Source organism: Colletes gigas, unplaced genomic scaffold, assembly GCF_013123115.1.
Source record: "Colletes gigas isolate AHSC1104 unplaced genomic scaffold, ASM1312311v1 Colletes_gigas_Sc00001, whole genome shotgun sequence".
Lineage (NCBI taxonomy): Eukaryota > Metazoa > Arthropoda > Insecta > Hymenoptera > Colletidae > Colletes > Colletes gigas.
In genome coordinates this window covers 2,165,840-2,310,018 of record NW_025106630.1, presented here as the reverse complement: position 1 = coordinate 2,310,018, position 144,179 = coordinate 2,165,840, and the positions used below count along the sequence as shown (strand labels likewise).

Below are 144,179 nucleotides of genomic sequence, written 5' to 3'. Positions count from 1 at the left end.
GTGTCGATTTTTATCGATAGGTGAGGTAGGTTCGCGTCGATGTCTCGTATTAGTTGTAAATCATTTTTTTTTTTTTTAATTTTTTAATTTGCTCTATAGAACCTTGAGAATCTTGATATTTTGTTAATGATAATTTCAAGAAAGTCAAATATTTTAGACCTGACTATACGTAATAATTTTGAAACCAGTATTTTTCTGACGTGTCATATATAATCATCTACAGTGTGCCAAGAGTACAAATATAGGTACTTATGAAACTCGTCGATGGAAAAGATCGTTGTAGTCATGGTGCTTGAGAACAATGCAATTTAGGTTAATTAATAGCTTGGTTCACGGTAATGATTCTTCGTTAAAAACGTTTATCGTGATGTGACGTGCCAGCAGCTGGGGTTGTTAGAGGCTAGACAAATATTTTAACATACCTTCTATGCATCGTTAGGAACGTTCACATTTCCACAAAATTTAATTATACGTTTTTAATATGTTGTCGATGATAATTTTAAAAGAATCAGATTCTTAGAAATGTTTTTAAGAATGCAGCGTAGGTTTCAAAAATTTCAGAGTAATTAGTACACAATTGTTAACGTTAATGGAACAAGCTCGTTTTCACAATTTTTCATTATTTTGCCACGAAAGGAATAGAATGCCAGTTTTCCACAAAAATGTTTTAAAACGCGTATCTATGCACGTACAAAACCATCGTTAAAAGTATACAGTAACGTAAGTGTAAGTGTTTCAAAAGCAGGAAGCGTTTTTTCCATCCATAAAAACTCTGCAGTCCTGCTTGTGAAACTTTTATGTATTACGAGTTCAAACAATTAGTGACTACCGCGGTACTAAAAATGGTAGTTCTAGTAATAATATTAAAATTTACAACGTTTACTTTAGTCTAAGGCTACGTTTTATCTTCCAGACAGTTCATTAGAAGCGTGTCGTTAAAAGTGCATGGCAATTGTATAGAAGTTTTGTTATGCTGTGTTATGGAAAATTATTGGCAGTATTTCATAACCGTGAAATGAAATAGAGAGATTTCACATTAAACGAATGATTGGAAACTCTGAAGAGTTATAGGTTCACATTATTTAGTATTATGAATACTAATAAATCATTTTAGCTGTACATTGTATAACACGTATCCCAGTTATATTTATTTAATAATACTGTCCATTTCGCTAGAAACTCGATGTCTGGAATTTTTTAATCATTTCCTCTAGGAAGAATCAGAAATTATTTAATATACAATAGAACTACAAAAACAATCTAGTGAATGGGACAAAGTATTTTCAATTTTAGACAAAAGAACCATCCAATGGAGTTAATATCATTATTACCAATCTAGCCAGGTATGAAACTATAATTTAATAGAAGCAGACCGAAAGAATGTATGAAATATTCATATCGAATTGCCGCGGCGTGCCTGTTTCGATTGCGTACATCCACTATTATTTATGATTGACCAGTCAGAGAAAAATGAAAGTGAAAAGCGTATCGATCGATACTCGCTATAGAAATCGATCCATAAACCTAATGATGCAATGCATTTTGACAAAATAGATAGAAAGTATAAAAAGCTTATGCACAAACAGGTTACGTTTGAAGAAGTTAAGCCAGCATCTTATAAATAATATTGCAGGACAAAAATTTTGATGCGAATAAAATTGTACGTTTCAATAATCTAATTATAGTTGGCATAAATCAAAAGAACTGCTGCCATTAATTGTAATTTTTTGAGTCTATTTTACTCGAACATTGATTTATATGTTTCATGACTAGGTAACGTTTGACGAAACTGACGAAGTTCACGACACTGAAATTAAACACTAGTTTATCGCAGTAAAATGAATATATAAAGTAACAGGTCTCGGACTAAATTGGTGAAAGCTATAATAAAACATGCTAGTCTACCAGATTGCAGATCTTTCATCACTTGGTCCCGTATTTTCTTCGACGACGTTTCTAACAACTTTGAATAAATTTGAAATGTACAATAAAGATCGAGTCGCAGAAAAAATTACAATACCGTCAGTGGTAGATTACTAGGATATTAAAATATTTGCAATGCAGTAGTTAGATATGGACAGGAATCATCGTTTGTCAAATATTCAGAACAAAATAGAGAAACTTTTACGGTTATGCTACAACCGTTTTACGCAATGAAGAATCGTTAAACTGGTTTATAACTGTTGTTCAAACAACTAGAGAAAAAATCCAGAAAAAGAGACAAAAACAGAAGAATTGAACTTGAGTGGTTACTATTCCATCTCGAACGAACAATCGTCGCACAGGAAAAACGGTGAAATTAAAGTTTTACTTGCGGTTTCTATACGCGTTTTCGCACAATTAATTTTTCGATCTCACGCGAGAAGTTCATAAGTGAAACCCAGAGCGGATGAAAGTTCCCACAGGAATTAAGGAGGAGAGAATGCTTCTTTGAACGTGTAAAGAAAATGCTTTCGTTAATTATGATTAATTTTCTATGAATGGCGACGCGTCGGCACCGAAGGCGACACAAAATTGCATCACTTTCGTTGCTCCATATACATACTTGTTAATCCATAACGAACCGCAGTCGCATCAGAGAATACATAAATAGAACGGAAATTGACCAATCTCTATCTTTTCGCTAATAAATAATTGAAGTCGTTCGTGAATCACCGTTTCTGCACGAATAGAAATTAACGGGAACTTATGATATTATAATAAATATCACGTTCGGGCGCTTTTGATACATAGTATATTTTATTACAAGAAACATCGCTTTCTAATTTCCAAAATTTAATGAATTCGTTTTATGATTTACAAAATAATTGTGCAGATAGATACAGTTAGACGATTGTGTAATTCATCTTACGTTTCACTTTTTCTTCAGGTATGTTAAATCGAAGTGGGTGTATAATGTAAGTCTCCGACCGAGGAAAATAGTTTTCTGTTTTACGAGTGGTTTCAGAGTCGCGTGTACATGGGGGTTATAATGGATTATTGTTTCAAGAATATACGTGGTAACAGAAATTATTCACTGCTACATGGGTGTCTGCCGCGACTGTGGGAAGCATAGATTTTTCCATTCAATAAAAGTTCTGCACAACTGATTTATTGTGGGAATTCAGAAAGTGTATAGCAGTTATGCGTGAAGCGAATTTATAATTCACAATTATTGAAATATTTAAAAATATATTATTTATATAATTAGCGGTATTCAGAATAAAGGGAATTATAAAATGAATGGTTAATTCTTCCCGTATTAGTATGGTTGATAGTTGAATACAGATTTTTAAATACTGAACCAGCTACAAATACCATAAGATACGTATCGCGAAATGAAAGTTTCGTATCGGTGGTAATTAATCTTTTTCCTATTAGCAGACATCGTGTTTAATACGAGCAACGAGGAATTTAACTATAATCTGTAAACGTCACGTAACGTTATTTGTAAACACACTCACGAAAGTCTATCGAATGTATTCCGATCACACTCCATTGCATAATTTTCGACAGAAGTTGACGCTACGAAACCAGCGCGCTATCACTGACCCGGCATTGAAGTCTCCGGACGTGTCAACACCTCGAACGTGATATTTCAAAATTGAATACAAAACGGAACCCTTTTTTCTCCGCCATTGTCTATAAAACTGTAATTCCTGTTCCAAATTTTTTTATGATAACTTCTTACAATTCTATTTAGTTTATTAATTTAGTCGAATAGTCGATTCGTACAAAGTTTCCTAAATTCGAACGAGTTACATAACAAATTGGAGTAAAATATTTGCTGCAAACTTAGTGTTCGTTATATTGAGTTGAATACTTTTTTATAGTCAATATAAACGTTACTAATGCCGTATTCATTGCATTTGAACTATTTCTATTTAATTTTATTAAACAAAAAATGACAGACAAATATTTCGCGCCCTATCGTGTCCTTTTAGTTGACTATAAGTGAACAAAGTCTGTGCTTTCATTGACTTCCAGCACGAAGTTCTAATTCAATAATAAATTTTAGCAAAAATCCTATCCCGGTTAGTATCTCAAGTTAGCGAAGAAAATTATAACTATATTCTCTATTAGGTGTCAAATGTTACAATTTTAAATTTTGCACAAAAATATTCGTACAAAAAGCAACCTAAAATCACTGTCAGGGGCTGCGTCGAATACACCTCAACGTAATTTTCACCTATCAGACATATTACGCCGAATACTTGGTCCCACCTATTATACAAATTAAGCACTCGACAACAATAATACTGTATCAACTTCACAGTACGTCTTTCACGCGCGTTTCAATCGTTCTCGAAACGCGTACGGAAACTCGACACCCCGATTGTCTCGAGTACAAAGTGTCTAAAGAGTAGACGACCGGATGTTCACGGCGTTAAGGATCCTGTCAATGGGAACACCAGGGGAAGGGGGGGGGGCAGTTATTCGTCGAAACAATGCACGATGGTTGGACCCACCCGCGCGAAAGTCCGCGTGAAAAGAGATACGTAGAGGAAAATTAGAAAAGTCTGCGTACGTACCAAAGATATAATCCTCATGGTGCACACGTTGCGGGCGAGGAGATTACAAGTAGCCGGGGATCGATCCTCCGTGAGTTTCACTGAGAGAGTGCAGTCGTATAGTACGGAGCTCGGTCCTTTATAACCTATACGAACGGTTTTACTTATAGTGGGGGCCCACGCGGATAGTAACTCCGTCCTCTTCGACGGCGTGTAACACCCGCAAATTAGACTCCCGGAGGTCGTGCGTCGACATGGCCATTGCCAAACCAGAACGTCGCGGGCCTGACATTGCCAAATTGTATCGGAGTGCGTGAACGTAACCTGTATTATGCGAACGCGCGCCTACAGGCGTGAAACACGTCCGGCCGGCTGGATATAGGTCGACCTCGCACGGAGATCGACAGATTTACAATCGCGATCCGATAATCATCTGGTGATCTTGACTGACAGAATAGTGCAAACCCAGCCACGATTTCGCGAACGTGATTCGGGAGTGTCCCATTTTTCCCCAAGACGTAGAATTTATTGTAACTTTTGCCGTGGAACTTCGATTATCTGCACTGTCTCAGAGACGAATGTTCGGAATGATCAAACAATTGAATTTTGAATTTTAGAGGATAGTTAAATGCTTATAAATCAAAGTATCGTCAGACTTTTTTGAAGACCCAATGTTTGGAATAATCAAACATTTTAATTTTTAATTTGGAGAATATTTTTTTGAAGATCCAATGTTCGGGATAATCAAACAATTGAATTCTAAATTTTGGAGAATGTGACAGTAAATTCTGTCAAAGTATAAATTTTTACAACCCCATTGATTAATAGCGTGCAATTTTACTACTTACAATGTAATTATATGAATGATTAGAGAACCTCGCGAATGTATAATTTATTACATACTTAGAACCGATATTATCGCGTGTATTTATCATTTTAGTAAGATAGACGATAATAAAAGAAAGTAATTGTGCCACGTTTGCTTTTAATGTCAAGTATGAATACTTAACTTGATAATACAATAATTACTGTTGGGAAGCGTTCAAGTTATTATGATAGCTGAATTAATTTCTTAGAAGGAGGAAGTTTAACACCGCAGTTTGACATTCTGGAAGTATGATTTAATTACGTGTTAAATGCGATGAATGGTCTCGACGCGAATCCCCACGGTGCATCTGTTGGAAGAAAGTAGCGTTGATATCGCGTGGCGCGATCGTCGATGATATCTGTAACGCCTTGAAAATGTTGCATTTTAATTTGGGAGAGTCGTTGTAACTGATCCTCCTACTTCACACGCCGTGTATGGAACATTCGTGGCCTTTGAACCGCTAGAAGGCCAGTTTCACTAACTTCTAGTAACGCATTAAATATATAAAACATAATTATTTAACGATGGTTTGTTCGAAATGCAATTTTTATTTCTGATTCTTTGACAGTGAGAAAAAATTGAAACTAGGCAATTTCGATACTATCGAGGTCAATTTGACGTTATTATATTTCAAATTATAAAATTAATTTTACTTTTATCAACACATACGGGACATGTGACTCGAGCAGTTAAGAATATCGAAAGCTAAAATGTTCTTTCAGATTAAATTGACCGGAACAATATACAAAGATTTAATTTGCATTCTTGAATTTAAGTGTGATGAAATATGATACTTTTAGTGTCTCAAAGTGAAAATATAAAGACGTAAACTTTCTCCTTCAAAGATACGTATTCAAAATATACTGAACTTCAACGACATTAATAAAAATGATTTAGTTATCGTACCATCTGCAGTAATAATAAAACTTCCTACTTAACACTTCCACAGTCTAATTAAATGTAAACATTTTAAATAATGAATAATATAAAAAGTAAAAGTAAAAGCTTTAAAATTCATGCGAAAAAGACGTACAGGATACTGCATATTCATCGGACTAATTAGTCAAAAATAATTCTGGAATTTAGTATAGGCTCAATTTTTTTGGGTTATTATTAAGAACGTTCGAGTTATCGGATCGTCGTTAATAATACCGTTCTTTTATATTTATAAATCAATTCTGTAATCTGATTAAAATTAAAAGTGCTTATTACCGAAAAGCGTAAACGGTAAGAGTAAAAGTGAAGTCATCTACGCGAGATAATGCTTGAAAATTCGCGCACAGGATACTATAGATTCATCGGACTAATTGGCGGAAAAATTCACACGAAGCTTCCCAAGGTCTGAAAAGAAACCAACGCAACCGTTGCAAATTTTCCTGTGATATAGAAAGTGAATTGCATTAAACGACCATTAATTTTTATCCGTGGCTGATTTTAACGCGACATAAAACACTGGCAGATGGAATGGAATCAGTAACACGGACAACCTGCTTTATCGGTCATGATTTATGCTTGATCTCGCAGCCGGTTTCTCTGAAGAAAATGCACTTACCTACTTTCATTGCCGTCAGAAGGAGGCGACGATCGAGTTCGCTTTCGGCGCCACCAATGGAAAAACGAAGCGAAGTTCGTTTACACTGGCCGTAGCAATCGGAAAGAAAACAGTAGTAATACGTTCGAATGTTTATGCAAAACTAGGGTTTCGTAAAAAACGGGTAAAGTAATAGGATCTGGATAGAAATACATTTTGTAATTATAGTGTTCTAAAAATACATTTTTTATTTTACACCTTTTGCATAATGCATAGCTTTGCATATTTATGTTTAAAAAACGTATGCAAGAATATTTTGCATATATAGTCTCGTTAAATTAGTTTAGTATCTCAGTAGCCAATGCTTATTATAGACCACATCGAGTCACGTTTATACAATCTTGAGTTAATATTTAAAGTAAGAAATGAAAAAGTAAATAAAAAATACAGAATTAAATTTTTCCCTAGAATGTTTCGTTTTCGAATTAATTAAACTTGAAAATAAATCGGATACGAGTGAGATTGAATACGATTTGGTTGGCGCGTCTGTCCATTACTCACTGTTTCTACTTACGTCGATGTCCAGATCGTACTCCACTGCACGCGTATTCGATGAATTTTCAAGTCTATTTTCTCGAAAACGAAGTATTATACGAACAAGTTCTACGCTAGATTTGTCCATTATTTTATAAAAAAATTAACGATAAATAATATTAAGCATTGATTTTGTTAAGGCATTTTTGTGTATCCCTTTGTGAAGTTTATTTAGTATTTGAAACACTTCTACGTTACCCAGCTGATCATCTTAGGAACTTTCGACGGCGAAAGTTCTTTCCGCGTGCTTGTTTTCGCGTTCGCAGCTGTAACGATTGATTTGTAATTTCATTAGATGTCTTTGTTCCCTTATCTGAAATCGCGTTGCCGCACTTCGTACAGGCGTCTTCTAAAAAATCCTGACGATGCTATTGATGTCTGTGAATAACGATAGAAAATGTAGGAACGATAAAACCTTGCTTGTACCTTATGAAGTTGTTAACTTTATCAACAGGAAGTATCTCCTTTCTAAGAAAACTTCACGCGTACTCGTCAAATCCTCAATACATAATCTATTAATGTCCATTTGCATTGGAGAATGCTAATTCTTATGAGAAACTCTTCTCACATTGAAGATTGTATCTAGAACAAGAATCAGTAAGCAATTGATAAAGTAACCCACAAACCCCATTTTAAATAAATAATTTATAAAATGAGGCTCGTGAACACATTTTCTATAATTTATGCAAACTGAACTCGACAGTAGATTACGAAAACTTGCATCAATCGATCGACGATTTCAACAATGACGATAAACTCTAGTAAAGTAGGCAGGTTCTGTAACTATGGCTTGCAATGTTGAAATCTGTAGACACATTTTGCGTGACTCGCTTAGACGATAACAAACATCGTCCAAACTATTTCTCACATTATAATATTGGTAAAGGAATTGCGTCGTTGATATTCAAAATAAGAAATAAAAACATAGAGTCATTTTATTTTGTTGTTTTTTATACGTAAAATAAATAGGAGTAAAGGTTTTTGAAATTTCTATTCTAGATGCTTTGCTACAATTTGCAAATATCAACGCCTTCATGTAACTTCCGGAAATACCCGTTGATGGTAGTTGATCGTTCATAAAATTACCAGCACGATGACGTGGAAAAAAAAATGTTACAATTGAACGGAACGCGGAAGAAAAATCAAAATACTTTTGACGAGTGCAGCTTTCTAGAGCCTCGAGGTCACTGACTCCATGCACGCCTGGATATTATTATACGCGATTATGCAAGCTGCGCTTCTTCATATAACGTTACACCTGCGCAGCGAACGTGATGGCGGCAGCCTTGCGTTGCACCGAAGAAGGTCAATGCGCATGGAGTAATGCTCACCTCGAACAGAGGTGCATTATGATGCGATCATTTGGTACGGTGCCAAGAAATTTATCGTGATTTCTACAGTAATCCTTAACACCGTCATCATACTAATCTCAGACTGCTTGCCACCCTCGACGTGCGATGAAATCTCTATATACTGAAACGTTTGGAAATTTGATGGTTGATCATTAATATTGCTATTTATCTAACTCAAAAATTATAGCTTTAGACGTCATTTTAAGAAACAGAGAGACATTGAACATTTTTAAAACAACGTTGTACGAAAACGATGGCGAAAAAATTGCTTGATTAAAATCTTGCTCCTTAATTTCTAAAACGAAATGGGTTTGCATCACAGATCCGAATGGTGCGTAACATCGAGGTGAATTAATGAAAGAAAACTAAAGACAATGGGTATATTTAGTACATGACTTGCTTCTAGGTCTATGACACGCTGTCTGAGACAACATAGTCCTGAATACGCAACTTGTCAAGAACATAGAGGATACGTGACAAAACTCACGCGACAGTGTTCTTACACTTTCTCTGTACAGGGCGTTTCTAAACTGTTTGACTAATCTCACCCAGCCTAATCTACTAGTAATATTTACGAAGAAATGTCTATTAGTATATAATATTTATACAATTTGTTAAAGGAATATTAACAGTGATTTTATTATGAAACAAAACAGTAATAATTAACAGTTATCTACTGAACTATACAAGTTACTACGTTACAATCATCGCATATAAATTAGTAGATTTGCTTGTTGTAATTTGAAATAATGTTCATAATTTCAACAGACAATACGTAACATGTTAGACACACCTTACTATCATGCTGAATAAAACAAACATGAATATTCATATTCTGTGAAAACACAATAGCGTGACATTAATCTTGGGGATCCTCTGAATAGAGCATTAATTCGTTGGATGAAGGGTACCTTAATTACGGTGTCCAGAGAATAGTCTCTGTGACGACATGAAAGGAAATATTGTTGTATCACAAAAGATTGTTAAGTTGCAACAAAAGAACGCGCGTGAGAACAGTACGAATTTCGGGGGCAAAGATCTAACAGATAAAATGGAATTTCGCGTCGGTTTTAAGCTTGTTCGTCACGTGAAGAGTGGTTGGAAATTTTATAACCTAAACAATGCTGTATTTCTTATTCTCCAATGAAACTGAATACAAGTGTTCTTTACTAATAAGATGTCGAATATAAAAAAGTGTATCTAGTATTCGACGATGCTTCAAAATTCAGGTAACAGGACTATGTAATACTTGACAGCATGATTGAATACAAAGTACAGGAGAATTTCGATATTTGGTGACCACAGAATACGAATTGTTACTAACTTGTATTCACTTGTGTTAACATGTATTCTACTATAAATTCGTATAATCGACATTTAATTGTATTTGTGAAATACCTAGAATACTTGATTCTATTTCAAAATTTAAATGAAATATCTGCACGTAAAAGAAACACAGTTTGTTTAATCAGAGAATTCAAGCTACGTGATTCTGCATATTTCTTGTCGTGAAAGTCTTTAATTGCTGGAAATTATGTAACTAAATATTCGTTGCTTTATGCAAATACCACGATACGAAAGAACGCGATATTTCCACAAAGTTATTCATAAATGGTTAATAGTACACGATTAGAGTTCGATTGCATTTCGAAATACAGGTTTGATTACTACAAGTACTTACAGAGGATTTAAACCTGGTTTGTCCAGATTCAAGTATGTTGTAAATTACTATGAACGATCAAAAACTTTGTGTTGATCTTACTTGCGAAGCGTTCGATTCCAACTCTACACACGAGCCGCGCTAGTGGGAAACTCTCTTTGCACGCATGCAACTCTGGTTGCAGCCCTTGCAGGGTGAATACAGAATATAAATTGCATTTATGAAAAAAACTTTATCGTAATTGAAAGTTTATTTGAACCTATTTATAATATATCTCAAGAAGTTGTCAGTTTAAGTCGTGTCAATTTTTCATGTCTACGAATCTCCTAAAAAATTAGTTCAAATTATAATGTGAAACATACAAATATTTAATAGTTAAAGGGTGCATTTTTTATTCTATAAGAATATAATCGGTAAAAAACAACTTTAATTTAATAAACAACTTATTAGGACTCCATAGAAGTGGGACTAAGGCGTATATGTAGAATATATTATCTCGAACTTGTTAGGAAATTAGTTCGCCGTAGAAAGTAATTATTTGAATGGTTCTATCTTACAGAGTTTATATAAGTAGAAGCAAAATTCACGCGAAAGTCTTGACAAGAGCTCATAAATCTACTTACCACGATCTTGTAAACCTAAAATAGCAATTTCAAATAGTGTATCTCAACAATAAGTGACAAGATTAAAGGACCTACAGGACGTTCTAATATGATGCATAGTTAAACAGTTTGCAATCTTAAGAAATCTGTGATACTCAGCAATTTTGTAGCAAATATATACTGTTATTAAAAAAAAATGTAATAGTAATTGTAGAAGTGGGCTCGCTGGGTCATTTCTAATCTTTAAATCTATCGTAATCACACGGCACCATTGTAATATTTGCGTCAGTCAAAGTACCCTTTCCGTTGCAGAACCGCGAAGGTCGGCGTTGAAATTTCGTAACTAAAATTCCAACGGACACGGTTCCGGAACAGCTAGATACAATTAAATCCTGTTCGTTACCTTCTGCTATTTTTATCATAGAAGGAATAATTCGAAAGGTCGTTCGTCGAGTGGTATTACGTAAGCCGAACCAGTTGAAAAACAGGCACTCTTAGAAAGTCGCAGAAGCTGCTCCAATTTCACCTCTGACGGGGATATTTATTAACGTTTATTTCACTTTTATTAACAAAACTAATAAGAAACAGTTACCCGCGGTCTGAAGGGCAGTAATGAGAATCCGGGATGAAAATACTTTTAATTCTCGTTAGATACAGACACGTCGACGTTACGATTACAGTGAATGTGTGTTGTGTTGGCCTTAGTTTATTCCAATCTAATTACCTTACAATAATCTAATTACAATAGTAAGCGTGCTGAATTTATTATGCAGTCCCGCGAGACATGAACTCGAAGACGCAGCTTGACAAAACGAGGTTCTCCTTGAAATGATATCGTAACGGTGTCTTTGCAACTAAGCGTGCAAACTGCGTTACCTAGGATTAAAACCAGCACGGACGCCTACCGTGGATCGTGGAATTTTATTTACAATATTTTTACAAACCTTCCTCGCCACGGTACAAACGATTTTTACACAACGTGTATTTTTCACAGCGGCGGAGCGTAAATGCGAAAACTTGTTATAGAAAAAATAATTTTATCGAATATCTCTTTGCAAACTAAACAAATCTAACGTGAGAAGTACGTCTGAAATTTCGTAAAAATTCCAAGCCTTTCTATCACTAATAGTACCGAATCATTCGACCGTTCTGCGCATTTCCACTTCGCGAGTGTTAATGATCAGAGCAACCTTTTGTCAAATATTCCCTTAACATTTGGTTCCAATGGCAAGAATACACTCGTGCTCTCATCGGAAGTAGCAAAAGCACGACTCGGTAGGCAAACATGACAGTGACTCGCTCGAATTACCGAAACAAAGATCAGGGACCGTCGATCGAAGGAACAAGAAACAATATTTATAAATATACGCTGACCGTCGGCGTGTCTCGTAACAGCCCGTCCAATTTCTCTTCGCGTGCACGGTCCTTGACATTTTCTCTCGGTAATAATCGACGGCGCGTCGCGCGGATCACGGCGCCGTCCATCGCGAACGATGGGCCGCACCGCGATCGCGACGAAGCTGTACGCCGTCGATGCATCGCGTCTTCAGACAATACGAAAATACCAAAACGAACATTTCGGCCACCCTGGCGGACACGGGAGGGACTAGAAGACTTAGTAATAGCCGAAGCTGATGTCGTGTAACGGCGGTGCGACGCCCTGGGGCAGAGCATAGTCTCTAGCCAGCTGATCGAGGATGCCTCCGCTCTGGCTGCGGGGCTGGGGCTGGGAACGATGTTCCTGGACGGGCGCTGGACCGAACTGGGCCGGGCCCTGATTGTACAGCTGGGAAGGGGGCGACGGGTCGTCGCTCTGAAGGATCGGACTCTGTCTGGGGAAACCGGGTTGGGGGCCAGCGGGCGTGAAAATGGGAGGCTTGGACAAAGCCTGTTGTTGTCTGGGCGCCGATTGCGGAGCGTAGACAGCCTGGGTGTGGGATTGGGGCTGTTGGTAGGCTGGCTGATCGTACTGAACCTGCTGAAGAGGTGGTGGGCGAGCAACAGGGGCGACTCTTTGCGGAGCTGGCCTGGCTACCTGTTGTTGGTAGGCGTCCTGGTAGTTCAGAGCTTCCAGAGCTTCCTTGCTGGTAGTCTCGTCTTCTAGCGTCGGTGGTGCTACCGTGATACCCTCTCCAGCCGGCTGGAAACCGTACTGGTTCGCTCCGTACTCCACCACGCGGACCTTGCCAGTGTCGTCCACGAATCCGTATTTACCCTTCACGTCGCCCGTGGGCAGTTTCGTCTCGATTTTGAACGAGCCGTCCGCGCCCTCGAAGCCGTACGTGTACGAACCGTCCTCGTTGTGACGGTTTATCTGCTTCAGAATGGCCACCGGGGTCGGTTTAGGGGTCGTGGGGGCGGCCGATTGCCGCGATGATGCCGAATCCGACGCGTAACTTCGGGGCGTCGGGTGAGCTGGTCTAGGAGACTCGTATCCCGAGTACTCGTCGACGTAGTTGCCACCTGGTTGCTGGTATTGCTGCGCCGATACTGCGAGTATGGCGGCTACCACTAATAATACCTGCAGCAGAGGAAAGTGCAGTGTTAATTATACGAAGAATAGACCAGGGATATACTATGTGCGAAGAATTATTAAGAATATTTGACATTAATCAGTAGGAAACATGGTTGATGGATAGTTTTCTAATCGAGCTGTAATAGAGAATGGGTTGAAACGTTTGAATATGTTCCAAAGTGTCGATCGCTGAGACGAAAATTGCCAGCGTCGTCGTTTCCGATCGTTTCTGCTGAATAATTTTGAACCGTTTGCTCGTAAAGCTGGCCGGTCGCAAATAGTAGGGTTCCTTCCACTTCCGTAGTTTCTTTCTTAGGAAAGTAGATGACTTTTCGCGGAAAAGTCGCGATGTACAATTAAATTCGCGCTTCAAAGAATCTTGTCAAAGTAATATATTATTAATAATCGAGGAATAATTTGAATACGTCGTATCAACAGGAAACAAATTTATATCAGTCTTTAACCTCTAACGATCCAGAAGTATTTCGAGTTTACTTAGAACAAAAACAAATTTATAATAATAACCATACGACCTAAGTTAAGTTAATTTCTTATTGGCCTATAACTAGTAATTCTTTCGTCGGTTGCGCAACGCTGTAGCTGAAAGTTTTATCAAAATTCTTTGTACGATGCTTGGATCTCGTGATTTATGGCCGTTCGCGGCACGCAGACCGCCGCTAAAAACGTTAGACGGTTAATCGTCGTGCGGTCAGCGTCGTGTAAAGTGTTAATCTCAGACTTCATAAAACGTAATTGCTCGCAGAAAGGTCCGAGAGCAGTGATGCATGACCCTCCGCGTTACCAGAGCCTTAACCGCCAGACGTGACTTTATTACATCGCGTCGAGGCAGATAACCGCACTCGAAGGATACCGGATTCTTGATCGTGACTCGCAGTACGCGGTAAAAGTCTCGACGCCACGGGGATATGTCACGCGAACGAGTATTATAAGGAGAAAGATCAGTTCTAGAAGAAACAGCCAGTATCAGGCTAGACAATTTAGTCAGCCTTCGTTAAATCTGCAACTAACAGACTCCCATTTTCTGTTGGAATTTAGAACACACGGAGCATTAAAGGACGTTACTCGCGTATTTTTTTATTGGCTAATATTCATGAAAAGTATTCTCAAAATTGTAGATGAAATACATACACAATTAATTATTTTACTAAATTTTATAAGCGATAATATTTTTTCTTGTATAATTTTTATTTATACATATTACTTCTTTTTGTATTAAAGGGGGTTTATCGTTTATAAATGAATAGTAACAGTAGTTAATTAAACACCTCGAAAGAAAGGGTTTGAATAAAAATTTCATTCGTAGGTGGCGCCACTGCAACCAATCGGGCATTTATAAGAGATCGACCCGCGCCATTTGTAATATGGTGAAGGTTTCGCTCGGACCTTGTCTTCTACATTTCCTTCAACCTCCATTACTTTCGATGCAAATATTTCATGCATTACTTTCAGGGTAATTTTCATTCCTTGAATATAAATTAAATAATTGTCGAATAAAATAAAAATGCATAATATTTTCCAATACTCTATCAATATAGTTTGTCCAGGACGTTCCTTACAAGCAAAAATTTCTCTGCAACGTCCACGTTCTACTTAGTCCGATCTTTCTTTCTCCTTACAAGCTGCTCGTTCGCGCGTTGACATACGTGTCCGTCTGAATCCGCCTGCGTAGATTACACGTGGTCAAAGACCGGACGAGTTATACCGGTTCGATCGGGCTTAGTTCCGGCCGAGTGGCCACCAGCGAGAAACGGTTTCTATCGCCACGCACGCTGACCGACATAATTCTCGAATATGTGTTCCTGTTTGTCGTAACTGATTATATAATTTCGTTTCTTCGAGCGAGCAGACGGCGGTGGAAAACGAGTCGTAACGCGCGCGTCGAGCGACTTTCATCGTTTTCGGGGCGGCGTTGGAAAGGCACGACGATCGCCGGGTTAAGTAACCAGGCCTTCGAGCACGCGACCAATAGTTGCACAACCGTAATCGTAATTCGTTTACGGCGTTTTCACGGGCAGATAACGATCTTTGTGGAAACCGCGAGGAACTCGATACACGGGGTCGCGTGCAGGATTTCTCCGCGTCGCGTCGAGACCGCAATCGCGTCGGTCAGGGTAACACGTTTAACCCGTAACTTCCAGAACGGAATCGCCGAAATTACTCTCGTGATAACCCGCGGCGGCCGTGTCGAGAGCCGCTGCGTTACGAGATCCAATCGCGATAGTACCAAAATGCACAAATCACAAGCACAACAGTCCCGTCACGACCAGAAACGATCACATCACACGCGAGACCACGTTTTCCAAACCGTGTACGATCGAATCCGTCGATGATCGACGACGACGGCGCTGGCGATTTAACGCGATCGCGGCAGAAGGATGATTTAAGATTTATCGAAGTCGATGAAAATTTTAGGATCGAGAATGAGAACGATGACGATGATGGCGCACTGAATACGTACCGTCGCGACGGTGTGCATTGTGTTCCAGGTGGTGGTTGTGTTAGTGTGTGTGAATGTAAGTAGGCAGCGAGGCTAGAGTACCAGCGGTTGCTCGAACTGAGGCCCTCATATACCTTACTGGGGTCCCCCGTTCCTACCCCCCTCTTGTCCTCTACGCTCCTGTTAGCTCTGGGGGACTTTCACTATCTATTCGACTCCTGTATATACGGCCGCCTTGTCTTGTTACAGCACCTTATATCCCCTAAATATTCCCCACCAGACTGCCCCGGTTTCTCGAGAATCTGGAAAACCGATTGCAGGCAGTTGGACCGACGAACGACTTTGACGCCGCGTTTAATCGGCCAAATGAGACTCGCATTCCTGCGTGTCTCGAGCACGGCTGGGACTATTAGAATAATTTAATATTACAGCATTTAATGATATGAATTTTTTTGGCGATACCACGTCGACCGTTTGCGGTTTCGAACAGTTTTGATCGAATATCATTAACACGTTGACTGCAAGACCAAAAATGTCATATTTTTTTTCCGAGAAATTTTGATTTTGGACAATTGCAAACTACGTAAATTGAATTTGTCTTAGTAATTATAATTCTGTTCAAATTTATTTTCTTTAACATTTCAGATTTTAGAATTAATTGTTTTAGTTCCAAAGTGAAAAGTCTTGTTACCTATGTATGGATCACGCGGCAGTCGAAGTGTTAATATTCGAGAATCTGTGTGTTATTATTTGAATATTCAAGTATTTGAATTAAATTAGTGATTTTAAAAAATTTGAAACAGGACGGTGAATTTAAATAACTTGATTTATAGGCCACATCACACTATGTCAACGTTTAGGAAAGTATGATAAGCTTAGAGAACTTGGTAGGGGAATGTACTATATTATTCGATCATACTAACAAGTGTAAATTGTAGAACTAATTCAACTCCTTATTTACGATTCTTTATATGTAACACGAATGCGACATATATACGTGTGATTTACATTATGGATGACTCTATGATCATCCTGAGCCTCAGGCTATTCATAAATCTTCGAGATAAAAAATGGACACCGTGTCTTATCCTTATAATTTAGAAGAGTGTGTTACAATTTAGAAGAATATTAGTTTATAATTTAGAATACGCATAATGTCCATTCCTTTAATTTCGACTTATATTTCATTATACGTCGTAAGTATTATTTTTGTATATTCGAGAAATATAATTGCAATTTTGGAGCAATAGTTTTGTAAAGTAATTATTTTTTTTTACAATGATTTTTGCATTACCATTCCATCTTTTCTTCATAAATCTTTTAAATCGATTCTATAGTGTTTGCTCGATATAACCAAATAATTTCCTTTTCCCCTATCAAATTTGTTCTTTATACTTGCATAAACAAAGGGTAGAATTTATCCAGATACTCGCCATTCAAAATTCTCGAATATATTAAATAGTTATCGAATAAAATTGTTTTGTACGGTACTCAAATCGTTAACTATTCGAATTATATTTACCATATATATTTGAGTCACAGAAAAGATTCTTCTGTTGGAACGGCGGGAGAAGACTCCGAAATTGCTACAGATTTTCGATCCCGGGTCTTGATAAGGAAAGCAAGCGTGCGAAGGCGGTGGATTTCATTGCGAAACGCGTTCGCAATACCTTTTTTCGAGCTCTTCTCGACGCAACGAAATCGCCGGGTTCGCGGTTATTACGTAAGCGATTATGGCGTTGAAACGTTTTGCGTCCGTCGACTGTTGTGGGTGGCAGGCGATGAAAAATGTTTCGGGCGTCCAGCGCGTTTTTGATCGAGAGAATGGATCAAATTTGTCTTCGTGTCCTCTTGTATTACCGTTACCGTAACTAATATATAGCACGCGTTGCCTGGCAGGTTGTTCCAGTTTCTCGTGACACTTGAAAATCATTCTTAAGTTCCCGATTGGACTAACGATCTAGCGCTGACAAATTTTTATTGTCTGCCTTAAACCTTTCACTGTATGCTCGATGCTTACATGTTCGGTCGCCATATCTGTCTCATTACTGCTTGCACGATTCTATCCGTTTTAAATCCTCTCTTTCGAGCGCGAGAGAGTTTAATATAATTGTTGATTTCAAAAATAGACACCAACTTACTATCACAATATGTAATTGCAATTTAATAGAGATTAACAAATACAAAAGTAAAGGGAAATTTCTTGGACATTTCGGGTTTTATTTAACTAATATTATTGTATTTCATACTAGTTATTTCATTTTTATTTTATAGTCTTGAAGGTTAGCAACTATGGTCGAAATTTGGCACGAGAAATAAAGATTTATCGACTGAATTTACACCGAAACATTAAGGAAGAATATAAATTATACCTCATCATTTATTTATAACAATATTAATTATGGAAGATGTATGATAGGAATGATTAATAACACGAGAACGTATGTAGCCGAAAAAACGTGCGAAACTGTTCTGCAAACGAGCTCAAAGGTGAAATTATTATGTAAAAGTAGCGATCCAGATAATGGGGTCACGCAAGAGAAATTATACATATAGACATTGAACGAAATAATTTAATGAATATACTCGCTTTTACCGCGTACGCTCGCGCCAAAATTTATTCTCGTTTTTACTATTTCCAGCTTGTCCAGTAGTCGGTGAAAAATATTCCACCGCAAGCCGTCTGAAATTTCCACTCAAGAATTTGTTTTAGGTGATGTAGGGTTAGTAACTTAACGAGTTTTGCAACTCCAGTTACACACACGCGCACATTCAAAGAATTAATCTGCATAAAGAAAAAGAAAGATAAGCGTCGAAGAATTGGACAAAAATACATTTTTAAAACAAGTGTAGAATTTCATTCAAATTGCATTTGTTTCATTTATTTCAATATTCTCAACCCTTTCAGACTTGACAGTAACATATATTTTCATGATATCCTTAATTTTATGATATATATTTCAGAAAATTGTTTGCATAAAAACGAAACGAAAAAAATTAAAATTTGTCCAGAACTGATTGAAAAATCAACTGGTGAAATTCAGTAGTAAATTGGTTCTAATTTCCAGGTGTGAAAGGGTTAAACACGAACGATTCAAAAGTTTAGTAGAGCAACGCGATATCTCCTCGGACTTAGCGTGTCAGAGACTTAGAACAAAAAGAACGAATACATACAAAGTTCCCGTTGCTTCGTATCAATATACGTGTTGCAGGTAATAATTATTTGTCCTTCAGCTTTGTGTCGGTGAAAAAGTTTCAAAGTTCAAATGTCAGACTTGAACTACCGTTACAAGCACTGTTGCATATGTTTAATCACCTTGCAGCTAACTCGTGGCTATCCTTTTCGTAGAGAAATTGTGCTCAAAGAATAATGACTCCCGTAAACATTAAACAACATTTTGAGTAAGTTGATCGATCAATCGAAAAGATTTCAATTTTACACTCAGAGTTACTATCTGCGAATGAATTTAATTAGATTCTCTAAACTGGTTATAGTGAGGGTTTATGCATTAAAGAGTTTATCTTGTAATCAATTAATAATTGACCAACGTATTCACAACTTTCTAATAACTATTGCTATACTTCCACACTGTTCTAACAGTGTTTTGTATACAACGCAATCTATTAGATGAATTTTCCTGTAAACGGACAGGTTACTTTGACGGTTCATTAGATACCAGTTATACATTTATGGAGTAGAATGAGACAGAACAAACCAGACAGCACGCGCCAAATCTCTAATTATACCACTGTCTGTGTCTTAAACAGATTTTACTTTCAATGATGTAAGTATAATCGTTCCAATTAAGTCACGTTTATATAATTAGTTCAATACTTGGAATTGTCACCAACTACGAAAACATATTTTCAGTTTCTCTAAAATTGAATATTTCCAGACAGACAATTTTCCAATTAGATCAGTAATTTATCTCGATTTGTTGTATCATTCATAACGAACAAATTATAATAAATTAAAATACACTCTGCATCTAGTTACAAATATTGATACTATCTGAGTGAATTTATTATACTCGCATAATGCAGGAATTGTAAAAATATTTCAATTAATAAAACTCAACAAAGTTCCACAGTTGAAACGTATAAAAAGTTATAAATATTATACAGAGTGTCCCGTTTTAATTTTCCAATGCTATATTAAATAAAATTTGTTCGAACTCCATAGAATTGTAACTCTTTCCCCCAGAAGTTCCACTTTGTGAAGTTACCGTTCTTCGTAACTCGTTTCCTTCGTTTTTCAAGCAAATCTTGTATGGCGATGTCGGATACGTCTGTAAAAATAGCGGGGCGTGGTCTCGAACGATCGACTTTTACGTTTGCTCGTGGAATTCGAGTGAAAATCTGCAGCGAGTACGCTGAGAAGGGATAAGGAGAGCATCGATTCCTTTGCTTGTCACCTTGAAACTGACCGAACGCAAGGCTGAACCGCGATTCGCTAAAACGGAGCCCGACCTTTGGAAACGCGCCGAGCATTCGACGTTTTCACTTGGCTTTTACGAAACGCGCAGCTGACTCCGCGTCTGCTGCGAAATTAGCGGGGGATCGAGGTTTTGTAACTTTCTATTGGCATATTATTTGTAGCTGGTCAAGAGTTTGTCTCTCGGGGTCTTGCTTCCGTAACTTTCTTCAAATACAGGGTGTCCCGTAGCATGTGGGGCCCACTTTAGAGAATGGATTCTACATAAGAAAACAATAACAAAAGTTCGTATAAACATGGATCCTATTTTACTTCATATTCAAGTTATTTCTTCTTGAACACATTGTACCTTCACAGTACGTGTTCAAAATGGCCTCCTTGTATCAATAATTTTTAAATTGTACGTTCGTTGCCTATACAGGATGCATACAGGGTGTCTCGTTTACCTTGAGAACTTTAATCCTCTGAGAAAGATCATTGTATAGTTCTACGTGACCAACTGTAATCGGATGTTACAGGTATCGAGTGCTTATAAGAAAGTTTAATTATTGTAGAAGTATGTGCTGTAGAAAAGAAAAAGTGGACACGGTACTTGTTTATGACCAGACTGGAAGAAACATGATTCTAACTTAAATGTCCCGTCATTCTCAAGGTTGTTACAAGGTAATGATTTCATTGGTCTTTGAAATGATTTTCACAGTGGTCTTTATTATTTTTTTTTTTCATTTTCACTCAGTTACTTGTAGTAATATTGTAGATGTTCCAGGACTCTTGTGATTTAATTTTTCAGAACTAAAATCAGTGTATTATCGATGAATTATCTTTGCACTAACAATATGAAAAATTACGTTGTTAGCAAAATTAATACTTCGCATAAATTAGTGATGGATGAAATATAATCTAATTACATTTACGACGATTACTTTTGTATGAAGTAATTGCACTGTAATTTCGCGATGATTATCGTGCAATTGTTGTGTAATCATATTCGTAAATCATTAGACCGCGTAATTACTCTGTAATTACAGAAAAAGGCGCACTGGAATCAATCATGTTAATGGAATAACATGTAAAAGTCGAACTTTTCATTAGTACCGATGCAATTACTGTCAAATTCGAGTCTTTAAATTATCAAAACCACTAATACTTTTAGGAGATTTTAATAGCCATAGTAAGCCATAGGATTATCGATTGCCAGAGATAGGATTGACAAAGAAGGAAATATTATATCAAAGATAACTCAATTTAACTACTTACGTTAATATCGTATCAGGAAAAAGTATATCTCAGTTTTTCGAAAGCATTGGAATGATTTACGATGATTGGAAAACTGTGTTAAATACTATAATTTACAGCGTGTAATATCTTTATATCATTTCTTACTGCGGTTTTACTGTATCATTAATGACTATGTCAACATAATTGACATTTAGCATCGTTAAAAAGGAAGGGTAGGCAGAATATTTGTCTATGGAAACTCTAACTCTTAAATCGTTAAGTTTAGGGCATAAGTACCTCAATACTTTTTTGTACTTTTTTACATAAAAATCTATAACATTACAGTTCTAAGAAGGAAAAATAAGAAGGCACAGTTCTAAGAAGGAAAAATAAGAAGACACAGTTCAAAGAAGGAAAAATAAGAAGAAGTTCGCAAAGGTAAATATGGCGGCTTTTGCCCTCTTAAAAGTCCGATGATCGCTGATTCTTGCAACAAAGATCGGCCTCCATTGTAATTCCCACGCGAATTTCATGCATGACCCACTTGAAACCATTCACGGCTCTCATATTAATTATAACAACGTACGATTCTATTACGTGGCTGGAACGGACGTAGAAATAATTGCTGGACTCTTAGAAATGACAATCTTTGCCTCCTCCTGATGTAACAGGATTGCGTCTTCAAGGTTCGCCGGATGATTCTATTCGATGCATTACTCCACGGGGCGTGTACCTCGCGATTAAGGGTCATAACAATTAGCCGCCAACGACCCACATTAGAGCTTCGCCCAACGCCGTTTCGTTGATGATCCGCTTTTATGGTGTGGTCTCAATGCCAATCGGTGAAAGGGATGTTGGACGGTTAATTTTGTGTGTCCATCAAGAAGCAATCGTGCCGCCATACCCTTCGACCTTCTTCGGAGAGTACAAATACGCAACCAGTTGCTTTCTCATTAACGTTCAATCATTTTTTTTACCGTTTGTGTGCGCAATCTACCAAACAATGATATTTAACGCTACCCACGAGCCTTTTTAATGACACGAGCGTGGGAATATCCAAGGGTGCAACACAATGTTACTAGTCGATCACGAAATCTCTACGGTAAATTTTTCGAAGCGAATAAATTATCACGTAATACCACACAGAAACGATCTCTCGGCTCTAGCTTTCTTAAAATCAATTTACAGAAATATAGTCATAGCCAATAAATACGAGTATTTCCGAGCATATGGTTTAAATCCTGTCGTCGTAAATAATATTATCTGTGCCAATATTAGAATAGATTCGTCGAAAATAGAATCGCGCGGGGGTATATCGAATCTTTTCGGTTTCTCAATAACCAGTTTCGAATGTGATTTGGAGCGGAAACATTACGAGTGATTCAGAGGCTTCCGGTAGAATCCGAGAGAAAGATCAGACTGTTCTAGAGAACCGTAGAACGATATGACTTGTTGGAAGGTATGCAAGGTCAGCCCGAACTGCAAACTCTTGCCTTTCACGTGTCACTGTCTTCGGAAATGCACACAGAGCCACGTCACGAGTTAACATTCAATTTGAGGCCTCTCGTGGAATTAAATCGAACGCGCGATACATTTTTCCCCCCGTCGCTATCGTTGGCAATTTCCATAATTAATTTAACTTTCAGAGACGTCGAAGACATTGGCAGTGACTCGATCGCATTGGAAACTGTCCAATCAGGAACTGTAGCTTGCAGAGCATCTACTTTGCATCCACGATAACGGGCGTCACTTGAATAATTAATGAAATCGGTGGCATGCTTCATTGGTTCGTAGTTCGTTCTGTAAATATTACCATCAGAAATTGAACGTCGAAAAATCGCATACAGTATTTCAGTTTGATTTATAAGCGAGCAAATTATTGCAACGGAGATAATTTTCGGGTGTATGTTTTTAGAAAAGATAATTTATCACGACAAAGAGAATTCTGGGAGTTCAAGGATGCGTGAAATCGAAGGAAAAAATTCGATCGCTGTTTCGCCACCGCATTGTGATTTTCGATAAACATTCAGACGTTTCGAACGCGTTCCTTGAAATATTGCCACCGATTTCACAACCCTCAGCTGTTTCTAATACGTTTCAGTGCCACGGTGGGAAAAAAGTTGTACCGCGCGAATATAAATGCATTATACTTTTTAATCGAGCCATGTAAAATCGAGTTTCCTTCTATGGAAGTCGGATCGGTATTATCTTGACATGTCAAAGGAATTCTGTAACAATTTTTTTTACCGTCCCCGCGTCGATCTTGTTTTCACTGGCATTCTTTTTAGCGGGCACAGCATTCTCTAATTGAACATACTCCACTTTCTAGTTCTATGTAACAATTCGAAACGTTGTTACATCTACGCGAGGCCAACAACGAGATCACGTTAGTTCGGCCCAAATTGGAAGCGTTATTGCTACAACGTGATTGAACTGTGTTGCACCCGGGATTGGGAAATACTTCTTTCTCTCCGTTAATTTTTTCTTCGCACGTCGCGATAGAAAGCATAACCGTTATATGCAACGAAACTTTATGAAAGCTCGTCCAAAAATTAAGCATACGCTTCAATGTCACCTTATAGATTAGTTTGAATGACGTTTGTTTTACATCTAAGAACAAGAAAAGAAAACGTTTCTATATCGTTTATCCACGACCTTTAGTTAAAATTAGCTCTTGAATTTCACCGATGTTACATTTACAAATAGAGACGTCTAAATATATTTTCTCGACTCTTTTTAAATATTAAAAGAAGGAAATAAGAAAACGTTGCGTGTCTTGGAGTAGCTAGCTAGGAAAACGCGAGAGGAAAGTGGTTATGAACGTCAAAACCTTTGTGCATTTATGAAACGAAAAGATGGTAGGACAGATTCTCGTGTGAATGGACGCACGAACCGGATAGATTATTTCTCCAACATGAGAAACGTCCATGAACGTACCGTCCTATCTTCGCGACCCAACAATTGCTGCCCATTATCTATGGAAGGCCACAGTATGCGAATTCTTAATCACGCGATTAATCCACCGGCGATACTCTTATGACAATACAGTCGCTGCACTTGTTTCCATTTTTTAGTCTCTCACGTCCCGAGTTTCACGGACATCTTGATGGAGGGTTGCTGTGTGAAAATATTTGCGTAATTAAACGAGAGAAACAGCGAACACGTGCGAAAATTTGATCCCTATCGGTGATTTTTAATGGATAAACTTATGATTTGATTAAATGTGAATATGAACTTTTAACGAGAAGACGTTCCCTTCCTTTTCGGGTAATGAGAAAGCGTAATTAAATTCGTTGCTACGTTAGTAAACATGTACAGTGCCGAGAGAGGGAAAACATCTTTTTTAATCATCGTTTTATTAATCAATAATAAACTACTAATAAATAGTTTCTCGTATCCCTTATACAATTTAAAAATTCACAGTTACATATATTTCCTATTAAATAATTTATTCTTCATCCGACAGCATAACTCAGGTCTCAATTTAATTTAAATCGTTTTAGTTTTTGCATCGTATAGAGCTCGGTATCAAACAACGCCGCGATATATTATGAATGATGTTTAATCAACGTTGAGATAAGCGTTTTAATGACACAGTGGTAATAAAAGATGAAAGTCTTGCGTGTGTATTACGCGAGTAAAGGAAAGCAAGTTCTCTATCGATATCTGGCTCGATAGACCGTCGTACCACGCCTTGCATCAGAATGTCACGAGAGTGAACGCGGAATCACGAAATTGCGTACGAGTATATCGATGAAACACGTATCGGCGTTTAGGAAATAAAACTAGCTTTCCGTCACAGTAGATAAACTATTTTTACTTTTCGCAGACTGGATTCGCGCATTTTCTTGCCGCAGTCCTTACTTCGACATCTACGATTCTTTTTCAACGCGAGACTTCTTATCACGTTACTGCATAACTTTCAGTTAGATAATGCATAGGAGCTAGTTTAATTTCTTTTGTTCTTCTTCAAGTTGCTACGTAACCACGAGCAAGTCAGTAAATAAACGTTACAACAGAGTTAAAGTTTAAATCCAGTATTTCTTAAACGTTCACCCAGTATATGCAAGTGTCCTATTTATATTGGATAACATTTTTATTTATTGAGTAATTATAGCTGATATTTAAACTGGCAAGTATTTGCCTTTCTTTTTTGTTTGAACTTTTACTTTTCATACAATTTGTTCTTAATTTCTACTTGATGTATATTTGGAATACTAATATTTACAATATACACGCGACAAAACTCTCGCGTAAAAGTAATTGTTCCGCTGGTTGAAGCTCCAAAATGAGGGAAAGGCTTCTTAAATATAATTATGAAACTTAATAACGCGCACTTTTAAAGCGTCGTTTTCTTTAACGACACCCAAATTCCATTCCTTATCGGACTACGCGACAAAGGTGACCGAAACTCCGTGCAAGAATCCGCGATAACGCAGCCAATTAAGAAACCGTTGCACGAGACAAGATCAACTCGCTTTCCTTTTCGAATTGCGCAACGCGTGCGTGCGAAAAAAAAGAATCGTATTATTCCAGAAAACCACCAGTCGCAAATTTAAATTTCTCGCCGGGGATTTCTGCAGACAGATACAAAGAGTGCCTCTTGACTGATATTTACGACCGTGAAATAAATACGTCTTTCCGCTCGTAAAATCCGTTCTCGCGATAGCAATACTATTAATTTGTTAGTTTATGCATTTGTACAGTGAAATAAAATTTTGGAAAAATTTTATTCACTAAATCTGAATTCCATCTGTGGGCATTCTCTTTGGTTCTCAAGTATGCACGCAATAAAAAATTATTTTAATGTGTGCAAGTCTTCGAGTTTTCGTAAAATAGAATTTTGCAGAACGGACCATGGACCAAAATATTTATTTAACACATTAACTGTGACGTTACTCACATAGGGGTGATTGGATGTTAAAGAAAATAATAAGTATAATATAAGTTTGATCTGGCAATCAACGTGTTAAATATACTAAAAGATACTTTTTGATAAAGATTTATCGAAATAATTTGATGCATTGAATATGGATCCCATTAAATATACGTAGGATGAAACTATTGACCGAATCGGTGTGAACGGGCTGCAACGAATTCTATTATAGTCAGACAGTTTCATTGTTCTTTAAAGCCACGATCGTAAGTGGTGTAGGTAGTTCAGCGATCTCGTGTCGTTCGGAACAATGTTCGACATCCACCGTCGGAGACAACACGGATAATATTTATTCCTCAAAGTTCACGTTGTAAAAAGGCTGCTCCACGCTGGGTATTCAAATTCGAGATAAAGAACAGAACGTCGACCGCGTCGTAAGTTCGGTAAAGGGCATCAGGATACGCTTCCAAGCGGGCCGATCGAGAAGTAGATCGGCTAGATCGAGAAGCCCGAAGCGAGGGCACGTATATTGTGAAAGGTGGGCATGGGCGGTGGTCCGTGGCAGTCTCCACGTATCAGGTATGCGTAACGTGCATGTCCGCGGACAGTTCAGGATCAGAATAAAAGGTTGGAGCAAGAAGGCAGCCAACGGTTCCTGTTATACCCACATACTGGCATCAGGAATAGTCTCGATCGTGCACGTTGACGCCAGTCACCGACCGGGATCGCATTTTCGCGAACAAAGGAAATCGACGAGTCTGAAGGTTGGGTTATCTGGGGAAGGCTGAGTGAGTTACGTGGAAGGTTGCATTACGTGGGCAAAGAAACAGACTTTTAACGATATCCTGGTTTGACGATCTACCGGCTCAAAGTTACTTGTTTTGACATTTTCTTTATAACGATTACACTTTTCACATTTTCGGTACGTCTTCTGAAATTTGTTTTGACTTTCGTTGAATGTGTAAATAATTTATTTTATAATGTGGTTTTAGGTAATCTTTTCATTTCGTTAGAATTTGCAGGTTGTAGAAAAATTATCGAACCTTGCGTGTTATGTTTGCTCAGTTATTGGATACCTCTACTTCTTTCATGCTTTACGTAGCTCTTGCTTGCCCGTAGGAACGTATGATACTCTATCGATGTTTCTTTGTGTTTTATTTGAAATATTTATTCTTTGAACACTATCTCCTATTACTTTTGCATACTGAATAATTAGAGAATGGCTGTATTTAAATAAATATATATGATTTCTTGAAAGAAAGTGCAGTTGCATGTTCTTGGCGCATGATTGCGCTTGCGAAGAGAACATTATGCAATTATGAATAACAGTTAAGATAATATTGGATTGTGCGACTAGAAAGACAAAGTATCTCCAAAGGTTGTTAAATGGGAACTGGAAATCTGACATGCTGTTTCCTGCTAGTCACGTAATCAAATATTATCTTAACCGTAATTCATTATTTCTATTTAAACATTCCATATTCTTCAACAAGTATTAATCACGTATATGGACTATCGATTAGTATCTTGCAAATGTTTCGTAATCTACGTATACAGGGTGATTATGGAAATTAGCACGAGCTGTAGCAGTTTTTTAAGCGATTATCCAAACAATCAATATAAAAACAATTTATATTTTGGATAAAATAGAATAGAACAGCCATTAAATACATTCGTTACTAATATTACATTAAAGAAAATAAGAAAAAATACACATGTTCGATAATTAAATGATTTTAATCGAACAAACTCGAGATCAAGCAACTATAAATATGTCCCTGTTTCGCGTATTTCGATAAATTCGAATGAAAACGTTCGAGCGGAAGTACCGCTTTCACATCGCTATGAAATATTACCGAAGTATGCACCATGCAGTGTGCGAGTCGACGTTTCCAGCTTAAGAAAATTTGCTCTTACTATGTCAGGCTATTTTTTAAACTACATGCTACGTGCAGTCGATATTAGAACGAATGGAGATTCGAATCTTTGGGAGAAACTTGAGAAGCGTCCGACGAGGAACGAGTGTAAGGAAAAGAAAGTTAAACTGCCATGAATTTCACGTTCAAACACTGTTCTTTAACAATTTCATAACTCTCGGAAAACGGCTGCTTGGGTTAACGTTGATTGCAGAGGTACGTTGAAATCTAATCGAATTAGACATCAAAATATTCGCGGTTGCAATTAACACAACTAGCAATTTTGCATTCCATCGCTTACGATCAACACACAGTAATGGTTCTTAAAATTAACCCCAGACGTGATTCGAAAGTTGAACAATCCAACCCCGAAGCAATGTTCATATTAAAAATCATTATTATATAAAGCGTTAATTTTGCAACTTTTTATTATGCATCGTCACTGGCAGTATTACAGTAGAGTGGATCGATACTTTATATCATTTTCGAGAATGTTCCTGGCAATGTTACGTAATAAAATTCGAGTTGAGAATTTTCTCCAAGTAAAAATTTCAAAGTCTAACTGGACTGGATACAAAGTTGCAGTGGACGGTGTCTGTACGAGTGAAAATACGATCAGTGAACTCCTTGCAGGAGTATAGTTGAAAATTGGCCTAATACCAAGAGAGTTTATCCTTCCAGATGCTCGCCAGCGCGCGAAAATAAAAGCTTGCCCAGGTACGCAGTAAGGAAGTTTCACCTACAGGTGCCCCAGATAATTACACAATGCGTCTGATGGTCGAAGACTATGGATGAAATTCCTGGGTGTGGCGACGCAGCCTTCCTTGCCAGTGTAAAAAAAATAAACTGCAACGGTGCAACGCAGTTGCATGCCTATCGGTGGCGTCCGAGGCATTCGTACGACCAGACAAGGTCGTCCATTTTGGAAATCGCGCTGTGACCGAGGCGAGGCTTGCTTTTCATTCCTTATCATGCATCGTTGTTACGAGTTTATAGCCAGGAGAGTCGAGAGTGAGATCTCTTGATAAGTTAATTTTGTACTGCTAGTTGAAAAACATAGGGCTGCATTCGTTGGTCAATAACAATTTCTTAGCTTTGTTATTATGTTAGAGAGTTCACCTTTTATTGCAAGAAATAATTTCGTATGTTTGTTAGGAAGTTCTTCGATAATTTCTTATCTTTGTTAGCAAGCGGGAAAGCTCATCGTTTATTTAATTAAACAACGTTTTGAAGTTAAAAAACGAGAAAGAATAACGCAAGAATCACGCATATTAATTACTAAACGGTGTTGTCGGAGCTACGTACTCCAATAAACAAAACAACTATCACCACACTCTTCCATAAATACTTTATTACGCGCTACATTAAATTACCACAAAAACAATGCAGATAGTACATAAAATTAGTGTTTCTACTATACTAACGCGTGTAACATTTGTAACAGCATCTCTTCTCGCCTACAAACATTCGTGGTGATCGTAAAAATTCTTCTACGAAATTCCAAGCCTATTATTACATTATCGAGTCACCGATTATTAATTTCCCTATTGGTCGCGCGCGTGTTTAGAAACGTTGATCGACGTAATGCGTTCGCAATTCCAGTTCATCCTTCGCGAAGAGAAATCGGAAAAATGGAATGGAAATATCTCGAAGTTCCTTATTACATATACAGAAATCTCGCAGACATAATTAGGATTCATAAGGTGGATCGCCTACGACGCCACGTTGAACCGATCGAGAACATGCATCGTTCGATAGATATCATCTGAAGGCCGCTCGAAAGCATTCCAACGTCGCGATTTTTTATCAACGAGTCAAGTTCACCTATGATCGCATTCGTAATTGCGCGCGACACGTTGATTAACATTAACGGGATTCCACTTTACGCGCGCATACCTCGCGAATTGTTCACCCCATTCGTCACGGGGCGACGCGGAAGAACGCAGTTTCCGTTCGACGTTCGTTTATCTCGGTGTCAGAAGTGGGCAGAATTGTATTCAAATAATAGACGAAGGATAAAAATTCTGTTATTCAAACGAACCTTTAATCGATTAACATGGAACGTAGTTTTATTTCATAATTCGAATTGTAACTTTCTTCGATAGAAATTATCTATGAATTCAATTTTAAATGTCATCTTTTCTTTATTCGAAATTTTTTATCTAGAATTTTGCCCATCTCTGATCGAAACTATGCTAATGGAGATTTGAACTCAAGATGCCATTACAATTCAGTGTGAATTATGATACATATTACAAATATATTGAATTTAAAATATTATTTACACATATGTTAGTTATTCGCTTTATGAAAAATTTCTGAAAAACTTTCGAATACATTTAATTAAAAACAGTTAAAATTAGGTCACGTTTCGACTTAGTTTCTTTGGATAAATTTTAGTAAATCGTGCTTTAATGAAGAACAGTTTTCATTGTAGGTTAAAATTCGATGTATATAAATGGGGTGGTTTCAAAATTTTAATCGTGGTACAAAACTCGAACTTTTAACGAGAAGTTTCTGTACATCTTGTATCAGAAAATAACACACGTAGAAATAATAGTCTGAGATAGTAAGGTTTGAGCGTTGATTCTAAGAAGTGCTAGAAGAAAATATGTAGCAAGAGTATAAATAAGTGATTTATAAGAGTATCAAGAGGTAGAAGAACTGGTAGAAGAATGAAAAAGAGGTAGAGTTTTATAGAGGAACTACTTATAAAGTTTAAATATGAAAGTCATGCATTAGAATGTCTCTATCTGTTTGTAATAATTATAAAATATCATGCTATAACTAAGTCTCGACAGAATAACTGGGTCCACGTTCTCCAACTCAGTTGAGATATGACGTTTTAATAATTGCAATTGGGACTTAAAGAACAAGAAGTCTTAGTTGGACACGAAAATTTCTCAGCAATGTGAGAGAACTTAATATCCTTTTTCTCTTCACAAAATGATGCATCGTGTGGCTTATTGTTGGTCTTTTGCAAAACAATTGTTTTCGGTCAAAATTTTACTTAAATGCTTCTTAAATAAGTCTCTTGAAAGCCAATTTAATACTTAACATTCTCAATCCTTTTATTCTTCTCAATATAAGTAAATTTATATCTAAAAATAGAAAACTATTCAATATTCAGATATTAATTTACTCATTTCCAGAAGAGGGCTTAACAAGCAAAGAGTAAATATTAATTTGGCTTGTAAAAGATCCTATAATACGTGATCGTGATATGGTTTCTAATAATCAATTTACAGACTACACGTTTACAACCAACAATATAGAAATAATTCGTCACAGAAGGCATTCGTAGACACACGAAATTCATAAAATAGCGTCTACCATGTTCGGAAAATTTTAGTTTTCAAACTCAATGCCCAGAAAGTTGTTCAGTCCTTCGAGTCTCAACGTTTCCAGTCTAGAAAGTCCCATAACGATTAAACGGAAGAAAATCTATAACATTTTAAACTCTATTCGATAGACTGGATGGAACCAAGTCAGGAAAACTGGCCCTAACAGACGCGTCTTGGTAATCGGCATAAATAACGCAATATTTACACGGAGCTGCGCGATCGAAGGATCCTTATCGCCTGTAATTAACCGTGTAAGAGGCTAACCCGGCATTGGGATCGACATTGGGCGCTGGTCGACCCTGAATTCCGCTTTGTACCGACGAGACGGGATACGAGGAGCGTTGTTGTTGGCCCTGATATTGTGGTTGATACTGAGATCCGTACTGCGGTCGATATTCTGGCTGATACTGCGGCTTCGGCTGCTGGTACTGCACTTGCGTGGGATACCTGAAAAGCCGAGAAACAGATGCTGCCAGTTAATACCACTGTTTTATTCCCGCGAGTCGAGGCAGGAGTAGCCGCGAGTTGAGCAAGTCACGTTCGGTGCACTTTCAAGTGAGATTCACTTGACATTTACGTGGTTCATTGTATATAGATGCGCGCACTTGATGTTGAGGAAGTCTATCCCTACCACCTTGCCCCCAGGGGGTTCGTGGAAATGACTATGGCGATTTCGAGATTCTACTCCAGCACAAAGAATACTGCTACGACTTCTCTGGGTGCTTAGAAAAAGGCGATCGTCGTAGAACGACTATATTTTAATAGAAAAGTTTCTATACCGAGCGTTTGAGAAATACAAGAATACTTAATGAGCTTAAGGATATACTAGCTACATACTAGAAGTAAAAAACGTCATATATCATATACTCTAAACACTAGTGATTAGTGACTGAAAGTTATTTATGTTTTCTGGTAATCTTGTGGTTGGGAGAAACCTATCCAGTAGGAGTACCTAATTGGATTTGTTATATTATTATTCAGAAAATCTTCATCGATAATTTTCCTTTATCGACGACGACTTCTAGTAGCTATCGTATCATGTTATTCATTAAAAAATTAGCGTTACATTACTTAAGGCAAGTGCAGTAATCGGAGTAATTAAATTGTCACTGACCTGGGTGGGTTGTAGATCGGTGCAGGAATTGGCCGCGGTGTATTCTGAACAGGGGGTTGACGAGGAAGCGGCTCGTAGCGTTCTCCGTTTGTGTACCGAGGATCGGTATAATAAATGGAAGGATCCTCTTTGTATTGGCCGTCGTCCACGGGTTCGTTCGGCTCACCGATGCTGTTGCCTCTCAGGGTTGGCGGGGGCACGTTTATTCCAGGACCAACTGGCTCGAAACCGCGTCTGGATGCTCCGTATTCGATCTCACGAACGCTTCCGGTATCGTCGACGAAACCGTATTTTCCATACACTTCGCCAGTCGGATACTTCGATTCGATCTTGTACGAACCGTCCGCTGCCTCGTAGCCGTAGCTGTAGCTTCCATCTCCATTATGCCTGACCAGAACACGAATAAGTTAGACTTTTGTTTGTTCAAATATAGAAGAAGCATTTTAATAGAGTTTCGATTATCCGATTGTAAAAAATTTCAAATCATTCTGAAAAAATTATTTTTGGTTGCGCGGGTCAATTACAATCATTATTGGTGAATAGACATACCCCCAAAATCCTAACCATTTTTTAGAAAAAAATTCGTGTACGTGGACAATTTGTTAATAAAATTAAAAAATTTCAAATCGTTTAAAAAAAATTATTTTTGGTTGCAGTGGTCAATTACAATCATTTTTAGGCAATAGACATACCCCCGAAATCCTACGCACTTCCGAGAAAAAAATTCTTTACCGAAAATACAATGTCTGACCATAAATGAAATTTCTTGCGTAATCCCCTGAAATTGTATGCGTATGTTTAAAAAGTCATAACTTCTGAACGGATTGGAGGATTTTAATGTTTCGAAATACAATCAACGCGTATTTTCGTACAGAATATTTAGAAATTAGACCATATTTAATGATTTTATATTTCCAATGAAATTATTAATTTTAAATTAAATTTCCAATGATGTTATTTGATCTCGTTTTCGAATGTCTGCCATTTTTGTGCTACGATAATTGAAAAGTCTGTTGCAATAAAATGGCGTTTCCAATTCCTAATAATTTGAGTAATTCGAATTAAGCATAATAATATTCAAATGATTTCAAGTTTGCATAGTATTCGGAATAGTTTGAGAAGAACGAATCTTTTATTATTGACAAACTAATTTTATTTCGTTATACGATGCACGTGTCGGTGATTTGGCTTGCATCTTACATCAGTCACGCGAAATTGTTTGCAGGGAAATTACACAAACTCGCGAAAGCAGACTAATGCAATGCAACGAGTCCCTATCTATTACAGAATCGAAGAAAAGTATAGATGTACCCTTGAAATTGCAGAGAAACGAATCTCCTTACGAAAGTATTCAGCGTAACGCCTACTTTAAATGTTATGTGCAGTTTTAGCAGTCGATCGTTGCCTAAGAATTTTTGCACAAATTACCGAGCACGGTGAGACTTTCCTGCGTGAAACAAATTTCCACTTCCCGTTTAAAAGATAACTGTGTTTAACGAATTTACTAACATTTGTCGACGTGGAAATTTATAATGTTGCATCGAGTTTGTACAATTTTGTTAGAATACTTTTATTAAGGATCCTTTAATAACAAACTCTTTGTTTCCCGTTTCAGTGAAAACAGAAAATGAAAATATTTATAGCTTTAATTCAAATTTGAATGGAGTATAAAAATAAAGCTCTTAATATTTTTTTCTTATATGATTCGTATTTTTTAAAAATTTGTCATTCGTAACATAGATATATTTGTATTTGCCATAAATGTTTCACGCATCGAAGGTTAAAACGAAATTAGGAAAGCGAATAATAATTGGAATTGGGCATGTTTGGATTGTGTTTAGTAACTTAAGAAAACGGTACTTACTTGTTTATTTGCTTCAAAATGGGCACCGGTGTGGGCACAGCGTATTGATTGTGCTGGGCGAGCGCAAGGCCAGCGCAAAACAAGAGAGACAACACCTGGTGACACGAGTTTGCATAAAATAGTTGGCACTCGAATCACTTTCCAATAACCTCGTGCGCATTGAAAAATAACTGAGCGCCGATATTGCGCGTTTGAAATTCATTTGCACGTGGGGTTACCTCCGGTTTTTACGGTAAAAGGAAATCGTGAACGCCGGATTGTTAAAAGCATTATTTCAACAGGAGAGGGTAAGACACTCTGTACCCGGATTCAGCAATTCTCCGCTTTTATATTGCAGCATATATGCATTTATATCAGAAGCATTCCTGAATATTGGAAAAGATTTACTAAATTGCCTTGAAATATAACATAGAATAATAAAATTGTTTGCTGCTGTAAGTAAATTACCTTGCTGATAAAAATCAGTAGATTTAATAGTCGAGACAAAGATTATGCCTTGGATTATAATTGCAATCATTTCGAAAACTGAAATTTCTATTTTTCTGGCGTAACTTGTTATGAAACTGGTTATTGCAAGTTTTCTGAAGTCAAGAATTATGAATTCATTCAAAATTAATCTTATAGTGTAGAAAATTCAAAATAGTTCATCATATTATCTGTAACTTTAAGATGTTTTCTTGTAATAATTTTTGGCGACTTCAACTGGCTGTTAATAATGCATATACAGAAATTCTAGAGGGTGCAGGGCAACATTCTATAGATTTAATAATACCCGGGTTAACTATCACCTTAGAATGATTAATATGATCAGATGCATAAAGATTAATAAAAGTTACTACAAAATATGGTATACAGAGCAACAGATATAAATGCCTCTATTCTTGTAGGTGCTTAATCAAATAAGTAAAAGTATATTTGAATGAAAAAGTATTACTTCTAAACGCGTTATATAGATTTCTATTTTTGTATATGTTTATATACAAACAGTTAAGATAAATTTGCATTAAACAAAATTACTGTGAAACACGTTATACAAGGAACTGACACTGGTCCCAATAGTCGAGGCAGTTGAAGCGGAAAAAGCAGTGGTCTAGGTCGTTAAGACAATCAGAGGGAAACGATCGAGTTATCGACGCAGTTAGAGAGGAAAACATTGGTTTAAATGCAAAAGTATTTAGGGAATCATTTCTTTCAACCATGAAAAATACATGTCACTTAAGCAATTTAATCTGGGTTACATTGAAATCGACTTTAACCGATTGTCACATAAGTATATATTTATATTTTGAGTTAAAGTTGTGGTGGAATATTCCAAATTATTATTTTTTAAACATATATAACACGACAACATTGTTCCAAAATTGATACACGTCATGAATCAATATTAATTTAAATTTCTGTTTACTAAATAGGATAAATTAATAGAAATGTGTTGTTGATGAAACTCATAGTTGAAATGTCACAGTCTGAAGTGACAGATAGATGTAATAACTAAATAACAAAACTGAGCACAAGAAACGCGACTGATCTTTACAATTAACCTCTACTATTTTAAAATTGTGATTAAATATTTCAAATTACAATATCATCACAAAATTGATGGATGACATGTATCGATGTCGGTTTGAATTTTTGTTTGTTAAGAAAAAAGAGTTCATCTCTGAAGTAATTCGCAAAGAATCGAATATACGAAGAAGCACTGTCGATGTCACATGCAAGTTAACGAAAATGTATTTCGGTGAGCACAATGTCGGTGAAACGGTACGGTTGAAATACAGGGTTGACGAAAAGCACTGTCGATGTCAATGTAACCGATCCGAGTCTCAGCAAAGGGGCACCGATGAGACACTAGCAACGAAAGAGGAAAAACGAGGAATACTCACGGGAAGACGCATGTCTCGTTGCTGATGAGGCAGACGCGATTGTATTATAGGATCGCGTTACACCGGCCGCGAGTCAACTTATATAGGTCCCCTTCGGGAGCGGCGGGGCCCGCCCATGGGCCCGACCACCGCCTCAACCTCGCCGCGATCTGAGCGCGCGAGTTCACCGCACCGAGTCGCGACTTTGAAAATGTCTAAAGTGCCAATTTTCATTCATCGTCGAGCGTGACGTGTCTCCGGTTTTCGATGCACCACCCGTTACGTAAACAAGTTAAATAGGAAAACCGCGACTCCACCGAAGCGTTGCACAGTGTGGGACTCACGTGTCGAAACATGGTCAAAATTCAAGCAATCGATTTGTCGTCGAGCTGTTTAATTTGAAATTTAGCTTGTACAAAATTTTCCTTGAAGATTTTTAAAATCTGAGAACAAAACCCAGCTATTAAAATCACCCTGTATATCTAGTCCTAGCAAAGACATTTTTAAATTTTACAAACGAAATATGAGTTAATTCAAACACTTGATCCACGGATTATTATGGTCAGTGCAAGCTGGGTATCGAAAGAGACGAAATGCAATCGGTTATTGATAGTCATTTATTTCAGGCAACCGCAACGCAATTGGGTATGAATGAAGACTCGGATATCTAATTTCATCTTGAGTCACAGTCAGCTTTATTTTACAAATTCCACAATTATACATTTTGGAAATCTTGTTTTCCTGTGCTTCGAGAATTATTTCTCTGACGATGATCACTCCAGAATATCGATATTTTCAAAATCGTGAAAACGTTCGTTTATGAACACTAGCTAAAACTTTGAGTAATACATTTATTATTATCTTGCATTCATCGAAATCCCTAAGTTAACGAAATAATCTTCTTATTTAATCTTCATTTAGCTATTCAATTTGCTTAAGAACGAATGTAACTAGTTTTGTATTTCTTCATTTCATTTTCTAATTGTTGATTACAATGACACAAAACAAGAATTTTAGGGTTGTTAGTAACTTTGATAGCAGTAAAATATGAATTTTTTCTAAAAGAAATTAATTTTTGCAAGAAGTAGGTTTAGTGTGTTCGTGTCAATTATGTAAGAAAGTTTGATCTATCTAATATAACAGATAGCAGAACTGAAATTAATATAAAGAATTAAGTTTCGTAGCTCGTGAGCACGCGTTAACGACTGCGGTTGCAGTCAAGGGAAAGCCCTTGGACCATTATATGCAGCCTTTATGTTTTCCAGAAACATGATTCTACAAGGTGATCTTCTACAGTGTAAATATGTGTTTGCAAGGACATAGTATATAATATTCAGTGTAAAGATGAGTTGTATCTTCGTTGTACATCGTCAGTTAAATTTACACGTATCTCCTTTGCCTTTTAGTTCACATATTACAAGTCACTTTGAATACGTAAATTTACATTTGGTGTAGCATTTCATTTCTAGAGAATTTCGTGATGTTTCTGTTGTACGGCGTTGAGTATGAAACAAACGAATGATAAACAGTGCATACAACATAATGGAGAATAATACAGATTTTAGAAAGTCGTAATAAGCATACGGTTTCTAATTCAAGAACCAAATCACAAGAAGTAGTCATCAGTTTACAGTTTATTGTTTCCACTACACTGGAATGTGTAAGGGTGTAGTGATATAATTCTATAAATCAGTCTTAACTTTTCTTAAGAACATTCTTGCTCATATAAGAGAACTTCTTGACATTTATCGTGATAGCATTAAGGGCATCATAAGGCTCAACGGAGTGAAATATACACTCCTTTGGCAATCTTGCAACCTAACCGCTCGATTCGTGAGAATCAATTTCTGTAGAAATAGCTTTCACGTTTAGAAGTATCTTTTTAAGCGGTTCTTTCGTGTTGTGCAATTTTCTTTTGGTTTTACCATTAGTGGATCGAGGAAATGATAACATAAAATCTCTATAACGCGTCAAAATACAATGGAAATAGTCTTTTGCTTTACAGTTATGTGTACATGCAATACTAATTACGAAATGTAAATTATTGCCAGTAGAAAATCGTCGACCGAACTCTTACTTTAAAACTAGGTCAATTTAATCATAAGTAAAATTTATTCAACATCGTCAGTGTCAGAAATTATTTTTTATTCTTCCTTCTCGATTTACTTTTTCACGTGAAATCATCCCTTGAATAAATTGAAAACATCTTATTATCAATATACATCATATCAGTAGATATTATTTACTTCTACTTTTGATATATTCAAATTTTTAAATTACAATTCATTCATATTTAATTCGTAATACTTCAAATTTTCGCCTAGAAGTCACACTATCTTCTCGAATTCCATTCCAAAAACAATACTTTTATTTTTAAATTTGTATGTATAACTCGCGCACATTCGATTCGCAATTTTGCAAATTTGCGTCTGGAGATCGAGCTATTTTCGTTGCCACGTGTTTTGTTCCAGGAATAAATGCATTCGGCGCGTCGCACGATTTACGATTTAAAATCGTCGAACGATTCGCGAGCGATCGTGATCGAAATGCATTTATCACGCGGAGATATCTGCGTGCAGTCGCAGTGAAAGTAAGAAAGGACAGTGCTCCGGAATTCGTATTCATGGAATGATAAACAAGGCGGCCGAAGAGAACGCGACGTTTTCGTTACAATCGGGTCGGAGCCACGACTAGAGTTCAATGCTCGTCCGTCGAAGGGACATTAGACTTGTTTCATTTGCGCAACGCCGTTACGTACGACATAATTCGATATTAATGCCGGCATTCGTGATAGTAAAACGGGGGCGTTCACTTTCGTTGTTTTCGCCGATAAACGTCGTTCGAGCGTGATTGCATTCTGTAACACCGACGTCGCTCAATCTTAGCTGAAACGACGTCAATATATCGTTTCCTTTTCCCGATGTCCTGTCGGTATCCGTTCGATAGCTGCAGGATATACTTAAAAAAAGCTAACACAAATTTTAAACATTTATGTATGGAGGGTATACGTTATTTAATTGACGCGATATAAAACATTATCGGGTTTAGAAATCTAATACATTAAAAAATTTAGTTTACACGCGATACATTTTTTTTAAATAATAAAATAACTACTAGAGCAGTTGATGGGTTTTTAGATATCATGAAAGAGAAAAAAAGAGTTTATTTTTACTATTTGTCTATTTAGTTTGTATTTAATGCTCTTAATACATATTTAAAACTTTTTATTGTGATGAGTATCATACATTTGCAGTAGATCATGAAAGGTGAAGTATATACAATCATAAAAGATTTGTTTGAAATTCTTCATTTATTTTCAACTTATGAGACTTAAACATATAGTGAAATAGAATTGGTATTTTTTTGTTATACTCTTCGTAGAGATGATAATGCATGTGTAGAAATGCCTGCAGAACCAGATCGGTCACTGTGAACGAAGTTCTTCGATACACCGTAAGGTAACGACACCTTTCTATAGTGAAATCGTGGGATCATGCTGCGCCTGACCACAGTTTACCCATTCTACTGCGCAGTGTAAATGAGAACGTGCACTGTTCGGTTGCAAATTTCAAGCATAATCTATCTTTAACGAGTCACAAATTAAAGTGACATCACTTTCGATAATACTTCTCTTTATAAAAAAATATAATTGTTTTTTGTGTTATTATAAAAGCTACACTTTTCAAGTTCACGAGAGTGGTATTTCAAAAATAAATAGAACTTTCGATAATTCAACAGTTTTCTTTTGTTATTAATACGAATGGACGAAATTTGTTTGTTGCTTTCACCAAGCATGTAATTTAAATAAAAATAAATCAATCGCTTCTTTCCCCCAAAAAATCTTGCTAACAACTCAAGATATTCAAAGAATAGTTTAGATTTTTCCATTTCTATAAACATGTTTTTATCGATAATTTGCGATATCAAGTAGTGTTACAAATCATGCATAACTTTTGGTGCATAATTTAAATCTTGTATTCCATTTAAATAAATTTACATTTTATTTTTGTCGAGATATAAAATATCACAATATCTTTACCAAATGATGCAATTACGGTGTAATATATAATTACTTTAGATAAGGAATCGCGTCAAACATAATCGAGTTACTGTCGTGCCCTTCTTGGTCCTCTTTATCTCAGGACGGTGATATATTACAAATTAGGAAAGGGGAAGATAAAAGATGGGACAAACGGAGCACGATAAGAGGTCGCGTTGCATATTCATGCAATTACTTTAATTGACTCGTCGTGGCCCTTTATCGAGCAGTGTTCGTACTGGAACGCAGTAGGTGCCGTGACTGTCGACGATCAAACCACTCATATCTTTCGTTAATTCACAAATCTCGATTAGCGGGGCATTCAGGGGCTCATCCGTGTGTTTCTCGCGCCGTCGGCGCGGCTGCACGGCTTCACGGATGATATACGAAATTGAAACGTCACATAAAACAGATTAAGGCGACGTATAATGAAAGGGCAATTATCGTTCCGGCGCGCATTTCGCCTATATTATCGTCGCGTATCCCGACGCGTATTTCATCCGTGGAACGCGACGCCGCCGCGGCCGTAACTGTCAATGGCGTCGTCGTACTAAAAAGTTAAGCGGTCGTGGTATGCGGTTAGGGGCACAATTTTCGGGCGTGGGTGGAGAGAAAAAGACCGGCTGCTCGAAATTTTTTACGGCCCCGATTCCTTCGATCGTTTCTTTCGTCGAGGGAAACCAGTCCGAAATACTTTAACTCGTAGGGCCTCGTGAAATACAACGTGCTAATAAACTATAAACATAAACTTTAGTGGCTAGTTTCGGAGATATTCGACCCTTTTAATTTGCATATCGGGCCTCGAGACTTCGAGAACGCCAAGTAGTAGAAAACGCTGGGCAAAACGTAGGGTGAAAAAGTTGGAAGCTGTTCGTTGACGTTGATTGTAGTTTGTGTAAACCGAAGAGTGCAACGTTGTTGTGAAACTTAAGAATTCTCAGTTATTCCTTCTTATTTATTAACCTCTTGCGTGATACAATATATTTCGGTTGTAATTAAATTCCCTGAATTGCTCCTAAAGGTGGTATCCAAAGACTTCAAGTATTTTGGCCAAAGTCGAACTCGTCTAGAGAAGTCATCCAAGACTCGTTATTTTCATTTGAGGGGTTGAAAACAAAAGCTTGACGACTTGATTTTATTCTAATACGATTCTTCCTTCTTCCGAGATCCCAATTTGAGAAGCACTGAACTATGCAATCGGCCCAATTGTACGATCTACGCGCGGTAAATCAACCTGTACTTCTCGTTGCACCATCGAGACGTCTGCATTCGCGGATTCACCGGTGTCACCGACATTGCTTGCGCCGGCGTAAATAACGAACCGCGTGAGTAATGAAAATACCTGGCCGGGTGCGCGTTATCTTCAAGACTCCGGAGCTACAATTATTTACTGTTAGCTCTCGAATCAAGGATGAGTCATGGCGTTCGAGCGGCCCGCAACCGGTTCAATTTCGCTCGAATTATTTTGTCCCGTATATCATAATCGAGAGCCAATTATTATACGCGCCAGTGTATTCAGATTGCAATCAAATTGCACCTGCAGTCGAATGCGCCCCGGGATCGAGACGTAAATAAACGCGGCTTTGTTGGGTCGATGACGCGTATAAATCGGCACGCGTAACGATCGAAACGCGTACGATACCACAATTAGCAGCTCTTCGGTAGCCGAGGAAGATGTCATTGTTGAGAATGACGCGTAAGAAAAAGTCGAAAGATTAAACGTTACTTGCAGTGCATATGAAAAGTCATCATCTTTATAGTGTATTTATTTCGGGTTGAAAAGGAATTTTAATATTACGGTGAGAAACGTTCTTTTATAAATTTATAACGGCGTACAGCAATCATTTATGCTTGTATTTTATTTTAATAAATATAGATAACGAACAAATAACGTTCTGTTCACGGTATAAACATCGTAAATGCTCGAATACTATGATCGCGGATGAAACTAATAGTATTGTATTGTCCTATAAAGTCTACGAAAATCGTCGAACGCACTCTGTTTTTTAAATATTAAATAAAAACTTTGCCAATCGTCCGATTACGCGGACAGCTATCCTATCGCGGTACACTCTGTACACGAAATGCCGCACTAAAGCGAAGTTTTACGAAGAAACGAGCGTCTTATCGGAGGCAATCTTCAGTTTCTACGCTATTTAGAGGCACGGAACGCAGAAACCGAACATAATAGCAAGTAATTTCGTCGTGTTTGGCTCCGAAGCGTGCACTTAAAATCCTAAAACGAGACTCTCGTTGCGTTCGCTGATCTAAACGCGAGGTCGCTTCAAATACAACGGCCGTATGGAAGTTTCTAAAAAGCCGGGGAGTCGCATATTTTCCCGCGGCGCTCGCGAGCAAATGGAAGTTCTGTGTGGCATCCAATTAAAACGTTTCTCATGGCTGGTAATAAGGCGCGCAATACCGCGCTCGAGCCGGCAATTTTCCATATCTGATTGTCTCTGTGCCGAACGAAACTAAATTGACAGGGATTTAGGGTACGTTAAAGCGTCCAGCTTACGATTATGGCAAGCAAACATCTTGAAATAGTCACAGCCAAGGTTAAAAGAATCGTAGCAAGACGTACACGGTAACTGATGTTTCGAAAACGGTGACTAAACGTTAATTTTATATTTCGATCTTGTTAAAAGATTATAGAGGGTTCGAGTATACTTGCAATATACTCGATCCCATATGTTAATTTAACATTGCCCTGATGCTGTACAAACACTTCGAGTAATGTAAAAGATAAGATCAACGACTCCCTGTTTTGAGTCTTACACGCGAAATTGAGAATTATGGCCGAAGTTGGTGTTTCTTTCGAAAAATGAGAGTCTCGACGTTCCCTTGTCAGCTTTATTCGGTAAAAAATCGCGTTCTACTCTACAGACACGATCCAACGAGCTAACCATTGAATCTGCTCGAACATCGAACGATACGCGATGCCAAACTTATGGCAGCGCACGCCATACAGTTTGCATAAGTTTGTCCGCGTTCAATCCCATAAAACTGTGTTTCGCAAACGCAGAGATCGTAACGTTGAACTTTAACATCTGCGTCGAACGACATATTAGGTCCTTGGACGATTTTGCGCACAATGTAAATGAAGGAATCGAGAAAGACCAGTTCGATCTGACGCTGAAACGTATGTATGTACATACATAGTGGCGGATTATGCGTTTCGTGGACCCCTGGCGTAAACAAAGCTTAGGATTCAGTCTTAACAATTAAAATTTAAGGGACTAAATAGACACTCGTTCGCAGAAGATAATTATTTCCACAATGTTTCTGTTTTATGGAGCATCAAATTTATCAATACTATTTTCTTAATCTGTTAGATAAAATTGCTATAAATATGCGACTCTATTCAAAGCTAGTTCTTAAAAGATGTGAATTTTAACATCATCCAATTTGTAAGCAACGAATACTATATTTTTATATTATTTGTTACTAGCGAAATAAAATTTTTCCTAGTGGCTCCGAGCGAGTAAAAATTTTGGAATAAAATAATTATTTCCTTTCGTTTGTTCGTGAGATGCTCAGCGTGTAAGGTTTGGGGGGCGAGCGCCATGACTGTTCGTTGCGATAATCCGCCACTGCACGCATCCATATGTATACGAAGTTGATTCAAACGGAGAAAAATTGGACATACCGAAAAAGCTAAGAGCTCGGGGATCGGCTACCGGTGATAGTTCAGGATGCAACGATTCACGTCCGCGTTGAACTTAAACTCAGCTGGCACCGCTGGTAATTGTGATCGTAATGTATGCTCCCGAGGAGCCTTCGAGCGACCCGGGCCTTTATCGAACCCACCGAACGCGGATAATACGCGTGTGTATATCAATTTCGCTGCGTTCCGGGAAGAAAAGACGAAAGGAGTAATAAGATCGCGAGATTGTTGAATACGATGCATTAAATATTCATTAAGCTGTCACGGAACCTTGGGAGAATTATTTATATCGAAAGTCTGTTTCCTTCGTTTATTCTTAATACTTGCTGCGTGTTATTATATAAAGTAAACTGTGCGAGTTCGAACCTACACACACACCATACGGGAAAACTTATTGTTTACTGAATTACTGAATTTAAGCTCGACTTACGTTTGAATAACCAACGTATACAGAATCTCCCGGCAATCGTAAAGTTAGAAAAGTGGTGATTCTATCGTGTAAAAATAAATCGAAAATGAATAAAATTTGGTTACATAAAGAATCAAATCGAAATTATTTAAAATATTTAACTTTGTATGCATGCGTCGTATGGGCCATCCGCATCTTTAAGACTGCAATGTATTATTTTTATTTAAGAATATTCCTTTTTTCGAATTACTGGATAAATTATCAGATTCGAATGAAAAATTGCTGACCTCACGTAACCTCCTAACATTTTTTTCGGTTATAATTATTAATGATTTTTCATATATCGAAGGACATCATATACTGTCTTTACGCTCTTAATTAAGATGGTATGTAGAGATAATGGTCCATATTACTTATGTAATTTTTAATTTCTTTAAGTTTTAGCTTATCAGATTTGTTAATCGGTTTTTGCATTTTAACTCTTGCATCGTCAAATATCACACGCCTAGTTTTTGCAATCGTACAATAATTCATAACTCCCACCCTATTTCGACATTGTATCGGTGGATGATGCGATGTGGTCAGAGTGGTTTTTAGAATTAGTCACATTTTTTAGCAAGAAACAGCGAATGAAATCGTCAGAGATAGCAGACTTCTTGTTACAAATTAATTTGACGGCCATCAGCACTTTCACCGTGATGCAAACGAAATGGAATGATTATGCGAATTTCCAAGGCCCTGATATTCAGGAAAACTGGCATTTGATGACTCAAAGAATGAGTTTACGTGTATCGTTTGGCTATAATGTACCTTCTTCTTAGTAGTGGATTCGTCATTGCGTATCACCTACTATCCCTCTAATTTGTTGCTCTGAGAGTTCCATGTAGGCGATAAAAATAATTGCTAGAATGTTTGTCTTATCACTTGCGATCAGACACATAGGGCAGAAATTCCAACAACTAGTTTTTACATCTACCTGGAATCTTCTACGATTTTATACAATATAATGATTTAGATTCCGGGGGATAACAAGTCTACGAAAAATTAGTCTACAAAACGTATACAATCTCTTGTGGACAAAAATGCAGTCGCATCGAACAGATATACCTGAATATAAGGGAAAAAGGACTACATAAGGAGACGTCAGGAAACGGACACTATGGTGGGCTTAATGGCGACAAGGGAACGAGTTGTCGGATAGGTTTGTCGACTATTTGTACATCTCAAACGTGAGCCGACCATGACTCGTGTCGCTGAATATTCATGAGCTCCACTGGCTTTTCGTAAACTCTTGGCTGAACTTTCTACGGGGTAATCATTGCGCCAGTCGCAATGAACGAATTTTCAGGCAAATTATTCTTTTAACAATATACGAAGTTTATTAGATTTCAAATTAGTTTACACGTATTTCATTTTTGACAAAGGAAGTATATTAAATCAGTTTGTACAAACATTTGACTTTACAAGTACCAAATATCATTTGCTACAATATTGTACAGAATATATTTGTACGTATATATGTATATTAAAAATCGAGATTGATTTAATTGTACGACTATCGTGCTTTTATTAAAACCATTATTTTATATTTATAGAACATTTAAAAAGAAAATGTTTGTGTACGATGAAATTTATTTGAACAGGGTACGATTTTTAGAAACGATAAATCTTAGAGAAAAAAATTATTTGTTAGTGGTTGAAGCAGGACGTTGAAAGAAATTTCAAAAACATGAAAATAGCTTTGAAAAAAAATTTTTAACGAACACGTTATTTTTTGTTGACTCGACAACAAGCTGCTCGAAGTATTTCGCTGGTCGGTTTAATAATTTTACGCGAAATCGCTTGCATCGCTTTAACTGAGCCGTCCTGTACGTCCACCTGACAAGGTAACAAGTTACACGGAGCAGACGTATGCTCGTGTCTCGCGTGAAAAATTGCCACTCCGTCGCTTTTTGTCCACGCATAATTGATCGTTAATGCAGGAATGCGTGTTGAACATCGGAAATGATGAATTTTATGAATATTCAAACATGTTTGCTCGATTTAAACAGCCCAGCGTTTCCGTTACCGTAAACGACCAATCTCTTTAGTATAAAATTGACAAGTTCATTTTTAGACGCATTCACCTTGAATCTTAAACTGGAAATTATTTCAAATCAGAGACACTTTCTTCGGGAAAAAATTGCTTTAAGAACGCATGTAACTTTATTAAATTGATTTAATTATTATCAAAGTACTATAATCTAGTCTAAATCTAATCTACTACTATAATATCAAAGTCTGATAATCGATTACAGTTTTGGTTCTTAAAAACAAAGTAAACAAGAAATATTTTTCTTCGTTGTTGGTATCTTGCTATATTGCACTTGTTATACTGTAGCCTAACGGTATGTCCTTCAGTACCACAAGATACATTAACGAACAGCATTCCATTATGCCGTACATGTCACATTTATCACAATATTCTTGTACTAGTATCGGATAAGATAACAACAGTTCTGATTTGAAAAATTCATTGAAACATTACATGGAAAAATATAAAGTCCACATCAAATCGCCCTAGAATCGCCGTACAAGGTACCATTTTGAATATTTAAATTAGAGTTGGGAATCTAATGACGTTAATCCCATGACACACACAATTCTTTTTCTTTAGTTTGTATTATTTTAAAAAATTCAAACTTTGCACTTATTTTGTTCATAACTAATTGAAAAATATCGTTAAAATCGTCGAGCATCAGATCTGATATTCTCCATGCGAGTGTTGTGACGCAGATCAACGCTCAATATTTCGAAGTTCGAAACGTTGTTGCTGCCAGTTTTTTTTTAGATTTCTGACCACCGCGTGCCCGGGTAGGAAAGTGGACCATGCTCGAGATCGTATTATGCAAATTGATGGTAGTAGTGTGGCACGACTTTGAAAAATCATCCTCGCGTCTGTACATCAGAAATTCGAGTCTGGTGGGGGTAGACAGCGGTCGCTGTCGTCGTGGTGTAAGCACCGGTTGACCTTGCGAAAAATGCAGATCTCAAAGTGCCTCTTCCCGGCCATAAAGGACGATTCGAATTATACGGGACGTCGGGGTCCGAAACTGGATCGTCGATTTCCCTTCTTGATTGTGTGCCGTCGGCCTGGCGGGAACAACGTGTTAATTTTCGTGCGACGCCTCCGGGACGGAAAAATGCGCGGAATTTTGTCACCGTGTTTACTCGATCATGCAACGCGTCCGAATACGCAACTTAGCGTCACAAAGTCGGGTCGGAAGAATGCGAGGAACGAAAATTTCGACGCGACAATGATGCGTTTTTCTATAACTTTTTTCGTCAACAATTGTCTGCAGATAATTTATGGGAAACAACTCTTAGATGGCGGGAATTGTTATAATCTTGAAGCACGTGCAAGGGAATGTTAATTTATTCTTAAAAGTTGGGGAAAATAAACAGAAATACACTATTTTTTGTTCGTATACTGTAAAGAATTTTGATGTACATATGTGTATTTGTAGATAGAGTACAATCATTGTCCATGAGAGACACAACATTGATCACTTTAGTACAGAAATATAATATAATTAGTTTAACATGATAAACATTTATTTCAATAATAGTGAGATACTCGTTAGATTAGTCAGCTCGATTAGTGCAATAATTAAGGTACTACTGTATCAGGGGCAACATCTCTGATTTACTCGTATCGACACCATATCGAGAAAATATAATTACATTTTTTAAAAGTATCAGAGTCTTTAATGACACGTACAAACTGTATCACTGTTTAATATTCTGAATTATATTTATATGTATAATAAAAAAACCTACATATTTCACGGGAGTAACTTGATTGAGAATATTACTGGGAATTGCTTTTTTCTGGGCGAGATAAAGGCGTAATCTGCGATAATCTGAAATTGCAGATTGACTGCACCGTTTTCATTGTCAGGTAACGGACGTTAACTTTGGTCGGGCTGTCGCATTTTGACGTTGATGGGGTTGAATTCAATTAACGTTTTTTCTTAACTATGGTTCCGATCAGCTAACCAATGGAATGAGGTCCTGTCAGTTTAACCCTTCAAGCTGCTATGATAAGTAAGTGCGTGTTCGTCAATCTTTGTGTGACCTTGCTAGCGTTATGACAAATACTGATTCGCCAGCTTTGATCTTTACCGTACGATATTAAAAATGTAACACGAATTTATGTGCTCTTTAAAATCATTGAAAATTCATATATAAGAGTAGTTAGATAGTTAAGAAATTTTTAGATCAAAACAATCGGTTCATGATTTAGTAATGCTAATAATTCTAGTGCAAAAAGGCTCATCATACTTCCTAGATGAAATAGTGCTTTATAAGAAAAGAAAGTCCCAACAAAGTCAAGCAATTTTCTCCCACATTGTTAAATTGCTCTCTTTAAAAGTCACTTAAAGTACAATATTTTGTCTCATTAATTCAAGGTAAAAAGAACAACACAATCAAATGACTTCAATGATGTCCTTCACAACTTAAGTACCGCTGTTGCAGGCTTGCCCATTATTAAGAAGTTTTATTACTCTCAGTAAAAAAATATTAAGGAGCCCATTATCATTCTTATCTGAAACGTCGTATTTCGACTAATATCTAGGATTTAATGTAATAAAATGAAACCTGGATATTTGAAATTTGGCATACACATATAATTATATTTACTTCTTTAAAAAATGCAGATTCTTCTTTTTTGTGATATGTTTCTAAAATGAGAGATATCGAAAAGAACATTGATTTCTTATCGACGAAACCACCGGCATTCCATGAACCAAACAATTTTGTTTTTGATGTTTCGAAATATGGAACTAATAAATCAATGTATCGGGGACATCATTATGCTCCCGGAATTCTTGACGAGAATTTCACAGACGTGGTCATGTTTCCAATATAAATGCTCTTATATACCATTAATCTCTCAATTTTTTATTTTTCATTTTAGTCGCAAATCACTTCTGGCGATGTATTATTAATGAACTATCAGCGATCCATATATTCTGAGTACATGGAAAAGGGGATAAATACATCATTTTCAAGTTTTGTTTCGATAGTTATTTGTAAATAATTGCTTTTAAAAAATTCACCTCTTCTCTTTCTTCACAGTATTAACGTAAATCATTTCATTTGTACATTCCGCGTATTTTTGCCGAACCTGTGCTTCAGTTTTTAGAAAAACAAACATTTTCTACTAATTTTGATTTTACGAATTTTCGGATTCGCGATTCCTCGCGAGTCCTAAACGATCTGTCGTCGAACGAAGGATCAATCTGTGAATATTCATGGTTGCTGATCGATGCCTGTCGACGATCAACGAACTGACGATCAGGCACACGCATAATTAATCGATCTGCCGGAATTCCGTGCGAGCTGCATTTATTAACCGTATCTGCGTGTCGACGTTTATCGATCGTACGCGGGAACATCGTGTCTCGTCGATCATGTTCATGCCGGGAGAGAAAGAGAGAGAGTGTATTGGGCATCTTCTGGCATCCTGCAGCCACGGACAAAACTTTCGAGGTTTCGTTTCTTGATTTAACTTCGCGAAGAAACCACTGCGCGCTGCAATAAGGTCGCGCAATTAATATTTCATTGTGTTTGATACGGTGTCAAATGTTGGTGAAGCGTGACGAATGCAAAGTAACTCTGAGATATTGTCATTGATTATAGTGGAAAGAGCTGCTTTAATTAACCTGTTACGCCGTTCCTCGCGCGTATCTTTCTTCAACGTTGCTTAACATCGAACTTCCTGATCGCTGAACGGAATATATTTTCGACAATTGTCAAAAATGTGATAAAGAATTTTGTGAGATTTTATTTTTGCATTTACCGATTAACCTGTCGTTTTCCTGTGTAATATTTAATAACATTGTAGCTTCCATCACCATTAAACACAAGAATTTTAAATAACTGATTTTCAGGGAGCAATACATATTCCTCGCGATTATGTTTCGCGGGAATATCGTCACTCTTATTATCGCGAAATTTCACGGAAATTTTAAACGACACGCGGAGTCGATGATTTTTCCAAAGCGGCCCGTGGATGACGTAGCATCACGAATAATTTATGGCCGTGGTGTAAATAATTGACGTCGATATAAATGATCCTGACAATTACGATAAAATCATAAATAAACCGCTCGAATGAAATACGTTTTTCGCCGGTCGGCCGACACGCGGCGTTTTTGGCAGATAATAAAACTTCCGATTCATTTAAATGTATCGAGTTATTTATTTAACGATCGTCGTCGTGTTATTTATGCAAAAAGGGCGCGCGAACTGTTTCACTGGGAACTGTAAACTCATGTTTCAAAATCACGTAAATCATTCGATGAAAACGGAAGGGTATCGAGGCGATTATTTTTGCGACCACAGACATTATTAATGAGACACGTCGGACATGATACGAGAATACCTGCTCTTACAGCTTAAAGTAGTTTTAAATGACGCAGTGATGTATCGCGTATGATGACATTTTTTAATGGAGAAATAAATTTCCGTGGATGAAGCACGGTAAATTATTTCAGTGTTCCAACTTTTCATATGGTCATATAATTGATGCCTTATTTATTGAGTGACACTAGAAATATATACTAATGCATATTATTGTTCAAGTTCTTATTAATTAGCGCTCAAGCAGTCTCCATCATTCGATATTTCGATACAATTACAAATTTTCTGTTTTCTAAATTGTGGAAGGTAAAAGCTTTCAGATCGTATCGTGTTTGACATACTATCAATTAAACACATTTAATATCTATGTTATACGCACGATAGTATTCCCTACTTGCTGCGCACATCTGACAAAATATCAAATTTCGTGGGCGGAATAATAATCCGGTCATATTTTACCCGAAAAGATGGCCATAATATGTATTCGCGAGCAGGGGTACACGCAGCGTGGTCGGTTTGTTTCGTTATAAATATCAGCATCCAATCTTAATGTCAATCTCTGGTTCGAGCATGCTACCGTCTTACGTGCGTCGCCGGACGAAAACAACGAAAACTGATCAGGGTCCAACCGGCAATCTTCCCCCGAGGCACCGCACTGTCGGCCGATTAATTATGCACAAGGCAGGCGTAGAAAAATAAAAGAGGTTTCGCTATTATCGAAATATGAGGTAGTCCTAAACCAGACCTTAATTAATTTTTCTTGCAAGAAAATCTGTCTTGAGGTCAAAGCACCACACGTTCAAGAAATAGTTATAATTCAACCAAACTTGAGTACGATAAAGACGAAAACATTCAATGATAACATAATAAAACTATTCATAAATATTTAAACAAAAATATTTCTTATTTCACTACAGGTTCGAAAGATAGTTACAATTCAACGGTACTATAATGAAACTTTTCATAAATATTCAATGGACGCGTGGTGAAAAAATTAAAAAAGAAATGAATCGTTTTAACACCGTTACTCATAAAACGCAACGGATTAGCATAGAAACATTATCAATTTTTTATATCAATTTGTATTTTTTGTCACGTTAACGCGCCGCACAGTGGTCGGAATTGAAGAATTCAGTGACATTTTGGTAAAAAATCAATTTTGTCATAACTCGGAAATGAAAAAATTATTAAAATATAATACAAATTTTAAGTTATATAAACACTTAAAGTTCGACATTCTAAAGGTAGCATTTCTCATTCGTAAAACTTTTTTCTTTCTTCGAGATGTCCTGAAGACCCCAATTGATATTTTGTTTCCGTGTTTTTTGTGTAATAAAGAACATTCTTTCAAGATGAGAAATCATACCTTCAATAAAGAAAATTTTCAAAATGTTTTACAATTGACAAGGTGTAACCTTCAAGTCCCACAGAGTTCCGCATTGGGACAAATTGAAATATTTTCTGTAGACTTTCCTCAACATAATTATGCAAAAATCATTTCGTTGAAACTCTGGAACGACGCGACATATTGTGGACGGTTTTTGAAAAAACTATTTAGATTATACACTCTCGAAATGTTTATACTATACTGCTGATAGGCCTTCGTTGACTAAGGCTTTGATCTTTTTACTGCAGTCAGTTGAAACAGAACCATTCGAGCTGCATCAGTGAAACATTCGGAGGAAAAAAAAAGTAATGAATCGTCGTCTTAACACCGTTACTCATAACACGCAACGGATTAGCATAGAAACATTATCTATTTTTTCTAAAATCAATTTGTATTTCTTGGCACGTTAACGCGCCGGGATGCTATTAGCACTTTAATTTTAACGCCCGGTCTCGACGACCGCCTCGTTCTTTTATGGGCGGCTTCTCACGGTAATTCGATGAAAAATTTCACGATACCTGCTTCCTCGTTTTCGTCCGTTCCGCCGATTAATTATGCGAATGCCTCGTCACTTGCAACAGCGAGGCGTTCGACTCTCTTAATGGATACAGACAACTCTCGTGGTCGACAAGGACTTCACGGAATCCGTTCGCCTATATGCGTCATAGCGTTTTATTTCATTGTGAGAGAGTACAATGGCGCTCGTGGCAGGACGCGTGCACTTGATCGCCGACCATCGTTGAGGCGCTAATTTGATACCGGAAATCGCGTCGAAAGTGTGGGAAGAGTCCGAATCGACGCTCGAAAAATTACGTTCTGCCTAGCAATCGATCAAATTGTAGTTTGAATTTAATTAAAAAATAAAAATCAAATCGATAGCTTCGTTAATTTTTAAAAAGACAACTCGTAACCTATTATTTGAACTCCCATAATTAATCTTACCAATTACTACAAAAATTTGGGAACACGAAAGATTTATTTCTGGGCACATAAATTTATTTACGTCATAGTAAAATTTTCTCCTCATTTCTTAATATAGGAATACGGTCAGATTTGAAATCAAGTACCTTCAAGAATGTAGACGTCATCAATTTTTTACGAATGTTACTATTTTAATTTCTGTTTCGCGCAAATTTGCGAAATTTATGTCATTAATCCCGAGGCAAGTAAAATTTATTAACGCTTGTTAATTATTGATTGCGTGAATCAGAATAGGATGTAATTATTGGTAGCAATTTAATCGAAAATCTCGAACGCACGAGCACTCAATTTGTTCTCATGATCCAAGATATATGTTGTATTTAGCTTTCACGTAACACAGAATTAGTCGTGATTGCAATAGTTATCAGCGGATATACCGATTTTATTGGCGTAGATTTTTACCAATTTTTTTCGTCCATGTCCTTGTGACGTCAAACTTCTGACGACCTGGAGCGGAATTTCTTACGTCACGCATTATAAGCCTAACGCAATCGCTGTAATCGTTTGACGATTTCTTAGGCTTCTGTTCGTCGTTAACCAATGGAAGAAATTAACCTCTGACTTTTTTAAAACCTCGAATTCGAACGAATTAACAGACTTTATGGTCTATGAATCACTAAAGTGGAGAAATCACCGGTGCAACAGTTGTATAAATTATCTCTCAACGATTATTCTAAGGTCTGACAATAATTAGATATAATACTTTGCGAAAACATAAAAATTTTCAAGCTGCTAAAAAATCGATTTATACGTCAGTTGTAACAAAAACTGTTCTGGCAACATTGTTTCTCAATAATCGATTTAACTTAGTTCCTGTTCGATTCTATGACATCATTGTTCGCTTAAGTGGTCGCGCGAAGTTGACAATAATTATAGAGTTCAAATGGTTTGTTGTAATTGTAGTTGTACTGGTTCTGCGAGTATGTATAATCGCGTTTGACGCAGTTGGATATCAATCTGCAACGAAACGATACTATCAAAACGGCTGCTATTCTTCTCTGATGATCGTTGGTGAAGCGTAGCTGGATATTTAATATTTAGAACAGAGGAATTCGCTCCTAATTGCTCGTAAATTGATGTTTCCCGTTTGAGATTGTAGCACAAAGTGCGGTCTAAAATAGGAAACGGATATTATTCAATCTATGTCGCGACAAAAAACAGTTTGCTCTATATTGGCATGGTTATTAACCTAAGCACGTTTAAAAAGTATCCTTGGAAATGTCTTTGTTTTTTTCTTTCTCATTACTACTGCGAGTAACAATTATTATCGCTATTAGTTGAACAGATGTTTCCATTAACTCGTTCAAGTAAAAAAAATAACATTTGTCCTGTCGTTAATTGTTGATCATTCCTATAAACTCATGAATTATTATTTCATTTGGTTTTTGATATACGGTATATTGATGATACATAAATTTTAATTAATGTATTACTCGAGTAATTAAGTTGCAAATATTATTATTGATTATAATAAATATTATAATCAAAAACAGGTGTTTCACAAATGAATAGATTGCCATCCAATAATCTTATGCAACGATTTGGAACAGAAGTCTCCGGGATTACTAGAACGAAATTCCTTTACCATGATTAATCATAGCTTCTGACAAAATCGTGAATGAAAATCACTGGAATCACGAGAGATTCCTACGACGCGAACGTGTCAATGCCGTTTTCGCTCGGATCCGATCGAAGTTGAATAATCAAATTATTCTTCTTCAAGGTTCGGAGATTGAGGTAGGCAATGGTTCGATGAATAAGAAGAGATGAGACGGCAGCTATTGCTTAATGAAGCACGCTATTCTCGGATATAGAGATTCGCGACGCGTCCGTGGCATTAACACGATTTCAACGTACGCGGATCCTTGACCCATCCGTCTTCTGATAACAATGAAATGTAATAAACTCCATTGCTCTAAGATCATCGAACTTAAAAGATAATTACAGCATAACTAGTAGTAGTCATTTTAACATCTACAGTAAGCTATTCTTCATTTTCTAGATCATAAAATATTACAACCATTAATTTTATATTAAATTATATGGTAACGAGCTTAAAAATGTTCCCATTATTAATATTAATATACGTAATACTGCCCTCGATATACAAGCTTTGATACTGTGCAGTGTCTTGGTCTAACCATTAATTTAACAGTTCGTATCTTTCGAGCAGGTGCAAGCGCGTTAATTTCGTGTACCGTACTCGATCCATTAATCATTGCACGAAGTTCACTGATTTTCATCTTCGAAGCAAATCCCGCGTTGTTCCAGGCATTCAGGTCGAGCGATCGAAAGAGGATGGGATCAGGGTCCTGGATATACTTTGCAGCGCAGACGTCCGGGTTCGGCGTCTGTGCGACGAGGAAACAACATCGATACTTGTTAATCGTGCTTTATCAAACGTCTTCAAGGTTCCGCGGCGGCGTTTGTACCGTTCCCCGACTGACAGAAGAAACAAAACACGAAGACGCGGAGCTGGACTTGTTCGCGAGGCTTGTTCACGGAACCAGGCGTAATCAGTAGCGCCCGTCAATTGAATTCGAGATCTCGTCAAAATGGCTTCATTCACCGATGTGACTGAGACGTTTATAATTATTCTCGTATCGAGACACGGGATTATCGTATCGATCGATCGAGTTTAATTCCCGTTTAATTACGATCATAATTTGTCAGGAATAAAAGAACCGATAAATTATAACACTCCCTGAGCAGTCTGAACGTCAACTACAATTAACAGCATTTTGAAGTTTAAATTAAATTTGAAAAAGGACAAATTTAGGATTTGAAGATTGCAAAATTCTCGCTGTTGATGATTTTTCATCAAGGAGTATGTCACACACTGATACTGGTGTCATGATATTCACTATTACAGCGAGAATTGCTCATGTTCCGGTTCATTGCCCGCCAATTAAATCACTTTTTAATTGGTCAGCCGAGCAATTTAAAAACTGGGAGAGGAGAGGCCTAAATTGAGCCCCAGGTGGTGGCCCGTACACCAACTCTTCAAGGTTGTTAATCGCTCGGCTGACCAATTAAAAAGTAATTTGATTGGCGGGCAATGAACCGGAACATGAGCAATCCTCATTATCATAGCGAATCTCCTAATTCCACACGAAAGCCTCAATAGTAAAAATCGTAGATCAATCTTTTATTGTTCATAAGAAATATGGTGCATAAATCGAAAACTTAAAACGAATGGTTCCAGTGTTTACACATTTGATTAGCAAAATTGAAATCGTTTAAAAATCTTAGACAAATTTTCTGTCAAAACTGGTAAATTGTGTTGATCATTAACCCCGCTTGTATCCTGTAGTAAAATGAAAAATCTGTCTTTATCGCCAAAGTCTTTATTATTTTTATTTTGAGAACGCTCTGGCGATAATGATCAGGAAAATTGCTTACACATATGCGTTAATGATGCCGGGGGGTTAATGATTGATGGCTCTTTGATGTCTTATGAGTTGCTCAGTCATTAAAGCGTTACTTAGCACAAGTTAACAAAATGTAGGTTTTGCAAACAGTTCTTTATTATTCGTTACGGTTGAAATTTATTATTTAGTGAGATATTCTATACTTAGCAGAAGTGTATACTAATAAGAAATAGAACAGCAGGGTTGATGAGCGTGTCAGTGGATCGATGGTATCGCTAACCTCGTTTTAATAATGTCGCTGGGATTTACGTTGGGACTCACGAGAGCAAAGTTGCGATTTAAACACGTTCGGGTCATCGTGTTGAGATTTACGACGCATGCGCCTCCGTACTGCTGCCGACGCATTCGCTCAGCATGATGCATTGCCAACGAATGCATCCTTTGCTTTCGAACTATGCACCGGACACAAGGTGGCAGCGCAGAATGAACTGTTAATGTCGTTTCTGCCGATACAACTAACAAGAGTGCTGAATTACGAGAGTATCTACTTGTTAGAAGTTCCAGGAACGAGAGCCTCCACTCTCTCCCTTATTTCTATCGTCCCTGACGCTTATAGCGCAGTATTTAAACCATTTTACGATTTCATGGTTGTCGAACAACGTTGTCATTGGTTTTAATTGGTTCTTTGTTGATATTTATTGTTACTATTTCTATCAGGTCTTTCTATAAGTCGTTGCACTATGCACGTTTCATGCAAATTGTTTGGATATACGAGCATAGGTAAATATTATGCTACTCGTTTAAACCGTCCAACGATTCTTAATTGTCAGGCTTTCGATGTCGATTGAAGCGAGTTACAGCTAGACGATTATTTTTCAAACTAAACGCGAAGAAAATTTACTTAGGATATCGTTTGCTTTTGGAATGAATTAACAGAGAATATGGCTAATACGAATGGCAACAAAATTTATTGCATCCTGAAACTGAGACATACAGGTAAATTGAAACTTTAACGATGAAAATTAATTTAGATAGTAACGAATAATTAATTTATACAGAATATACTTCACTTTCGTTTTCTTTTAACTATTATTAACATCGTGTACCAGACTCGCAAGAATACCTATAGGCAAGCCTTTCTGAACCAATACAATAAAACGATTAAAATGGTTTGGATGTTTTCTTGCAAAGAATTTTTTTATTTACACCGTTTCGACGTGCTGTGCTTTTTCTGTGCCACGCGAACAGAAAAAATTCGACTTTGAAAAAATTCTGCGGTGTTGTATACGCATACCTTCTTCGACATAGTAATCAATTTCAAACGCTGTGGTTCCTTTTGTGTTTCCTAGAATGTTGTTGGCGGGAAGTATTATAAATGGTGTTCACAAAACTAGTCAAGATAGAAATATTTCTTCTTTATACTTTATGGTTCCTCGAGACTTCTAGATCGAGACGAACATGCCTCTCTAAAGTATGATAAATATTTGCAAGATCACCTATTCTTAAAACTTCTACTTCATTATACTTCATTTTTACATTTTCATATTGGAACAAATATAGATCAATAGTATAGAAAAGTACAGAATAAATGTACCAAATAAGCACTTTCGAATTAACCTTTACAATGTGAAATGTGATAGTATATAGTTACATGATAAAATTCAAGAAGTGTCCGTCGACCATTGCAAGATTTACAGTAGACGGTTGATTCCTCGATTTAGGAATAGTAGACGATAAAGGGTGAATTAGGTTTCGTGGATCGTGGAGGAGAACACGTAGTAGAAGTCAAACGAAAAAAGAAGCGGAAGCTCGAGGCAGTATCGTTAAACCCGTTAGAAGGATTCTCAGCGGGCAGTCGCTATTTTCATCGAGCTTAGGTCGAACAGGGGAAAAAGCAAAACGAGGGAATCGCGTTCCATTGTGGCCATCCAGTAGCCAAATCGGCTACGAAACGACGACGAAAAAACCGAAAAATGGAAAAGAATGGCCCTCCTACGTTTGCTTAAATCAAATCCTCCGACGTTTATCACGCCCCGATAGAAATCTCGGGGAACAGGCGCCATTTCTTCGCGATCGAAAATATACAGGGTGTTCGGCCACCTCTAGCAAAAATTTTAATGAGCGATAGTAGAGGCCAAAATAAGACGAAAATCAAGAATACCAATTTGTTGATGGAAGCTTCGTTAAAAAGTTATTAACGTTTAAAGTGCCGCCCTTACTGAATTTTTTTCTCGAAAATGCGCAAGATTTCGGGGGTATGTCTATTCACCAAAAATGACTGTAATTGAACCCTACAACCGAAAATAATTTTTCCACAACGATTTGCAATTTTTTAATTTTCTCGAATAATTTCACACCTTCTCTATTTTTTTTCTCGAAACTGGGCAGGATTTCGTGGGTATGTCTAATGACAAAAACTGATTGTAATTGACCCCCGCAACCGAAAATAATTTTTCCACAACGATTTGCAATTTTTTTTCTCCGTTGAAAAATTTAGGCACCTAATTGGATTTTCAGTAAGGAATTTTTTTCTCGAAAGTGCGTACAATTTCGGAGGTATGTGTAATGATAAAAAATGATTGTAATTGATCCCCGCAACCGAAAATAATTTTTTTAGAACGATTTGAAAAATTTTTTTTCGCCGAAAAATTTCAGCACCTACTCGATTTTTTTTCTCGAAAGTAGATAGGATTTCGGAGGTATGTGTACTCACCAAAAATGATTGTAGTTGACCCCCGCAACCGAAAATAATTTTTCCAGAACGATTTGAAATTTTTGAATTTAATTGTTAATAACTTTTTAACGAAGCTTCCATCAACAAATTAGTATTCTTGATTTTCGTCTTATTTTGGCCTCTACTATCGCTCATTAAAATTTTTGCTAGAGGTGGCCGAACACCCTGTATAGATGTCTCGTATAAATTTATAATTTCAATAAATTACAAATTGTCGATCGAATCTCGCTATATACGGTGTGTATCAGAATTTTCGATTACAAATTAAATAAATGTTTTGAACTAATTAATGGATTCTCCGGCGATTAAGAAGCTACAGATTTATTAATAGAACAATATAGTCTTTAGCGAAGTCCATAAAGATAATATAAGGTTGATGATAACAAAGGAAGAATGTTTCAAAAGCAGATCGACTGAGAAAGATAGAGGCCACACAGGTAGCTATTAAAAAGATTAACGAGCCACCTCAAGATTAGCGAAGATTAATTGAATGTGACTAAGAACGTACAGGGTGATCAACGAAGACAGAACAATAGGGAAACTGTCAAGATAGGTTATCAAATCAATTCTATCGAAATAGAGTAGATCCTCTGTAAATATCGCTAGCTTGGGACTGAATCGTGACAATTAGTGAGGGAAGCCACTCAAAAATTTCATTTTACATCGATGTTCAATTCTTACATTTTACCGTTAAAATAATAATATTGTAACAACCTGTAGAGTGAATATAACAATTGGAGTAAGATGTTTTAATAGCACTTTCGTGACGAACGTGATTTTCGAGTGTGACGAAACGATGATTCTATGGATCACTTATATCGATGAATCATGCTAAACGCGTGAAGGACAGAACAGTTAATTGAAAACTGTTTCCTCAGGATCGTTTGGAATCCGGATTTCTCTATATTGCATACAAAAAATATGAATAGTAACATTACTGTAAATAATACATTTCGATTTGAATTTGTTTTTCCAAGAATGTAACATATTTTTATAAAATATGAGCCAAGTAATTTGATGATAGATATTTTTCTGATATAGAACTGCACTTTGGCAAATTAAATTTGATTCATTAGCCTTTGTTTTAAAAAGTAAGATAAAGTTTGTAAATCAGAATGTTAATTGATAGTAAGATAACAAACGCTCGAAAAAGAAAAAAAAATGATAACAACCGTGATGTATTAAAACCAGACCGTGGGAAAAGAATGTTAACGAAGTAGCTTAACTCTCCAGTATACATATATTGAAGCCATCGCGAATATATTTTAATGACTCCGTTTCAAACTATATTCTTGTTTCTCATATTTCCGATGACATTGTTCGCATTAAGCACATACAAATTCAGACACACTAGATACGAAGTTTTCCAATCGTTTTTCTTTTTCAGAACTTACGATTGCATTCTATTCTGTCAAATTCTTGTTTTCTCGACTGGATGAGTAGAGACGTACATGTTCAATTTCTGTTCGTAAAGATGTTTTCCTCCGTCTGGCGAGTACTATAAGTCCCTAAAGTCTTAGCCTCCTTTTTAAAGCCTCGCGTATTTCCTGTCTGATGAATGCGATTCGGGCGATACAGTAACTTACGACGATCGCGCAGGAATGTAATTACAACGTGCGCGCGATTAACAGGAATGCGCTAAGATTGAAAGCCAGTTTTTACGACACCGAATATACGTATACAGAAAAAAAGAAAAGAACGAATGGAATCGAGCTTGAGGAATAATTTAATGTCATATCGATGTTTTATGGGACAGTTGCAAGAATCGGGAAGAGAAAGAAAACCCTGAAAGAAAAGAGCGCACCGCACGCTCGAGCAAAGAGACCGAACGCGGAGCCCTCGTGTATATATAAATTTTTGTCTTTGATTATTAACGATCCAATTGTGATTAACGTGCCGGGGGAAATGTTTCGGTATCTGAAGAGTTAGTCGCGCCTTAATTTATGAACTGAACTGCTTATTTAATTGGATGTACTTCGCTACACGTTGGGTCGGATCTACCACGGAAGTTGCATACGTAAAATGCCACGAATTGTTGTTGCCCCGGTATAAATAATAACAGATTTTTCTTCGGTTACCTTGATATCGAGGCTGGACGATATTCATTTCATTCGAAATTATTCTTCCATTCGATCCGTGGAAGGTACCTAAAGAAATGAGAAGAAACTTTATTTTTAAAATCTTCTAATGGCAAAACGATTATAACTTCAACTATTACCTATACGAATATGCAGTCTACTCATATGTTACGACTAACTTATCTAATGAAGTATCAATACCAAACGCAGGGGTCTCACCAATAACTATTTTTAAGAAAATCGAGAACTTGACCAAATCGTTCACTAACCCTTTAAACGCCTATATATGTATACGACCAATAAATTTCGTTCACTGGAATGATATTACTACTTTGCTAAACTAGCACAGCTTTAGGGTTGTTTGGTCTCAATTTGATTGTCGACTGCTACGTAAAAGACATTTGGATCAGAATCGCTGTAATAAAAGTGAATAATAAATCACACAAATTAACGATGCAACGACTCGTGCACCCGCCAAGTTATCCTAACGTTAATTAACCTTACGCTTCCCTAACGTCCTCTCGAATCAGTTTCCATTGATCCTGCCGGGAAGGATCGCGCTCTCGCGGAGATTAAGCCGATTCGATCAAGAGATTATCCGCGCGACAGATTAATACTCGCGATAAATGAAAAATGGAGGGGAAAAAGGGGGCCGGCGAAAAAGGCAGCAAACGCCCACGGCGGAGTCGCGTCCTTCGTCAAACGTTTATCTCCGATACACAGCAACGCGGCTGTAATATTCGCGACGCGGCGTGTCGGTGCCTTCGTCCGCGCGCCGACCACGATTTATTGCTGGCTGATAGCGCGGCGTAATGCATTCATTATATCGGAAAGTGCACGGACCCGGCGGTGGACAAAAGTCACCGATGTTATCCTTAATACAGAGGGGAGGGTGGTACGATATTTTCTTTTTGTTTTTTTTTTAAGGACGCAGCTCGCACAGATCCTTCGGTTATTCCCCAGAAGATACGTATCCCAGGCGGGTTCGGACGTTCGCGTGCTGACCCCTTGACCGGCGACGAAACAATGCCGCGGCTGGTGGAACAATGCAGCCAGATATGCCTAGGTCGCGGCTGACCTCCAATATAAGCCGACGTGTTCGCGCGGTCGACGGAATTCCAGCGAGCGGCAGCGCGAGTAAATGCGCCGACCGAAGGAGAGACGCCGGAGCCAGGCATCCGAGTAATGCAGATAAAGGGAAAATTTAACGCCGCGATCGAAGGGGGCTTCGATGCACTTCTGCCTGAAAAAGAAACGAACGCAACGGGAGGGGAAAAATCCGCGTGACGCGTGGAGGAAGAAACAAGCATCGCCGCGGGTTGCGTTACGGATACAATTTATCCGTACGCGATTTATCTAGCACCGTTCGATTTTTTCTTCGAATACCACGTTAAAACAAACAAAAACTTCGCGCGAAAGTAGAGCGTTAACTCCAGAGTTATTACTTCTTTGCGCCGTGTTTCGCAACCAGCCACGCGATGAAGTCTAATACATCAAAATCAACGCGATATTGCAGTCGCGAAATGCTGGTGAAACGAGTCTGTTCTTTTAAAAAATTACAAGGGTTTAATTCAGACATAGATTACCTAGCCAAATTCGAATCAATTATCATGTAACTTTGAATTATTCGGAATTCCCGGTTCCATGTCTCATCGTCCGAAATAATGGGATCGTAATAGATCGATAAACACGCCATTGACGCGCGTTTCCGTCCACCTACGGCTTTCGAACGGGATGCGGGCCTCGTAGGAACACCGTTATATTTCCGTAGAACGTCCGCGTCGTGGGGATAGATATTATTAATAGAAGTTGGATTCTGGTAACAGGGAAATAAAATCTCTGGGCGTAAATTCCGAGCCTCGCGCCCGTCCGCCATTCCCGGAGATTTCGATGCCTGGAAGCGGACAAATTCGAGCCGGAGACACGGCCCGTCGTGACGTGAAAAACTGGCAGGATCCTTGCGTTCTTAACTTGACGAAGGTCGTACCGCTTTTACGCAAGGTCGGTTATTCATCCGCGCTTATTGCACAAGGATTTCATTAAATTGCTTTGTATTCCCCAATAGTCATCGACGCCCGTCTATCGTAACACCCGGAGAAATACCAGAACGGTTCCGTGGCTCGTTTCGGGCGATTGCTAGACGCTCTGATCGTGCAATCCACCATGAGAGTTACAAAAAAAGGGTCATTTATCTTTCGTTCTACGGGAGACGCCAGTGAATATTTTCAATACAAGACAACGTGGATAATTTAAACGTTGCCTGGGAGGTATATTATTCGAGCATACAAAACAGCAGAATTAATTCAATTCTTTCGACACCTTGATTACAAGGTGTAAACCATTTTAGGTATAATGGATCCTTGAAGTAACTGGAAAATAAGTTCAAACTTATAATAATATTTATCTTGCATATTCCTAATTTTCGGTTTAAGAAAATTCTACTTGGATTTTTGTAACATGGCACGAATCGTGCAGGAATTTTGTTTCGTATTTGGGGGGTGTGGTTTTCGAAAAGTTTGGAAATCACTGCTCCGCACACTTCACGTTGGTTACTAATCGTCGATTCTTCGGCGATGTGCAAATTCAAGCTTTTTTATGAACTTAGCATGAATGTAGTTTTATGACACGAAATCATTCTCGTCGGGGTTTATGATCCTTTATTGCGTCACGCGAAATCGTCGACAGAGCGCGAAGAGACCCATAAACAACGACTTTATTGATTTGAAAATGTTGTTAAAGACGAACACGATACCGTTCGAAGGAGGACGCGTGATGCATCGTTCAAGTTTATTTTATCTGTCGCAGTTGTTACGATTTTAAGTTTATTTTTGAGTTTTTTCTTTTACGGGGAACGAATTTATGCGCGTAATAAAAGCTTGGGTCACGATCGAAGAGACTGAACTCTGTGCGAAAGCGTTTTTGGTCGACCTTCAATGAGCGCTTCGTACGATAAAATTCGGAAATCGTCTTTGCAGTTTTATGATTTCTTGGAGAATTATGTGTCTGATATGAGACATTTAGATACTCTTGGTTTATAAATAAACTTCTTTGCGATTCTGTTGCTATATCGATACAAAAATCGTATACTAAGAATTACTAATTTTGTTGCTAATCCAAAAATAGTGATAGCCTGTGCCACATTGAAAAGAATCGAAAATATTGAATACTTTAAAATAGGAGTACATTTAGACAAAATTGTTGCCTCAAACAGGAAGAAGGATTTGCAGTGTTAGAAAGTGTGTAATAGAAATTAATATTTTACAAATAATATATTCTACACGTATTAGTATGCCAATCTCTGTATCGGACATGCAGCTCGGAATACGATAATTTAACGTACCTTTCTGATAATAACCCGACCTTATTAACCTGTAATAAGGTCTTTTAATAAAGCATTTCCAATCAGTCGCTTATCATTCTTACATTATCCGAAAGAAGATCTCTGTAAGGACTGGTTCATTAATGTGCAGATAGTGTGCATATCCAGAAGTGCATTCTGTACATATAATGTATACAGTGCAATTTATTGCCCTCGATCGGCCGTAATGAAGACATGTACACCACAAAAAGGCGAACAAGAGCATCCGAAAACTTTGTTAATCGGTTCACGGGCAATTTACTCGTACAACGTCACGGGATCTTGAAAGGTACTACGAAAAGACGGGCATTAAGGGCACGTGGGCGGTATTTCCAGAAGACGGGGCAGTTTGCTCGTGACCTTCGATTCGCGATAACGACCGATCATCGGTCTAATTAACGATCTTTTTGCAAAATCGCGAAATCACCCCGGAATATATTAGAATCTGGCAGATGCAATTAATATTTATGAACGATTCTTACGGTATTAATTATTGCTACTCACGTCCGTGACCTCGCGCCGGTGGATCATGCTTACGACGTTCAGTGAAAAGTTCGTAGCCTTCGATCGTTTTACAACGGTTCAATGTCATTGGCTCGTTCTACTTTTTGCACCTCTGGCACCTCCATTTTCATTCTCATTTTCAGTCGAATAAATAGAATATTCCATGATTGGAATTTTTATCCAGGCTCCAAGCAATTATTCGCGTGCAACAAACAAATGCATATCAAATTTTATTCTGCATTTTCAGCTCGTTTTTGCGCGAGAATTTATCTATCTGTTGACGGTATGATTACCGAGACACACTATATATAAAGCACTCGAACGGTTAAGGGTTGTACGTGCTACGTTATTCCCGAGTCGATAGAAAAGGAAAAAGATACACGGCAATTCATCAATGTCACATTTTTCTTCTCGTCGTGTCCGATTAAGACACGATAATTTGACGTCATTAACGTCCGTTTAATCGTTATGGTTAACGCCACGGTGTAAAATGTAATGCGTGTTTCACAATACTTTCTCTTCACGCTATTGTATTGCAACAAAAACTTCGACTTGAATATCACGGCCATAACATTAGCGCACAAACGAGGTGAACTAGTGCCCCGGAAAAAATACACCGATGGCTATCAGGTCGTTACTACGCTTGATTTGTTGTTAAAGGAGTGACCGGAAGGTATAACGCTAGAAGAAAATTTCCTACGGTATTGGAAAGAAGTTTTAATCGCCTGCATGGGGATGTCGTTGACCCTGGTATAGTGTTTCTGGTTTCGTTTCTTGTGTCTCGCCATGCTGTAACTGTATCTATGACCGTGCAAGTTTACAAGAAGTGGAAACTCGTAAAGAAAATTGGCAAAAATTTATGTCATTTGCGATTGCGTTGTCAGATTTTACTAGACTCGTTGATATTAATATAAGCGAACGAATCAAATATTACGAGTTACTCCGATCCTCGATAGTTTAATTTTCCTTTCGCTGGAATTTGTTTGGTGTTAGTTTAAACTCCATTCTTTTCGGTAAAACTCCTCCACTCTGGATTTGTGTATTCGGAACACGTATAGAGAACACGATGTTCCGAATGTAAGTACTCTTTAAACGCGAACTTTTAACGCTATTAAATTCCAGAGGTGACGCAAACTTACTTTCGACGGTTTATATAATATTGTTCGGCTGGAATTTCGTATTTAATTAACAATAATGTATCGGTTTACAATTTGTGTGCATTGCTAGTAGTTTTAGTTTTCAAAAATTGGTGCCCAGTAGAAAAAATATTTAGCACTTAAAATAATTTCCATCTCAGATTTAAAAAAATGATCTACCTCTTCAAGAATAAGTAAATATTTTGTCTTCTTTCAATAATTCGTAGTACCAGGCATTGGAACATTTTTAAATAGAATACAAATACAAAAAGGAGCACTATCTGTCGAGTTCAGAATAAAGAAGTTTCTATTGAAACATCGAACAAACAATTCAGTGGACTAAACAGTGTTCTCGACAAGGTTGTGCATCGATTTAGCCGTTCTCACGCCTCACTTCATTTCCTTTACACTTCACTATCCACGAGTTACCTGCCCGTTCACCTGGCCGGTCAAAGCGAAGCAAAAAAGGAGCTGGAAGAAAGGAAGTTGCCGGAGAATCGAAAATCCCTCAGAAAATCCCTAATCTCACGGTCCTCGGTAGATCAACGACTGCCAGTGGTAAGAATCTCGAGAAACGCGACAAAAAATCGTCACGCTAACAATCGAGCATCTTCGGTCAGAAAAACAGCAGCTCGAGGATTTCTTTGGACCTCAGAATTTAATCTTCGGGCTACAAATTTATATTCGGAGAAAATTAATTGCTACAGCCGTGAGGAGGGTTGTTAACGCGTCGACTTTTCGCTGAATACGGAACAAATGACACGTTAAAAATAATTCGAGGATACCTGGAAGGGGATAGGTGACCTTTAACCGGGTCATCCATATGTGTATGATAGGATTTGACACTATGGAATAGAGAAATTAATTCTCAAGTTGAGACGTTAAAGAAAATTTTGGATAGGATTCTGTAGGTCTTAAAAGGCAAATCTTTAACATGGGGGTTAAAAATTAATCCTTTGACTAGGTCAGCCTAGGTGGTAAAATTTTGCACTATGGAATTAAATTTAATTCCCAAGTCGAGATGGCAAAGAAAATAAAATAAAATTCACAAGTGCTAAAGCCACATCTTAAACATGGGGGTTAAATTGATAAAAATCTACACTTTGACTAGGTCAGCCATAGGTATATAGATGGTAAGACTTCTCACTATGGAATAAAATTTAATTCTCAAGTTGAGATGTCAAAGAAACTAAATTAAGTGCCAAAAGACAAATCTCAGTTTGGTAGTCGAGTGTCAAACCGAATCCATGACTCAACAGTTTTGCAATGAGTTCTTCTTGCTAACTTTTCTTCTAATTCGTAAGTAACTTGAAAAAATAGAATTTTGATGAGTTTTTGGGGGTTTCGGAGGATCGTGCGAGGTCGTTCGCGGTTGGCACGTACGCACGTTGCAGCAATGAGAGACGGTGGGGGCGGAGGATCGGGGTAACTCGATTCGTCAGCCTGGTGTCTTGACGTTCCGGTTAGCCAAGGTAAATCGTAGGGAGCACATGGTGGCGGAGGTTGAGAATCGCGTGTTAGAGAGAGGGTAGAGAGGCGAGTAGAGGCGATCGGCTCTCTCGGATCAGCTGTGAGAGCGGCGTGGCGCCGTGTGCCGCGGCTCTGACCCGCTGTCAGTTGCCCGAGCCCTGTGCTACGGTTAGGACCGTGCCAATCGTCACCTTTTAACGACGAGGAGAGAAGCTCGCGGGATCGTCCTCGAACGACTTGGGCTTTCGTCCGCGTCGTCTAGTCCTCGCTGGGTGCCGCGTCTTTGACCGAAGCCAGGCGATACGAAACGGGACACGTAGATTACGATCGAGGAGAACATTGATTCACGGTATCCGGCTGCCGCGAGTCGATCTATAGAAGGTGATACGCCAGATCGAACAGTGGTCAGAGACAGAGAGAGAGAGAGAGAGATAGAGAGAGAGAGAGAGGAACAGTGGTCGAGCATTTGTTCGTAGCTGGCTCGCGATCGATCTCGGCCTGAAACGCACCGCCAGCTTGTAAATCGTCCACCGGTGATCGACTGGGGATTTTTAATGATCCCGAGCAACGCGCCCGGAGAATCTTGAAATTGCGTTTTGATCGTACGCGAGGAAGAGGGAGAGGCCGGCTCGAACAACGTGGTGGTTTTTGTGGTGGAAAAGTGATTCGAGATTAATCGCGGGGAAGCTCGACGAAGCCAGGAGCCGCATGCCTCGCTGACAAGTCTCAGGATGGTCTGGTAGAGGAGGAGCCTGGTGGTTCGATCGCGAGAAATGGCGTGCGGAATATCGTTCGAAGCGACCGCCACGAGCACGGTATTTTTCCTGCTGGTGAGTAACGATTTTCACGTCGTTGTACCTACGGCGTGTGTGTGTGTGTATGTGTGTGTGTGGAGCGCGTGTGTGTTTCCATCGGTTTGTGCGCATCGTTGCAATAGGTTTGATAAAACGATCCACCGCGAAACGTGGCACTTTCACTTTTTACGCGAGGGCCTTTATAAGAAGAGACGTGCGTTTGAGATCTAGCGACTTTGTTGTCGATAATCGATCGCGCGCTAATAATTTCTTTCGAACGAGGAAGCTTTGCACCGGGTTCCTCGTCATAAATTTCGGCTATTTTCAAGAAATAACTCGGCTTGGACAGGAAGGAATTTACGTTTCTTCTGAGATATTTATTTTGTTTCTTCGGATACGAATTTGAACGAGGAAACGAGACGTTGAAGGATCAGGGGCAGGCAAATTATATTGTTAACAAGCTTAAGCCCTGATACAATTATATCACACTTCCTTTGATATTTTAAACTATTCGTATATCTCATTTTCTTAAAATTGTATTGTCATTCCAATAGAAATTATTTTTTTTTAAATAGAATATACCAACAATTTTGCAAGTTTGTTATTTTTTTTCAAAGTATAATCCAGTATATTCAGTACCCCTTAATCAACGTAAAATAAGTGTTCTATGAAATACATATCATGTCGTCTTCAGCTCTAAATCGATAAAGGATAAATGGCATTTAGCAACAACTTCTAGTTATTAGTTGCATTTCCTATGCAACAGCCTGATAGAATTCTTTCCACGGGACATAATTATTCGTAAATGAAGTTCCAAGCTAGCACTCCTTTGAATTAAAATTGATTAGAAATGTTCATCGGATAAGACATATTTATATCGCGATGTCACGTGTTTCACCCTTGAAAGTGTTTCTCCGCGTACTAGTTCCAAATATTGCGTTACGTTAATGCTTCTCTACGGACATTGAAACGATAATTTCTTAAAATTGTATTCATAAAAATCATTTTTACCCGATGATTTATATTCTTGAAATACAAAGTCCATTACGAATTGTTTTTATGGACTTCAATGAGAGCTTGTTACCGCTTGTAATAAGTATATAAATATCGCGAGGATAATGAATGCATTCAGGATGCATTGCACCGTACTCGAACGTTATGTTTTGTAATGGTAACATTCACGATGAACTCGATGGAATTTAAAGTTGATCATACGCTTCGACGACACTTGATTCGTGTGCAACTTTTGTTCTATGCAATTGTAGCACTAGATCATCTAACTAGTCTACGATAGTTTTGGATGCGTGAAATTAATTAATATCTAATTTACAAGATGGTACAAAATTCTTTCTTTCTTTCTTATTTCTTGCTTATCGCTGTTTTTGCTATGTTAGATATTTATAGAGACACTACATATAATTGTTAACGTTTTGTCTATTTAATATTTACCTGAAAATAAAAAAGAACATCGATCAGAGTATCATTTTACACGATATTTAATCAATTTCATATCTAATTTACACGCGTTTACGCACATCGGCTACTGATCTATCTCTTATATAATAACAAAATTCCACGTTGCTAATATTTTGAAAGCGATTACGTGTAAAAAATTACGAAGCTTATGAAACGTTTGCAAATGCGCGGGTTTCGTTTGCAATAACTGTTTTGAGTAACTCATGAAACTGATAATGAATAATAGGAGACTTAAATATACCGACTCGCTGGGAATAGCATTTCCTTATTTCACAAACTGAGAGTAACCATCCAGCATCTACACTAAATAACTCTAAATTACATCATAAGCATAAATGTCATGAATTCGCTAACATCAACCTTTGTTACGTCCTCAATGCGAGCCGTCATATACTTTCAGAAACACCACCCTTTATATACAAACCGTGACATTTCCTACAGTGATTTCATCAATGTTCTCGTACTATACTTAACAACGCTTTCTCAGTTTCAAGAATAGATACACTTCTCCTTTCAACAATGTAAACATAAAAATTTCAATCTAATATTAAATATTTCCCAGACAGATACTCGTACACGTGCGTTAGAATTTGTTATTATTTCTACGATACGAAGTATAATTTCAAATTAAAATTACAGTAGAACTTTTCTTGGTCTTAGCAACATTGTTTTTAAAATATATCTATGGATTCTAATGCTGCTGTATAAGAAACGTTTAATTAAATTCCATTCAAATTCCTTTCAATGGTTATTACTGAATAACTTACTGAGGATGTAGATAATCACGTTACTATGACTGATTTTTACAGTAATAAATTGCTTTACTATACCAAATACCAGAATACTTGCAATTGTAAAAATTAAGAAATGATTTTTTTTATTTTCCTGTTGTCTTTTATTATACAAAATTCTGAGAACATACGATTTCAAGGATTAAAATATAATATTAATTCCTTTATATTAATTACATAATTTGTTCGAAACTACTGGAATTGTATTATACGATAACACGTATCGTTCATACAAGAATGTTCACTCAGTGATCGTCTTACGACCGTCCTCGTGGATTATGTAGTATATTTTTCTAGATCCTCGCGGCCATTATTCACCACCTTCAGTCGTCTTCTCGAAAAGGAACTTCTTGTAGATAACCCTCGTTCCAAGGTGATATGCTAATCATGCTAGCTCGTCGTGCTGTATCCCAAGGCTCTATTCGTACAAATTTCACAGTGTCAACTACTAGACATTAGTACAAGTTCTAGTATCAATTTTCTTGTTAATAACCAATTTCATAAAATTAGTTTATCACTGACAAATACTAAAAAAGGGCGTCGTGTTAAAAAAATTATTTAGACACGGCTTTGTGTACAGCCACGCATACCATAAACACGTTACCAGGATCCTCGATTTCCTTCTTTATCTAAACTGTCGCATACATTTAAAGTTTGTTCTTTTTAATCAGGTTATAACGTTCCCATCGATGACTTCACTATCAATATTTTCCTTTTACCAAGTCACAGACTAAAATTTACCATCGAGTAGTCACTGAATAAGTATGACGAACCGACTAACATTAACTTTCGTTACGTTCTCGAGACAGTTCCAAAAACATCACCCTGCCATACACATCCGTGACATTTCCTCCGCCGGTTTCATCAACGTTGCCTCATCCTATTTAACAGAGCTCTGGTTGCATTACGTTTTCATGCTGCGCACAATAGGATAGATTTCCCGAAACGCTACTCAAAATTCAAGCGATAAACACTCTGAACACGCACATAATCATTTACTAACAAATACTAATGCATACTGTACATAAAAAAAAAACAACAAAAAAGAAGCATCAATAATCAATATAGTTTCATATTCAGTAGTGATCCCTTTGCTTTAGATTGATTGAAACCTTCGATCCTTTGGGCAGTTACACAGATCTTATTTTATACTTGTTCATTCATGTTTCAAATCTTCGAGACTTTCATAGTGGTAGTAATAATGCATATTACTACTGATCAACAATAACGTTTAAAAAGAGTTTTCCAGTTAAAATTCATTTCCATTTAAAATAACAAGTCTATATAATATATGAAAAAGATTGTTCTAACGCAAAATGTACTATAACTAATAAACCAGGTCCGTTTTAATGAACCATTGTTATTTCCATTAGTCTACAATGAAGTAGTCAGGCCGACTGAGTAAATAAAAATGATTCGGTATCAAAGAGGTTGGGACTCGAGTGTCCAGTTTAACAATTGTTCTGTAATTATAATTTTTGTGAAAATCGATCATTAAACAGAACAAACTAGTAAAAAATGTAATTGAGGTCCGTATGCATGCGTCACGATTTTATCGATGATTGCAAGTGTTCCGGTTCTCGCGAAATCCATGCGTACACTCGCGGCCCGATGACATTCACACACGGCTCCGGAGGCTCACGCAGCGGTACATTCGCGCTTAGAGTCAAGGATACAGGCGTTATCTGGCCGGTGATTGCTATACTTAACGCGGGATACACGCTGGGCGAACGCCTGTGCAAGCGCGACTCGGCGTCGTGTTCAAACACATATGGCGCATGTCGTCGCCGGTGAACGCCGCTTTCGTTATGCAAGTGCGATATGTTAACCCTTTCGTTCGCAGATTATTAAAAAGTCACTGAAAAAAAAATATTTCCCTGTAGTTTTATTCACCTCAGATGACAAATGATCTTTGAGAACCTTTCTTTTTCATATTATTTTTATTACGAATATGTTCGATAAATTTGTCTGAGAATAATTCTTGTACACTAGGAGATGTATTTTTATTCATAATATCTTTCTATTTAAACAACAGAAAATATACAAATTTTTATCTAGATGTTCGATGACATTTGTTTTTGTTCTTCGAATAGACTTTGATGAATAGCCAAAACAGTAAGTGGGAAGAAAATTTAACAAACAGGACGGTGTAAGATTTCCAATTTTCCATCAACACCGCGACGATGTGTAACCAGAATGATTGGCAGGTCATCTAAAAACAGCTCGCGGGCTGTACGGTGCCGACTCCAGTCTTATGCAATGGAACATGATTCCCACAGCGAGTCGCGTTTTAGATGTAGCTGTCATCTCGAAAATCGGGGAAAGGTCTGATTCGTGACGCGGTATCTTTTAATGTAGATGAAGGCCGACCGTTTCGACCGAGGCGAAACCTTTTAATGCGCCGGAAGATCGTTGACATTCCTGCAAAATTCCCTCTTTTTCCTTTTTGGCGCGAGGAGCGTTAACGCGTACACTTTTAATGTATTGTTAAACTCGTCTCTTTTTCGAACGAAAGCTTTTAGCGTGCAGAACGTCCCTCGATGGGCTATATACCCGTATGGAAGTCGATTTTACGTGTAAAAATACATTGAAAATGCGGAATATCGTTTTTGCGTGCGGGACTTCGTTGAGAAGAAAATCGAGTTTGAAGCTGTTTGGTGCACACACGCGTTGTAGTAGAATTTGGAGTAATGGTTTTCGTTATAGGGATGTTTTGGATTTTTTATGACTGAGTAGAAAAATAGTTAATTAACTTTTAATTTTTCCTTAATGGAATGGTTATAAATATCGACACATTTTTTTCCAAACCTTACATTTTGTCACGTCTTTCACCTAAAGAGCTTGAAAGAGAATGAAATTCCCACAATCGATATTCGTTACACGAATTCCCCAAATCTCCATTTTGCGAATTTTACGCCTTGTATCACTTTCCCCCATACGTACCGGAGGAATATAAATCATTGTATTAAATCCTGTTTTGGGTAAAATTGGAAACTTTGGTGTCGTTAGATCGATTTCACTTACCATGTAAAATAAAAGCAAATAAAAATAGAGTATAATTATTAGCTTGGTGCGTGCTTGTTTTAGGTTTGCGAAAAAGTCTATGAAATATGTCGTTTCTGACGTGGAATAATCGATTACATTGCTTTCGAAACTGTAATAAATATCAAAAAACTGTTCGGGGCCAAATGTTTTGCTCAGAAGGCGACGAAGTCGGTTGTTTTGTAGGTGGAAGATTCAAGATTATCTTCAGATATCAGCTTTCGTTAACTTCATTTTCTGTTGCAATATTATTTATGGAATTCTGTAGAATATTAAAATTTTTAAATGCAAGTATCAATTTATCTAACACCGTTTGAAAGATTGAATATTACGAGAACTATTGCTACTAGGAAAAATGTACTTCATACTTTCATTCTCGAAATTGATTGCTTTATCGAATTCTGCCATAAATAACACTGCATTAAGAAGGTGAAGTTGACCTTGGAATGTCCTTGACGCCTTCACCTACGAACCAACCGTCTCTGCTAGAAGGTGTTTTGCTTGGAACAGGACATTCTTGGCTCAACAGTATTCATGTACCTCATCAAGATTCGGAAAAAACTCAATCGATCACTTTGTTACGAATGTATACATACAGGAGCAACAAGAAGCCATCGTGTCATTATATCGACAAGCTAAAACTGTATTATTATAGAATATATAATAACAGTTGAGAGCTGGGACCTCGATCCTGCATGGCCGATGTTTCGAGGCGATATCGAATGCGTATCAGTGTGCCAATATTAATGCAAAATAAATTGATGTATATTGAAGTTATTTATCTTGACATCTCTTTGAAAAATAGTTCTACTCTTTCATAACTGTTGAATTGGGCAGCTGGATGAAAATGAGACTTTGTGTATCCATCGAAGACAAAGGATCACTCGATTCAATTTCCAAGCTTAAATTAAAAAATTTTAACGAAGGAATTCGAAATTGATCCATCCGTGAAAAGTGCGCGTTTTTTAGATTCCTTGCCGAGACAAAATTTCTCCAATTCGTTTAAAATTCTCTACGAGGCGTTCAAACATTCCCTTCCAGGTTTCGGTGAATACCGTATTCCCCAGTCGTTCGAATTCCTGACGCGATGCTCGCGATGTCCCGGAGCTAAATAGGAACAATCGAAAGTCAGGATTACCTTCTAGAGGTCCTGTGGAAAAATCGAAGGAATTCCAGTCCGGGATACCAGCCGGAGAGATCACCAAGCGGCAGCGTACGACCATCGGGACGTGTGCACGCGTCGTGAGTCGCGCGAGCACCAGCTTCGTTTCCAATGCTCGGTGCATAATCACGGTGGAGCCGGAGCGCAATTAGCGACCGCAAAACGACGCCACGACACTCCCCGTGGCCGATGTTAAAGGAATTTCGAAGATTAATGACCGATTAAACGCGATTAATCGACCGCTAGTCGGTTCCTCGAACGATTCCTCGCCCGGCCGGTTGATTAATAATGCTCGTGGTAACTTTGATAATTATGAAGCGGCGGTTACGGGAGTTCCGATTTATACAAATTACCGTCCGATAGGAGGGCTTTCGCGAGATAATGCGAGCAGAATTCGAACCGTATACTAACGTGATTTATCGATACGGTTTCCAGGAGACAAATTCCTCCGCGTTTTCATCGAATTGATCGGAGATCGTAATTGTCGAAGTATTTAAAGTAATTGTTCCGTATATAGAACGTTTATCGGGTAGTCCGTTTGTGAGGTATTCGGATCATGACTTTTGAGAATATTTTTTTAAGGAAAAACACGTTTCACGATCTCTTGATCTTCATCTGAATATGCATATCTCTATACGTATGTCTGTGTTTGTTAATACGATTACGTTTAAACGGCTGAATGGATTTCCGTGAAACTTTATATTCAAGTTTCATATTCCATATCTTAAGATTTGGCTGACCTTTAAAAAATATTAGTCTATGGATAATCATGGTTATCTCTTGTATTTTTTTTATAATATATAAAGAGAGTCGTCCATATTCCAGTGTCAACTATTTCGACCGTTCGTGTGACAAAATTACAGCTTATTTATTATCGCCAATAAAAAATTGATTCCACTTGGAACGGTAAATTCAATATTTCCAGACTCTTTGCTCGAGTTATTTTCATAATTACTGGCACGCCACGATTAAGTGTCATTATCTTGTCAGTTCATACTGTGGATAGACATTCTTAACAATTTTTATAATTTCAGAACAACTCTTAATTAAACGAAACTTGCGTGTCGAAGTGTACAGCAACGTCGCTACTGTGTGGTCTCGTCATTAGGGTGGTATCAAAATTATTTGTACACAGTTCTTGTGCAATGTTTTTATACGTATCCTCGATGTTAAATGAAAATATATGTCTCTCGAACCTGCAACAGTAGAAATATAAATATGGTCACTTGACAACTTTAACATAAAATCAGGATTTTTAAACTTTCTTAATTGTTTAAAATGTTGAAAAAATTCACATGTACATCATCAGGTAGAATATCTACGATTTTTTACAACAAAAAAATGGGGCTCAAACCATCGATTCAAAATTGAATTTGATTTGGGAACACTATTGCCATGCTTATTACCCTTTCTCGAGAATGACCGATTCTCTCAAGAAATTCTCAAGACGAAAGTTACGAGTGCCGAGCTGGAAGTCCAAAAGCGTCTTCAGGAAGCGAGCCAGAGGAATTGAAACGTAGCCAGGAGAAACGATAACGGAGTGGAAACATTAAGCTACGACACTTCGACACATTCGAATGGTTTCTTAATTCGCTCCAGTTCCCGGTACGCGGTCATCCGGCACGGTGTTTAATTATTGCAGCAACCAGAGCCCCGGCTCAGAGGTCCAAGATAATTGGATAATGACCAGTTTAAAAGACGATACTCCGTTTCGAAGTGCCTACGAAGGCTACCGGCGACGTGGAAGTGACGACAAACGATATAGGGCGCGCGTCCGAAGTCTGTGTCCCTGTTAATTAAATGGCGAAGCAGCTGGAACAACGCCAGGACCTGAAACTTGTCGAAAATTGATACCAACCGCTGATATGTCCCGCTGCGTTAACGAGCGACGACCGTTGTTCCGTTGATGGCTAAAAGTGGCGTACAATCGATTCTTGCGATAAATCATTTCGGTAAGAGACGCGCGAACCCGGTGGCTGATGAAGCGGTCGCGGATAAAAATTCGCGCGTCACGTTTCATGATAGCTGCACGAACGATGTTGTCAGCTTTTATCGCGCGTAATTATTATTAAATTCAATTCTCTCTTTGCTACGCCTGGTATCGTTGATAACGTTGATATTGTTCAGTGGAGACCATCACAAATTATATTTGTCACGTTCGATTAAATATATCTGTTAAGTCATTCACGTGATTAGCACAGAGTTAAACAAAATTGGAAAATCAACTTTGGGCATGAATGTTTTCTAAGTTCAGATTTCCATCTGGCCCTAAAATTAAAATAATTTTTTACCGAATTTCTTATTTTGAAGACTTTTGTAAAACGAATTTTCGAGATGCCACAAAAGCTTTAGTAGTTAAATTATGTCAAAAAATTAAATTAATTTAGAATTCGTGTTAGGCTTTGAAATTTGACCGAAAACCACATCTAAATTTTAGATAAAGATGGAATATATAATACCAGGAAGGAACTGTCGTAGAGTCGCCATCCTGGCAGAGATTTAAGGAATGAACTTTGCACTCGTTCTAGCATTTCGTATTAACAATCACAGTATCCGTAGATTCTCGCGTGTATGTAAAACGCGCGCGTTCCACAGGTTGCAGAAATTCACGCATAAATCACCGCACACCTTATCATGCTCAGAGTCTTGTGTGTGGTATCCGGACATGCACCTGCGTGAAACACGAACGCACGATCGGCATCGGAGGATCGTATGGAACTTCTGTCTCGAATTTTTCGGAATTTTATTCCATCGGGACGTGACGCAGCACCCAACGGAATAATAATTAAACCCGGACTTCTTCGATACTATTGTACGAACCCCGATGTCGCGGTTTCGTGTACCTTCTTCAATTACGATTTCCTTTAGCAAACGAATAAATGCCAAACACAATTCATTTGTCAAGCTTTTTTTAGGGTATTCGTTCAACGATGGTTGCTAAAAATATTTAACTTTGCAATGTGCAATTTTTCACGTTTTACTGACATTCTATTTATATTAAGAAAAATTGTAACAGAAGTATAAAACAAGTAGTTTCGAGGTATTCAATTTGGAGCTAGTTCTCATTTTCAGGAACCATTTGTCTTTTTTTAATTGTAGTAATGATATTTTTAAAAAGTTTAATCGACCTTTCAATAACTTTCCGAGAGGCTCGTGCGTAATTATGATGTATTGAAGTTGAAGATTCCAGAAATACTAGAAATAGTAGGAACTGCTACTGAATGCCTAATCGAGGACATTAAGTTTGTGTGCTCGTGTATGCATGAGGGTGAGAGTATTCTTAGGAGTGGTCAGTGCATTATAAGAGCAGTTTAGATATACATATATGGCAAGTGCAAAGATCATTGAAAGTTTATAACCGATGCATTGAAAACAAAGTAGCAAGACTTAAAAACAGACAGTGTTGTATTCACACTTTGTCAAACGCAACACTTCTCGTGAATTGTACAGAATAACGCAAATTAAACTAGAACGTAATTAAACAGGTATTGAACTTGACATAATTGATAGTCATCGATACGATAGTCGTATGTCTCCATTACTCACAAATCATTTAAAGACACTCGCGTGAGCAATGGATCAAGGAAAGTAAATTTTATTTACGCGTAACGAATGAAAATTTTAGATTTCTTCGTAAACTAATTTTTGCATCTCTGAAACGACAGTTTTACAAAATCTATTAATGATAATTTATGAATAAGTGTAAAATTTTCATTCATCATTCGTAAATAAAATTGGACGCGAGGGAATAAAAATAGCGAGAAAGGAGGCTCAGTTCCATCGTTATTACCAACCACCAGTAATCGACTTCTTCAGCGTTAAACTTCTTTCGCCACGGTTCTTAATACTTAATCGGTGGGAGCTTCGAGAAACAACGGCACGGGAGGGAAAAAATAGACAAAAAAACGGCCCAATTGTGCAGGACACGTAACTTGAATTTCACGCAGGTCACTTTTTGACCGTCGTTGAAATACCGCAGCCTTGCGCGATGTTTCCAGAAAACCTTCGGTGAAAACCGGTCTACCGATATTACGAGGGGATTTATCGTCATTACCTTGGCATCGGTGGTTGATGTTCCGCGAAACGATCGCAACGATACAATAGAAAATATTTATTTGATGTTCCGGAGTGTGGCACTAATCATTGAATATATTGGAGGCATGACTGCTGTGCTTCAGAAATTTTTTACTGGAATTTCGAAGGCGCAGTCGTGTTCCCGATTCAAATGCTCCTATAGACATTATTCTCTTAATGTTTTATTTATACTGTAGAGTTCCGATTATTCAGCATCCGGTTATTCGGAATGTCCACAATTGAAGAATAAGGCGTAGAAAATTGATATATTTTATTTTTTATTAATAAATTGTATTACTACATTACACACGGTTGTGTTTATCAAAAATTAAAAACAAATTTTTAAGAAAAATCAACAGGGGTAGGTGCTTAAATTTTTCGAAAAAAAAATTTTCAAATCGTTCTGGAAAAATTATTTTCAATTGCAGGGGTCAATTACAATCATTTTTGGTGAATAGACATACCCCCGAAATCCTATGCACTTTCGAGAAAAAAATTCTTTACTAAAAATATGATATGTAGCCAGAAATGTTTCTGTAATTTCAGTTTCTGTCTCATGTTTTTTTATAATAAAAGACATATAAGTAATGCATGTTTGTGGTCACCAAGAACTATTTATTAGATATCCAGATCACCAAGAATATGCAATTAATCAATCAGGGCTCATCAATATTTTTCTTTGTGCCTCGCTGGGAGTTGAAATTCGCAGACGGTCATCCGTGAACGAAGATCAGAGTAATAACAATTTTCAAAGAACATTGTAACGGTAATCGAGACAAGAATGCTAATGGCGGGGAGCAGGTACCGTGAAAGCATAAAATCACGCGATTCATGAACCTCGCGCAGCATTAGATACGACCGATAGGTCAGGTCGAATCAGGTGGACTAGATTCTAACGGGGGAACAATTTACAATGTTAATGAAAGTAATTAAATTAGAATCATTGCAATTTTTATGGTTCAATACAAATTCAACAAACTAAAAGTCGATAATTTCTTAAGGGATCCAGAGGGTGCAAAAGAGGATCGTTGTACAATTCAAAAAAGGTGCAAAGGACCATTTTTAACGTAGCGTAACAGTATATTTTTCTTGTAAAGGGTTACATTTTCTAAATTAATTTTCAACGCGACTGGGTCTAACTAACGTGGAAACAGACGCAATCTTAATCGCACTGTTGCACGAATCGCTCAAATTTTCGTCACATTTGGCGAAAGAATTTAAATCTCGTGTCGTAACCGAGTCAATTCGATTTCAATATCATTCCCCCCGCGCTAAAACAATTCAGACGTCCAGCAGGGAAGAAAAAGTGTTGCAAGTAGAAGCGTAAGGCTCGATGAAAGATCGATAGAAGCATTGCCGGAACTCTAGTGTTACGAAAGTGTCTGTCACAACGTAACGGAGCACAGTTACACGGAATAATGTATGGCACGTCTAGCATTCAAAGACATCAAGTTGACCAAAAAGTTCGATTCAATTTGCATGTAGAAAGCATCGTCTACTTTCTCATTTTTTCTCTAGAAATGTCCCGATGTTACAGCATTTTCTATTAGACAATATTGCTGTACCTTGATAATTAACAGGATAATCATCCTTAGGGGTTAATAACAGCATGCAACTATACGTTATTCTCTGCCCTTGTTACTCGAGTCAGTCTACTTCATTTTACTTTATTTACAAACTAATTTAATTCACGACGAGACGAAAGATTTAATATTCAACAGACGAAGAAACAAAATTCCTTTTGTAGAAAATGATAGGTTATTAGGGTCTTGGCGCCTCTTTCTCTTTTTTTATTCGTGTTTCGATGTGCAATCGAGTTATAGTCGTGTAAAAGAAATCGGAGATGAAATTAGAGACAAGCAAGATTCATTTTTCTACCGATGATGATTTATGGACTCCTATCACGGCTCGATCCATTACACGCGATTCAAACGACTCGTACAAATCGTTATTTGTAGATTCATCATCGCGTAGAGTAGGTTCATTATTGTGATGTTACCAGAAGCGACAGGGGCGTTGGAGCAAGTGCATATTAAGAGTCACAGTCTCGTGTCATCTCGTTGCTAACATCTCAGTTAATCTTACGAAACTTGCGTGGTTTTACATAACTTGTCTCTTAGCATAATCTGCTATCTAAAATTTCCTTATAATGGTCTCAGGTTTCCTGAAAAATTCAATCGCTGGAAATAAAACAACAGATTACTTCTTTCGAATATGTTGTCGGAGGTACACGTGCCTACTTTCTCGACACACATTCCGGGCTTAAACATGACTTATCAACGTCGTGCTTAATTTTATATGAATACTTAAATAATATACGTTGGTCCTCGCGAGCAAGGTCGAAGCGTATACCTATAATTATAATTAAATAAATTTAAAGACCAAATGATGTATATCTTTCTTCGATTTATCAAAGAGCAAGGAAATAAAGTCACTTCGATCTTATTACATATTATTAAGTCTAGGTATTTACGAGAATTTATGCTGAAAGTAAACGTTTGTTTGATAAAATCAAATTATACAGAACCATCAAATTGTCGTCATAATTTTCTTTTCGTACGTTGTGATTCAGCAACCTAATATTTGCACGGTATTAAGATTTTTAGAACAGGACAGGCCCCCTCGAATTAATTTTAGGCTCGTCTATGTTTAAATTCGTCATTACTAGATTCTACGGAACGGTACTTCGAAGTGAGATTCACGAATATATTTAACCGAATCTCACCACCAGCGTCGAAGAACACCGAGCAGGGGTTTTTTCGATTCTAAAGCGGAAGAAATGGGAAGATAGGTTTGTAGGTTCGAAGTACCGTTAACAAGCATTAGGGAAGCGCGGAATTCACGCGTTGCATTGTGGCGAGGGTACACGTAAGGTTGTCGTGGTTTGGTAACGGTACCCCGTAACGGAGGAAACGATGCCCATTTCTCGTGTACCGCTGTTCAATTCAGAAAAAATGATAGCGCTCGCGCGAGATTACGTTCGACGGGAGGTCGTTGTGTTTTCAAGAGATCGCGGATTATCTGGGGAATGCAAAAAGAGGAACGAGCCAGTCGAGAACTTTGGAACGCTCAACACACGGATCCTGGAAGAGGGAACATAATTTTTAATAATCTATTCGAAGGACGAATATGTATATGGATATACGTAAGGTATAGGATCTCAACGAGACGTTATTAATAATTTAACACTAGAACTACAAACAGTTATAGTGTGTTTATTTGTACCATGGAAATTGAAACGATAGGTGCGTGAAGAAATGTATAATGCAATGGAAATAAGCGTTTATTCATTCTCTTATAGAAAATTACGGTAAATTTTTTACAGGTTTTATTAAAAATTACAAATGGGCCATTTTGACTGGTTTGGTAGTTCTAGTGTTAAAGAAATTTACCCACGATATTTTCCTTTACTTTCTATTTAATGAAACTCTAATGTGCACCACATATCGACGGAATATGTAATATATTCGTGCATACGTCATTTGAGTGAAATATGTAAAACGTATGCAGCAGTGGCGAAACTAATTTCAGTTCAAGTCCTACTTTCCTATCCGTTTTCTATAAAAACGTTTGCAAAAACATCCGCGATCTAATAATAAATATCGAACGCTGAAAGGAGTTCGTTCGATCAATAGTTTTCTCTCAAAAGCTCTATGAAAAACCTTTTGAAAGGCAGACGAACTGCAAGCATCGCGTCAGCGTGCACTAGTCGTGCGAGAATAAATCACAGTCAGGGTTCCCTTACCCCATTTCCTGTGTCACCAACGAGATACATCCGTCGATAGTTCATAACGAGAACGAAGTGCTTTTGTTTATTACTAACTGCGCTTCGTGTATCGTCAAGTTCCTGTCGTTGCATGGCCAAATGTTCACTGCGACAAATTGATTCAATCTAGCTTCCTCGATAAAACGCAGCGTCGTTCGCGCTCAATATTTCCTGTTTCAAATTGTATCGTCACCCTTTTTGTCATGGGAGCATAGAACGAAATAGCTATCCGCCACTTTTCTCTATTATTATTATCGTGCAACGGAAATTTTAAAGAGAAACAAGAACTTAAATTGGGTTCAACTGGTAATTTTTATTAAACAAATGATGATCACAATCGGTGCATAACCAAATTTGAGCGAAATCTCGGAGTCAGAGGTTTTCACGAACATACACTTCTTGAATTACGATTCTATATCATCATAAATGTGTTTAAACTAGTATGTCTACGTGAAAAACCAAGTAATCGCAACCAGTATATTTTCTAAAGACACTTGGAAAGATAACCTTTCAGAAACTGCGTTTTCACTGACTTTCAATTGTTTCAACGTACTCAATTGCTACCTATCGGAAATGGCACGAACCAAACCTGGGTACTTTTGAAATAATGTTATCTCAAATGACACGTTATCCCATTTCTCGGTTACTTTTCTGCAAAACAATGAGCATATCTACATATTTACAATAATAAACTAACGAAATACTCTCGAGATCAACCTTATCTGCTCCGAGTATATAACGGATACCTGATCGAATATCAAATTAAAAAGTGATTCGACCGTTCGAACAAACTAACGCACAAGCGCTTCGAGCAACGCGTGGCCAAACAAAATAACGTATTATCTTAACGATTATTTTTCAAATAATTTATTTGGATAACGCGGTCGGTTTCGGTGTGGCGGGAAGGTCAGGGGAACCGATGGAATGTCGACTAAATCGGAAACACACGCGGCGGCACGCGGAGCGCAAAACTTTCGCCGCTAGAACAATTTCGGAAATAATGTATGGCGGGTCGCACTCACACCTCCAGACGTGGCTCGCGCCGTCCGAATCGGATGGCGCCAGGTATTTTTAAACCCGAACGATAACAACGACCGGGGCCGGATTCCAAGCGAATAACTGTCCCCGCCAAACGAACCACCTTGCGAAATCTCGCTTGTCGCCCCGGGATCGTCACTCGGCGTCGCCCGCGGCCACCCCCGCGACTCGCTCCCGCCATTCTTTCGTCTCACGGCGACACAAAGCTCCGGAAAAAGCCCACCTACGCGCCCAGCGGGCGCCATAACTCACGCGGTACGCTTTGCGGATATTAAACGCGACTTACAACATTGTTAGAACAGCGACGTCTGTGTCTCTCGAGGCGCGCTGACACACGGTGGCCCACGAAAGTGTTCGCGCAAGCATGACATTTATTCAGCTTCGTTTCATTGGCGTTTTAATAACGCTTTTATGCAACATCGTTGCACAGTGTGTCTCGCGCGAGTGATATACGAGGTGGTAGCACCACCGAGCAGAGAGTAATTCTATTTACGTAAGAATCGTAAACGCAGAAATATTTTTAAACAATACAATGCACAGCTTTTGCCATTTAATTTTTCATGGTGAAGTCTTTTGTCTATTTTAACATGCTATGAGTCGGTCCTCGCGTGGAGCAACCTGTAAACACGGAGACCTGACAATGAACGCTCGGAAAGTAGTTTAATTGATATTGCTGCAGAATCACTTTCTCAGGTTACTTCAGGTGTTAGAGTGTGACCTCCGTCATCTGAACACGTTCGCTATTTAAACCTGTCATTCTTCGAACGTATGCTTGTAGAATATTTCTTCTTCCATTAAAATATTTTTAGCTTTTACGAATAATTAATTAGGATTTGGAGTAAAAAAATTGTATTTTAATCGTTTTGCTGATTTCTCTTGAACGATTCGTTTTGTTAAAAACATTGATTTAAGTAATATTTGAGAACGATATTTTGAGGAACACTGCATAGAAAGGGTTCGTGAGTTTCGTTAATCTGGTAAAAGAGGTTCGTGCAATGAAAATGGTTAAGAACCACTGGCTTGGAGCGTACTTTCCGAGTAAGAAGAAATTAAGCATGTATCCTGACTTAAACTCGTCAGATTTTTATTTCTGGGGACATTTAGAATCTATTATGTATGCGGCACAAATTAGTGACGTTCGTGATCTGCAAGGAAAGATACGCAAATGTCGGACGACACTTGGTATTACCTTTCAACGAGTGCGAGAGTCACTGGTAAGACGCAGCGTGCGTTACAGTACAAGCCTGGAACTTGAACCATTACCTTAAATTTATTATAATATCAAAGATAAAAACTACTTTTATATGCACATAACATATATAATTAGTAATCCTTATTTCTTCAACGCCCATAAGTGTCTTTCCTCATATCTGCGTGTGGTTCCCTTAAAAAGTAACACAGATCGAAAACGCCGAAAATCCCAAAAAATAATACACAAAAGCTGGTCCAAACGTTGGCAAAAGTTATGGACCATGAAAGCGTGCATACAATTGATTAATTTGTATTTATTGTAAAAATGAATTCCTTCTTAATACCAAGAAACGACGCGAACTTATTGGACAATCTAATATTTAAATAGTATTAAAATGGCCCCTCTTAACGCTGTTTCGCTTGAGTCTTAAAATTTTAAGAACGTATCCCGAACGTTAAGCCGGGTCTAACCGTGCTTTAATATTCATAAAATCCTGGATTAAAGTTCCAGTCTACGAAAAGATTAGAATTCGTTTCGGTAGCACTTTCGCGAAGGTTGTTAGCGAGGTCGAGTTAATGTCAAACGATGCCCTAAACGCAATCCAATGACACGCCTTTTCAATCCATATGTATAACGAATATAAAATAACAGATTAAAAATTTCGTTTCATGTTAGGTCTATATTAAATGTAATCTTTAATAATTTTCGATACTGTAATGATATTTTATTATTTTCGTGCCTATCGTTTGGATTTGGAGACACAGGATCGATCTCTATGGTTTCATCTTTCCCTTGGCGCCTTAAGCGTTTATTTTGCTAATTGGTTGATTCATCCCAGGTCGTTGACAACGGTTAGAGGTTTCCTGGCGAAATATGTGGCCATTGAAAGGTTTAACAGTCCCCGCGAGACATTCTCCTTCCAAGATTTTCGATCAGAGAACGCACAAGCGTCGAAGGGGGTGTACGAGCAAAGGGCAGATCTGCCCAGAGCCTCAAGACACTCGGTCAAGAGTTGAGACGTGGGCGGCGCCGAAGAGGACAGAGGATTCCCTGGCGCTATTAATAGAACTGAGGTTATCTCTCTGGCTTCTACATATAGTCGAATGCCAGCGCAGGGTGGAGTTTCGCGAAGGGTGTCGTGCAGGCAGATTATTTGTACCGGTTTTCTGGAATGGTGTGCGTCAATCGTCCCTATGAGCGTCCGTTTGGACAGCCGTGTACAGGGTGGTCCTCGTAAAGTGGCCCAGTGTTTACAATCCATCTGGAATTAATACTAAGCAAATCGAATAACGGTGCCATTAAAATCGCCTAGGTAATTTCCCAGTGAAGCATATCCATGCTAACACGAGCTTCCTAGAATTGTTTATAGCACCTACGTTAGGGCTGGGTAATGTGTATATATCCTTAAACAAGTTTTATTCATTTATAATGAGTCACCATTATAATTTAGATACATCAGTGATTTCTCTTTCTTTTTAATAGTAGCTCGTTAAAAACTTTTGACAAGTTACTTTAGTTCTTTCTCTGGTTTCAGTATTAAAACGTGCCACCTGTCATTGCTCGGTCTTTATGCAACATTGTATATAACGGCTAGAAGTCTCGTTGCTTTTTGTATTCGATTAGATCATATCCTGTCGTCTTTTTTGCGTGCAGGTATTCGTGCATCACGTCGCGTGCTTCTTTTACTGTTATGCGGTCAATAAGAATGTCCATTTGCAGCGGTGACTCGAGGAAATTGTAAATTTCATTTTCTTCCTCTTCCGATAGTCTCGAGGGTTCAAAAACCTTTATGAGACGACGAGCAAATATCTCGGCTTTATCTTTGTTATTTCCACCCCCGTTTCCCGTTTACATATGTTCCACAACTTTCCACAGTGATCCGTGGCTTCCGTGGGTGTCGCGTTCGCCAAGTATTTTTCGACTCGAGGATCGAAGTTCCCCCGGCGAAGCCTTACCATTTTATTGGCTGACTAATTTATACCAAGGACCGGCCGGACATTGAAGTATTTTCAAGTTTATTGAACGAAGATAAGGCCAACCATGAATCCGTTGAACGTCGTCGACGCGGGTAAGAGGCGTCGAAGTCGAAGATAAGCGGCTTCGCGGCGCCTTTTGACTCGCGTACGTTCGGGTCTAGGAACTTTAAGTTAAGGTATTGACTCGAGATTTTAGAGGGCGATAGATTGCAGAGATTGGCGAGAATTAATGGCTCGGAGTAAAACGACGAAAGAAGGTGGGGGAAGTTTGGCGGGCAAAAAGCTTGGAACACGAACCAAGGCGACGTACGCCCGCAGGTGTTAATGGCTACGAGTGTTCTCACTGTGAAACTTATCAGTGGTCCATGATTTAAGAGACGCTGACCGGACAACCAATACACTTTAACGGGCCAGTTACTTGGACGTACGATTCGTAAAACTAAACCATAAGTTTCGTTAATAAAAACCTTTGGAATGCATTTAATTAGTCGACTGTCTTTGGGAACAACGCGAAGTTGTAAAGATTATTGCGTTCCCTTGAGCAGTGCACGCGGAAGATATAAAAGCTTGTTGCCGGTTATGACATCGCTCTGCCATCGACGAGGCTGTAATTTCTTTTTAATATCGACGGTGGCGGGGTTCCTCGACTCGTTCGATTTTAAATCGTCCTTTTTAGGCGAACCTTAACTTCAACGTGTACACACAATTTGCATTTGCTTAAAGAACGGAATTTACGACCAGCGGATTCTTAATGAAGTGACGAACCGTGGCAAGATAGATGGTAGGTTTAATTAAAATATGTTAAAAAGAATACACGGACAACGTCGCGTTAATTTGTAATAATTTAGTTTTAACGGGGAACAAGATTTACAGTGTAGCCACTGTAGACGATTCTTTATGTCGCGATATTTGAATTTAAGCTGTCAAGGTAATTCAATAAAGGTACACAATTTCTGCAGACGATTATACGATTGAAATTTAATGTTCGTGACGATTTTACGTTAGCAATATTTTCTTGCAATTTTAGCGAAGCATCTGTTCGCTGTAATTATTATATTTACATATACAAAGGCTGTTATCGAATATATTCACTCTTTATTGAACGAAGAATAAAGCAACAGCTATAGCTGGATTGCAGGGGTTAAAAATGGTGCCGCGTTAAAATGTAATTCAGTTTCCACAAAGTATTAATTGAACACGTTTATTTACCAAACAATAAAGATGGGAGTGAATTCGACATTAAGCATTTAAATGTTGCTGGCGGACTACATGAATCGAGCTGTAGATCAGGCTTGTACCCACACGTGTAGACGCATAGGTGGAACACGATGGCGCCAAACTCATTGACAACACGCCATTACTTATTCCCTGATAGGAAGGTCGCAAAAAAATGCCAGGCTAGTCTGCGAACTCTCCCTGGACTTCGTGTTGCCGCGTAGGAGTCCGCTTCGTAAATCCTCTTGCCAGCTGGAAAGTAGATCGAAGATTGTGTCACATTCACGGTTGAATCGCGTTGCACGCTGCTCCCGTTTCGACTTTTAATCCAATTATTTTAATCGAAAGGTATCGCCCGTGTAATTTCTTTCATTCGGACCTCTATCGTTCGGCTCGATCGTTGAGAACTTTTCTCGGGAATGGCCAGGTTGCGTCGTTTACGTGAAATTTCGAGGAAACGTGCGATAGATTTTTCTGACGTTCACACATTCCGCTCGAGAAGTATTGAAATCACCGAACGCGAACACGTCGATCGACGAAACGAAACTGGAGTCTTCTGGGAAGAAATTGTTTCCAGAGGGAATTTCAGATTTTTACATTTTCGTAACGTGTAACTTTTTGAAACATCGTTACTCGACCTTTGTTGCTGTTGTTTGATGCTAATGTCAACGGAAAGTATCAACAGAATGTTCGTATATTTTGATACACTGCATCGAAGCTTGGAAAATTATTTAAGATAAAAGATTGAGTTTGAGTTAGTTTACCAGTAGTTGATATTTCATTTTGAAACAATGCAAGTGGAAAAATGTAAATATAGTGAAACACAGTTGATGCGATCACATTTTGTTGGTATGAAGTTTGTAAAAATTCGCAGTACATATGTCGAATTAAAAATAAAAGATAAACGAATAAAAGAAACGGCTCAGTGTTGCCAAAGTGGATAGTTCAGGTGACAGTAGTTGGCTCTTTGCTCTAGCATTTGCATATGAAAGTAAATTAGAAAATAGTCTCGATGGTGGAATTCAACTTTCCTATAAAAAAGAGACACGCCCTGCCCCGGTTTCGAGAATGGTCCCGTACGCTGCGTTGGTCCCATTAATTTGGTCGAAAATCTGCAACGGCGTTTCTGTAACGCCATCACGCGGTGCAAAAGCGATCGATTCTCACACTCGGCGCAACAACCGTTTCCCAAGAGCCCGTCTTCGAGTTCCCTGAAGCAATCGTCGCCGCTGACTCGAGCGATGGCGAATTTGATAAAAAGAGCAATCGTCGGCGGTTTTCCTCGCGCCTGGCTAAAATCCCCGGGGAGAGTTATGCCGCGTTGGAATTTCACGGTAGACTAATCCGAGGCCTTTCCGCCTTTTTCCTCGGCTCGTTGCTCCGGCGAGGCTCGTTCGCGATATCGGCGACCGCGTTCGTACGCGCGCCATTTTCATGAATATCTAAAGGATCCTCGCTGGTATCCTAATCTCGACACGGCCGTTCCTTGCGTCATATATTTGGGCCGTTGACGCCGTCCGCGGTCGAGTTGGAGGACCTCCGCAAGGACGAGCGAACCCGGGATCGATAAACAGCCACGTGTCCTGGGCCCCGATACCCGTCGTCTCGGTTTGCTCCTTTTGCGCCACGCTTCCCTAGCGTGCTTCCACGATGGGATTCCTGTCTGTTGTTTGCTCTCTGTTTACCCTGGCAATTTAAATTTTTGGTGGCACCGCCCGTAGTAGTTTTGTTATCGCCACCACGACACGGGAGCGCGAAGTGTCCTGTTCCCCAGATTCCGTTTCTTATTCGGAGTCCTTTGTCCCCGCGCGTCGAATATTTTTATTCGTTTATTAACGGGGGAAAATCTTTAGTACAAGACGAAAGACAAAATAAAAATTATGCAGAGACATTATTGTCGCTTATAAAATTTTGTAAAATAATTAACGTTCTAATGTAATGGCTCGGTGTAATGGTGACTGATGAAGAGAATTCGATTTCGAGGTGGTTGAATATTTTATTTGCATGGAATTTCGATTTGAGAGGGTGAAATCAACCCTTAAAAAGATGCACATGTTTATTCCTCCCTATATTAGGATACAGAATTGTTTATTTACCCTCTCGTCACCATCCATTAAATATTAAGTCCTCAAAAGATATTATCCTAGGTCAATAAAAATATCCACATCATCAATATAACTCTCGATTTTACGCGAGTGTCATACTCGTTTAAGGGTTGGTTAGTTTTTTAAGAGTGAAAGGACAGGGAAACCGCACGGAACGAACGTCAAAAATGGTTTTTAGCGAGAAGTTAAATCGATCCCATCTCCAAGGTGAGCCTGCGAGACTTCATTTAAACCGGATGGATAACCTATACGCGAGGTCCTCCGACGCGAAAGAGCCTTACGAGCAATTAAGCGGTCTTTATGAGCACACAATGTGACATATTTCCTGTGTAATTTCACGGGCCAAACGCGGCAACGAGAGCGGGATACAACTTGCGTGCGTGTCTCTTATTCTTTTCGTGACTCGGTACTCTTTGTGTATTCGCGCAAATCACGTTCCAAGGAATTTTTGCGGCCGCAGATTACAGTACCGGATCCGTAGTCGAGTTCCGCAATAAATACGGGCAATGCATTCCGACGAATTAAGGGGAAGAGCAGGTAATCCGCGCGGCCGCAGAGAGAACGCGAAATGGCACGAAAATACAAAGTGTCGCGGAATGGAATGCGCTGTTAGTTTTTAAATAACGGGGAAAGCATTGAGACCGACAAGATTTATTTCACGAGGCATTAAACGCGAAAAATTGCACGGAGGATAATATTGATAAATGAAATGGAAATAAAGTTTCGCGTATGAAATTCGAGTTGATGGATGAAACGAAGGGAAAGGAAGGTTGGGGAACGCGTGAAACGGTATAATTTAAATACAGGATGAAATCGACGATTTTTACAAATTGCTTACCTTCGAGTCTTATCCTTCTACGTTCGAAATTATATTTCGAAACATCCTTGGGTGGAAAATATTGTTTGAAATTCTCAATTTAACGTTATTGTATAGGCAAAAAATTTGGAAATGGAAAATCCAATATTTAAACAATGTTTTTGACGACCAACCCTAACGAAACGTGTATTTTAAAATGGTACCGGGAATCAAGCAGGAAAAAAAAAATTAGAACTAAGTAACCGAGTGATAAAGAAAAATGGCCCGGCGTTCTGCAGGTATAAATGGCGCCCAAAATGTGGCAGCCATAAAATGGCCACTCATCCGACGCGTCAATGACCATTTCGGATATCACCTCGAACCATAAAATTCTTCTTCGCATGGTTCGCGCCGGCCCGCTAATAAATCCAGGGAGGAAGGGCCGTTTTCTCGGGCGTTCCACCGTAAAAAAGTAAATCGTTAGAATCGCCCGTAGACGGGATACCAGCCGGAATTATTTAGAGCCATCGGACCCGGACGGCATTGAACGACCTTCACGAATCGGGGTCCATGGACTTTGTCCACTTGCCACGGCAACACACCCGGGACCATTTTTACGTTCCACCCCGCCACGCATACTCGATCCTACCAGAGTCGTAACAGGATACCCGGTGACAATCTAAGAACCTCGACAACGAGGCTGGATTTTGACGTTCCATCGGTATCCAATTTTTTACTCGTTTTTATTTCAACTCGCGGGGGTCCTTCTCAAAACACTTATTCATTAATTAATACGACAGAAGTATCAAACGAATTTATAAAATATTGATATAATAGTCACCGTATATTATATGTGACCACGAGTAGAATTAATTCTAAGGCAAAATTTTGCAAAGCTGTATCGTTAAAAAGTCCTCGAAATAAATTATAAGAGAGTCGACTTCCAACTTTAAGATTCTGTAACACGTGTAAAGTGCGGCCTAGCAATAACAATTTGGAATTATTTACAACAGATTTATCTCGCCAAAAGGACAACAGAATTTTCTTTGAGCGTGTAACCCTTCGTTCGCGACGTTGTCCAGCTTTAGATCCTTGAAACCACTTCTGAGCAATCTTTATGCTGATCACATTCGCACTATAAATGTGCCGTTCAATATGAAAGTGCTGTAAGTCCCCGAACACGAATGTATTTACATTCCTACATTTACAATGTTGCAATATTACACCTGCATACTACTGTTATTTCAAGAACACGGCGACAGTAATGACTTTGAAAAATTAATAAACATTTGAGATTATACAGTTCCGTGGACAAAAGTTCCTGGCCACGTGGTTTTAACGTACTTCTTATATATTTCATTGTAAGTTATTATCAACATTATGCAGTCGCACCTTTTGCACTGATAACACCAGCACAGCTACGATAAATTATTTCAATACATTTACATTTTTTACTACACTGTAAATCTAGAAACAGAAATGGCTAGATACTATACTTTTATTAAAATTATCGACGAAACATATTATAATTACGAAAACAATCGTTTCCTCGTATTTTCTTTTTTCTAAATAAATTATTGGAGATCAGCGTCACGGGTTATCGACGACCACATTATACCGACTACCACTTTTTCGAACCTCTCGACAACTTTATTTGCGAAAAAAAATGATTCAAAACAAGAAGAAGTTTTGTCCGCCCAGCCGTTCGAAATTGGCCCGATTCACGATCTACAAAAAAAAAACCTAAAAATATATAATGGTGATACCTTCGTCAATAAAAAGTCAATATATATGCAAATTTAGGTTGGCCAAGTGTAAAATTGATAAATGTAAATGTGTTAGTCTTTTTTTCTCGGCGAGCCTGCCTAAAATCTGCTACTGTGAGACTAATTAATATTCACGTTTAATATAGGGTTCTATTTTATCAAGTTTATGGCAATAACATCTTCAGCACCACTGAATTTCTGAATCTGCAACATTCTAAGTGTTTCAAATATCATATGAAGTTTTGCACGACGTGACGTAGAATCAAACTTCGAGAAACTTTATCCGAGCAGCGAAAGGGACCAACAGATCGACGACCATAAATCCCTGAGAAAGCCATAAGAGGCAATTATAAAGAGTGCAAAGCGTCGGAAGCACGCTGGAGACGAAGCTCAACGTATCGACGATAAGTTTGGCCTCGTAAAGCGTGGATGTAAATCCCGATCGACGAGATCCATTTGGCGAGTGGCAATCAGAGTATCTCACGAGTTAACCAGAGTCGTAGCTGGACGACACGTGTAGCAAACGCGTTGTTAATTAACGCCGGATCACGCGAACGATCGCGGAGGTGGACCGACCATTCGACTCTCGATAAAAGATTAGGCTTATCGAGTCGATTGCACGAAGCGCCCACTCGTGTTGAAATTTCACTCCGGTTTTAAAGAAATCGGCAAATAAAGAAACGCGTGGCAGTCGGACTGACACCTTCGAGGCAAGATAAAGAGATGATTGATCGAATCCGTGTTCCATGCGTCGAGTTTTACTGCACCGCGAAAGCGTTATTTGATGCGTGAATATAGCCCTTGGTAAGCATCCTGTTCCTTTAAGCCGAGAACGACGTATGATGTATACTATTCTGGGCCTATTATGACATTTCAGAGTGAGTTCTTGAATTTTCTATTAGGCACTTGACGTTTACATTCAAGCCTTAATCTTTAGCATCGTAGGCTTCTTGACAATTATTGAGAAAATGCGAGGTGACGTCTTGTGTAACAATGATGATAGATATCTACTTAGAATTCAATTCGAGAATAAATTCGAAGGCATGAAATTAGATTCTCGAGCGCCTCCAGGTCGTTGTAAACGTTAATCTTTGATTATTGGGAAAGAGACAATGATGGCAATAATGAGGTAGAACTTTATAAGATCTAACTCTTTATTGACAAACCTATAGTTCGCACACGGATGCACAGAGTTCGTTGCACTGACTGTCATAATTTCAAGTAGCTAAGTACCCTTTGTGTCCGCGTCAAAATCGAACGTCTTCGGCGACAGTAACGAATGTGCTCGACGCAGGTTCGAGTCAGGATTTGGCCGTACGTTACATTGCACTGACGCGGAAAGGCATAAAATTGTATACAAAATGTCACCGATAAACGTTCGGAACGCTACATAATTTAGAACAGTCGAGATGCAAACAAGCCCATTTTAACCCTTACATGATAATTTATTTCACAGTTTACGTACTTAGCGATCATTCGCAGTTATTTTTAATGAGCCGCACTGGCAGAGGCAGTTTAGCAGTTATTTCAATGCACTAAATGTCGCGTCAAACGTTTTATGTCACAGAAACGTCCGAGCAATGATCCGAAACAAAGATCTTTCCAATGATAGAAAGGAACAATCCTTGAAACGTAAAATAGTTAACTAACCATGGTTGGAAATAATGAATAACAAGTATTGCTTTCAAGGAAGAAATCTTTCATAGGAATGTAATTTTGAAAAGTTTCCATTCACTACTTAGAATTTGAAAGTCTTTACATAATGATATCGATTAAATGGTAGAAGGTTTATTCATTTGACTAGTCATTGTCAAAGATAAAATAAAAACTGTATCGTTCAAGCTTAAATTACCGAAGGACGAAAGAAACATTTTTCTCGTACATTGAATGTAAAATGAAATGAAATTGCTGGCAAGGCACGATTTTAATCACCTACAGATCCGTCCGTTGCATCGGCCAAAAAGACATTTTCTTGAAATGTGGCCCATTAGGATTCGAACGCCCATGCATTCACATTAAATTTGTCAATTTGAATATAAAAGAGCAGCTTAAGCTTTTAAAAATGACCGTTATATTACCCGAAAAAGAACAACAGCAAATTATGTATGCAAAGTTACTGTTGATGAGCTCATAGAACGTTCGTAATAGTTTCCAATAATTATCCTGAACCTGATTTACTCCGCGATACCTGAATGCGATTCTCGCGCGGGACTTAAATCGAACATAAATTGTAGTTTTCGTACGTATGATTATGATACAGATTACCATCGAGCGTCGTAGCGATAATTAACGAGGCACAACACCGTCGTATTTTTCAGACGGTCTTCTCGATTTTATTGCATTTGCGGCTGTTTCGCGCGAAAAAACAACGACCGTACGGTAAATACTTTTCCGCGTGCCTTCGCGTTTCTTGAAATTCCACGTCGGAACGGTGCGATAAATTTTCTACGTTTCCTGAAGAAATTTAATGCGCCATTAAGCCGTTTAATTACTCGTAAGCGAATCACATTAACTGGAACCATGGCGTTTTACAGCTGGGGAAGGGGGCAAAGTGCACAAATTTTGAAGAACCTGAACAAGTTATCGTTTAAAAGTCAGAGAAAATTATACTCCAAGTAATCGTGGTGCGTAATAATTGTTGGATACTATATTATTAAATGTATTATAAATATCTCATTTAAATTGTTTACATGGTATGTATAAAACAATACTTCAACAGAATCTTCAATAGAATAGTTTATCTCCACTAAAAGTGTTTAAGAAACAAAAAATGTACTTCGTAAATTTGTAACTTAGATTATAACGTATGCAACGTCTAGTGGAAGTTCTTATAATGTAATACTGAGTCTAGTAGCGCCCTTACTACACATTGAAGTCACCCACGATATCGTCTATCACGCATCGAAGTCACCGACGATATCGTCTACCACGCATCGAAGTTACCGACGATATCGTCTACCACGCATCGAAGTCACAGGTCTCGCCACGCGTTGAAGTCTCCTATATTATACAGGGTGTTCGGCCACCCCTGGGAAAAATTTTAATAGCCCAAATAGGCCAAAATAAGACGAAAATCAAGAATACCAATTTGTTGATAGACTCTTTGTTAAAAAGTTATTAATGTTTAAAGTTCCCCCCGTACTGAATTTTTTTCTCGGAAATACGCAGGATTTCGGGGGTATGTCTAATCACTAAAAATGATTGTAATTGACCCCCGCAACTGAAAATAATTTTTCTAAAACGATTTGAAATTTTTTTTTTCCGTCGAAAAATTTCACACCTTCTCGAATTTTTTTCTAGAAAGTGGGTAGGATTTCGGGGGTATGTCTATTCATAAAAAATGATTATAATTCACCCCTGCAACCGAAAATAATTTTTCCAGAACGATTTGAAATTTTTGAATTTAATTGTTAATAACGTTTTAACGAAGCCTCCATCAATAAATTGGTATTTTTGATTTTCGTCTTATTTTGGCCTCTAGAACCTCCCATTAAAATTTTTTCCATGGACAGCCGAACACTCCGTATATTACAAGGAATACAATATCATACAATAAGAGAAAAATATGAAGAACACAATCCATGCAATTTTTAATTCTAAAATTCTACGTTAAACTTGAAGCTTAAACAAAAATTGTAATTATTCAATACCATTTGTAGTTGAATTTTTTTCTCGACACATTTTGGCATGCTGATACGTAAAATCGCGTAAGACAACAATTTTAAGCGACAGTACGATTAATTTCAGGAGAGGAATACGATCGGTGACTCTTCGAATCCGCACTTCGGTTTGATGTTCAAGGCTGCGTCGCCGTTTATTTCTATATTTAACAACATGGCGCGCTGAAAGAGGGTATTATCCGCGGCGCGCGACGCAATATTGCAACGAAATTTTTAAGGGATGATTCAGGCAGCATAAATCATGAAATTTCTCGTAATTCGTAGCGAGTATTCGCCTCCGGTATTAATACTTTCAACACTTCGCGTGCAGCGAATTACTTTTTTTCTCTCCGGCGCAGGACTGCAAAATACGCGGATCACTTCGACAAAGGATAAAAATCGCAGCAGCCATTAAAGTCACCTCGTATTTCCCGTGATTTATGGCGGCACGATGCACAAAGCTTGGTCGCCGTACACCTTCGTCTCTTGTCCAGTTTCCACGTGTGCACGTACACGCGCGAGCGCGTTTACGATTTTCTGACTTCGCCGGTAGGAATACGCTCGAATCGCTGGCTTTCTTCAACTTAACATCAAATATTAACGACAGAATACTGGCTCGACTACGCTCGAATACTCGAATGACTTTATCATTGGTTGATGGTAAAGAAATAATTATTCAAATGCCAACAATAGATCATTTAATTGATAGCTTGTAATAGTAACAATATTTTATAATACATTATACAGTTATGGAACAAACATACTCGCCAGTTTCAGAAAAAGATAAAGCTGCAAGAAATATCTGCTATTAGAATCTTAAATGTTCTCAGACGTTGAACATGGTAACTGTCAATCAGAACCGTGAGATTAACTGAAGTAACATTAGTGAATCGAAACGAAACAGTGGTGAGGCCAACGATCTTCGATACGAAGATACATATTCATAAACACTGTGAAAAGCTTCCTAACCCGTGATTTCCAAAGATCGATTTAACGCGTTTCGCAAACAACTTCGCCAGTTACGAAGAAACAGAACGGGCTATGCATAATCTCCCGCGAAGATTAAGAGAACCATCCGCCAAACGTGAAAGAATTAAGAAATGTAAGTGGTACAAGGCCATAGTCCCGCAGAACTTCCAAAAGTCGGTCTGGAATCACGGCCCTCGACCGTTCCACAATAATTCACGTCGCGAGTTAACGAACTCGCGTGACACGCTACCAGACGGATTCGTTCGGGTGCATTGTTTTTAGCGTTTCACAAGCGGATTGCGACGCGAATCGGTGAGACGGTGTCATGGTCAGACCAAAGACGTGGCAGCATCCATTACGCGCCAGATAGCGGGAGTGGCTTGTCATCAGTCACCGGTGAATCTGGCGCGGTCATCGAAAAATTCGGCAGCACGGGGAATGATCCGCGATCGATCAGCCGGGTTCGGCGGATCGTTGTTTTCGGGCTTCGTGCATGGATCGTATCGCGCGGCGTGTTGCTTCGTTCCCTTTATGCGGTATTAACAGATTTACATCTCGCACAATTTGTCACGGGCAGCCAGCGCAAGGAACGATTCGTAACGCGACGCGGTGATTTATAATGAGACGTAAAAACGACATAATCGAAACGAATGATAGGCTAATGAGTTGTAAATTATGTGGACGAGCCGCGAGAAAAATAGTCCAACGAACCACACTATTATTTAGCTGCCCATCGTGGACTTATTATCAATCTCAGAAAATAAATTCGAAGACATAACGTTGGATTGTTGAACACTTTTAATTCGTCTTTGGTAAAAAAGATTTTATGTTTATTTTGTTTCGAGTACTAGGGTAGTGATTTTCATTAATGTGTCTTTATATTTAAATAATGAAGTGGAATATAGTTTTTAACAACGTTAAAGTAATAAAGGATATTTTAAAACGATTGAAAATATTAAAGTACACATTCGCTAGTCCAATAAATAAAGGTAAACATTTATTTTAAAGTCAGTTTGATTTATTTTATTCTCTGTTGAACATCTTTGTTGTGAACCTCCAGCAATTTTATACTTATTGTTTTCGATAACATTGAATTACAATTAGTTTTACTGTTTTAGTTATTAGTTGAGAAAAGAAAACATGTTTTTCTGGACTACGTGTAAGGAATACAATTAACGTTACTTATACAAAAGTAGTCATGTTTTAAACCACGGTTCATTATTTCATTAAGAAGCGGAAAAAATTTCGACGAAAAAGAGATTTCTGCAATAAGATGCAAATTTTACTTTTAAAATTCCAGTTTCCACTACCTGATGCGGATAGAACTTGTTTATATTTTATGAATCGACGCTTTCTAATCGTATCCATGAGGTGGATTCTAGAAATATTGCATGAAATACCACATTGTTTACACGTGGGTGCAGCTTTTCAAATAGTACACTTTTTAAAATATTTAAAGAATCTCTCAAATAAAAAACATCTTAAATGACTTTATCATTCACCAAAGTGTGCAACACTGAAACTTCCAGTATTCTATACAGAGTGTTTCATATAAATTATCCACGAATCTTTTCCATTAACTAAAATGTATAGTCAAAGTGCACCAACGTAGTAATAAAAATAATCAAGGACACAGACATTTTACTATTTTCAATCGTTCGATTCTTACCTAATTCCTGAAAATGAATTTTCTTCAACTCGATCACCGGAAGCGAAACATTTACGAAAGAATCTCGAACGTGACCCTGACATTCATACTGGATGAGTCGAGAGATTATCAGCTTAAATGCCGCGAAACGAAAGACTGTTCCCACGCGTAAGTATGAAGTTCCTTGTAGAAGACGTCTTCAGCTTTTGCATCGCGGAGGGAATGGAAATAACAGGAGACATACGATGCATCGCTCGAGTGTACCGATAAGGTCTTGACCTGCTGCAACTTCGTGCATTCGATCGTAGCTATTTCACCTTCGGCCCATTTAATCTTACTACCTGTAATCATCATAACGTTCGACCGTATTTAATTATGATACGAAACACGATGACATAATCCGCACGATTAATGACAAAAACAACGTCTCTGTACACAAATGTATGCACATTTTAAAACCCTTATATTTAAAAATTTTTTAAATAGAATTTTTACTTTTCTAGAGAACAGATTTATATAAAATCTTGTAAATATAATTCACATGTTAACGTTTCCATACCTTTCACTCGTAGAATATTCGATATTATCTAATCCCAGGAAAAGAAACAAAAATTTGCGATCGAGTTCTATACGGTGCACTATAAATTGGAAAAATGGAATAAAATGTCGCGGTTGCCTTTACTTTTGTAGTTTCAAATAAATCGAGACACCGTTGCGCAATATGTTACGAGGTAATTACTTCAAAAATAAATTGCGAGGTAATTTGTCGCGCAACCTCGACTCGAATTATCCGAATGGTCGTTCGGTTTGTGCTTTCGATTTCATTTTTATTAACTATCGCAATTTGTCCGGGCAAAACATCTGGTCGTCGATCAGGCAATATCGTAACGAAATTAAAGTTCAACGGTATTGAGTCATCGAGCTTGTTTCTTTGATTTTCCGTCAATCGTCGACCGTCTGGTTCTCGTTTTATTTTCTCGACGTCGATCGAAGATTAACGTTTTACTCTGTCGAAGCGACAGCCAACGGTTTGCCACGTGTGTTCGCGAACGACACGCGTGTCGATCGAGCACGAGCAAGTAGAACCAGTTAAATCGACGCGAGAAGTAATTATTATTCCAAGGTCCGAAGAACGCGTAAGATCCTAACGGTTCCCAATTCGCGACTACGCCCGTACTACTATGTCGGTCGCTAATTAACGGACGAGCTGCAGGAATCGATCGGCGATTTCGCGACTTCCACCGACAGAACGCCATAAATCAGACGCCGTCGAAGGTGTCGTTTTTTCTGTCTCATTGTTAAAGAACAAGCACGCCTAACAAGACCCCGCGATTCTATTTCCACGTCTATCTGTAATTCATAAAAGGCCGCCTTTCAGCTACGATTGAGTTATAACGAACGATTAACGAGAAACGTTACACCGATTATCGCGATTACTATCCCGATCCAACATGTCCACGGGCGTTTTACACACGCGTACGTACACTGTCAAACGAGAATATAAAGGTCTACATTTCTCTTTTTTTTCTCAACGATGCTTGCAAAAATTATAGTCGTAATCCATTAAGTACCAGTGACCTATTTCGAAGACATTTAGAAGAACACAGAATGAAGCGTGCTGTCACTTTTTTCCCCAACCATTTCTATAAAATATCCGAATGCAACAATATGATACAGGTACTAGAATTTCTACTATGCAAATTCTTTCGGAAGTAAATAAGTCGTAAAGTTTTTTTTCTGTTGTGAAAAAAACGCCAGGATTCGTAACAATTTAATTAAAATTTTATCAGAGTTTCTTTCGGCGTTGCTCGCAGGCGAAACCTGTTTTCTTCCGAATTCGAATCTTTGGTAGTCGATGAATATTTTAATACCATTCCTGCGGAATCGCTTCTTTACTACTTTCTTTTTTAAAAAAATGTTTATTTCATTGTTATATACTGTATGTGTTCCTTTTTCTTCGTCCCGAAAATTTCAAATTTTCCATCGTACAAAAAGACAGTAGGTTGTATACACGAAAATGAAAAAGTTTTAGGAGCCTTAAAATATCACAGAGAACGTGTTGAGATCTTAACGTTCTGACCCTGATGGGAGACCTCTTCCAAAAAAATTCTTTATCGAGCACTAAGGATATTAATAAACGTAAGTATGGTTGATAATGATGTTGTAAGACGTCCAATCATTTTTATGTTTAATAAGAAAGAAGATTTAAGATTATACTACGGGCACAACGAATTTTAATGACCGTAAAAGCGGTTGGAATGTTAACCCACCATTTTGATGCGTAGTAAACACAAGTATTTACGTTTAACTCTCCATTGAGCAACTTTATTTATTAATATCCTTTATAGTATAACGCTCAATAAGAATACAAAAGTCTTTTTACTTGTATCAATTAAGCATAAAAATAATTCGAAGGTTTACTGCGCCATCATCTTTGCTCGTTCATATTATTTTTAGTATTCGACGAAGGATTAAACATGAATCTTTACGTTCGCGAAGCATACAAATGATTGAAAGGTTTACCACGTCATTACCAACCATCTTTACGCCCATCGACAATCTTTGTAATGCTCGATAAAGAGTTAAACACAAATCGTTGTGTTCGCGAAACGCAAAAATGGTCGAACGTTACACCGCCATCGTTACAGTCCATCTTTCCGTTCGATATTATTGTTCGCTGCTCAATAAAGAGTTATTTCCGAGAAGGGTTCATCAGGGTCGATAGATAAAATCGTAACACGTTCTCTACACGATTTTATTTGCACCTTTTGTTGTTTGAATCTCCCACGTTTCATACACGGATATCAATAACTACCAATCCGCTCGCGAATTGGAAAGACACCCGAACGGAACGAAATAGGGTGACCCGAACGTACGAGGATACCTTTTGGTTAATCATAGTTTCTCCATTCTGGACAATTATTCTGCCGTCCCGCCGACGGTCGGACTCAATAACGTCGGTGCACAAAGTATTGTGCAAGTATGTAGGAGTACCTTGGTACGGCCGATATGCCTTTCACATAACTGTGAGTAAATGCCAGGCCGCGGCTCTCCGTACTCCACCTCCCAGATGAGATCTATCCTATCTGTTCTAGCCGAGCAATGGAAGTAATAACTTCTCGTCGGGACGCTCCGTTTTGTCGAAAACGAAGCCATTCACGAGCAACGTTTCGCGACTCGAGGCCAGGTCGATGGACCTGTTAGAATCGGATCGTTAGAAACGATGGACGTCGATCGAATGTTTTCGTTGACTCTGGCTAGGCAATGGCTCCCTTTATTTTGATAGTTGATTTAAACGTTGTGTAATTGGAGCACGAATTCCACATACGGATTCTCGAACAAGTTCCTGAAGAATAAGACTAAATTGTTTGCTGTGAAATTATTGACACAGTACCCGTTGCATCCTTCGCGATGAAAAGGATGTGTGTTGCGATCGGTTTACAGTTGCGTTGGATGTGTTGTAATTTCACTTGTTTAAAGTATTTCTCTTGCGAAGGTTTATTTATACATTGAACAATTATTGGATTCCAATAAAAACTGTTCTATATTTAAGTGGAGCTTCGATGTCGTCGATTAAATGTAAATTGAATTATTTAAATGCGAAATATATACTGATCTTCAGCTGAGATATAGTTTTTACACCTAGGAGATCGGGAAGAATTGGTTATCAACACCGATTGAAATCCTGTCTCGACTTATCGGTTATGCAATCGGCAACGTATCGTGAAAGAAGACAGATCACAGTTACAGAACACGTATGTAGACCCGCAGTCGTGGTCAGCTCGTGAATGGGAACAGCATGATTTTAGATTATATAAGGTGAACTTTACAGGATTATCAGAAACTAATCGTGTGAGAAGGCATCCTTGATCGATCGTGGAATATTATAAAATGCTAAATAACAAATGTATCTGAGTAAGTGGATCGATTCCAACACCGGTTTCGTGTCGATCAATGTTAGCGTTGAAATTTATTACTTACGCGTTTAAACGTTTCGTATACCATCTTTCCAAACAATGGTTGTTCCAGAAAATTTTAACTTCCGATAGAACGCTTTCCAAATTATAATTTACAACACTAATACACAAGATGGAAACGTCGATTTATTGCGAATAAATAAATGTGTTATGACATAATTGTACCCTCCTTAATTATTTGCTTCGCGTAACTTATGTTTTTCTGTATGATTGAGGCTCTTGCGTACATTTACTATTTGATTATATGTTTAGGAGCACGCCAAGTATATGCGTAACGTTCATCAATTATCCAAATTATTCCGTATCGCGCAGTAAATTACTCGAATACCGCATTATTCAAGCATACAAGAGTAATACTTTCGTGTAGTTTAGGTTTGTATAAATTAAACAAATTTCGATCTAGCCAATTTTATCGACTATCGTCACATATATTTTAACGTTGTCGTTTCTTATTACGTTTTAATTATTGCGCGTTTGAAAATTACGTAAAAGTTAATGAGCAGAACCGGCAACATAGACCAAACTGTTACAAAAGAGAGATCGTTTAAAATCACTTCGTGTTCTCCAATTGACCAACCGCTCATTAATACAAAGCAAGCACACGAAGCATCTACATGGCTAGTTGAACTCCGATTGACACTGGCATTGTGCCCGATTACCATCTAAACCAGCTTTGATAGTCAAGACACTAATTCACCGTGATACACGTTGCTCGTTGCAAATGCCAAGATCAAATGTGCGCCGATGACGTTGACCTGTTTTCGAGGATAAATCACTGGCCACCGTGAACGTCATTTTCCACGACTCTGCCGCCGGCTTCGAGCCTCGCACACTCGTGACTAACTAATGTCACATCATTCTTGCGTCTCGGTGTTATGGATATTTTCAATATCATGCTCGATTCTGACAGAGAAAGAAATTCCTGGCATTGAGACACCGTGTAATACCGTTTCACGGATCGCAGAAATGGAAACTCGACTGTCAATCAAGAATTGCGAGCGGTTAATAGGAGGTATTTTCTTGTATTTCTTAAAAATATTAATAACACTGCGTTTAACAGAATTTCTTCTCACAACACGGATTTGTACAATTTCATCTGCACGGTGTCTTATACAGGGTGTTCAAAAAAAACCATTCAATGTTTATAGGGTATATAGGATCCCTTTTACTGAGTAAAAAAGCTTTATTAAACATAGGTCGAAAGGTCAACCGTTTCTGAGATATAAACATTTTTGTTTGTTATTATCATAATTGACTTACTACTGAATTTTCAATGTTTACAGAAGATTTTCCATGTGTCCACCTTCCATTTCTACACACGCTTGGCACCTTATTTTTACAGAATCGCGAACTCTCTCGAAAATTCCACATTTCTATCGAATTGTTTGACAAGAATGGTTGATTCGGTTACGTAATTCTTCTAAGTCATTTATCGGAGAGGAATACACTAGCCTTTTTAAATATCCCCATAAGAAGGAATCCAAAGGGTTTAAATCGGTGGATCCAGGAGGCAATCCACCTTTGACCGAACACCATGTTTAAATGGTTTCTCACATTACGCACAAAATGAGGTGACGCCCCATCATGCATGTACCACATCGATAATCTTTCTGCCAAAGGCATATCATCCAAGTACTGAGGTAATGTATTCACCAAGAAGTTGAAATAAGCAACTAACAAGGAACCATCGCGAACGGTCCGGCTTCGATTTTGATGAAACTTTGTACACTTATAAAGCAGCCAAAAATTATCGACACGTATTTTTTGTTAGCTGTGGTAACTCGAGTTTAAGGGGTGAAACCACCCCTTGAAGTTTTGGCTCGAAACGGCTATCTCGAAAACGGAAAGACATACAAAAAAATTGTTAATGGGCGAGGTTGGTGGTTTCTTATGTACAATAACATGGTGTTAAAACATTTAAAAAAATACAATTTGTTTATAACAAAAAAAAATTTATTAACTTAATTTTTCATTTTATTGAAATTTTCATAATGACAAAAAATGACGAGCATTTTATTCCAAATCCACTGGTATGCGATTTTTTAAAATTGCCTCCTACAGTTTTGCAGATTTTGATGATTTACATCTTGCGCGCACATCCATTATGGTAGTAGCCGTTCTAACTTTGATTTTAACGAAGCACTGTAGGCTTGCACTACTTCTAGAGGACAAAATCGGGAAAAATACAAGAATACCAATTTGTTGATTGAGCCTTCGTTAAAAAGTTATTAAAAAATTAAATTAAAAAATTTCAAATCCTCCAGGAAAAAATCATTTTCGGTTGCGGGGGCCAATTACAATCATTTTTGGTCAATACATATACCCACGAAATCCTACGTACTTTCGAGAAAAAAATTCCTAATCGAAAATGTAATTTATGGCCAGAAATGTTGTCCGAAAATTTCATGCGGATCTTTAAAATGTCATAACTTCTGAACGGATTGAAGGATTTTAATTTTCAAAAATGCAAACGACGCGTATTTTAATCAAGAATATGTAGAAATTCTAAAAATATGCAAAAAGTTGATCCTTGACCCCGCAAAATGAGAAAACCCCCATAAATGGTCCAATCTTCAAACAGCCATAATTCCTACAATAGTGAATATATTTCAATGAAACTTTTTTATGAAGTAGAGCTCATAGGTACCTACAAAAAAGTATTGGCCAACTTTTTTGTAGAGCGTCAAACAAAATTATTAAAAATGAAAAACGAATTTTTAAGAAAAATACACAGGGCGTAGGTGCCTCAATTTTTCAGCGAAAAAAAAAAATTTCAAATCGTTCTAAAAAATTATTTTCGGTTGCAGGGGTCGATTACAATCATTTTTGGTCATTACACATTCCCCCGAAATCTTGGGCATTTCGGAGAAAAAAATTCAGTACGGGCGGAACTTTAAACGTTAATAATTTCTTAACGAAGCCTCCATCAACAAATTGGTATTCTTGTATTTTTCCCGATTTTGTTTTCTAGAAGTAGTGCAAGCCTACAGTTCTTAATTAAAATCAAAGTTAGAACGGCTACTACCATAATGGATGTGCGCGCAACATGTAAATCATCAAAATCTGCAAAACTGTAGGAGGCAATTTTAAAAAATCGCATACCAATAGATTTGGAATAAAATGCTCGTCATTTTTTGTCATTACGAAAATTTCAATAAAATGAAAAATTAAGTTAATAAATTTTTTTTTGTTATAAACAAATTGTATTTTTTAAAATTTTTTAACACCATGTTATTGTACATAAGAAACCATCAACCTCGCCCATTAACAATTTTTTTGTATGTCTTTCCGTTTTCGAGATAGCCGTTTCAAGCCAAAACTTCAAGGGGTGGTTTCAGCCCTTAAACTCGAGTTACCGCAGCTAAAAAAAAAATTCGAGTCGATTATTTTTGGCTGCTTTATAAGTGTACAAAGTTTCATCAAAATCGAAGCCGGACCGTTCGCGATGGTTCCTTGTAAGTCAATCATGATACTAGCAAACAAAAATGTTTGTATCTCAAAAACGGTTGACCTTTCGACCTATGTTTACTAAAGCTTTTTTGCTCAGTACAGTGTATCCTATATACCATATAAATATTGAATGGTTCTTTTTTAACACCCTGTATATTATTGTCTCAGAGTGTAGCAGTGCTTAAGAATTTAATTTGTTGCTTACTAGTCCTTACTATCGACTAATCAATAGTTGTACAGACTGCTGTAGAGTATTAATTCCAATTAAACTTCAGAAGAATCATAAATGTCACGATTGAATTGCACAAGATACGTTCAGCAGGAGACACTCGAACCTTATTTCTATATTCGTTTAACAAGATTGTCGTCCATTTTATAAGCAGCCGTGAGATAAGGCCCGTACAAGGAAACGAAGTACAGGAAAAAGGAAACTATCGAAGATAGACTGCCTTAATTGAAATTCGATATGTGAAGTGTAATTCCACAATGTTGAAACTGCCATGTTGCAATGGCAATAATAGCTTAAACGACTATAAATTCGAACTTTACCAGTGAAGTATCAAACTAGGATTTCGAAATATATATAAACTTAAAAAGAAAATATTTTCCAGTACAACTATTGCAGTAAATCTTTCGTTAAAGGCAATATTTCGTGCCACAAATTTAGACACGGCGCTTCGTATAATGCAGCGCATAATTACACGTACTTTACGAAGAATGTAAACAGTAACGTTTTAATAATTTATAAGATATCAATTTCCCGTGCAGTATTCCGTAAAGTTACTTTGAATAATCTCCTGTTCCCCCCATTTGCATGCACCGCCGCGTCATAATCGCTCCCGATAAGATCGTGGCACCAAATTTGGCTACCGTAAAGCGTGACCGACAACGCGTAAACGCAATATCGTGTCTCGCATTACGGATTTGTCGCGCGGCTAATAAATTTCACGCGTCGTCTCGTTAATAAGTACCGAAGAATCTCAAATTCAATTAGCCGCCTCGTCGAAATTAAACGACGAGCACAAAGACTGACAGCCGTAATTATTACTGGCTTCCAAATTCAGCGTTCTGATTCGTTTTCTCTGTTTCGCGTTGGAATTATTAACTGCGAAACATTAGAGGCGAATCGAACGTTCACATTCTATTCCTTTGATCGTGCGAAATAAAAATATGATGCGTAATCAATTTTGCTATAAATGATTCTCCCGCGAGCGAGAACGAAATACTTTGGTCGTATTTAAAATTTTGTATAGTTTTCGAATTTATTTCGGTACCGATACATAAATTTCTTTCATCGTTTTGGAGTTTTCCAAGGATTTCATCCTTTTTCCGGTTGTTTCCCGGTTGCAGTCGCGTGACGCACAATTCGAAAGAGAATGAAAATATTTACAATGGATAACGCAGGGTGCCATTTGCAATAACAAGATTCCTCTCTGTTCGTTCGGGAGAATCGCGAACGTCCAGCGACGACCTTGCGTCGGTCGTACAAAGCCTTCACGTCTCAATTAAACCATGCTATAAAAACTGGCGGTCGTTCGAATTACTTTGCAGCTCGTGGATGGAGGAAATAAGGAGGAGGTTATGTTCCGTGGCTCCCTTTGCATTCTCGCCGCAGATTGTTCGACTCCTTTCACAAACGAACACGTTACTCGAGACCGACTTTACGAACAAACCAACAAGGTACCCTAAAGAGATCACTCTACAGAATTATTTACAGTTCGTTCGAAAAACTGCGTACAATTTTATTTATTAAATTGAAATACGAAATAAAATACTAAAAAAGGGGACAACTTTTAAAGAAAATTGTATAAAGGTTCATTCGAAATTAATTTCTTCGAGGTAGAGTTGTAGCGTTTGTGGCAAACTTATTTACAAATTTTAAAAATAATATAATTTATTTATTGTATGCAAAAACTTGGAGTAATACAAATTTTATAATATACTGTTCTGGTGTCTTAAGATAGGCTTATATTTACCTTAAGAGTCAGCCATATATGGGTAACAGGATTTAATAGAATGGAATTAGAAAAATTAATTCTCAAGTTGAGACGTGGAGGGGCAAAAAAAATTTAAAATTAAAATTTTAGTCTTGAAGAATGTTCTGATCAAACAGTGGATCTATCGAAGGGTTTACGTTCTTCTGAACCATAAGATTTCATATGGAAACGAAAACTCCAGTAAACGCAACACGTCCCGCCAATTGTCTGACAGTGTTTACGTGGTAGCAGCAATAAGCCTTTCACGATCACACATGATCAAAGACAGCGTTGAGACAGACACGGGGCACGCGGTTCACGTTTCGCGTGTGCAAGTTCTAGACCCCGTATCCGCAGATAAACTGCTCTCCTGCTCTGCTTTCCTGACGTAATATCGCAAGGCCGCGCTAAGAAATCGTTCGCTACGACCTGTTCGTCGTCAAGACGTTCGGAACAATTGATTTCATAACGATCAGCCACGAAGCTTTCAAAGCGTTTGGCGTGCTGCACGTAACGCTGATAAAGATAACCCTCCTACAACAAGGTTAATTCGTACTGCGCTGTACCGGGACCGCGTTCTACAGGATGCTCAAAAAGAACAGCAAACGATTTTAAGGATAGATAGTACTCACCAGGGGTGTGAAAAATATGGAATTTGTTTAACACTAGATTTACGGAAGCCGTCAATTTGACGGATGTCTGGTTCCATATTTAAAATTGCAGAACACGTAAATATTATTTTTTAACAACTTATGTTGAATTTGATTGATGCAATGGCATGAATACATATTCTAATTAAAAGAAAAATCGTATTTTAAGGTAATAAAACGCAAGCATAATATTTCTTGACGGGAATAACGGGAATCGTTGCAAATAATTATCAAAAAAGTATCGCGATCAACCGGGGGGGATCGTAAATAATAAGACAGATTTACATATTTTCTCCGTAATTTCCGACCTGTTTCGGTTCTTTTCTGTTCGCAACGAATTCCAGGCGATAACGTTTAGCCTAACATCCGTCCGTTATAGTATTTTTTGCTGTAATTTGTCATTTTTAATGCGCTCCCCGTTGCTCGTAAGCGATTATCGTGCATTATCCGTTACGATCTCTTTTGTGATTTCTCGTTCCAGTAATTATTATAAATTACGGTACGTGCGTCAAACTGTCCGCAACAGCTATAGTTTTAACACGCTCGGAAAACTTTTTTAAAAATTGAAACGTTGTCGATCTTCAAATTATTATAACTCCGAGGAAAGAAGTCTTCCACTAATTTTCCTTGGGTCATTTTAAAGGTTGAACCTTCTACTTTCACATTCCTAAGTTGAATTTCCTTGGAGATACTTTTACACTAGGAAATGAACGAGAAAGTGAAGATGATTTTACTTTAAAAAATGTTTCAAGGTCTCGATCAACCCCCCTAAAAAATTTCAATAATTTCGTACCCATTTAAAACTTCGATTCACATTTTTAATCATTTCTTTCTGTATAAACCTCCTACCTCATCGATGTATGGTCGTCGTATAGACTGAAGAGCGTTACTTTTCCAAAGTTTAAACGACCATCTCGTGAAAAAATATATTTTCCGACTATGGTGTAATCCCTCTTTTTTCGCGTTCTATCGAATCGTTCGCACGAGACGATTTTATCGCAAAAAGTTTCGCGTTGTCGTGGCAGTCGTTTATCGTCCCGCGTTTCACGGATTATAAACAAGGACTGCCAGTAATAACGACCCCCGTTGCGGCCATATTCCGTGCAAACGAAGTCACGCCGCTCGTATGCATGAACACGTGCATCGAGACTGGACGATTTATTAACCTCCGTTCAACCGGTGTAACGCGAAACCGTATCGCGAGTAATTACTTGATGAGTCTATAATGCCTTGTAATCAAGTCGTCGCGGGTTTCCGCTCGCGCCCGAGATTAATTGCAGATTTCTTTATTATTAGAACGATTACCGCCGTTGGATCGCTGCTGGACGGGTCGACGTCTGCTCGATTTATTTTTAAACGAAACTCTATGTTTCTCTCGATAATCGATAAAGAATTAAATAAAAATATATTAATTTTTATAAAGTTTATCTTAACATCGACCAACATTGAAGAAAAATCCTAGTGTTCGCGTCGATGAGGACTGGTTTTGCTTGCTCTGCAATGGAGCAAAAATAGAATACATAATGCAATGTATAAAATGTAAATGGGTCATGACAATTGTGGAGGTGTATGGAAAAGAACAACGATTTATTGTTGTCTCTACGCGTTAAATAATTGTGAATATATTCTTGGTCTTTACGTTATGTTAGGCGTTTTTTTCTTTCCTCGTTCACCCTTTGCAATAAGGATGTCATTTATATTTTCTCGGCGATATTTCTTCTCTGACGTATTCCCCTGAGCAATGAAGACGTGTTATTATTATTATCGTAAATAGGTTTTCCCCGCCTGAAAAGTCGGGACTTCTTTCTCGTTCTCACTTACATCTCCCAGAAATTAAAACTACGCCGTTGCACAACGTTCGTCCACTCCCGTTTTTAATTCCCGAGTCCGAGTATACTTCTCGTTTAGCAACAGGTACTCGATCACCATAATTCATTCCGACGAAAATATGGACATTCCCCATTTTCGTCCGCTAGTCCTCGTGAAAATGAATAACGCGTACACTCGCCTCCATAAGTCACCCGACACTTAACGAACGTAGACTAAAGACGAATTAACACTGTGAAGTGACGTAAATTATGCAATCAAACTAACGCTTATTTATTCGTCACATTACAAAGGAACCGTAACTCATAATGTTAGCGAGCGATTCAAGAAACGATCGTTCAAATTGATGGTAGAATTCTATCAAGAATTATTTCATTAATACCATTCCAATTCTTTCGTAATAATTGTACTTATTTTTTTTAATTTCACACGAGCATTATAAAATTTACTGTAAAGTTAAAACGACTAGACGTAAGAAATCGAGATAATAAAGTCGCTTGAAGAAATTGCATCCACGTTAATTTGCATTTTCCAAGACGGACGAGCAAAAATGTCCGATGACTTATGGACGGTAGCGTATATTCGGAGTTTCAGTTCCCCCGTCGGGTCGATGACGAAAGTCATTGGAAGACGAATCGAATTTGTTGGCGCCAGGCGTCGAAAATGCCGTCAGCACGTTGCCACGGTCGAAGAATCCAAACACTCGCCCACGCAGGAGGAAGTCATTAGGATGATGTATCCGATACGCTTCTCGACCGCTCAATGTCCCGAATAACTTCTTTTTCTTTTTTTCTTTCTCGTTTCTTTCGTTTTCGTGCGGTCATCCGTTAACTTTCTTGCGGGAACGCTTCTCCTCCGACGATCCTGGCCGCCGGTTCGTGACCTCGCGATTATCCAATACCGAAGAAAGAATGTACGTAAACGTTTTCACCTCTGTCCTTAATGCGTTGTAACGGAAGATCGTATCTACTCCCGTCCCCGGTCGGTTTCGTGTAACGAAAATAGTCCCGAAACGAGACGGCCTTTCGTCGATGCGACGATGTTCGCGTTCATCGGCACACTTCGCGCGACCTTTTGCAGCCACCGAGCGAAAGGTCGCGCGACCCCGTGCGTGATTCAGTGACGTTGTTTCGTTTTCGATTTGATCGATGGTTCCGAGGAGCGGCGTAGGTGTCCGTAATGGCGGTAGTTCTGCGACCAGTACCCTTCGATCGCTGTTACGAGATTGTTTGTACGAATATTATTAGGTACTTATTATATACATCGACGTGAAAGAGTAGCGCATCGCTCAAAGGTTAGGTCCTCGGCGAGGTTATGTGATAATGATTGAGATTAGGGTTTAATAACAGCGTTTCAAATGCATCTCGCTTCTTACATGATTTCTAAATTATTGTTCCCTTTATTTTTCTGTCTACGAATAAATGAAAATAGAGTGAATTTAAAATGGTGGTACGATCAAGAAGAAGATGGTTTCTCACATAAAATTAACCCCTTAACGTTCATGCCCGAGTCTGACTGCTTTGAAAAACAATATTTGTTTAATCCAACGGTTCAAGGGATGATAATATTTGTTTTCTTTCAAATTATACGTTAGATACAACATTGTAATTAACAAAAACCGTATTTTTAGAAACAAATCCAATAAAGAAAACTGATCATTGTTGGTTAACCCGAAAAATATGAGCGTTAAGGGGTTAATTCAAAGATATAGAATAAAATACCCAGATTAATGTTGAAATTTCTTCTGAGAGAATTGATATCTTTGATCCATTTTTGAAATTATTTCTAAAAATACGATTTAGGACCCTTATTTTAAGATCGTTTCTGATTGAGAAGTTCGATGACGATTCAGGAAATTGAGACAAGGAGAACTACTCTATTTTGTCCACGATCAAATGAACTCTCAGATGATATAAAAATTGAGACGAATGAATATCACTTCTTCTTATCTCTTGCTCACCACTTCCGTGATGCTGAAATTGCAAGAGTCGTTGAATTTAATTCATAATGGCGTTCGAGGAAGATTGGCTGAAGCATTAAGGACGATGAAAAATAAGTAGATGTCCGTAATTACAGACGCATTGAGGAGGACCATATGTCATTGTGGATAAGATCAACAGTGTGGTTTATCAAATTCAACGTTCGTCATGAAGTAAATTTAAGATGTTGAGGTCTGTGGAGGGGTCTTCTGTTCATGATTGGACTCTAAGGGCACGCCATTTTGCAAAAACGTATGTTAAGATTATAGGAGTTGCCTTACTGTCACAAATTTTCTACGTTTCTGTCAAACACGTGCACCTTCATTCACACCAGGATTCGTCATCCCTTCACGCGATTAGGTGTATAGTACTCTTGAAGACATGATCGAGAATTTCTCTGTTCTAGTTATTCTGATTCGTACACAATACCAACATATTCTTGAGAGAACATTTTGCTACCCCTTTGTGATACCACTTTCAAAAAATTATTAAACTCAGAACGACTGTTTTATTCTTTGAAAATTATAAAAAATCAAGTGCTCAACATCTTCTTGCCTCCAAGCATCTATATAGTTAGTTTCAGGGGTAATTTCTTTCGACAAAGGTATATTTTATACCTTCGTAATTATAAAAATGCAAGAACTCTTTTTTTCGCTCCCACAAATAATTTTTAAAATGTTTCTTTAATCGTGCACCTTGTCGAGTTCATCCTTGCTCTTCCAAACGCTTCGTATTAGTTCGATAGATAGAATGCACAATCGATAGAGCAGTGGGCAGGTTTTGACAATCGAAAGAAGTGGTATTTTTGCATGGAAAAATAAAAGCCAATGTTACTGCTTAACTACTGCTTTCCTGTTTGTCTATATAAAGCGCGCCCGCACACCTTACGTAAATTATATAGAGCTGGAGTGTGGGAGGACTGAAACATTTATTACGGTGTCCCCGAGTACGAAATTACGCCACTGTGCATTGTGTAAGCATTGCCAGGCGTACACGCATGCTAGTTAAACTTTCGCTGGAGAGACATTGAAAACTGACCCCTACTTTTATCGATGACAAACCCTTCGTTTCTGCGTGGCACGCGGTTCTTAGCGAAATACGTTTTTAGGAATTTATTAACTTAAATTGAGAAATTAAATTCATCAACGTTGGTACAACTTATCTGAAATAAACTCCTCTCCTTGATAATGGTCACTTATTACTAATTAAAATCAGCGTAATCGAGAAAATAATTTTGTAACAATTAGGATCTCTGCTAGAAATACATTTTCCAAAACGTCAACAATTGTATTTATGAATTAACAGACATAGAACTTCATAAATTACGCGCCCTTGGTCCACGAAAATTAGTTTCAGAATGATTATTTTTGTCTGAATACAAAAGCACTTAATATTCACAACGACCACGGGCTTGATGATTTTCGTCGTGGCTATTAATGTATAATAATAAAAACTAAAGTGTAGTCTATACTTACGTGCACTTTGTGCACTTTCCAGTATGATTTTCTTGCATTGTTAGTACTTTTAATGTTATTGCTTCTAATTTTACACTTCTCACTATTTGTATTATAGTCATTACGGTAGCGATATGCGCGCAGACACACATTATACACCGTAAACTGTACGCCGGGCTTGCTAAAAACTGGAATACGCACGGTCATTTATATAATTACTCGTGTAATTGCATGCTCGGTGATATCAGAGTTTGTTCAGACAGCGATTGAACTAAAATCCGGCTCGATAAACGCGATTTACTCGTTTATTTACGAAAATAATTTCTACTTTGACAAGCTTCTCGAAATGGATACGTTTACTCATATACAGGGTGTCTCTTCTAATTTCATTGCCTCAAATTGTCGATGGACAGTAACTTAAATTTACTATTTAAATATATCGATCCAACTGTATACAATTAATAACAGCTAACATCGACTCAATCGTGTATTTAATTGGACGAAGTATGCAAAGTTTATTACAACTTCGTAGTTAAAATTTAAAGAGGTAGGCGAGCTATAAAATTCCTTTCGCCAATTAAAAGAACCATGAAAATATTTTAGATATAACGCAAATATTTCATCTTCAGAATGAACCAGCGATCGAGTTTATGGACCACTTAATTATACCAATAAACTGTTTAATAACTCTACTTTGACCTTGTTTATCACTGTCGGACACGATTATGATCACGCCTGTGAGTGCATTCCGACACGACCACGGGGAAGAGAATGATTCAGAATGATTCAGCCAGAAAGTTATTGCACATTTCGCATTCACAGAAAAACAGTAGGATCGTAGATAGAAAGCAGATAAACGCGTCTGATAAATAAAACAAGCTCTGTAATTAAACGAAGGTGTCGTGAGAACAAGCTAATCCTTGTTTTGTATTTAACCATGATGCCATTAAATTCCACTCAATTTCGTCGCGTTGCACAATATATTTTACGCATTTTTGCTAGAAGTGCCTGGAATGTAGTTAAATTTAGATACAGTTTTAAAAGCAATTATCGAGCGACCGTAACGCTTCTTTGTTTTAATCGTTAACTTAATAATCTCTTTAATTGACACGTTACATTAAGAATTTATGACGCACTTGAATCAAATTATCTTTAAAACTATCGTAATTGGAGTATAAAGTTAATATGTATCGAATAAGATTTCATTCAGTTGTGCCTTTATCGAAGAAAATAAAGTTTGCTTACGTCTGAGATATGTAAATTGATCTACTCGTTTCTGAATTACTGTGAGTTAAAGATTTAAGAAAAGAGTTCATGTTTAAACTATTTGTTCAGCAAGCATACGAATGTTTATAACTTTTATTGTATTATATGAAGTATTATAATGTATTGAAACGTTTGTACAGCACTGCAAAATAATTTCTTTCTTGAGATTCAAATTGCATTAATAATAATAAAAAAAAAAAAAATAAAGTTTGAAAATGTATGGGATTGATATAAGTAGAAACAGTGAGCGATGAACAGACACGTCAGCCAATTCGTATTAAATCGTACACGAATAAAACAAATTTTCAAATGCCATTATCTCGAGAACGAAGCGTTGTAAAAAATTTTATTCTCCATATTCAATTTATTTTATAGAAAAATTTCGAAAATAATTACAGAGGAAAATGAATGGACGTTCGATTCTTCTTGCATCGGGTTATTGCAATCGCTTTAAGGTTGCAATTATGATTCTTTAAAAAGAAAGTTGCTAAGTACTTCTTGCTTCACGTTGCTGCTACAATAATTTCAGTGTTACTCAATAATACAATATTGCTGCAGAGTATCCTGCCACGGCGTTTGCATAATACGGTGTACAGTATAAAGCAGCGTTATATCGAGCGGGGTGTACGTTTAATGGAACGCGATTAGTGTTGCCCCGATCATAATTCCACGTTATTTTTCGAAGGAGGCGTGGGAATAATCGAGAGTCCCTCGCAATCTCCAAGCAAATCGAAGGATTTGCCATTGTTGCAAGACTTCGACGATTATTAATTGATACTTTAATCGCGTTAAGTGTGACGGACAGGCAAACATTGAATGCTCACACATTCTTGTGCTAAATACCCTCTTAAATCCTTGGGAATTCCACAGAAATAAATATGTTTCCGGATATAGCAGAATCTGAAGAATGATTTTTTGTTAAATGTTCAATTATTGTGAAATTTAACGTGAACTGAATGAGCTCTGTATAATTATTTAACTGTCGAATATTATTGTTGAGTTTATTATACATTATTATTATACAGCATGTTTGTACCAAGCTATAAATATAATATTAAATTCAACGCGTATATTACGTTTAAAATTCAGGTTTTAGTTGGTTAAATTCCATAAAGTCTGGGAATTATTATTATTTGAGTACATGAAATTTATTTTAGTAGTGTATTAATGTTCCATTAAAAAAGTGTAATTTCTCTTCTTGTTATTACGATTGTGAGTCAAATCTGTGTTCGAACAAATTGTTACTAGTACAATACGGAATGATAACATCGTTATAGTGCAAGTTTCCCTTTAATTTGTGTTGAGTAATACTAATATCGTAACGCGACCCATATCGTATCATATCCAAACGAATCTATCTTGGAGAAAAAGGTGAAACAGAAAACGGGTTTCATTACAATTATCTGTCTACAATAAGTAGTGTACCAGTTGCTGCACTGCTGTTTCAACCTTCTAATTACAAATGGACAAGCTGACATCGTAGCAATTCAAACAGTTGAGATTGCTATTAATCCGACGAGGCTGTATAAACGATCAACCGCTGCCATTAAAATTACAGACAGCTGAGTAAGAAAGAAGTCACATTTATATACATATATTCGAAGCATCATCATCAAAACTTGAGACTTCAGGACCTTTGTGACATTCAAACCTGTAGTTTCTGCAACTAGGAAATTCTACACTTTGCAATTTCAGTAAGGGATATGAAATGTCTAATTTGACAGTTCGAATGTTGAATAGAACGTTCATTGAAGTTCAAAAAGGGGTGAAATTCTACGATTTAAAATGGCAGATAACTGAATAAGAAAGAAGTCACATTCATACACGTTCAAAGTATCATAAAAACTTGAGACTTCAAGACTCGTGACATTCAAAGTAGTTTTAACAACCGAAAATTCTATACTTCGTAATTTCAATAATAGAAACAGAGATTGATATTTGGAATTCTAAAATTGCCCAAATTTATAGTTCAAATATTTATCGAAGTGCAGAAAGGGGTGAAATTCTGGGATTCCCGAGAACTCGATTTTTTCACAATTTTTAATCAGCGATCCCCGGGACCTTGAGGTGTTCTGTATCCACCATTGTGCTGCCCTTATTCGTGGAGGACAATTTCCGCCTTGACAGACTCAATTTTTTCGCCCGTAAAGTAGCAACGATCGAAATAAAATATCGACCTTGGAAGTACGACTCGCATCGATACGATATGCCGCAGGGGACAATCGACCGGAACCAAACGAGACCGTGGTCGTTCGGGAATCGTCAGAACAAAAGCGATCGTTGACGGACAGTGCGTCACAAAGCGGGCAATTAGTCGAAAAGACTCGCTTACATTGGGTCCGACGAGTTGCACGGGCCACATACGGGAAACGCATCGGTCCCGGTGCACACGCTTGCACGGATATTACACACTGCGCCCAGTCGCAACCTTGATTGGCCTCTTTTGCAGATTCCTCAGAACCTGATACGCTCGTGTCATTTACTTGGAGCGTTGTACGGGCCAGTCGAACGATTCCTCGATCACGTGCTTCACATCGACACCGTCTGCCGGCCAAGAAACCGGACGCCAACAGAAAAACGCACCAGCGTTTATTGGAAATAAAGCGTCTCTCTTGGAAAAGTCACGTTTGAATTTACGCTTCATCGATCGCGTTTCATCCACCCTTAGGAATCGACTAGGTTAACGAAGGACTTGAACTTAAATTTTAATTCAAATAATAATTTTATTCGATACTTATGCACTCTGAGTTTTCGAGCAAAGAAATTATTATTTTGTGGAATCGGTTTTGAATGGTATTCGGTGATTTTTCATGTATTGCTATAAAATTTTCAAGATTTTTAAAATCGAATTTTCCTCGAACGATCCAAATTTTTCAACGTTCAAAGCGAATTGGACCAAAAGGTCCTGAATCGTAACGTTTGTCGCAGCCTGTTTTCCGTTTTCAGACCGGTCACGCATAAGTAGGTCAGGCAGCTACACGCCGAGAGACATTAAAAAAGACATTGAAACGGGGGCGACAGCATTAAGTTGACTTGCGCCCACTTGCGTCTTCTCAAATCCGTGATTCCTTCGCGATGAGTTTACCTTTAAAGCGGCCGCACCTGTGAATCGTCATTCATATCTTTGCTCGTCTCCTATCGTCTCGCGACTACCATTATTGCGATCGATTGCGTCAATGTTCAACCAGCGAACGATACCAAAAAGCAGTCAAAATCATCGTTGCTACGAGTTGATTGATTTTCAAACATCGAGGCTGCTTGTAATCCTCAACGACCTACCACTTTGGGAACAGTGTAGCTCATCTGTTAATATCGTCCTTATCAGGAGGCTAATAAGTCTTCCGAAAACTAGTTTGCTAAGTCGTCGTGCAAGATATTTCGATCTTGAACTAATCGCTTTTGTTGTTTCGCTTCTGGTCAGTGAAACTGTTTGAATGTTAGATATTTTTTTTTTATGAGAGTTACAAAGAATTTCTTTCTCTTAAATGTCGATCCATTCTAAATCTGATATAACATAAATTATATAAATTGCCTTTGATTGGAAACTATTGAAATATAATGTTCTAATAAACAATGTAGAAAACGTTTTTAGTAAAAAATAGTTCGCACACCCTGCAAAAGAATTTCAATATATAATCGGCAGTGACACACGTTTCCTGCAAGACTGTCTAATCTGGTTCGCTATCTAATAGTTACTATCTGATCTCATTTCAACGATTACGCGTAATATCGACGTCCAGCGCCGCTGAGGGCATTCACACTCTTCTAAAAATCACGATTCTTTGACGGTGACGAGGCAGTCTTTAAATTTGCCGCACCTGCATATTGTTTATAACGTATAGATATATATATGTGTTCGCTCGAATCCAATGTTTGACCGCTTTTGTACCCACGCGAATTCCTCCGTTCGCGTTTTACGATCCGATCGTACGCGTGTTTCGTTAACGACGTCGATTTTAACAATCTAATAGGACTGATTCATTGAAATTTATGGATTTCTTTGCTGTGTATGCAGTGGGTTTCAAATTCATATAACTCTAACAGAGAGTGATTAGAAATCAAGGAAATATTTTATGTTTCTTAGTAAAAGCATGAATTATAATATATTGTAAGTAGGGGTGTGCGGGATTTCCGAAAATATTCGGGATTCTCGAATATGTGTGAGAATACACGTGATCCCGCGAAGATCCGGGATTCCCGAGAATATACGGGATAATACTAATGTACGGGATATAGAATAATATCTGAGATTCTCGGAACACAATTGTGTGATTGACTATCCATTCAGAAATATCTACCGACATTAAAATTCTGTATTATCAGAATTATCGAAATTTGCAATTATTTTCTACAATATTACTAACATAATCATTTCCGATTAATAAGACATGTAATCTTTGAGAACACAATGGTTTTTGGATTCTGGTAATTGTTGGAAGTATGGAGAAACTTAAAATGTCTTAAAATCACAGATGTTTTCGGGAATCCCGAACATTTTCGGGATTTAAAAATTCTCGGGAATCCCGAATAGCTTCGGGATCTTGAAAATTCGCAGGAATCACGGATGTTTTCGGGATTTCGAAATTCTCGGGATTCCATCCCGATCTCGAGAAAAATGCCCGTCTCAATCGGAATCTTGCACACCCCTAATTGTAAGAAATTAAATAAAATATAATTCGTAAATGAACAAAAGGTATAACCACTTATGTTCAATTTATATACAATTAAGTAAGTGTACAGTAAAATTAGCAAAAACATCGATAAACGTCGAAACATTTTTATTAGCATGTATGCAATACTTTTCAACCAAAATAAAAAAAATGACAGTTATTGGGACGGATCTAACCTGTCGGAATTACCTGTTGCGAGTATCGGTTGGAATCGAAACGCTGTAAAAACGGTTAAACTCACAAGTTTCTCTTTAAGAAATGGTCCCGAGGAAAGAGTAATTCGAAAAAAGCGATCGTTTCGGGTATTTCGCGCGTATAATGGGCGGCAGAATGGCGGGCCATCTGCAAGGGTAATAAGTGGGCGCACCGAATGACCTCATCCGAGGTGTCCGTGCGACGATAAGCGTTCTCCTTTCAACAGGAAACCGTTCTAGACCAGTCCTGGCCGGCTCAAACGTTGCCAACCACTTTATAAATCGAGCGAATATCTCCCGTGCGTATACACGGTTGCGTGCGCACGATTTATGGGAGCGCGCACGAGCCGAAGTCACGATTATTAATTCCGGCGAACCCGGAATCCATCGCGCGAAGATATTAATCTTGCCTTGCGCGATACGAGCCCTTTAATTTTCTTCGATTCACCGAATCTCCTCTCACTAGCAACGCTATTCACCGAACGATGAAGTTATCACAGAGTTTTCCACGTGGATCGAGAAATCGACAAACGTATTCGAACAAACACTTTTCGTTGTGTAATTTCAGTGTGAAGCACGATCCACACTATATTAATTAATTAATGGTACGAATACAACCAGTAGTTTAAAATATATTTCAATGTTCAGCCTTGGGCAACTCTGTACGTGTCATAATAAAATTAACAAGTATATATTTTTAACATCAAACAGAATTAAATGTAACAAAAGCATTCAGATTATATACAGTTTAGTGATTATTTAATGATTAATTTTGGATAGTGACAGTTTTTAAATCACTATTTCATTATCACAAATACTATTTTTTAATAGCCAAATAGTCGTTAACATTTAACGGTTGCAAAATATAATCTGTTGATCGTTAATTACATTACATTCTGCTCATCCGCGATGGACGCGAAACGATGCGCACGCAATCTCTGCGCGCGCAGGTTTCTTGGAGGATCTCCTGCGCGCGATCGCTTTTGTCGCGGCAAAAGCTCCGAAATTTCACGAGATTCGTCGCGGTCGACTCTTCGTGTACACGAACGGCTCGCTTTCTACGGGGCATAAAGGTTTAATTTATGTCGTTATTACGTGATCTCTGACGCGGCGGTCGGAAGACAACGAGAACGGGTGGAAGGGGGCACGGAGGGCAGAAAAAGCGTAAGAATGTTTATTCGCGGCGCAAAAGCGCGGGACGCAGCGCCGTTAATAATTTAAAGAGGCTCGTACCTCCCGAGCCCGGAGATTTTACTGCCGGTTTTTCAGCGTTATCCAGTCCGGGCTCGCCGTAAAGCGCTCTGAATCGAATTTTTGCAATCTCGCGGAAGGTTCGCCGACGCTCGTTGCGTCAGACGATTCGCTTTACTTTACTTTGTCGTGTTTTAACCTTTTCCAACGACATCTTGTAGATTTCGTATCAAAGACTCATACGTGCTGTAATAAATGGCATATAATTACGCTCGAGTCGTAACGCTCTTTAAATAATTGGGCGGTCGTTTGCCAGAAACCCAATGATTCTGTTTTGGCAATCGAGGCTTCGATCGAAATAAACGTGTTATTATTTAGATTGCACTTTTAAGTATAAGACCAGTTTGATCATTTGTTATCTGTTTGTTTAATGGTAGTTTATTTAGAAGAGGTATACCAAGTAGAATTATATACTTATTTCTCTTTGCTTGCACTACATTCCTTAATGTACATACTAAAATTGCAATATCAATTTACATACGAAATACGATATCAGCCTCTCCTGTCGTGCCTTTCAATTAGAGCGATATGAATATCACGGTTCCCTCGAGTTATTTACGTTAATAAAATGAAGAAAATCGTTAGTCGAATAAACGCCAACGACAAGGTCCTCGGAAACGAATTTTATCGTGCATTACTAATTTTTAATGACAGAAACTTGAAAGTCGTTCCCTTCAAACGCCCATAAATATTGTCAACGTACAAATATAATAAAAACGAACATGAAAACAGTGGACAATACTTCTCCCAATTATTTCGCGGAACGAGCCTTGAAAATCTTACAAGATCACATCATAATCAACGAACGGTGACATGGTTAATAACATTGCTCTTAATAACGACGTTATTGCTGAAATATGAATGACTCGAAAATCCAAGGAATATTAATTTATCTTTAAGCTGCCTGTCCTATCAATCTTAATATTTCACGCGACCATTAATTATTCGAGATATATCTTCCTCGAGCGAACGTTTAAAAAATATTATCTTACGCTTTATTCGTGTACCCTACGTTCATTAATATTACAAGTTCCGGTTTTATTTCCCGTATACCCGTTTCTCGCAAAAAAGATCAAATGAACGAAAGCCGCGAGTTTAACGAGCCCGAAGGGTCGAGGAAATCGCAAACTTTTCAGTTAAAATAACAAACTTTCGTAACTCGCGAACGTTCGAATTCCACGGTAATAAGTATTTGCGTATCTCAGCGAGCAAGCGTTGCTGCTTTACATTTTTAAGAGGTATTCATTGCGCTCTTGATGAACGTACAGTTTTAACGCTCGCCGAAGGCCGACGGTTTTAAACGAGCTAGGAAATGAGATGTTTCGGAAGATAACAGGGTGACATAGCAGAAACACGAGCTGATGCCCCCTTCCATACCCGGGTGTAATAAGCTGCGCCCTTTCAGAGACTTTACAGCGGCTATAACGTAATTTATAAATTGCTCGAATGCACCTGGCGCGACCTTCGCGTATCCAGAACCGACGGACGTAAAGGCGTTTTATCGTTCGCGCGGGGATTAAAAAACAAACGCAGCCCGACGTGTTCCTCGTGTCCTCGGAACATAAAGTGCTTACGAACTTGTTCACCGATTTCGCGTGGCTATAACGGTCTCTCAACAGTTTGTTCGAGTCTTACACTCTATGGCGCGGCTACTCGAAACTTTGCATTCGTTACACACGCGTGTGTGCTTTCGTTGCATGTGCTCTTATTATTATTTCACCGATCCACCCGATCGTGTAAGCTAGACGCTTCACGATTTCAGGAGCAACCGATTCGCTCAACGACGCGTACCTGACAATTTGACGCACCGCTATAGCTCCAGTTCGATCGTCACATTTTCACGTACTTAGTACTTCGATCCCATTTCCGAATCGAAGCGTAAAACCCTTGCGTTGCCAGATCATTCGTGAATCATCTCGTATTCTATAATTGGTATATTGGAATTGAGTTAGAAAGACAACATTAAAAAAATAGAACACTTTATTTATTTTTTCAATTTATATTTAATATACAACACGAATGAAGTTTATTATCATTTATTTGAACGATTGTTGAACTATTGACAACGAATTTAAACAAAATTATTATTTTTTTATTTTATTTACTGTGATTTCCCCAGGATGAATGATTTTTAGTCTTAAGTATTATTAGGTACAAATCTAGGCAAAATCTTTGCTTTCTTTCTCGGAGACATTTGTAATTTAACCAATCGTAAATTCGACAATACTCTTCTTGTATAAAACTTTATTGCACAGTGACACAATCGTGAAAAAAATGGCTCTAAAATACGATGACACTAACAGACACTATCTGCAGCTTCCGGGATTTAGCCAGACGCAAAATGAAATTCTCCACGTGGGCAATACTTTCACTCGAGGAGGAAGAAAGCTAAATAATTCTTCCTATTTGTATAAATCGCTTCTTAAACCTTCTACTGACATACTTTAAGCTCCTCAATACTTCTTCATCTTTCAAAACATAAAGAACGCACACAAGAGAAAAATAATTGCGATACAATCAAAACTAAAATAATTTCTCTTGTAAAATTGAATCAAAATAACCCCCATCTCGATATCTCAGATATAAACTGATAAACTATTCTGATCAAGAATTCTATACGTGGCGACATCTTCTGTACTCGCCACCAGAGGGACACTCTCAACCTATATCTCTCACACAAGTACTCCTTTCCTTTTCTTTCCTCCTGCTTACTACTTCTGACGAATTCGTATTCATTTACGAGATATAAACAAATACACTTCCGCGACGTTCACGTTCTCCATTGATAAATCCAAGTGCTATCATCCATCCTATTTGGGGTTTGCGATACAATTCACTACTTTTCCGCCTAATATCTCAAACTGACATTCCACTGAACGATGAACGACGTTTCAGGTACTGCTGCAGGCGGCACTGGTGTGGGACGAAGTACCCGGTGCTCCAGCGAAGAGGAACGACATACTCGCGGGCACGGAGTTCCTGTCGGTGTTCATAAACGGCGCGATGGCCACGCCGCCGCAGAGACGCCGAGGCTTCCGGCGCGGTGGGCACGGAGCATCGTCTGTCGGGGACAGCGCGACAGCGGAATCGCATCAGCACGAGGCGTCGATCTACCGAATATCGCGGAATCCCGGGAACAAGCAGATCATCTCGAGGGCAAGGAATTCGAGCGGCCGGGACGAGATCGTTCGGTTCTATCCGATCAGTCACAAGACGTTGGAGAACAGGCAACAGAATCTGGCGTCGTTGATCGACGAGCTGGGTACCACCAGCGACATATCCTCGACGCGTTTGACGCCGCAGAGCTCGTCCACCACGGTCACGTCGGTGGCGTCTCGAGAAAAGTCAAGGACGAACGTTACCAGCAACAACTCGTCGAGCAAAGGGGTGAGTCGGCAGAAAGTGATCGGCGTCAGCGTCACGTCCACCGTCGAGGCGACACCGTACAAGGTCAGGGTGGAGCATTACGATAACGCTGACGCCGCGGTGATCACTCGACTGCCGGTGTCCACCGGAAGTCCGTCGAAAGAAACGACCAGAGAGCCGAACAACGCCACGATCAGGACTCCCACGACGAAAGTGTCGGCTGCCAATCCGGCAACGAGAACCACAACGACGATTACCGCGAAAACCGCATCTGGATCATCGTCGACGACGATAACACCGCCGTCTTCCAGCTTCGTCACGGAGGAGCTGAGCAACATCGTGTCCGAGTCGAACAGAAGCGAGTTCTCGGTGGACGAGGGCTCACCGAGCACCAGCTGGCAGAGCCACGGTTCGGTGACACCCAGACCGGTGAACAGGCACACCGTGGCCTTAACGGAACACCATAGAGAGACGAATAGCAGCGCTCGTAACTCGCCGGAGGACATGATCACCCTGCCAACCGAAGAGAATTACGAGCTGCCGGAGGAGAACTCCGAGCCGAAGGAGTTTAACGAGGAGCCGATGGAGGTCCAACCGGACCGTCTGCAGGCTCAGGGCCGTAAGGCTGGCAGACACTACGACGCTTCCCATTACAATCGTCCCGGCGCGAAGGTCTACAGCCAGTCGTCGAAGAACTACAAGTCGGCTCGACCGTACAACGAGCCGGCCAATCTTTACAGCGAACCAGCCAAGGTGTACAGCGAGCCGGAGAAGGTGTACGGCGAGCCGGCCAGGGTGTACAGCGAGCCTGCCAAGGTTTACAGCGAACCCGCGAAGGTCTACAGCGAGCCATCTAAGGTCTACAGCGAGCCAGCCAAGGTCTACAGCGAGCCAGAGAAGGTCTACTCGGAACCGTCCAAGGTTTACTCGGAGCCAGCCAAGGTCTACTCCGAGCCAGCGAAGATCTACTCGCAGCCAGCCAAGGTGTACGGCGAACCCAGCAGGATCTACGACTCGGAGGGTCAACCGTTGAGTCAGGATCGCGACAGGGAACCCGACGAGCCCAACTACGAGGTCGACGAGTCCGTCAGCGTCAGCAGCAACGGGAACGCGCATGGGCCCCAACTGATCCTCACGGAGTCCTCGAACTCGTCGGAGGTCGAGGACGGCCACAAAGTGGGCTACGTCGTCGAGGGTAGAAACTACAGGAAGTACAGGGTCGAGGAGAGAACTCCTGACGGTTTCATCGTCGGCGAGTACGGGGTTGTTAGTCACGACGACGGTTCCTTGAGGGGTGTCCGGTACACCGCAGACGGCACCATCAATCCTCGGCTCATTTACGACGCACTGATGAAGTTTCTCGCCCTGTGAGGAACGAACGAGGACACGGTGATAGAGAGAGAGAGAACCGTAACGGAGGCAAGTCGACGGTCGCGTGACTTTGCTGGATGTTGACGGGTCCGAAACTAGACGCAACATGACTGATCCTTCCGCTCTTTCCAACTGAACTGCCTCAGAATGTAATTTTAAGGACCTTTTAGGATCTAAGGAACCTCTCGCGACTGTCGATCGGTCGATGGTGCATGCTCGATCCACGGAGACGTAGTGTTCTTCGTCCGACGACGCGAAACGAACTGTGACTACGATTTTTGAGACTCGATTTTGTAACGATTAGAATAAGATTGGGCGCGACTAAGATGCTTCTCTTGTTTGTGTCGTCGAAGATATTTCACGATGGTATTTAAGGGATAGCACGGTCCAGGTCACTTCATTTTCTTGAAGTTATAAGAATCGAACACTTTGTATACTCTTGAAACTTTATAGTCGTTTCCATCGAAACAACATCCTCCATACTGGAGGGACACGATGTCTCAATATTTACAGTTAACCGATCGACTTATAATTTCACATATATACAAAATACATGCCTTAGACTACATTTGACTGTTTACTCAATCTAGAAACAAGCAAATTGTTCAGAAATTAAATTCAAAACTTCTTCTAATAAACAACTGGGTATGCGTGAAATATTTTACGTTAGTCTCACGAGTGAAAGAAGTATTTTAGCTGATAGAGTCGAGGGGCTGTATTTAGGATTCGACGTGTTCAGAATGCGATCGTCGGGTACACGAGTTTGAGGATTCAATGTCGGACGTGTATTTAGGGAACGATTCTGATAAACACACGGTACGCCTAAGTTTCACAGGTAGGCGAGATGGTTGAGCTCGTTAATGCCGACAGTAATCTTCGGTTAGTCGTCACTCAGTCGTTTCTGAGGTCTGGAAAAGGTCACGGTGATCCTTCGCAGGCTTCGCGATCGAGTCTTTCATCAGAGAGGTTGAGATTATAAAGAATACGGAGTTGAGGATTATTCATCAATCACTGAGAGAAAACTGAATTATCCGGCTCGAAGGCGAACTTTCAACGAGCTCTTCTGCGAGTTAAATCGAGTTAGTAACTTCGGTTGATGCACCTTCCATTTTACACAATTGATTTTCATTAAATACTTTCGAACTTAAAGTGGACAACCTGAACAGCTCGTTTACTTTTGGTGATGGATACTTCCAACAAATTTTAATTGGTCTCAAGCCCTTTGAAATAAATGCCAACACTGTGGCTTCTTCAGGAGTCGAACGTTGTCACTCTTCCTTCAAAGGACTCGCGCAACCGTAAATCCATCTACCTGTATCATCTGCCAAGAGTGAATGAATTATTCATGTCGCTCAAACGAGAGAGGATTTTGAGAGACTCGCCGAAAGCTCGATGACTCGTTCGAAGCGTTGCAGCGACATCGACGGGAGAAAACGACTGATTCTTTTGCTCTTGCCACACGCAACTGCCTCAACGATTAATTTTAAGGACGTCCTTCTAGGATCTAAGGGAGCTCGCGTGTTGGGCGTCGACGTGCGTGACGATTCCGTCGTCCGGAGACGGAAAGGTCGCTGGACGACTCGATCGGACGTGACCCGGGGGAATTCGAACCGATGCCCGATGGCCATTGCGAAACTTGACAAATGAAAGTTACTCCTTTGGGTAGCGAAAGTACGAACTTTTGTGCGCTACCCGGTGGCCTTTGACGATCGCGTCAGCGAGACGCCCCCTCGGATCGTCCGGCGATCGCGTTTCCCGCTATCGAGCTGATCCTCGATCGTGGCTCCGCGTAGTTGCGTAATATTTGTGATCGCGTTAATCGGCTAACGTGTGTTATTTGTCACAATTTACGATTAGGCGCGTGCACAGTAGCACGCAAGACACCAATCTCGCTTGCACGTTGGTGTTTGTGAATTACACGAAAGAGTTTCCCTGGAATTAATTATTTTTTCCTGCAAATTTGGTACTTTGTTGGGGTCTAGATGAGAGTTAACAATGAGACATCAACTATGAGAAAGGTTTCGGAGATACGAAGGGTCAAAATGGTCGAAACTGAGGCAATAACGTAAATATTTAAAATAAATTATGAAATTCAAAGTGGCGAATTCAATACGACACGCTGAAATTGTAGAAGTTTTTCATGAAAATTAGTATCCAGGGTGAATTAGATTTTAAATTAGGTCATATGACCTGTGTCTCTTCAGAATACGTTCATTCGCCTTTCCGTTGCGTAGGCAGCATTTTATTATGTTAGAATAGATTTTTATAACCGTTTACCACGTAGGTTGTCTTTTTCCAAGTTGGAGTTTTTGCTTTTCTCTCGTATAGGCTACCTTTTGGTTATGATGCTGGCCTCTCTGCGTTACGTTCATTATCCATTCTGTTGCGTAGGCAGCCTCTTGCTATGTTAGGTCAACTTTGTGCTACTATTATGCCGGTCTCTTCATTAGGTCAAACGACTCTCCCGATCCTTCCTCTGACAACTTACTTTTCTCTAAGTTTGAATTCAGCGACCCAAAGTTTTAGATTTCCAAAAACTATGATTGTAATCTTGTGTGATTTTGACCAGTTTGATCCTTCATAAAACGAATCGTTTAAACCACAACTCAATTTCAAACATACAAATAAAATTTTTACCTCGAAATAATCGAAATAATTCGAGATGTTTCGTTAAATTATTCCCAACGCATCAAAATAATTACTAGCGACTTTACAAAGGAATATATTCACGATACCGGAAAATTATGAAGACCAGTCGATCAAATACTCGAAAATTATTGCCTCCAACTGTCGCGCGGATAGATCTGTGTTTCTAACAGTGCCTCCATCGAGCCCTAACTCGCTTGTACGTTCCATTTCCCACTGAAATAGCAATGTTCTTCACGAACCGACGAGATTAAAGATCGAAAGAGCATCGTATTAAATCGAAGTAAGATCCGAAACGACGAGCAACTGTCACCGAATGCACCATTACTATAATTGCGACGAACGAATCAACGAAAGATCCAAAAGAATCGACTGAACGTGTTTGTCGCGTGCTTCCGTCACGGCGACGCTTCTGCGATGAACAAGCGTTTGGAGCAGTCGCAGCTGCCAGGGCCTCCATATTTTTTGGATTCTCTCGAAACTAATTTAAATGGATCCTCATGAAGGCTCCGCGGCTGCGACGAACAACGCCGACTTGTCGCGGCAGCGTCTCTGTGCATCCTAATTATAAGCTCTCCTAAGTTTTCGTGAGCATCTCGCGCGACGAGAAAGCTCACGTGCTCGTTGGGCGAACCGTAGAACGTAAGACGAGTAACGTTATTTTATTTTAGAGTTAAATAGCTCATTCTTCCTCATTACCTCAATCTTTGAGATAGTTCCTCCTGCCATTTAAATAACGTATCACGCGCGCACTCACCTTAAATTATATATTATATGGTCCCGATCGTTCCCGCGTACGTTCGCTCGAACCTTTTCTGATCGAAGAGGACTCTCACGGGAGAAGCGATTACGATCGCTCCGAAACCAGATTTGGGCAACGTTTTGTTCGTATAGATGATTAATAAAATCAACGTAGGGTCATTTTAGAAATAATTTTTCTGTTGATTATTTTCTCAAAATTTTGAAAAAAAATCAACTTACTTGTGTCAACAATTAGTAAATTTGTGTGATTGATAAATTGGTAGAAATGCAATCTAAAGAATAGTTTATTTGTTCAACTATTGACAAAATTACTGTAGAATAATTTACTTGTGACTTCGATCTAAATTTCTGTCTGCTCGTTTAAGATATTTCATTCTATCATTAATTAGATTTTGTCTATGATTCGATATTCAAAATTTTTATTTGGATAAGAATTTTGCCCATCTCTGCTCGTAATGTTGGCCGCGTCGAATCGATAAAAACGCGTTCGCCCGAATGTTGCTCATCCTCCTAGGTTAAGCGCGCGTCCATTTGTCTCTATTTTACATGTAAACGATAAAGTATTTCGATATGTTACAGGTGATATCATTACGATAAGGACTCTCTTACGTTAGGCATACACGTACATCGTAGCTAATGTTTACCGTAAAATATTATGCATTGCGCTGTGCAACCATTGTCATATTTCGAAAGCAACTTTGTAATAAATTCCATTGCCATAAGAGCAGCGTTCGACGTGGTTCCTTTCGTTCCTTAAATTATGAAACACTAAATATCCGTCTTTAGCAAACTTTCTTTAAACCGACAACTAACCCCAATCGTAAACACTTTCAATTTCACTATTCACATTACTCGTATTGCACCAGCTTGAAAACAAATTAGAAATTCAAAAAGACGTAAATTATATGAAACGTAATTGATAACGTGACTATTAACACTAGATATACGGGCATTGATCGCACGTATGTTTATTGATACTTTTCATGTTGACGATAACCTTACAATACGATTTTTCTTTTAATTAGAATATGTATTCATGCCAGTGCATCAATCAAATTCAACATATGTTGTTAAAATATAATATTTACGCGTTCTGCAATTTGAAAACAAATTAGAAATTCAAAAAGACGTAAATTATATGAAATGTAATTGATAACGTGACTATTAACACTAGATTTACGGGCATTGATCGCACGTATATTTATTGATACTTTTCATGTTGACGATAACCTTACAATACGATTTTTCTTTTAATTAGAATATGTATTCATGCCAGTGCATCAATCAAATTCAACATATGTTGTTAAAATATAATATTTACGCGTTCTGCAATTTGAAAACAAATTAGAAATTCAAAAAGACGTAAATTATATGAAATGTAATTGATAACGTGACTATTAACACTAGATTTACGGGCATTGATCGCACGTATGTTTATTGATACTTTTCATGTTGACGATAACCTTACAATACGATTTTTCTTTTAATTAGAATATGTATTCATGCCAGTGCATCAATCAAATTCAACATATGTTGTTAAAATATAATATTTACGCGTTCTGCAATTTGAAAACAAATTAGAAATTCAAAAAGACGTAAATTATATGAAATGTAATTGATAACGTGACTATTAACACTAGATATACGGGCATTGATCGCACGTATGTTTATTGATACTTTTCATGTTGACGATAACCTTACAATACGATTTTTCTTTTAATTAGAATATGTATTCATGCCAGTGCATCAATCAAATTCAACATATGTTGTTAAAATATAATATTTACGCGTTCTGCAATTTGAAAACAAATTAGAAATTCAAAAAGACGTAAATTATATGAAATGTAATTGATAACGTGACTATTAACACTAGATTTACGGGCATTGATCGCACGTATATTTATTGATACTTTTTATGTTGACGATAACCTTACAATACGATTTTTCTTTTAATTAGAATATGTATTCATGCCAGTGCATCAATCAAATTCAACATATGTTGTTAAAATATAATATTTACGCGTTCTGCAATTTGAAAACAAATTAGAAATTCAAAAAGACGTAAATTATATGAAATGTAATTGATAACGTGACTATTAATACTAGAATTACGGGCATTGATCGCACGTATATTTATTGATACTTTTTATGTTGACGATAACCTTACAATATGATTTTTCTTTTAATTAGAATATGTATTCATGCCAGTGCATCAATTAAATTCAACATAAGTTGTTAAAAAATAATATTTACACGTTCTGCAATTTTAAATATGGAATCAGACATCCGTCAAATTGACGGCTTCCGTAAATTTAGTGTTAATAAAACTAAATAATAATTTAAGATTCGGTTACTGGTTGCAATAAAATTTCAAATAATTCGAGACACAATTTAAAATAAGTTTCCAACGAACTTTAAATTCGATTAGTTTTCGCGCCAGTTGATTTATGCACGGTTGGATATAGAATCGCGATTAATTTTTCCCATAATCATTTCAACGACCTTTCGAAGAATTTTCCCCCCTCCGCAATGTTGGCCGTTGGAAAATTGAGGGTATCAAGCGCATACTATTTATTGGAACAAGAATCGATTTGCACGATCATTATCGACACGGAGCTGGGTCTGTAATAAAGGGGTTGAAGGTATCGTCCGATATATGAAGCGATCAATTCGTGAAAATTAGGGGCTGCGGCCGAGCCCCGATGCCATACGAAGCTAATCGCGCGGTAATAATTCACACTCACGAATTCGCAGTCGTGATCGTGAGCGATCCGCCCGAGCGTTGATTTCATTGCGATACGTAAGAAAAAATTAATTTAATCTGTCGCTGGTTAAATCGCGACTGGGGAGTTTAACGCTCGTAACGTCTTATTAAATGGAAGAAATATTCATGAGTGACACGAACACGAAAGATAATAATGTTTAAGATTTTTACGCACGGAAACCAAAGCACGTGATCTTCGTGTTTCTTTATTTATATTTACAGAAATAGCACAGCTTCGACCAGACACGAATTTCGAATTATGTTAACGAGACCGGCGACGCATATTATTTATTACTTAACGCCGATAATTGCTAGAAAATTGCACGCGAGGAATTGTATATTAAATATAAAATCTTAAACGCCGTGGAATTTAATCTCGAGGATATTTTTACTAAAATTACTATCGAAAGGAAAAACAAACACAGAAGCGAATCGATATTTCACGCTAAAGTAGTAGCTGCAAGATCGCCAGGAAAGGTTCGTAACAAATTCTTCGATGCAAGCGAGGCTTTGCTATCCAACGACATTGCTCTTTCCCATGCTCTAACTCTGACGCTAATTGCGTTTTCGATTCGATAGTAAATCATGCGGTAAATCCACTATTATCACCGTGTCTTTCGCGAGACAGCCGGAATTGATACAAATTTAATAATTGCGCTCGTCGATGCTCGTGTCCCATTTTAAAGAGCTTAATAAATATACGTCGAAGCGAAATCAGCGATCCGAGTATTTAATATCGGGCAAAAATCTTCCTTAATTCGCGACAATAAATCAACGCTCGATTGATATAGATATGAAGCCTCGATCAATGTAACAATTTTTGCAGAACGACGATTAATGACGATCTCCTAGTATAATCGCGGAATAATTCTTTCCGTTGTTAGATCGTCGATCAAGACGATGTTAATGATAACGTGTCTTGGAAGTGTGGAGTACAGTATTTGATGATTACAGTGGGCACAGTGACTCACAACTCCACAGTCATCAATATCGATCATTTTTATATGTTTGCTTAATACTTTAATAACGAAAATTGAGAGCTATGTATACAATTTGACAATTATCCACATTCCCGATCGCGAAGGATATGTGAATAGAATACAAACTATGGAAATTAATTCACACGTTAATTATTCGTACCAGTTTTTCTATTTCGATTGTATCCTTGTCTCGAATACAATATTTCTCACATAGTTTTTCAATTGTATGGTAAAATTACTAATTTTTATACTTACTATTGATTTTTCTTTTGATGAGAATGGTTTCGTCCAATTTTTCTGATGTTTCAAGTCACTGAATTATTCTGGTATTTGGTTTGGTCCGACTGCTCGACACGAACTTGTTAAATTCATTTTTAACGAAAACACAGACGGGTCTCTTCGAACACGAGCCATATTAGTTAAACTCTTCTTTTTCCCTGTTTTGTCTCGTGGTGAGAACCGGTGGCTAGCGATGGGTCTAACACGTGTTTTGATCCCGTTGATACGTTCACGTTTGAAATCGATAGTCTCGTATCTAAATTTATGATTTTGAAACTAATTATATCAAGCTTTATTGTCTACTTAGTCACAGCAGTCACGTCAATACTAAACAGTTGACAAATAAAGCGTAGACATTTTATATATTTTATTCTTTATTAATGAATTGTATTACTACATTATCCATGGTTGTGTTTATTGAAAATCAAAAACGAATTTTTAAGGAAAATAGACAGGTTACGTGCGCAAATTTTTCGGCGAAAAAGAAATTTCAAATCTTTCTGGAAAAATTATTTTCGGTTGCAGGGATCAATTACACTCATTTTTGGTGAATAGATATACCCCGAAATCCTACGCCCTTTCGAGAAAAAAATTCAGTGGACAAATTTTTCGACGAAATTGAAAAATTTCAGGTCGATCTAAAACAATTATCTTCGGTTGCAAGGGTCGATTACAATCATTTTTAGTAAATAGATATACCCCTGAAATCCTACACATTTTGGAGAAAAAAATTCAGGAGATGCCTAAATTTTTCAGCGAAAGTAAAAAATTTCAAGTCGTTCTAAAAAAATTATTTTCAGTTGCGGGGGTCCATTACAATCATCTTTGGTGAATAGACATACTCCCGAAATCCTACGAACTTTCGAGAAAAAAATTCTTCTACCGAAAATACAATGTCTGACCATAAACGAAATTTTATAGGTATGTATAAAGAGTCATAACTCCTGAACGGATTGGAGGATTTTAATGTTTAAAAACAACACGTATTTTAATGAAGAATATTTCGAAACTCTAAGAATGTTGGAAAAGTTGTTTCTTAACCCCGTAAAGTTCCTTAACTTTCATATGTAGGTATCCCGAGTATACCGGATAATCAGAATTTTACTGTATGTCTATATTATGAGAAACGTCAACAAGGACATCTCATCGATTGACAACTTCGATATCCGTTCGATAACTTAAGACGATGCTCGGGTCTCGATATGTATCGATATTAATCGGTACGTCATTGGATTGGTCCCATCACTACCGCTCGGAGAGACGCGTTTCACGGTTGTCGTGCATTGATGCTACCTCGATGTCTTTTTTCTCACCTCGGACCCTGTTAGGTACTCCATCTTGATTCGGGTAGGTCCGTTAAGTTCAGCTACAGGCAACGGAGACGGAATTCTCGATAAATTAAAGTATTCGTGGGGATAGATCGATAGCTTCTCCCTGGACGACCAGCAAGGCTGCTTCATTATCCTGGCGCCAGGCAGGACTATTGCGGTCCGCTATGCATTTTAGTCGCGGGGGCAACGAACGTCCTTGGTGTCCTGGGTAGCGATGGGAACGATACAGAACGAATCCCATCGATACCATCTCAAAAGCTACAATTCACCACCAAATAACTTCTACAAAATGTATTTATTAGCAAGAAATCGTAGAAACATTGATAAAAATATATTTGTAGTCTATCTATCTATCTATCTTCTATTATTATACATATATATATAAAATGAAAGGCCTGACTCACTGACTCATCAACGCCCAGGCTAAGCCCTTGGACAGAAAAAGCTGAAGTTTTGCACAGAGGTTTCCTTTATGATGTATACAAGGAATAAGAACGGATATTCCGAAATTCAACCCCCAAGGGGGTGGAAAGGGATTGCAACGTTTGTATGTGGAATATTTTATTTGTGGTCGGATTTACTTGAAACTTGGTCTTAATGCTCTTTGACATAATTAATCAAACACCTGATTCGGCATTTTCAGAAATTTTACCCCTAGAGGGATGAAAGGGGGTTGCAACGTTTGTATGGGACATATTTTGTTCGTGGTCGGATTTATCTGATACTTGGTCCGAATGTTCATTGATACACTTATTTTGCATTAAAGTTGCCTTATTTCCATAAATGGATCTAGAAATTTCAAAATTAACATGTAAGTACTTAATTATTATCTTATCACTAAACCGTTGCAATGGTGTAAATACGCCTAAATATCGGTATGGGTGTCGTTATGAAGGGTTTTTGAGACGTTAATTACGAAAATGGTATCAATTTTGAAATGTAAGATGGCGACATGATATAAAATTAAAACTCTATAGTGGTGAATGGGGGTTTAAAAGGTTTTATGGAGAAACAATATCTATTTCCGAGGGAACTAAACGGTTTCCTGTGCGAGCGAATCCGCGGGCAACAGCTAGTCTCAAATAAAATTATTTCAATTTTTCAAAGATCTCGCAAAGGTCAAACTTTGGTATCAAACCTTGAACCAATCTTTCCAGGTCATTTCATAAGTCTTTTTTTGCAAATTTTTAATATTGTTAACTATTTCAGTATCGAATTTCTAATCGTATCGGGCCCATCGCTAGTTTTGGGATCTCTCCTCCTCAGGGTACGTTCGTTGCTCGATACTTTAACGCCCACGTGATCGACGGGAATCGTAGATCAAGTCGATTTCCATGTTCGATATGGAAGTTTCACGTGGGGACCAAATGTTTTCAATTGCTGTGAATCTATATTATCCTCGAGAAAAAACTGTCTCGACGGAGTTTGAACGCTGCGCAGTTCCCTCCAGAACTTTATTTATTGACTGCGCTTCTTAAAAAATATTGTGAGAGCGTATATTGTTATTTTTTACTAAATATAATGAAATTCGAGTGCTCTGAATGGTCACCATTATAGAATATCATTTTTTATCTTTGTTAGTAGCCTTGTTCATTGCGTTTCAACGCTGCAAACGAATGTTTTTTGAGCGTCCAGAAAATAAAAATGCCAGGCAATAGGTCTTGCGGAGCCTAACCGTGCGTTAAAATATTGTTCATTCGCAAACTGGCTGGCTACTCGGCTGAAATGGGACGGTGCAGCGTCATGCATAAATCACATACGACGCACATGTAATGGAACTCGTTGCAATAATTCATATAATTGATTATTTAAGAAATTACGCCATAAAGAAAATTTATTCGACGTTCTACTTTTCCCCATTACAATAGATTGCTTCGAGCGTCCAGATTAATCGTTCTTTTTTCTTGCTTCGTTAAAAAGACAAACTGTTTATCGATTTATCGCTGAAACGGGTTCTACGCCAGAGACAACAACATTCCGGGAACGAAGAAATTTCTTACTGTTTCTGTTGACGTCGGTTTTATGCAAAATAATGCATTTCTCAACGTTCTTAAACTTGAAGTTATTTCCTCCGTTTCCTCGTAAATATTACTTTCCATGGCCGATGATGGAAAATCAAGCTTAACTGGTTTCTTTATTCGACACTAATCGCTCCCGCATACCTCCGCGTAGACAGAATAATGGTAGAAGAAATTTTGTTTATTAAACTGCATAACTGCAAATATGTCGTACGATTTATATGCATATCATCCTTCTTCGAGATTTATTTCTCCTAACGATAAACATTGAGAATTGTACAAACTACTCGATGGAAAGTCTTGTCTTTTGCAATAGATTTGACGTGATTTCGTCGTGCTAGAGCGATGTATAGTCTTCGTTAATAATTTCTCGTGTTATTATTGACCTGCATTTGGCGCCTGAGCCTCCTGCAACCCGAGATGCACGTTGCAGAGCTCGGTAAGGTAGAATAATAACTTATCGTGGCACGGTTGGATTACCGATGCAGTTCCGTCGAGGGCCTTTGAGAAGCTTCAATCGCCGACGAGTAAACATCGCCACGCGACTCCGGCACTCGACGTTATCCACGCTGGACAAAGAGGAAACGTCGCGCCCCGTCGACGACAGAGAGAGTTGAACAAATAACGGGGTACGGTACGCGGCGCGAGGAAGACGCAGAAAGACATGCGACGTTTCATTGTGTAAATAATTGAAATGCTAATCCCCTTTGCCGAGGTAGTGACAGTCACCTTAATCGTGCCGGTCGAGCGGCGTTTAGGAGTGCGTGCTCGAGAGGGTGTAACCCCGGAACGATGTGCCCCGCAAAAGCGGAAAGCAAACGCGACACGCACTCGGCCCGCGGCTGCACACGTGACATCGCATGCGTTCGCTCCCGGCTTTCCAACCCCATGGCTTTCTCATGTAACGACACGGCTACTCGCCAGAAAACGTGCACGCATCTTTGAACCGTCGAAGAAAATAAAACCGATATGGCGCATGCAATTTTAGAGCGCTATTCAACTGATTATTATTGGTAGGGATTAAGAAGACTAAAGCAATGACACTCGATTGACTGGGGAAAAATTTGTCCGAGAAGCCGAATCGTGAACCATTTCCCTAGGGCGGTTAGTATTTGGTCCTCTCGGGCGACCAAGCCTTTGTCTTGTTACTATATGCATTTTTTAATATTTGAACTAAATAAACTTTAACTAATAATTAACACAAACACTTAAACGAAACGAAAGAATGCTCAACGTAAACTAATGAGTCCTTTGCAAGGATTTCTTTTTAGATTTTCTCGCACAACCTTTCCGTCTGGTCACCCTTTTTTCAATTCTCTTTCTTTTCTCTTTTTAAAAGTTTCGGTAACCAGACAACCAACTCGACTACCTCCAAAGGCCACATTCAAACGTCAACGCCAACCAGACGTACGTTTGCGTTTCCGATGACATTCTTTGCATCGATTAAATTTAAGAATCGATAAGGGGCAATATAACTTTATTACCACAACCTGAAGTAACATTCAATTAGAACAACAACAACTGTTTAATGGATTCCGACTTTATTACTGGAGCTATGGGGAGCTTGGATAGATTTTTATTTATTTATTGACGAACGTGTGAATTAGATTTTGTATTAGCAACGTGGAGGATAGCGAAATTTGATCGATGGGTATCTCCTGAATTTCTGGAGATTCAAGTGTAAATAATACCATGAAGTACTCTATGTTTCTTCTGTCTATCATGACCCCTGAATAAAGCTTCATGCTTTAGATAATGTAATAGAAGGATATTGAAAAGGGTCTTCAGGAATTCATTAGCTTTTGAAGTCACTCAAATGCAACGATGAAGATAGCAGGATTTGAATTAATACCTCCTATATTAGGGTACCTCTTGAATTTACGAAGAGTCATATGCAAATAATACCAAGAAGTCTATTATATGTTCCTCTTCAGTCTATCTTCACCCTCTGCATAAAGCTTCATACTTTAGATAATGTAATAGAAGGATATTGAAAAGGGTCTTCAGGAATTCATTAGCTTTTGAAGTCACTTAAATGCAACGATGAAGATAGCAGAATTTGAATTAATACCTCCTATATTAGGGTACCTACTTAATGTATGGAGAGACAAATGCAAAAAACACTAAGAAGTCTATTGTCTTCACCAAAACGTCATTATATGTTCCTTCAGTCTACTTTGACCCTCTGAAGAAAGCTTCATAATTTCGATAATAAAAAGATATTAAAAGAGGCCTCCTATTATTATAGAAACTCATTAGCTTTTGAAGTTACCTAGTTGCAGCGATGAAGATAGCAATTGATGAATGGATACCTCCCTGAATTTATGGAGATTCAAGTGCAAATAACACCAAGAAGTACTCTGCGTTCTTTCAGTCTACTTAACCCTCTGAATAAAGAATCAGGCTTTAGATAATATAAGAGAAGGATATTGAAAAAGGTCTTCAGGAATTTATTAGCTTTTAGAAGTCACTTAAATGCAACGATGAAGATAGCAAAATTTGATCAATACGTCCTATATTACGGTACCTACTTAATGTATGGAGAGACAAATACAAAAAACACCAAGAAGTCTATTGTCTTCACCAAAAAGTCATTATATGTTCCTTCAGTCTACTTTGACCCTCGAAAGAAAGCTTCATAATTTCGACAATCAAAAGATATTGAAAGAGACCTCCTATTATTATAGGAACTCATTAGCTTTTGAAGTTACCTAGTTGCAGCGATGAAGATAGCAATTGATGAATGGATACCTCCCTGAATTTATGGAGATTCAAGTGCAAATAACACCAAGAAGTACTCTGCGTTCTTTCAGTCTACTTAACCCTCTGAATAAAGAATCAGGCTTTAGATAATATAAGAGAAGGATATTGAAAAAGGTCTTCAGGAATTCATTAGCTTTTGAAGTCACTTAAATGCAACGATGAAGATAGCAGAATTTGAATTAATACCTCCTATATTAGGGTACCTACTTAATGTATGGAGAGACAAATGCAAAAAACACCAAGAAGTCTATTGTCTTCACCAAAACGTCATTATATGTTCCTTCAGTCTACTTTGACCCTCTGAAGAAAGCTTCATAATTTCGATAATAAAAAGATATTAAAAGAGGCCTCCTATTATTATAGGAACTCATTAGCTTTTGAAGTCACCTAGTTGCAGCGATGAAGATAGCAATTGATGAATGGATACCTCCCTGAATTTATGGAGATTCAAGTGCAAATAACACCAAGAAGTACTCTGCGTTCTTTCAGTCTACTTAACCCTCTGAATAAAGAATCAGGCTTTAGATAATATAAGAGAAGGATATTGAAAAAGGTCTTCAGGAATTTATTAGCTTTTAGAAGTCACTTAAATGCAACGATGAAGATAGCAAAATTTGATCAATACGTCCTATATTACGGTACCTACTTAATGTATGGAGAGACAAATACAAAAAACACCAAGAAGTCTATTGTCTTCACCAAAAAGTCATTATATGTTCCTTCAGTCTACTTTGACCCTCGAAAGAAAGCTTCATAATTTCGACAATCAAAAGATATTGAAAGAGACCTCCTATTATTATAGAAACTCATTAGCTTTTGAAGTTACCTAGTTGCAGCGATGAAGATAGCAATTGATGAATGGATACCTCCCTGAATTTATGGAGATTCAAGTGCAAATAACACCAAGAAGTACTCTGCGTTCTTTCAGTCTACTTAACCCTCTGAATAAAGAATCAGGCTTTAGATAATATAAGAGAAGGATATTGAAAAAGGTCTTCAGGAATTCATTAGCTTTTGAAGTCACTTAAATGCAACGATGAAGATAGCAGAATTTGAATTAATACCTCCTATATTAGGGTACCTACTTAATGTATGGAGAGACAAATGCAAAAAACACCAAGAAGTCTATTGTCTTCACCAAAACGTCATTATATGTTCCTTCAGTCTACTTTGACCCTCTGAAGAAAGCTTCATAATTTCGATAATAAAAAGATATTAAAAGAGGCCTCCTATTATTATAGGAACTCATTAGCTTTTGAAGTTACCTAGTTGCAGCGATGAAGATAGCAATTGATGAATGGATACCTCCCTGAATTTATGGAGATTCAAGTGCAAATAACACCAAGAAGTACTCTGCGTTCTTTCAGTCTACTTAACCCTCTGAATAAAGAATCAGGCTTTAGATAATATAAGAGAAGGATATTGAAAAAGGTCTTCAGGAATTCATTAGCTTTTGAAGTCACTTAAATGCAACGATGAAGATAGCAGAATTTGAATTAATACCTCCTATATTAGGGTACCTACTTAATGTATGGAGAGACAAATGCAAAAAACACCAAGAAGTCTATTGTCTTCACCAAAACGTCATTATATGTTCCTTCAGTCTACTTTGACCCTCTGAAGAAAGCTTCATAATTTCGATAATAAATAGATATTAAAAGAGGCCTCCTATTATTATAGGAACTCATTAGCTTTTGAAGTCACCTAGTTGCAGCGATGAAGATAGCAATTGATGAATGGATACCTCCCTGAATTTATGGAGATTCAAGTGCAAATAACACCAAGAAGTACTCTGCGTTCTTTCAGTCTACTTAACCCTCTGAATAAAGAATCAGGCTTTAGATAATATAAGAGAAGGATATTGAAAAAGGTCTTCAGGAATTTATTAGCTTTTAGAAGTCACTTAAATGCAACGATGAAGATAGCAGAATTTGATCAATACGTCATATATTAGAGTACCTACTTAATGTATGGAGAGACAAATGCAAAAAACACCAAGAAGTCTATTGTCTTCACCAAAAAGTCATTATATGTTCCTTCAGTCTACTTTGACCCTCTGAAGAAAGCTTCATAATTTCGATAATAAAAAGATATTAAAAGAGGCCTCCTATTATTATAGGAACTCATTAGCTTTTGAAGTTACCTAGTTGCAAAGATGAAGGTAGCAATTGATCAATGGATACCTCTCTGAATTTCTGGGAAGCCAAGTGCAAATAACACCAAGAAGTACTCTATGTTCCTTCAGTCTACTTAACCCTCTGAATAAAGCTTCAGACTTCAGATAATATAAAAGAAGGATATTGAAAAAGGTCTTCACTAGCTTTTGAAGTCACCTGGTTGCAACGATGAAAATAGCAGGATTTGATCAATCGGTACCTTCTAAATTTATGGAGAGTCAAATGCAAATAACATCAAGACGTCTACTCTATGTTCCTTCAGTCTACTTTGAAGTTCTGAAGAAAGCTTCATAATTTCGATAATAAAAAGTTATTGAAAGAGACCTCCTATTATTATAGGAACTCATTAGCTTTTGAAGTTACCTAGTTGCAAAGATGAAGATAGCAATTGATGAATGGATACCTGTCTGAATTTATGGGGAGCCAAGTGCAAATAACACCAAGAAGTACTCTATGTTCCTTCAGTCTATCTCGAACTTCTGAACAAAATTTCATGCTTTCGATAGCAGAAAAATGTTGAATAGGGCCTCCAGGAATTCATTAGCCTTTGAAGTCACCTAGTTGCAACGATGAAGATAGCAAATTTTGATCAATGGCTCCCTTCATGAATTTATGGAGAGTCAAATGCAAAACTAAGAAGTACTCTATGTTGATATTGAAAGGTGTTTCTAGAAATCCATCAATTGCCAAGACCAGAAGTTTCCTCAGAGACCAAACGTGTATTGAACATAATGACAGTTAGCAATAATTCAATATAAATTTGACCCACCGTTTCATCATTCACAATCCATGATAAAAGACATCTTAACCAGCGTCCAAAACTCAAATATGACTTTAATTTCTTTGCCAGTCCTTCCCCCCAATGTGCTTCGTCCAGAAGGAAGCCCGAGATCACGTTCGAAGACGCGATCCGCGAGATCCTTGGGCCGACAATGGCGGGTAGGTAAATGCGGAACAAGAAGCTCGGAACCTCGAATGACCGCCTGCGGAGGATAATGAGGAAGAAATTAGTGGTGCGTGAAGGTACGAAGAGGCCACCTGTGCCTTATCCTCCGCCGACCGAACGCTCCGAGGGCCCGGAGAAAGAGGCACTCGTACATATCCTTCGTCCTCCGCGTCGTCACTCCTCCCACGCCCTTATTTTTCAGAAAGGACTCGCCTCGTAACGCGAACTGGCACAAAGGTACTCCACGGAGGCATTCAGCTGGCATAGATCCTTGATTAAACGCTGAATGCCCCGGCCATTCATGCCGCGTATCGTCGTCCTTCGTCGTCTCTCTTCCGTGGCCCTTCGAGTGCGTCTCGGGGCCCCAGAAAA

General features: G+C 38.2%; 4 protein-coding genes across 4 annotated transcripts in view; 1 reads left to right on the top strand and 3 right to left on the bottom strand.

Moving 5' to 3' along the window:
* LOC122405537 (mediator of RNA polymerase II transcription subunit 12-like) overlaps positions 1 to 4,575 on the bottom strand; it is a 21,937-nt gene extending 17,362 nt beyond the window's left edge. The window contains exon 1 of the mRNA XM_043410392.1: positions 4,512 to 4,575. Within this exon, the coding sequence (XP_043266327.1) occupies positions 4,512 to 4,529 (18 nt within the window). The 5' untranslated portion in view covers positions 4,530 to 4,575. The remainder of the gene's footprint in view (positions 1 to 4,511) is intronic.
* Positions 4,576 to 12,712: 8,137 nt separating this feature from the next.
* Positions 12,713 to 16,109, bottom strand: LOC122394794. Its single transcript, XM_043391934.1, has 2 exons — positions 16,092 to 16,109; positions 12,713 to 13,618 (listed from the first exon to the last, which is right to left on the bottom strand). Exons 1-2 carry the CDS (start codon positions 16,107 to 16,109, stop codon positions 12,713 to 12,715), a joined length of 924 nt encoding a protein of 307 aa, XP_043247869.1.
* A 15,980-nt stretch (positions 16,110 to 32,089) lies between these two features.
* Positions 32,090 to 36,732, bottom strand: LOC122394780 (alpha/beta-gliadin clone PW1215-like). Its single transcript, XM_043391908.1, has 4 exons — positions 36,721 to 36,732; positions 34,838 to 34,932; positions 32,974 to 33,360; positions 32,090 to 32,306 (listed from the first exon to the last, which is right to left on the bottom strand). Exons 1-4 carry the CDS (start codon positions 36,730 to 36,732, stop codon positions 32,090 to 32,092), a joined length of 711 nt encoding a protein of 236 aa, XP_043247843.1.
* Positions 36,733 to 65,318: 28,586 nt separating this feature from the next.
* Positions 65,319 to 127,337, top strand: LOC122396196. Its single transcript, XM_043394381.1, has 3 exons — positions 65,319 to 65,384; positions 68,985 to 69,071; positions 125,300 to 127,337. The coding sequence occupies exons 1-3, from the start codon at positions 65,319 to 65,321 to the stop codon at positions 127,139 to 127,141; spliced, it is 1,995 nt and encodes a 664-aa protein (XP_043250316.1). The 3' UTR covers positions 127,142 to 127,337.
* The last annotated feature ends 16,842 nt before the right edge of the window (positions 127,338 to 144,179 follow it).

Coding starts and splice junctions, on each gene's coding strand:
- LOC122396196 (XM_043394381.1), top strand. CDS start 65,319: ATGAAGACATGTACACCACAAAAAGGCGAACAAGAGCATCCGAAAACT. Junction 65,385..68,984: donor CTTTGTTAATCGGTTCACGG/GCAATTTACTCG, acceptor ATGGTCTGGTAG/AGGAGGAGCCTGGTGGTTCG. Junction 69,072..125,299: donor GCACGGTATTTTTCCTGCTG/GTGAGTAACGAT, acceptor ACGACGTTTCAG/GTACTGCTGCAGGCGGCACT.
- LOC122394780 (XM_043391908.1), bottom strand. Junction 33,361..34,837: donor ATTTTGAAGCAAATAAACAA/GTAAGTACCGTT, acceptor TGTTCTGGTCAG/GCATAATGGAGATGGAAGCT. Junction 32,307..32,973: donor CCGATCTACAACCCACCCAG/GTCAGTGACAAT, acceptor TCGGCTTTTCAG/GTATCCCACGCAAGTGCAGT.